This window comes from Nerophis ophidion, linkage group LG06, assembly GCF_033978795.1.
Source record: "Nerophis ophidion isolate RoL-2023_Sa linkage group LG06, RoL_Noph_v1.0, whole genome shotgun sequence".
In the NCBI taxonomy this organism is placed as follows: domain Eukaryota; kingdom Metazoa; phylum Chordata; class Actinopteri; order Syngnathiformes; family Syngnathidae; genus Nerophis; species Nerophis ophidion.
Genome location: NC_084616.1, coordinates 48,866,245 through 48,969,636, shown reverse-complemented (window position 1 = coordinate 48,969,636; position 103,392 = coordinate 48,866,245). Strand labels below are relative to the sequence as shown.

The 103,392-nt window shown below is 40.5% G+C and overlaps 3 protein-coding genes across 6 annotated transcripts; 1 reads left to right on the top strand and 2 right to left on the bottom strand.

Moving 5' to 3' along the window:
- Window positions 1–22,087: 22,087 nt before the first annotated feature.
- On the top strand, window positions 22,088–65,356 carry dnmt3ba (DNA (cytosine-5-)-methyltransferase 3 beta, duplicate a). Of its 3 annotated transcripts, none has more exons than XM_061904039.1 (27): window positions 22,088–22,222; window positions 22,669–22,761; window positions 22,850–22,913; window positions 24,684–24,817; window positions 26,491–26,636; window positions 29,498–29,669; window positions 29,762–31,236; window positions 31,322–31,442; window positions 31,766–31,819; window positions 32,061–32,113; window positions 35,654–35,713; window positions 35,813–35,962; window positions 36,075–36,182; window positions 42,385–42,514; window positions 42,663–42,782; window positions 47,318–47,362; window positions 47,446–47,525; window positions 47,637–47,749; window positions 48,688–48,871; window positions 49,194–49,278; window positions 49,691–49,836; window positions 49,915–50,005; window positions 50,076–50,224; window positions 50,301–50,386; window positions 62,785–62,854; window positions 62,952–63,067; window positions 63,407–65,356. In XM_061904039.1, the coding sequence occupies exons 3-27, from the start codon at window positions 22,906–22,908 to the stop codon at window positions 63,549–63,551; spliced, it is 4,041 nt and encodes a 1,346-aa protein (XP_061760023.1). In that variant the 5' UTR covers window positions 22,088–22,222; window positions 22,669–22,761; window positions 22,850–22,905; the 3' UTR covers window positions 63,552–65,356. The 3 variants fall into 3 exon arrangements, with proteins under 3 accessions (XP_061760023.1, XP_061760021.1, XP_061760022.1); XM_061904037.1 differs by having other exon boundaries at window positions 42,385–42,520; XM_061904038.1 differs by lacking the exon at window positions 22,669–22,761 and having other exon boundaries at window positions 22,090–22,222; window positions 42,385–42,520.
- On the bottom strand, window positions 65,322–76,460 carry LOC133554597 (uncharacterized). Its single transcript, XM_061903537.1, has 3 exons — window positions 76,228–76,460; window positions 69,420–75,828; window positions 65,322–66,000 (listed from the first exon to the last, which is right to left on the bottom strand). Exon 2 carries the CDS (start codon window positions 75,603–75,605, stop codon window positions 69,648–69,650), a length of 5,958 nt encoding a protein of 1,985 aa, XP_061759521.1. The 5' UTR covers window positions 75,606–75,828; window positions 76,228–76,460; the 3' UTR covers window positions 65,322–66,000; window positions 69,420–69,647.
- A 4,154-nt stretch (window positions 76,461–80,614) lies between these two features.
- On the bottom strand, window positions 80,615–102,347 carry LOC133554840 (protein SOGA1-like). Of its 2 annotated transcripts, XM_061904034.1 has the most exons (10): window positions 102,251–102,347; window positions 101,558–102,153; window positions 97,793–98,017; window positions 96,322–96,480; window positions 92,979–93,050; window positions 91,798–92,892; window positions 91,607–91,720; window positions 87,273–87,310; window positions 86,020–87,190; window positions 80,615–81,208 (listed from the first exon to the last, which is right to left on the bottom strand). In XM_061904034.1, coding segments are annotated over exons 1-10 (3,627 nt in total). In that variant the 5' UTR covers window positions 102,252–102,347; the 3' UTR covers window positions 80,615–81,052. The 2 variants fall into 2 exon arrangements, with proteins under 2 accessions (XP_061760018.1, XP_061760019.1); XM_061904035.1 differs by lacking the exons at window positions 97,793–98,017; window positions 101,558–102,153; window positions 102,251–102,347 and adding an exon at window positions 97,497–97,735.
- Between the last annotated feature and the right edge of the window lie 1,045 nt (window positions 102,348–103,392).

Below are 103,392 nucleotides of genomic sequence, written 5' to 3'. Positions count from 1 at the left end.
TCTTTTTCACACCTGCCTACAAACTGTTAGATGGCCTGCAACCACTAAACTAGACTAACCAATCATTAGCCATGGAGCATCCCTCAGATGTGTCTCTATACAAAGGCTTTGATCATGTTTTGGTACATGCTTATTTTATTTCCTGTAACACTTTACACAACCTAGTCATACTCGGACCTGAAGGCTCGACACATTTATGTTATCACATTCACTGTGGAAGAACCTGCAAGAGAGCTTTAGGGGGGGACACAGCAGCAGGCCGCTCAGTAAACGGGGCGAGGAATCAAACTGACACAGAGCCGTGAGTGTTGATGTGAAGACAATGCGTGGCAGACACACTGACGGGGAGTGATGGTGAATCAGCCTCAGTTAGGGTGACAAGTTTACCCTGCTTGTCCCAGTCCTGATGAAAACAAACTGATGACTACTGCCTCCTGAAGGAGCAACTGAAAACTGCGGCTTCTTTGTGTCCCACCCTGAACAGGACCCATCCGACACAAAACCACAACCAATGAATGTGTACAGGTCTGGGTCATTGTCATGAGGGGGGAATATTTTGCAACTAAATCATAGTGTACTAAATAGCGTAACATTCTGTCATATTTTTTAATGCAAACTAAACATAGACAATTACAGCTCAATGAAGAGTACCCTGGTAACGTGAGAAAATGTATTTTAAAGGAATTTTGTTTCAGAAATGTTCAAATGTGATGTGGTGGATGTGACATGAAATGAAGCAGTGTAAAATAGAGAGAGGTACATGCTGACTGCATATTTAGTGTCTATTATATCAACTCTGTCTTTGTCTGCTCAGTCAACCACAACATGGACCAGCCAGAAGCTGGATTTCCAGTCTGACACAGCGTGAGGCATAAGCGTCGATGCGAACGCACACTGACAGCCTTATGGGACCATGAGGCACGGACGCTGGGAGGCAACGCGCTGTGGGTCAAGGCCCGGGGTGGCCACAGGCCATTGGGACAGTGCAGCCAAGAGGCAGCCAGGAGACGACAGAATGGGCACAGTCACCATGGAAACACAAACGGCCCAGCAAATCATGGCAACTGGTAACTTAGTAACAGGAAACAACAGACCAGGAGGGTGATGAGTCTGGTTAATCATGAAGAGAGGGGGTAGCAGAGAGAAAGGAGGGGGATAATAACATGGCGGTAAGGGCCACAGTTCAGACTGTTAACAGCGGAGTTCATTGCCACCTCACATGCACCGCACTGACACTAGATTAGTGTCACCAGAGACTGGAAAGAAAGGCTCTATGGTGTGTGAAAAGAGCTAGAGTACAGTCGTTTAAGTGTGCTAGTGTGTGGTTTTAAACTGATAAATATTAAGTTACCTTATAAGGCTGTTCACCTTAAATGTTTTATAATTCTGAAATGATAAAACATTATACTGAAAGGGACAACCGGTAGAAAATGGATGGATGGATGGATATAAACAATAAAGTACTATAGATACATAATAGAAAAGTAGAAAATAAAAAGAGTAGAGGTGTCCCAAAACAACTTTTTTACATCCGATACGTTGACATTGTTGGAGCCTCGAGTATAGGCCGTTATCGATATCAATCCGTTACAATATTAGCACAAATAATAGTACATACTCGTATCATTTTGTAGTGTAGAATGTTAGAAAGGGCTGGATCAATTGAAATGACTATACAGAGAACAATAGCAGGCATGAAAAACAACATATATTTTATTTTCATTGGCAAAAGAAACACTGAATATAAGATATGAAGCAATTTATCCAAACAAAATTTATGAAGTGGAATGGACTTATGATTTGTTTTTGGCGACACCTAGTGATTACAATAATTAATTGCGTTAAGCTAATGAGGAAGCAACTAACATTTGTTGGTGAATCCATCTATCCATCAATCTTTCTACCGCTTGTCCCTTTCAAGGTCGCAGGGGGTCGCTGCAGCCTACTTTGTAATAATAAGCTTCTGCATTGCATGTAGAATTTGTATCTGTAAGTAATATATATCAGTAATTATTTGGTACTTTTTCATATTGACAATAGCCGCGCTTTATACTTCAATATTGTTTAATTAAGGACACTAATGGAACCGCAATGTGGTGTAATGAGTGCTAAATGGAAGAGCAGCGTTCTCAAAACAAATCTAATGCTAAGCACCTTTCCTTAAAGTATTTATAGCACGTGTCAAACTCAAGATATGGCCCGCCACATCCTTTTTTGCGGCCAGCCTGGAAATTGTGTGCCTCAATAAAATACTTAATCTTTATTACTAAATATGTATAAGTTATTTTAATATTGCCACAAGAGGTGCATGTATTGCCTGCAATTATATATATTTTGAAGTTTATTATTATCTGATCATGCAAGAGTGATTATACTATCATAAGAAAATGGACGGATGGATGGATATTCCAAAAACTGTTTGCTAGGAAAAAATAAAAATACTTTGATATCTGTCAATCTCATTAGGAATTCCAAGCAAGTTGGTCATTAATTTGTATGCAAAGATTTAATTAAATGCATAAACTATGTCGGGAATTACAATGATGGATCCGAAAATGGGCCGAAGACAAGAGCGGTAATTGTGACAGGTTCTTTTATTGTCCACACTGTTACTGATCGCAACAACAAAAAAACTACGGTGCCAGTAACATTAAAAAGAGCACCGCGGGAAAAAGGATCACGCGCAAAAAACTCAAGCACCAGATTAGTAGGCAAACAGGTGAGGTGCCGAGACGGGGAGGAAGGCGCAGGACAGGATAGGACCCTTACAAGTCAGAGACATGAAAACAGACTTCTTTCAACCTCAAACAACAGCCAGCGCTTTCTTGCCACAGCTGTAAGGAATAAATGGGACAGGTTCATAAGAATCAGCTGTGGAAGTCCCGAAACTCTGCCTCCAGCCTGGAAAGAATTACAAATACATATGGTCACAATATTAGGGACAACAGGCAAAAAACAGCAAACAAAAGGAACTTTCCCAACCTTTGTCACAGCGGGTGTGACAGTATTCCCCTCCCCCTCACTAAACAGGCACCCACCGTCGGGTCTCCCTGACTTGTCTGGGAATCTACAAAAAAAACCACAGGGCCAATTTCTTGCAATCCACGGCTGAAGGTAGGTCCCAGTACGACAACCAGACCTTCTGGCCGGGTTTGTAGTCAGGGGCTGGAGTGTGATGTTGATCTAACAGTCTTTGATTGCGCCATGCCATCCGGGACAGAGCGGCCCGAGTGTTAGGCCACACCCAACAGACCCAACAAAGAAGGGCAGCCACCAACGGAACAGACATTTCTGCTTAATAAAGTCTCTGAAAAAATGCTGATAAAAAGTTGAGAAGCTGAGAAACCTCTTTAAAAATTTTCAAGACCTTGGAGTAGGCCAGTTTGCCACTGCCCTTTTCTTGGTCAGAACGGGTCTAATCTCCTACCTCTTCACAATATATCCCAAAAATGACAAGGATGAGAGTGTACAGTGCATTTTTAAACAGATTCTCTAACAGTGTCTGAAGAACCTGACAGACATGTTGACGGTGTGTCATAACAAAGTACTCAAAGTGCCCAAATGGGGTGTTAAACGCCATTCTCCATTCATCTCCCCTCCTAATGTGGACAAGATGGTACGCATTGTTTGTGAACACTGCAGCATCATGAAACGGCGTAGATATGGACTCCAGAAGGGGTAGTGGGTACCTGTTCTTGACCGTTATCTTATTGAGTGCGCGAAAATCAATACTCGGATGTAAAGAGCCTCCCCTCTTCTTAATGAAAAAAAATCAGTCCGCCAAAGGTGACATGAATGGACGAATATGGCCGGCGGCGATTGACAAGGCAACGTATTCCTCCAGAGATACGGTAAGCCATAGTGCGAGAACAGAAGAAGAAGAGTATTCATCCTTTCGTCATTCACAGAAGCAGGTGGGCATGACCACAGGGAATCCGCTTTACGCTGAACACTGCGTTCCCGAATGCAATTGTCAAGGCGGATGGACAAAGAGATGCAATGTCTGGGTCTCATCTCTCATGGCCAGAAGGCGCTCCCCCGCTTCTTGTTCTCTCACGGGGTAGCAAAACACGCTCTTGAGCTTGGCCACAAACTTTCATCGCACACGGCCATGGACCAGCATATACGCTACTTGGGGCGAATCTGAAGCATATATGTAGGGTTGCTGCACAAAGAATAGTGAACACTGGTCGCTCAACATTCTACTTTGTCCAAAATCTCCTACATACCTTGCCAGGTGCGGCAGGCTGGCCTCTCGAGGAGAGGGGGTTAGAGCAAAACCGGGGGCAGCAGTGGTCGTGGGTGCCGTGGTCATCCAGGTGTGCATATCGCGGACTAGCATTGTCAGATTCTCCTACGCTTGCTTGTCTTGGCTGATCATCTGTCCTTCTGACCTAAGATCAAGCCGAAAGCCTTCATCTTCAGCGGGATCCATGTTCCTGGCTGGCTATTTTGGCAGGAATTACGATGGTGGCTCCAAACAATGGCATTATCATTGACAATGTAATCAACCACGATCTTTCACTAAGAGAGGCTGGTGAAAGAGTGCAGCCCAGTTTGAGGCAGTCACAAAGGTTGCCTTCATTGTATGAATATTAGATTAGATTAGATAGTACTTTATTTATTCCGTCAGGAGAGTTCCTTCAGGAAAATTACAAATGTGAATATGTCAACAAACCAACAGGTAAGTCTTGCACTTTACACAGATGGTTTATATTCTCACTTGACATGTCAATAAGACCATACAGTAATGCATCTGTTGATTTTTTGTCCCTCTAAAGCAGGGGCGCTCACACTTTTTCTGCAGGCGAGCTACTTTTCAATTGACCAAGTCGAGGAGATGTACCTCATTCCTATTTATAATTTATATTTATTTATTTATGAAAGAGACATTTTTGTTAACAAGTTAATGGTGTTTAATGATAATACAAGCATGTTTAACACACATAGATTCCTTTCTTTCATGAAGACAAGAATATAAGTTGGTGTATTTGATTCTGATGACTTGCATTGATTGGAATTAGACAGTGGTGCTGATAACGTCCGCATTTTCAAATGGAGGAAAAAAAAATTCCTCCTTTCTGTCCAATACCACATGAAAGTGGTTGGATTTGGCATCCCATTTGTCCAACTTGCATACTCGTTTTCAAACACTTTGTTATGAGAGTAGCATATGTGTGTGGCCCTTTAATGTCTGGCAGCAGGTGAGTGACGTCAGTGAGAGTGCGGGTGGGCAAGCAAGTGAAAAAGCGGTCGCTGAGGGCGGGGGAGAAATACATTGGCATCAAACTCCGTAGCTTGCTAGCTTGTGCACGCTAGCTTTCTGAGACTCTTATTTTGTTAGCACAGGCAGGATGAAACAGGTCTTTTATTGTGAAGACAGGAACTGTGCAGTCGGTCTTTAGAGTTTTGACAGTAGGTACGGAGTCTCTAGAAATAAAATGTGTTTCTCTGCGTCCGCCCTGTTAGTGATTTTTTTATTAAATATGAGCTTGCAGCAGCCAGCGTCATCTCACAAGATCCTCGGGTGCCGAGAATGTCAAACAACTGACGAAAGTGAAGTCTTGGTATGATTGATGATTGCTCATTTTTATGTATATTTTTTAATGCCTAGCTTGAGATCGACTGACACACCCTCCGAGATCGACCAGTCGATCGCGATCGACGTAATGGGCACCCCTGCTCTAAAGAATGCAACATCTTACTCTCTCTGGGGAAAGAGGAAAGCTCCTCAGTAATGATCAAGAGTTTGCCATTGTATAAACAGTTGTTGCAAATAATGCAAAAAACTGCATTGAATTCAAACTACAATTGTGGAGGACCATGACCATTCATTTTGAAATGAAAACCACATATACTGTGTGTTAAAATAGAAAGTGCAATAAAATATGTTTTAATTAACAGGAAATAATCGTGAATAATAATCATGATTTCAATATTGATGAAAATAATCATGATTTTTATTTTGGCCATAATCAAGCAACCCTAGTCCAAACACAAAGTGCGAGTGACGCAGCTCTACACTGTTCCCTTTGAGAGGAACAGTGAGAGAGTCAAGTAGGTACGACGACAATATCTAAAATAATAGTACTGTATGTTCAATTCAATGGCCAGTTCTATAATCTTTGTTCAAGTAGGTAACCTACACAGCAATTGGTTACAGTACAGTATGGTATACAATAATGAGATTTACATAAACGTTGTTTCAGAGAGTTACTGAATTGGAGGCAAACCAGGTCCCTAATGAATGTGTATACATTAATGAGGCAAGATTCAGTCCGGCCAAAAGGTGTCGACGTTGACAAAATGTAATTGGAAAAAAGGCCACAGTGTATGTGCCAGGACAGAGAAGGGCAAACATTACCATGTGTGCAGCATTTGTAAATGCAGAATTACTCCTTGAGAGGTGTCAGGTTAGACCCTAAAATACAGAGCGGCTCCATGTCTTTCTCAATGATCTCCACCAGCGCCTGGTTCCAGAGCAGGATCAGGAGGATAAAAACCTGAGTACTTTTGTAATTACAGAGAATAATGTAGCTTTCCATTATTCGCAAGCAATAACAACATGGTTTGGAGTGCACCCAAGACTGGTACATTTCTTCCTTCTACCCTATTCACCTTCCCTGAACCCCATAGCAGAGTTATTTTCTGCATAAAAGTACAAGGTTTATGACCATCAGCCACATGACCAGATGTCCCTCCTTGAAGCCATGGATGCTGGCTGCAGGGACGTCACTGTTGATGATTGCCAAGGGTGGATCCACCATACCAAGCGGTTTTATCTAAAGGAAAAAAATCTAATTTGCTTTCTACTGGAATACTTTTGACTGTGAACATTACTTGTGAACATATAGTTGCCAACTAAGATATTTTCTGTAAAAACGGTGCATTGCACGTTTTGCAGGCAATTCTTGTAAAACTGAAACATAAAGGTCTAAACAGTTTTTGTAATGTCAATAATAGCCAGTATTTTGTACTTTGATTTGCATGGACCTTGTGAAGTGAAAACAAGTGTTATTCTTTGACGGAATAATTTCATTTTGAGTTAGATTTCCAGTGTTTTGGTAAAGTGGGTGTGTGCAGAGAAAGATGCGCTCTATTTTGAAATGAAGAGTTAGTATATTGTAGAGGTCTTGCTCCCCAGGGTCCCTTGGACCACCAATGACGGACATTACAGCCTCGGTCATGTTTGTGAAGCCCCTTTTTATTTTCCAATAAATGTTCTCTCTGTGCTTTTCAGCCACTGTCTCTCACTCTCGCTCCACCAACAACAACCTTCCCCTTCCTGACTGCTGCCTTTAACAGAGCGACAGGTGATTAGACAAACACTCTCAGCTGTGTCATCCACTCACCTGTCGCTAATCTCGAAGCCGGTTCTGCCACACCCCGCTTTGCTGTAGGTCCGCAGGCCACGCCCACCACATATATATTTCACAAAATGTGTTTTTTTAGAAGAAAATATTCTATTTAGCCAATTGTGTTTTGTGGGTGTGAGTGAGTCCGTGTTAAGAGTTTAGAAAAAGTATCTTAATATGGGGAAGCGCTAGTTAATGATTGAAAAAAACTTTAAGCAACGGATGTCCAGCCAAATTTCTGCATCTAAACCAGGGGTCACCAACGCGGTGCCCGCGGGCACCAGGTAGCCCATATGACCCAGATGAGTAGCCCGCTCGCCTGTTCTAAAAATAGCTCAAATAGCAGCACTTACCGGTGAGCTGCCTCTATTTTTTAAATGCTTTTTATTTACTAGCAAGCTGGTCTCGCTTTGCTTGACATTTTTAATTCTAAGAGAGACAAAACTCAAATAGAATTTGAAAATCCAAGAAAATATTTTAAAGACTTGGTCTTCACTTGTTTAAATATTCATTTATTTTTTTTTACTTTGCTCTTATAACTTTCTGAAAGACAATTTTAGATAAAAAATACAACCTTAAAAATGATTTTGGGATTTTTAAACACATATACTTTTTTACCTTTTAAATTCCTTCCTCTTCCTTCCTGACAATTTAAATCAATGTTCAAGTATTTTTTTTTTTTTGTAAAGAATAATAAATACATTTTACCAGTAATTTAATTCTTCATTTTAGCTTCTGTTTTTAAGACAAAGAATATTTGTGAAATATTTCTTCAAACTTATTATGATTAAAATTCAAAAAAATTATTCTGGCAAATCTAGAAAATCTGTAAAATCAAATTTAAATCTTATTTTAAAGTCTTTTGAATTTAATTTAACATTTTTGTTCTGGAAAATCTAGAAGAAATAATGATTTGTCTTTGTTAGAAATATAGCTTGGTCCAATGTGTTATATATTATAACAAAGTGCAGATTGGATTTTAACCTATTTAAAACATCCATCCATCCATTTCTACCGCTTATTCCCTTTTGGGGTCGCGGGGGGCGCTGGCGCCTATCTCAGCTACAATCGGGCGGAAGGTGGGGTACACCCTGGACAAGTCGCCACCTCATCGCAGGGCCAACACAGATAGACAGACAACATTCACACTCACATTCACACACTAGGGCCAATTTAGTGTTGCCAATCAACCTATCCCCAGGTGCATGTCTTTGGAAGTGGGAGGAAGCCGGAGTACCCGGAGGGAACCCACGCATTCACGGGGAGAACATGCAAACTCCACACAGGAAGATCCCGAGCCTGGATTTGAACCCAGGACTGCAGGAACTTCGTATTGTGAGGCAGACGCACTAACCCCTCTGCCACCGTGAAGCCCCTATTTAAAACATGTCATCAAAATTCTAAAATTAATCTTAATCAGGAAAAATTACTAATGATGTTCAATAAATTCTTTTTTTTTTATTTTTTCAAAAAGATTCGAATTAGCCAGTTTTCCTCTTCATTTTTTCCGGTTGAATTTTGAATTTTAAAGAGTCGAAATTGAAGATAAACTATGTTTCAAAATTTAATTTTAATTTTTTTTGTGTTTTCTCCTCTTTTAAAAAGTTAAATTAAGTGGTTTTTTTCATTATTTATTCCCTACAAAAAAAACTTCCGTAAAAGGAAAAAAAATGTACGACGGAATGACAGACAGAAATACCCATTCTTTTTATATATAGATTTATTTATTAAAGGTAAATTGAGCAAATTGGCTATTTCTGGCAATTTATTTATGTGTCTATCCAACTGGTAGCCCTTTGCATTAATCAGTACCAAAGAAGTAGGTCTTGGTTCCAAAAAGGTTGGTGATCTCTGATCTAAACGCTAACAAAACAGAAATGTTGATTATTGGTCTTGCTGGACTCAGGCACCTCTTTAAGAATACCACTTTCAAATTCGAAAACAAAACAATCATACAAAGGGACTCGGTGAAGAATATCAGTGTTATTTTTGACCCAACTCTCTAGTTATAGCTGCACATTGAGTGTTACTAAAACACCCTTCTTTCATATCCAAAACATCGCAAGAATCTTTCCTATTGTGTCCATTAGAGACGGTGAGCTCGTTATACATGCGTACGTTACATCTCGTCTCGATAACTGTAATGCAGGGGTGTCAAAAGTATAAACCACGTCACATATGATACTTTTTAAAGATGACGTGTCAGCTGACTTTAAGCGCCCTATGGATTGCCTGCCGTTACTCTAATTAGAGCAGTTTGCAAGCAATCAGCTGCTCCTGTTGTTGCTGGCAGCAGATGGCGGAAGACTGATGCTGAAGCGACACACAATATCTTCTTTCATTGTAAATTTTCCACTCAACGGTAAGATTCAAAGACTTAAGTCAACATGACCATCATCTTTGTAGTAGTTAGAGTTCCATGCAGCGCTTTGAATTGGTTGATGGCATAATGCGCACCCTGAACTCCTTTGTAAAAATATTTGTAATATGTTCATTTTCAGAATGTGCTTGTTCTACTTTTGGCCAAAGTAAACAATCTGAAGATGGTTTTATTTTTAAGTTATTATGCCATGATTTTACCAGTCCGGCCCACTTGGCAATAGATTTTGCTCCATGCGGCCACTGAGCTTAAAAGAGCTGTAATGTATTATTTTCGGATCTCCCAATGTCCAGCATCAAAAGATTACAATTGATACAAAATGCGGCTGCGAGACTTTTGACTAGGACAAGAAAGGTCTATTTTTACGCCTATACAGACCCACCTGCACTGTTTTTAGTACGTATGTACAAAATATTAAATGGTTTATCACCATCTCATCTTGCTGATTGTATAGCCTATAATCTGTCCAGAAATTTACCAAGAACTTTGGCTTATTAGGGTCTTCACACAGCCCAAAAGATGTCTACAGGCTCTAGAGCATTTTCTATTTGGGCTCCAGTAATCTGGAAAGCTCACCGGCAACAGTTAGAATGCCACCTCGGTAGAAGCATTTAAGTCGCACCTCAAAAGTCATCTATATACTGTAGCTTTTAAATAGTTTAAGACCAGTGGACCTGCCTCTTCTAATTTTGCCCGTTTTCCTGCAAATAGAGATTAAAAGAAGGCCACGGACCATCACTGGAGAGATACCAGTCTGGAGGACGTGCTAACTGTTTTAAGTCATGACCCGGAGTGGACCATTCCTCTATGACCTGGATAAAGACCACCTACAATACTCTGCTTGCCCCCAATGAACTGGATTCTCACATTATCATGAATAATTCACAAAAACTGTACCAACTTGGCATCCATTGCAGCCGGTCAGTGTGACATTGATTAATTCCGCCCCTAATATAGGTTGTGTTCACCTCACTTCACGTTCCGCTCGTTAACTATGCAAGGCTGGAAGTGGTGGGCCAGCGAGCGTTTCTTGTCGTAACATTCCTGGCAGCATTTTTGCCTTCAATGGTAAATGGGTTGTACTTGTATAGCGCTTTACTAGCATCAAGGTACTCAAAGCGCTTTGAAACTATTTCCACATTCAACCATTCACACACACATTCACACATTGGAGCAAGGGTGAAGTGTCTTGTTCAAGGACATAACGGACGTGACGAAGTTGGTAGAAAGTGGGGATTTAACCAGGAACCCTCAGGTGGCTGGCCTGGCAACTCTCTTAACCACGTCACCTTTCTTGTATGAAAAATGCTCAATGCTTGCATTGTTTTAGGCTTTGGAACCTTTCAACACGCAAAAAAAGATAAAAAATGTATTCAGAGTTCCTCCACAGGAAATCAAAAAGGGCGAAAAATGTCAAGATTTTACGAAAGAAGATGAGAAAGGGGGCACACACTCCAGTCCATTGAGGCAAAGTGGAAGAACACACGCATGTTTGCAGTAATATCTTTGTTAAAGGTTTATTTGATTTACTTTTAAAATATTGTATTTCCCATTGAAGTATTATTTTAATATTATTTGTATTTCTTAAAAGTAATTTTTGCTTCGAGTGTTTAGTAAAGCACCAACTCGGCGAGTTGAAATGAAAAGAGGAATATGTGAGCAAAACCTAAGAGTTAAGCTTTTACCGAACGCAGATATCCTAAATGAAGCTTTTAGTACATACTCAACATTGAGATATATAGTTATATTTTGATAAAAATGGGGAAAAACACACATACTTGTAAACAGCGCGGTCAACAAAAAAGGAGCATACATGGCTGCAGACACAATGAAATGCAACCTAACTCAAGTAAAACGAAAAGTCTTGATACCAATTTCCTTGACCCAGCCACACACAAAGAAGTTGTAGACATCCATTCTTTTTCAAGTTTTTATGTGCTTTGTTGTGTGGAATGACGTCTGGAGCACCAGATAGTTTGACATGTCTGGGAATGCGATTGACATTTAATCCTTAAGATCACTCAACAAATCAGATTTTTATTATACATAGGTATATGTTTTATTGCATAACGAGCCTTTTTTTTCTCCTATCTGGTATGATCTAGCTAGGGCTCTTGCGTACTTAAATAGGTCACACTCTGTTTACTGCAATGGTTAAGGAGCCCACCACTTCGTTCACTTCAATCAATGAATGTCAATCAATGTTTACTTATATAGCCCTAAATCACTAGTGTCTCAAAGGGCTGCACAAACCACCACGACATCCTCGGTAGGCCCACATAAGGGCAAGGAAAACTCACACCCAGTGGGACATTGGTGACAATAATGACCCAGTTGGACGTCGGTGACAATAATGACTATGAGAACCTTAGAGAGGAGGAAAGCAATGGATGGACACTTCTGTTCAAAAGTCACGTGTCCGAATATAACCTATTCTAATATTCTGCATTTTCGGTTCAGAGTAAACTCTTTATTTGTTGTAGGGTCTTGAAGTACCTATTTGCAAACGCACAGAGAAAATTACTGCATTCCTGGTTCATTCTTTTAATAAATTACATTATATACAATTATTTAGATGACTCAACACTGAGTCGTCTAAATAAATAAATAAATAAATAATAATAATAATAATAATAAAATGTGATGTATATAAAAATCATTCACACTTAAAAGATAACATTATTACATATAATTATTTGTGTTGTTAGTATTTTGCAGCCTCCAACAAATAACAGGAGTTAGAAACATTCTGTGCCATTTGTCTACAACTGAATGGAATGCTTACGAGGGTTAGTAGATCCACAGCGATCGTTCTGCCACACAATACCTTAATGCGAATGAGGGAAAATTACACTTCAACGACTGTCGTGGGCTTTGACAGTAGGATTAGACTTAGACTTAGACAAACTTTAATGATCCACAAGGGAAATTGTTCAACACAGTAGCTTAGTTACAATGATGGAAAGTGTAAGGATGGAAAGGACAATGCAGGTATAAATAGACTAGGTATAGCAATGTAAAATATAACCTATCTGCGAATATATACAATATATACTTATCATGTGTACAATATACAATATATACAGATATAATATGTCTATAACATATATGCAATATATACCAAATGCTATGTACACTATCACAGTATATTTGGCAGACCCAGCATAAAAAGAGGGTAAGTCCAGCAGAAAATAGAATAAAGACATTAACAACAAAGAGAAGTAGCTGACATAGAAGGTGTCAGGTAATAGGCGGATATTATCTGTTGCTGTATGGGGAGTGATTATACAGCTGGATGGAGTGTGGAATGAAGGAGTTCTTGAATCGCACAGTGCGGGAAGGAAGCTGAAGGAGCCTGTTGGATTATGAACTCTGCTGTCCCTCAATTGTCTGGTGGAGTGGGTGGGAAGGATTGTTCATGATGGCCAGCAGTTTGTCCAGTGTCCTCTTGTCCCTCACTGACACAAACGCCTCCAATTGCGAGCCAATAGTTTGGCCGGCTTGCTTGTTTGCATCAAAACAGTATTTTTTCTCACTACAATAGGACAAAACCGTCCTTGTCCAGGCACACCCTCCTGGTTTTGGAGTATAAATATTTGGTGTTTTGGCACCAACCGCTAGACTGACCAATCTAAGGCCCCGTTTACACCAAGCTGGATAATGTTATCCAGGGTACATCCTACCTAACCTTATTCGTGTCCACACAAAGAAATGCCACCGTTTAAGACCCCCTTCCCCCTCCGTCCGCCGGCGCAACGCAACCCAATACGCATGCGCGGATAATGTGCAGGTCATAATCACCTCCAGTGTTGCTTTGTGTGCAAGTTCTTCAATTTAAATCATCCAGTGTTGTGGTAGTTCAATTAACTGGAATCCAGTGTGCTGTGGGGCCCTATTGTAGTGAATCACACCTGAGCCATCATAAATTAATCAAATCTTTATTAGACATGTAAACAATGTGATAAAGAACATTTTACATCAATCAAACTAAGGCTCTAGATATCTGGTCCGGACACTCCTCACTACACTCCTCACTCTTTTGCCTTCACCTTCATTGTCTATTCGTTTTTGGTGACTTTATATACTCTGGACCTACATGGCGGACAATAACTGATAGTCTGCTTTCCCAGTCCAAATGCATTCGCTGTTTTCTATAGTTTACCCTCGACGGCCAGGTAATACAAAGCACACGCTACCCTTTTATCACATCCGCGGGAGCTCGCATTCTCATTAAATCTCTTTCGACAAATGGACAGAGTTTTTTTTACTGAGTAGAATCACAGCTGTCCTGCACATTCAAAAATTCTCTTGCCGTCCGAGAAGTGTTATATCCGAAATAGCTGCAATCGCTTTCTCTTATGGTATTCATGTGTGATTTCCACAAGCGTCTGTACTTGTAGAAGAAGAAAAAACACGGGCATGTCTGGATGACTCCCCTCCATATTTCCAGTGGTTAGCTCCAAGTTACGAAACCGATTTATTATGAAGCTGGCTGTGGCACGTTCTTTCTGACATCACTTCCTGTGTCGGGCGCGGTCTTTCTGGCGTCATTTCCTCTCTGAACTCAGTTTGTAAAGGTTCAATGAATCCATACAAAGCTAAGAAACGAAGATTCTAGAAATACCCATGTAAAAAATTGGCCGAGGAGGGGGACCTTAAACAATAGTTTAGTGTGGCTGAAACGGGGCTTAGGCTAAATTATTATTTGTTTAAAGAGTTGTTATCCAGTTTAGTGTAGACATAGCCTAAGGCCCTGTTTACAGTGCGCCGGATAAGGTTATCCAGGGTAAATCACACCTAACCTTATCCGTGTCCACACACAACAATGCCACCGTATAGGACCCCCGGTCCCCTCCGTCTGCTGGCGCAACGCAACACCTGAGCGTCCATCTGCTCCAATCTCTCCAGTAGATTACTTTACTTCACTGTGAAGTTATTTAAAGATCTACATTGTAACTAGGTTGCTGTGCATTTTACAGTTGTTTGATGTGTTTTGTGTGCAACTTAAATCAAAATGTATCTCCTATGAACAATATCCAGTGTTGTGGTATTTCAATTAACTAGAATCCAGTGTGGCTTCACGGTGGAAGAGGGGTTAGTGCATCCGCCTCACAATACGAAGTTCCTGCAGTCCTGGGTTCAAATCCAGGCTTGGGATCTTTCTGTGTGGAGTTTGCATGTTCTCCCCGTGAATGCGTGGGTTCCCTCCGGGTACTCTGGCTTCCTCCCACTTCCAAAGACATGCACCTGGGGATAGGTTGATTGGCAACACTAAAATAGCCATGGTGTGTGAATGTGAGTGAGAATGTTGTCTGTCTATCTGTGTTGGCCCTGCGATGAGATGGCGACTTGTCCAGGGTGTACCCCGCCTTCTGCCCGATTGTAGCTGAGATAGGCGCCAGCGCCCCCCACGACCCCAAAAAGGGAATAAGCGGTAGAAAATGGAATGGATGGATGGATAGAATCCAGTGTGCTGTAAAGCTCTATAGTACAGACTCACACCTGAGGCATCATACACAAATCACGTCTTTAATCGAAATGGGCACGAGCTTATGAAGCCTTCTCGGAAGATAGGCGAAATGTCTTCTAAGACAAACCAATCAGTCCAGAACGATTGAATGTCCTAAGTGATGTTTTATTATGTTTGCTGGCTCTCATGAAGTTTCTGCAGAAACAATAGTAATAATAATAATATTCAGTGATGAGGGGGAAAAAAAGCAAACCTTGTTATGTGTTTTTGAAATGAATGTGTCGCGTATGTTTAAAATGATCAACATACGTAAATATAAAATGTGTCCATTACTACATTACGCATGTACTAACGTCATGTATTTAAAACCTCAGTCGAGGTGTTTGGATGTTTTATTAAAGGCTTTATAGGCAGTCCATTGTAAGCGGGCTTTTGATCAATTTAAGTATTTATTCAAGCAATTAATTTTGAATGCATCAAAAAACATAACAACCGTCTTAATGTCTCTCATAATTATTGTGAGCGATAAGCAAAATCACCCCAAAAATTGCAGTTCCCCTTTAACTCAATGGACAAAAACATGAAGTTCACACGAGAGCATGTCTAAGACTATGTTGCTTTCTTTGGAATGCCGTGTCCACATTGGAGATGATAGGGGGCTCCATGACCCTTTTTTTTTAATTCATAAAAAACTACACGTACTGACCAATACCTACTTTTTGACTCACACCTAGCCCAATGGTCAAATACAAAGAACATAATCACTTGTGGGAGGGCCTCAAAACCTGAGGTTACCTTGTTTTTGTCCTATCCTGCTACTCAGGCAAATCATATTGTTGATGTAAATGCCCATATTTGCTGTACAGATTTACTTTGCAAAAGAAAAGTGTTACGCAAAGTATTTTCTATTTCCATATTTCAGCATTATCTTGAAAATATACCTGTTCCGAATTGCTTTTGACTTACAACTCTTTAAAACTTACACATTTAGCCATACGTCAGATTACAATCTTTTATACTTGCTTTCTGTATGCTCTTTTTACCTTCATCTGAGAAACTCAGAATACTTTTTAGCACACACAACAGTCCAGTTAACTTCAAACCAAGGAACACCCTACGACATCGGCTAGAGCATCCTAAAGACTGGACAACCCATACCCAGAAAAACAACCTGATGTATGCTGTCCTGTGCTGTGACGAATGCACTGATTCATAAAACATCCAGAGTCGAGAAAACACTCTAGACTCAGCTGTCTACCGTGACCTCAAAGAGAAACAGGATTGCTTTTTAGGACAAAAATGTACATAATATAGACAGGGAAAATGTATGGTGTAAAAATGGGAGTGAGGGAAGCCATTTTTTGGCCCTGTGATGAGGTAGTGACTTGTCCAGGGTGTACACCGCCTTCTGCCCGATTGTAGCTGAGATAGGCACCAGCGCCCCCCGCGACCCCAAAGGGAATAAGCGGTAGGAAATGGATGGATGGATGGATGGAAGCCATTTAATATACAGTAAGGATTAAAAAAAAAACATTCCTGAACAGAGGAGGGGTCCGCCTATTCCAAACATACAATATTGTGTTTTCAACCCTTAAGAGAGTCGATAATTTAGCCTCACAACAAGACATAGACAAGGTTTGTTTTAGGTGCCCTGTTGACCGTTGAGACACTTGAATGGAATGATACTGAGGATGATTTCATCCTTACGACTGTTTTTGTGCAGGCAGAGCTCTCTATTTTTTGCATTTGAACAGCTGTCGTTTCGTGTTACTATATACTGCACTGGGTGCAAAGGTGTTTCCATTGAGTATACAATTAATCATATTAAAATTGCAATGTATTAAAAAAATAAGAATTAAATTGCACAGTGTAGAGTCTTAGGGCATGTTAAAAGCATATACATATATACATATATATATATATATATATATATATATATATATATATATATATATTTAATATATATATATATTAAATATTTGACTCTTAACCACGCCCCAATCACGTCCCGCGCTCCACTTCGACCACCCCCCCCCCCTACCCCCCGAAATCGGAGGTCTCAAGGTTGGCAAGTATGCTAATAAAAGTTTCAATCAATGAATCAATCAATTCTGGAAGACCGTTCCAGATGTTAGGAGCATAAAGCTTAAATACAGCTCACTCCGATATCGTTGCTTCTGCAGTGTAGATCAGCTTTCGGGGGGGTAGGGGGGGGTGGTCGAAGTGGAGCGCGGGACGTGATTGGGGCGTGGTTAAGAGTCAAATATTTAATATATATATATATATTAAATATATATATATATGTGTATATATATATATATTTATATATATAAATTACTTGACTTTAAGTGAATTCTAGCTATATATATATATATATTTTATTATATATATCTACATATATATATCTACATATATATATATGTAGATATATATATAAAAAATATATATATATATATATATATAAACTGTATATATATATATAAATAAAAGAAATACTAATAATCAGTCTTCATTTATTTACACATATACACACACATAACACTCATCCACTCATTGTTGAGTTAGGGGTTGAAATGTCCATCTTTGTTTTATTCTCACTACTACGTCACTATTTTTCTAACCACAGCTAGTCTCTCTGGCAGAGAAAAAGTCTAGCAAAACTCCTAGCCATTATGGACAACACCTCCCACCCACTGCACTCGGACCTTGCGGAAAGAATGAGCACGTTCAGTGGAAGGCTCAGACTCCCAAAATATTACACGGAACGACACAGGAGGTCCTTCATACCGACAGCCATCGGACTGTATAATGCATATGTTCCTTAACTGCACTTAAATGTAGATTATATGTAGAATATGTTTATACTATTCATATATTATATATTATATATATTATATATTATATATTATATTATTTATTATAATCATTGTTTATTTTGAGCAAACTGTGGTGCTGAATTAAATAAAGTACATTCTATTCCACATTCTATTCTATTCTATGTACAGTAGATGGCAGTTCACAACATTGGAGTTCACGGCAGATGAACTGCTTTACGGCAGACGAAAATATGACTGCTGTTGTTGTGTGTTATTACCGGGCTGGGAGGACTTTAATGAAACTGCCTAAAAATAAACCCACATAAGAAACCAAGAACTCGCCCTCGATCATTCTACAGTTATAACGTCATTGGGCAGACACGCTCTTCATACTGTGGGAATGCGGACGTGAAAACAGACTGTCGACACGTCACTCAGGTCCGCTTGGAGCTGGAGGGGGCGTGGATATGAAACCGAAAATATTTAATAATCAATTCATGATTATTTTCATCCATAATTGTATGTACCTTCTTAAAATTCTATGCATCTGTAAAGCACTTTGAATAGGTAATAGTAATGAACTAATTATTCAAAATCTGCCTTTTTTTTTTTTTTTTTTACCAAATCAGGACTCACAGGTTCCTGTTGCCATTCATTGTTCAATGACTCGGCTCTGCCACAGCTAATTAAATTAAAAAAGGAAACCAGGTAATATGTAATAACTTAAGCAACTGTTGCTCTAAATGCAGATACGTTGAAACTATTGCATCAAATCAACCCTCCTTTCTGCTATTCTGCCTGAGCTTAATCACGAGATGTTTTACGGAGATTCGACAACGAACGCTAATGAGTTATTTTAACTTGCAAATAAAACAGTTACAATTGGTGCAAATATATGGTAAGTTATTTGTGAAGATATGTTGTTTTTTTTTCAGTGTGTTTAGTAGCCAACTTGTTTGTTAAGCCAGCACACATTTTAATGTATTTGTTTATAGCAGATACCAGCTTTTTTAAAACATGTTTCAGGCATCAAATATTTGCAACAACAACAACAAAAAGTTTTCCAGTTTGAACATTAGATATCTTGTCTTTGATGTGTATTCAATTGAATATAGGTTGAAAAGGAGTTGCAAATCATTGTATTTGGTTTTCATTTACAATTTACGCAACGTGCCAACTTTCCCTGGTTTTGGGGTTTGTATAATACAGTGCTAAAACATTGTGAGCGAAAAGATCTTTCAAGTGCAAAATTTGCTTTGCGCGCGAGCATCACAAGAGCTTCCTGGGGGCTCCTGTGTATAAATATGATGAAATAATTACAAAAGTACACTTCATTCACTAACTGTGTTACAAATAAGATCAGTTTGGATAATACATAATGTTGGATCTAGAGAAGACTAAAACACTTTATTTAATCATAATATTGAAATTCAATGACTTGGTGCATTTGGAAACAGCTAAAATGATGTACAAAATGCAATTATAACCTGCTACTAAAGAATGAACAACAATTCCTCCCAACAAAAAAGGAGAAAAATAACCTTAGAGAAAAATGTAATTTAATATATTTGTATGCACAATTCATGTACCATGAATTGATTAACGTGGACCCCGACTTGAACAAGTTGAAAAACGCATTCGGGTGTTACCATTTAATGGTCAATTGTACGGAATATGTACTAAACTGTAAAATCTACCGATAAAAGTTTTGTTCGATCAATCAATCAAAATGTCCAGCGCTCAAAACTTTTAGTATATCAGTGTGTTTAATTCAATGATGGAATGGATTAGGCATGGAAGTCAAACAATGTAGTAGTATGATCCAATTTAAGAAACTGTTTGTACTCAAAGTGTTTAGAAAGTACAACGAAGAAGAATTTTGATTAAGAACAAAAAAAGCTAATCTTATTACTCTCATTTGTGAACCATAATTTATTTACCACAACTATGTGTTTATGAAAACTTGATTTATTGTTTATGTATTTGACAATTATTTACTTACTCATTGTATATTGATTAATGTATCTATTCACTGTTGTGTTACAAATAGAGAACCAAAAAATGGGCTAAACTGCTAGGATACAAAAAGAGGTGGGATTAAATAAAATGTGCATCTTCCCACTCCTTTTTGGACATGCTGTAATGAAACAACTGGAAATATGTGATGAATGACATTGTAATTTTATGCATGCTCAATATAAACTGACACCAACCAACCAACCGATCAACTATATAATAATACATTTTGGAATGGATTAAGCAAAAAACTCAAACAAAGTACCAATATGACCTAGTTTAAGAAACTGTTCAAACTCAAAGACAAAGTACAAATAATAATCATATCATACATTTTTAATTTATTGGGAATTAAATAATATTAATTATCTTATTATGGGAATTACAACTGACTGTACTATTTAATTTTTTTATAATTGTATTATTTTTGGAATAAATTGTGTACAAATTGAGAACAAGAAGTGAATAGATGTGTTAGAAATTGCTATGAAATGGCAAAGAAGTGGGATTAAAAAAGATCTGTGTGTTCCTACTCCTTTTCAAACATGTTGAAAAGAGAAACTGAAAATTGGGATGTATCATGTTATAACTGTATGCATGTTCGAAATAAACTTAAACCACAATGTTAATTTTAGGCGAAGGTTTCATTATTGAAACATTGAGTAACTAGCTCCATACTGTGCTTTCTCAAGACAAATTGAGTTGAGTTGAGTTTGAGTTTATTTGGAACATGCAGGCATACAACATGACACATCATACTTTCCAGTTTCTCTATTCAACATGTTCGAAAAGGAGTAGGAAGAAGCACAGTTTATTTAATCCTCCCCTTTCCTATACATAGCAGTTGATAAAAATGTTGTTCACTTCCTGTTCTCAATTTATTCACAATATACTCCATAAGTAATAACAATAAAAATAAATAAGTAATTGGTGAAGTAAGTTATATTTCATATGGTGAGCTGAGTAAGATTATCTTGAAAAAGAATGGATGAATGAGATACATTTATTATTTCGTTTACGAAGGTTCTTCTTCTTTGTACTTTGTAAACACTGTAAGTTTGAAGAGTTTCTCGAAGTGGATCATATTAGTACATTGTTTGATTTCTTTGCTTAATCCATTCCATGATTTAATTCCACATATCAATATACTGAAGGTCTTAAGTGTTGTACGTGATTTGTGTATAATTTTAGCTGTTTGAAAATTCACTATGTCATGGAATTTTAGTATTTTTGATTTAATAAATAAAGGGTTTGAATGTTCTCTGAATCCAACATTACGTATTATTCTAACTGATCTTTTTTGTAACACCGTTAATGAATGAAGTGTACCCTTGTAGTTATGTTCCCATATTTCTACACAATAACTCAGATATGGCAACACCAGTGAGCAGAAGAGAATACGGAGTAATTTTTGGTCTAGAACATCCATCCATTCATCCATTTTCTACCAATTGTCCCCTTTGGGATCATGGGGGTGCTGGAGCCTATCTCAGCTGCTTTCGGGTGGAAGGCGGTGTTTTTGGAGGTGGGAGGAAGTACCAGGAGGGAATCCACGCAGTCACGGGGAGAACATACAAACAGAAAGATCCCGAGTCTGGAAGGCATATGCACTAACCCCTTTATCACCGTGCTGCCCGGTCTGGAAGATGTTTTGCTTTATTCATTATTGACATGTTTCTTGCTACTTTACATTGTATATTTTTTTAAATTAGATTTTCAGTTCAATTTATCATTAATGTTTATACCTAGAAACAATTTATATGCCGTCTATTTGTATTTGTGTTTGACTTTCTCTTCTACTGTTACCAAATAGCATTATTTTAGTTTTACTGAGATTCAAAGATAGTCTGTTTTTGTCAAACCATCTTTTTAATTTGTTAATTTATTCTGTTATTATTTGTATTGGCTTCTGTGTGTTCTCTCTTGAACACGTAAAATCCGCAAAAGGTTATTTGAAATAAATACAGAAGGGTATACACATTATTTTGTTAGCTTCGACATAGGCGGAAGGGGAAAGTCACATGCTAATCGAATGTGTAGCAGCCCCACAAAGGACAACCTCCCGAGTCCCTTTTCCGCCCTACTCTGGAGCTCCAATAGCGGGAACGACACACATATCTGCTCGGCCCGAAGAGTGTTCCGGAACCCTTGGTTAATAACCGAGTTGTAACACCGGGAGTAAACGGTAGGTCTCATTGCACAATTCGCCATTTAATCAGAGCGTTCTTTTTCGGCAACCACACTGGGTGCATTAACCGGTTTTATTGTGAAAAGACTCTGTTGTGCATGCGTCTAACACAAAGAACGTCGCATGCAAACACATAGTGTAATTTGCATTTTAAAACGAAATGGAGATAAGGCACTTTTCATCACAGAATGTGAAAAAAAAATGTTTTTCAGCTTGTTCAAGCAGTTTCGTGTAATAATAACATGTGTATACCTAGGCACCGCCTTCTTTTACGAACGGTTGTATGTGTTGCACTAAGTGCTTTTATTTTCTAAAAAAAAAGGGCTTAAAATGTGAGTCCAGTGAATTTCAAAACAACAATATACCCGCTATCATGTATAATTGCGTCTTTGTCGTTGGTGCCATTCAAAACATCCATATTTGTAAGGAAGTTGAATTTTCAGGACCGAGGATATTCGCGGCAAAAACAACATCTCGCGAGACTTCATGCATGCGCTCTATAAAGTGAGGAGGGGCCAAAGAGCATGGAGTGAATGGTTGGGAGGTTTCTAATACACACAAATATAAACAAAACTGATTGACACCAGTCTTGGTCGGTTAAAGATTTCTCTTTTTTTGTGTTAGATCCCACAGGCATAATCACCCACTGGCGGACAAGAGAGGATTTTGGATATACAGCCATGGGGATGTAAGTAAACTGTGCATAAGTACTATAATAGGATAACAGTGCTGCAAGACATTTTCTGGGAATACTTGGTAGTGGCCATTGTTGTCTGTTTGTCATTTATAGGTACCACTCACATAGATACATCAATGTGATCAATAGGGATGTCCCGATACAACTTTTTCACTTCCGATACGATACCGATATTGTAGTCTTGAGTATTGGCCGATACCGATATCAATACGATACGATATAGGCACAAATCATACATATATTTATTCCTTATTTTGTTGTGTGGAATGTTAGAAAAGGCTTGATAAAATGATGTTACTGTTACTGATGTTGTAGTGTTAAAACAGAAAACAATAGTCAGCAAGAGTAGGTATAGGAAAAACTGACCCATTTATTATTAACCAATTGGTTACATAGATTTTACCCTTCAACATAAGAGTATTACCTCAACAAATCCAATAAAACAAAATGTTATATTTAAAGTGCAAAATAACCACTAATACCAACATAATTATACAATTGAATAGAGTAAATTAAAAATAAATTAGAAGACCCTGAAAATTAACCTAAATAAATCCAATTTAAAAAAAAAACGTTTTTAAAGTGCAAACAATGCAAGTTCACTTCAGTTATTTTTTCACTGTGTTGGAAACAACTGTGGGCAGGGACAAAAACAACACAATATTGTCCACTGAGTTCACAGCTCCAGTTTCACTGACTGTCTGTGCCCAAAACAATGTAGTAATTACTCTTAGTCTTCACTGAAGAATAGTGTAAACTCAATAAACATATCACTCTAGTAACAAGAGCATAAAACAAATGATAATCAGTCAGTGCTGACTACCCTTACTACTCCTCTTCCTCCTTCTTCACTTTCTGCAGTCCGAGCATAATGTGGAGATTTTTTTTAAGAAGATAAGCTTTTCGGCATGCTGTGCTGTCTGTGATGAAACTTATAGCATTTGCCTCCTCCTCCGTGTGCGGCAATTTACATTTTAACCTCTTCGTGCATCTGGGGTATGGATTTGTCTACAATGTAGTGGTGGCTAGGAATAATGTTGCGAGGTTTGAGGTGTTTCATTAAGCGTTTAAACCCGAAATTACTCACCACCAACAGGGGCTGGTCATCAAGCACAATAAACTGGGCTATCTTTTCTGTTATGGCCATTGCCTTTTTGCTGTGGCGTGGTAGTTTGTCACGTCTTGCAAAGCTTTCGGCCAGCGTGGGTTGCTGAAACGAGCCAGAGGTTTGTTGCTTTGCCTTGATGCTCTCGCGAAAATCCTCATGTTCTTTTTTGTGGTGTTTTTTCAAATGTGCGATGACGTTGCTTGTATTGAACTTTCTCGGTTCTGTCCCTCCACGGAACACTTAAGCCTGACAAATGTTGCTTTTAGCGGCAATGTCTTTGTCCTAGTTTACGTTAAAATACTTCCACACAGCCGACATCACTACACTTTGCTTCAAGCACACACGTTGTCGTTGTTGTGATCACGTGGGCTGTGCATGCTGTATCAGAGACGCTCTTCTTCCCCGGCCGGCACCAACATGTTGGAGTGTGATCAAACCAGAGTCACCTATTATAGAAGTGCTGCAGTGGTAAATGGACAGCTTATATCGGAGCGCTTATATCGGCGTTTATAGATTCAGTCCAATAAAATCGGATATTCACTTTTTGGGCTAATATCGGACTGATTTCCGATATCAATATCGGATCGGGACATCCCTAGTGATCAGGTCTCATTATGTTTTGTCTTTCTTTTTTTTTTTTCCATTTTGATCAGTAAAAGAAGATCGACGAGCAGAGTGATAGTGATCCCTAAAGATTTACCTGACGAGACGGACTCATTAAATTCGCTGACCTGGCTCAACGGCCTACTGAAGACCAACTTTCAGGATGTGCAGCACATTGGTTCAGGTGCTTGATTAAACAAAAATATATATAATAAAAGTGTTTATTACAAACCCTGTTTCCATATGAGTTGGGAAATTGTGTTGGATGTAAATATAAACGGAATATAATGATTAGCAAATCCATTTCAACCCATATTTAATTGAATGCACTACAAAGAAAACATATTTGATGTTCAAACTCATAAACGTTATTATTTTTTTGCATATAATAATTAACTTAGAATTTCATGGCTGCGACACGTGCCAAAGTAGTTTCATCAGCTTTTCTTTTAACAACACTCAATAAACCTTTGGGAAACAAGGAGAGACATGTTTGAAGCTTTATAGGTGGAATTCTTTCCCATTCTTGTTGTATGTACAGTTTAAGTTGTTCAACAGTCCGGGGTCTCCGTTGTGGTATTTTAGGTTTCATAATGCGCCACACTTCTCAATGGGAGACAGGTCTGGACTACAGGCGAGCCAGTCTAGTACCCGCACTCTTTTACTGTGAAGCCACGCTGTTGTAACAAGTGACTTGGCATTGTCTTGCTGAAATAAGCAAGAGCGTCCATGATAACGTTGCTTGGATGGCAACATATGCTGCTCCAAAAGCTGTACATACCTTTCAGCGTTAATGGTGTCTTCACAGATGTGTAAGTTACCCATGCCTTGGCCATTATTACACCCCCATACCCTCACAGATGCTGGCTTTTCAACTTTGCACCTAGGACAGTCCTGGTGGTTCCTTTCCTCTTTGGTCCGGAGGACACGACGTTCACTGTTTCCAAAAAACAATTTGAAATGTGGACTCGTCAGACCACAGAACACTTTTCCATTTTGCATCAGTCCATCTTAGCTGAGCTCGGGCCCAGCAAGGCCGGCGGCGTTTCTGGGTATGGTTGATAAATGGCTTTGGCTTTGCATAGTAGAGTTTTAGCTTGCACTTACAGATGTAGCGACAAACTGTAGTAACTGACAGTGGTTTTCTGAAGTGTTTCTGAGCCCATGTGGTGATATCCTTTATAGACTGATGTCGCTTTTTGATGCAGTACGACCTGAGGGAACGAAGGTCCGTTATATCATCGCTTACGTGCAGTGATTTCTCCAGATTTTCTGAACCTTTTGATGGTATTACGAACCATAGATGGTGTAATTCCTAAATTCCTTGAGAAATATTGTTTGTAAACTGTTTGACAATTTGCTCACGCATTTGTTCACAAAGTGGTGACCGTTTCCCAATCCTTGTTTGGATTGACTGAGCATTTCACGGAAGCTGCTTTTATACCCAATCATGGCACCCACCTGTTCCCAATTAGCCTGCACACCTGTGGATGTTCCAAATAAGTGTTTGATGAGCATTCCTCAACTTTACCAGTATTTACTGTCACCTTTCCCAACTTCTTTGTCACGTGTTGCTGGCATCAAATTCTAAAGTTAATGATTATTTGCAAAAAAAAAAGTTTATCAGTTTGAACATCATATATGTTGTCTTTGTAGCATATTCAACTGAATATGGGTTGAAGATGATTTGCAAATCATTGTATTCCGTATATATTTATTTCTAACACAATTTCCCAACTCATGGAAATGGGGTTTGTACTATCATTATTATTATTGTTGTTTATTACACTTTTGTCCAATATATCTGCCACAAATGGACTCAGTGCGCACTTGTTTGAGACTTTTCGTCTTTTCCAGGTGCTTGTCACTGCCAGATGATGTCTGGCATCATTCCAGGCTCAATTGACATGACCAAAGTGAGGTTTGATGCACAAGCTAAAGAGGACTGCGAGCACAACTTTAATCTCCTCCAGTATGCCTTCACCAACAACAATATCTCAAAGGTAAGATGTTTTTTTAACTAATGTACTTTGTTGGGTATTCCTTGTTTGTATCACTTATGATATCATAGTGTAATAGCACTAGGAAAAGCAGAATTTAAGTACACATCAAGCCATGTCTGCACTCCAGGGATGTAACTATAATCAGTCTTTATGATAAACTGCTGTAAAACTCCCAACAATAGTGTTACGGTTTTGAATTAAAATAATCGTAAAATATTACTTTTGCTGTAACCGCATGCACTTTGGTAAACTTACAGAGCGATGATACTGATGAAGCAAGCTAGCGTGCTAATAATTTGTTAGCTAGCCTAAATGCTAACATGAAAACAAGAGACATTATGTCTTTCCCCATTGAAGGGGTCATATTAGGAGTATATCAGAACATCTTCTAGCTGCTTTCTGTCTGTCTCTTCAGGATATGCCATTTTGTGGGTGGTCCTATTTATGTGTTTACACTTCAAATGCAACTTCTCCCCGTTAGTCATTTTGTACTTTTCAGCGTTCCGATATTGAGTCAAATGACAGATAGAAGTTAAAACTATATGCTACTTTGTATAACAAATGTCAACAGAGGAGGGTGCATGTGCGAGCCAGTCAGCCCCATAACAAGAGGATAGTGAAAAATGGCAGACTCGCGCAAAGCTCTTGGGATAAATCCCTACCATATATGGAGATTACCGTTGACGTCACCAAGTGGAAAAACTTTATTAACTGGGTAAATTCCAAAGGGCTTGTTTGGAGGATGTATGCAGAAAGGCGGTATCGTTTTATAAATATCTCCACCATGTCTCCATGGTTCGAGTTAACATTTATGGGAATTATGCAGATCCCAAATACACAAAAACAGTTTGTATATCAATCAATCAATCAATGTTTACTTATATAGCCCTAAATCACTAGTGTCTCAAAGGGCTGCACAAACCACCACGACATCCTCGGTAGGCCCACATAAGGGCAAGGAAAACTCACACCCAGTGGGACGTCGGTGACAATAATGACCCAGTGGGACGTCGGTGACAATAATGACTATGAGAACCTTAGAGAGGAGGAAAGCAATGGATGTCGAGCGGGTCTAACATGATACTGTGAAAGTTCAATCCACAATGGATCCAACACAGTCGCGAGAGTCCAGTCCAAAGCGGATCCAACACAGCAGCGAGAGTCCCGTTCACAGCGGAGCCAGCAGGAAACCATCCCAAGCGGAGGCGGATCAGCAGCGCAGAGATGTCCCCAGCCGATACACAGGCAAGCAGTACATGGCCACCGGATCGGACCGGACCCCCTCCACAAGGGAGAGTGGGACATAGAAGAAAAAGAAAAGAAACGGCAGATCAACTGGTCTAAAAAGGGAGTCTATTTAAAGGCTAAAGTATACAAATGAGTTTTAAGGTGAGACTTAAATGCTTCTACTGAGGTGGCATCTCGAACTGTTACCGGGAGGGCATTCCAGAGTACTGGAGCCCGAACGGAAAACGCTCTATAGCCCGCAGACTTTTTTTGGGCTTTGGGAATCACTAACAAGCCGGAGTCCTTTGAACGCAGATTTCTTGTCGGGACATATGGTACAACACAATCGGCAAGATAGGATGGAGCTAGACCGTGTAGTATTTTATACGTAAGTAGTAAAACCTTAAAGTCACATCTTAAGTGCACAGGAAGCCAGTGCAGGTGAGCCAGTACAGGCGTAATGTGATCAAACTTTCTTGTTCTTGTCAAAAGTCTAGCAGCCGCATTTTGTACCAACTGTAATCTTTTAATGCTAGACATGGGGAGACCCGAAAATAATACGTTACAGTATACCCACATTAGTGTCTGAGAAAGTAAGATATCTAATTGTGCACATTGAACCTACAGGCTTAATCAATAATGAAGTTCTCTTAAGACAGTGTGATAAATATCAAGATCTATGCACAGACATGTTTACAACAGGAAGTGAACTCGGTGACATCACAAATTACATGTGCAACACTCGTTTTGTGTTTATCATTAAAAAACACTCTAAAACCTCTATAAATTAAAAAAGAAAGACGATGAACGCACTTAAACATCTAAATAGGACTGAAATGGTATAAAGTATATTGTGTATCTATTTATAAAAATAAATAAATACAACTTGGTTAAAATATTTTAGTGTGTGTGTATAAGTACTTCTTGAGCACATTAAAAAATACAATGATAATGATAACTGTGATAATTTTAGTCACAATAATCGAAATGTTCCTATTGTTACAACCTTTTAACAAATCATATTTTTCCTTGCATTTTGGCCCAAATCCACATGCACCTTTAGGTTTTTGTTTCCTAAAAACTGAAAAATGCAGTCAAAAATTATGATTTTCAAAATGTGTGTATATAGATGACAATAAACTTTTTAATCTGTGTCAGTATTGTATGTGTGATGTCGTTCCCCAATTTAAAAAAAATTCATGGTGTATTGCCTGGAATATGTGTGAGTGCCCTGCTTTTAAAGACTTGAAGGATGATTTATTGTCAATAAGGAAACATGTACATGTTGTTATACAACTAATGTACATGTAATAGTTCACAATATTGACGATGAACAGAGGCGTTTTAATGACACCAAGTCAGCTATGGATGTTTTGACAACAACAGGAACATTGGGTTTTATGTGGACATAGAGATTTTTATTGAACTACATGGCTGGATACTTTCTTAACACTGTAGAGAACAAAATATGCATTTTTTAATATATCCATGTTCATGTGGACGTAGCCTAAATAATACATTGTCAAAAGAGCACACAGAGATTTTATATTTGATTGTACAGAATTAACCTATCGTTATCTATTTGTGCTGATTTTTTACTCTTTGATTGTTTTTTTGTTGTTGTCGGCATTTAGACCATTCCTGTTGCTGAACTCATAAACGGGGATTGTAAAACTAACTTTGAGTTCCTGAAGTGGTTCAAATCCTTCTACACAAAAAATGTGAAAGATGAGGAGTATGATCCAGTGAAAGCTCGGAACAGCCAGGACATCATCCCTTATCAACCATCACAGCAATCTCAAAACGGTAAATGTTCAACTTTACAGTTACAGCATTAGTAGACTGTGCTTATGTTCTAATCACAACATTAACTAAAGTTGCATTTTTGTATTTATTAGGTACACCTAAACTGGACCATATCACTGAAGACTGTGGAGTCCTAAAAGTTGAGCAGCTGCACTTCAACGAGTTAGCCCTCAAATTCATTAAAAAAGTCTGTTGTCACCAAGGGTCACGACATATTGCAGACTCTAAACTGAGGCCGGAGTATATCAAACACATTACAACACTTTGCAAGCAAACTCCATACTGTATTTACTTCTATGAAAATGTCCCACTTGAAAAGGATGAGACTGTCTCTGTTGTTCTTGTTGGATTTTTCGACGTGGAAGGCTCTCAGCACTACGTTAAATTTCTGGACGCTGTAAATTCCCCAGCTGATGAGACAGGGGAGCAAACCGCCTCTGCGGTGGTGGAGACCTTGAAGAAATTTGGCTTACCTAAAGACATGTTAGTTGCTCTTTATTTGGACCATGAAGGTTCTGCTACAGAGCCACTCTGCTTGCAGCTCAGGGAGCTCAATCCAAACATAGTGGTATTTGGAGAACTTTACAACATTGTTGATGCTGCTTGCCATGCGGCTATGAAGAAGCTCTCCAGTCCTGTTCTTGAGCTGATTCTGGAAATTCATGCGCACTACATATCCTGCTCTGTAAAGGACATTAACCTTCAAACACTTTTTGGCTCAGATATTATAAAGGACGGTTCATCATCTGTGCTCAACACTAGCTGCCATTATGTCCATCAGACAGTTGCCAAAATGTTGGAAATATGGACAGATGTCACTTTGTACTTCAGCTCATGTGACACAAAGGACAGTAAAATCAAATTCATCAACTCCCAACTAGATGATCCCAAAGTCAGGGCAACCTTCATTTTCCTGGACAAGACCTTAAAGCCTCTGCACAAGTTCCAAACACATCTTCAGGGAATTAAGGGAAACAGCAGAGCTGACATAAAGCTAATCTCGGAGGAAGCCAGCAGCCTTTTGCGCACATACACTGCCTCTTTCCTACACCCAGAAGCAGCAGCTAACATCCTTAAAGAACACAATGCTAAAATACTACAGAAAAAGAAGTTTCACCTGTCCAGCCCAAAACTCAATTTTGGTGGGAAAGCAGTTGAGGACTTATTGGAAAATTCTTCAGCGTGTGTGCATTTCCAAAAGGAGGTGCTGTTGTTCTATGTAGCTCTCACTGAAGCCCTTGTACAGGAGCTGCCTCTCAGTGAGGAGATGTTCGGCTGCATCGCTCAACTGCTGGACCACCAAAGCAAACTGACAGAAAAATCACTGGAGATGCTGGTGACACAATTGGGAATGTGTGACCAGATGCCCAGGCAGCTTTTCAGTGAATTCCTTGATTATCAGCAGGCTGATGGAATGCCACAGACAAAAGATATGGAACATCGAATGGACAATTACTGGTCCAGCATCCTGAAGCGAACCAACCCCATCTCAGTATTCAGAAAACTTGTGTTAACTTTGTTGTGCCTACCTTGTCCTCCCCTTGATGCTCAGCTTGTCTTTAGACAGGTATTTCAAGAGAAGTCATGCTATTTTGTATATGCTGATTGTTTTTTTTGTGTTTTTTATTTTAATGTACTTATTTTGTTTCAAGGCCTTTGACATTGGAAATATGCCGTTGCTGTCTGAGAGTGAAGCTGTATCACAGACCGATTCTGGCCCCATGTCAGACTGCACTGACAACCAGGACAATTTTTTCAAAAATATCCCACCAGGTAACGCAATCAAATCAAACCATGTCATTTAAATATAACATTTTATTTGAGAGTTGCTCGTTTTGTGCATGATGGCCCTTGATATCTTTAGAATTGTTTAAGTTTTACGCATTGGTTTGGGAGCAACTCTACCAAGGATTTTAATATTTGATTGTATTGTCCAAACGCTTAACTTGCCATGTGAACTATTAGTTTTCAATTGGGAAATTATGTATTGTTGTCAAATTTGTCTCGATTAAGTTATTTGTATTTTCTACAGCTTAGTACTCCCAAGAGTCAACTCATGACAGAACTTATTATTTAAACTTGTACTTTGCTTTCAGACCTCTATATGAGATGCATGCAGCCATGTCAAGTCCATCTAACAAAACTGAAAGGTAAGAAATGGGAATATAATTTATCTTGACAACAGCACCATTACTATGCTATGCTACTACATAAAAACGCCAAGCTTGTGACTATAACAACTTTCAAACTATTCTCTGTCTCACGTCCAGGCTACTCTTGTAGGTTAATGTGATTAAAATGATGAAATGACTAACAGTGCGCTGCATTAGAATATCGGAAAATATTATCTACTATGACAACACTAAAATATGTGGTTGTTTCCTTCCCAAGATCTAGACAACCTATATGATGATCTTCTTGAGGAGGACTGCCCTAGTGAAGAGGTATCTTTTTTGCAGCTATTTTGTTTGTATGTTTACATCAATACATGCTATCCGCGTGTGTATACTTTAGAGTATTCAGTGTATAGATTTGCTATGCACTGAAAATGAGGGAAGACAGTCATGTTGCGTAAATACCTGGCAACACAAGTGATTACACCTCACAGTGAACACATCCAAATTAAGTCCGACAGTGATTATTTAGTGTAATCCTCTTGGGTATGGAGTTAATGTTATCCTAAATAAACTGCGGCTTCCCAGTGCCAGCGGCACTCATGAAGCTCATAACCATGACACGAGCACCTCCATGCTTTACTGTACTCACATGTGTTGTCAGCTAATTAGACAACGATGGCTGTGTTGCTATACAAACTGAACACTGACTACTTTCAGGGTTATACAAGTATTATTTCTTTAGCATAGTCCCCTTAGAAGATATATTGTAATAAAACAATTGGTAAAATGTGAGGGGTACTTACTTTTGTGAGATACTGTACTGTATTGCAACTGCAGTTTTTTTTGCCCATTTTCAGAGATAGACTGTGTTTTTTAAGATCAATTAAAACTTGGTTATTTCTATGTACAATACTACTGAACTGTGCATTTAAATGTTGGGGTCATTATGTTTCCCGTTAAATTTACAAGGAATAGAAGATACACCTTTTCAAAAGCACACATTAAAGTTGCGTACTTTGGGTGAAATTGGTGTGTAATAAAACAGCATAATATGTCTGGTTATACACAAGCCGCAAGCCAATCCAATGTCCTCTTGTGTATTTGCAAATTACATCATTTATGTCCACCAACTTGCTTGTATTTGATTATCTCTCAGGGGCCCAATAGGGGAGGTCATAACTTGGAGTGCAGTTTACGCCAGAAGCCACGGGCACGCACAGTGTCTCAGGCTGACGTCGGCACCTGGTCCAGACTTGTAAGATCATCTTTGAAAGGGGCTAAGACTGTTGGTATTACAAGAATAGTTTGGACATAGCTTGAATAATGTACCGGTAATATCTATAATAACTACATAATGTACTGTATGTTCAAATGGATAAGCGTATTGGATACTGCTTCAATTTTACATGGTCCCGTTTGGAGCATAAACCCATCGACAATGGAAATACCAAGAAAAAGTGACAGAATAATCCTTTCCTTTGCCCACCACTAGAGTGTGCCAAGTTTAATTCACATTTACTCCAATTGACAACTTTCAAAGGAGCGGTATTTACCGTATTTCCTTGAATTGCCGCAGGGGCGCTAATTAATTCAAAACCTCTCCCCCTCCCTGCGCTTACCAAAGGCATGCGGTAAAAGTAAGCATGCATTAATTATTTTAAAACCTCTTCTCACTCCCGCACTTACCAAAGGTATGAAGTAAAAATTTGAGTGTGATGTAAGCTTGGACCTTAAATCCTACTGAATAGCTCTCAATCTTCTTCCCTTTATGCGATTTCAAATTACCGGTATTGAAATCAGCCTCCTCCATTTTGAAAATGATGACAGGGGAAGTGTCACTCGTGACGTCACGAGTTTGAACAGGCGGTAATACTGAGCATGCGCTAATTATTTTGGGAAGCGAGTTTGACCCGGCAGTAATTCAAGTCAGGCGCATACTATATGCCCTGGGGCAATTCAAGGAAGTACGGTAATTCCTGCATTTCCTCTTTCATCTTTACCTAGCAGAGGAAGCACTGAAAGCTTTGTGACTTACAGATGGTATCTTGATCAATTGTCATGAATACCATAAATAGGTCTACTACTAATACTAAGCAGAAAAAATAACATAAAATATAATTTTCGAAGTTCCACAGTATATTAGTAATTGTAAAAAGAGTTCCAACATAAATATTAACTTGCATATGAGTCACATTCAACATTGCACATTTTATAAGATTTAAACCGATATCGATGTGGTACACAAATATGTATATGTCTGTGTTGACAAGGTTTTCTAATCTCATGTCAAATAAAGACAATTTTTTCTTGCAGGCATGTGATTTTTCCGTCTAAAGTCGGAATTCCGTCTTTTTTAATCTCGGGGGAAAACAAAAAATTATCTTCCGTTTTTACATTTTTTTTTCCGACCCTAAGTCAAGATTCGTTTACTTGCCGATTCGTCTTTTGTAATAGAGATTTAGCTTATATTACGCCGTAGTTGATTGGTCGATATGTTCCTTGTGACCAATCAGGACATCTGTTATGAATGATGACGTTATTACTGCCATTTTCCAAATGTAAAAGATGTCGGTTCTCGAGAGAAAGGATGCTTCACGAGTAAAAGAAATTGATAAACATGTCAAAAATAAGTTTTGATGGGACTGGATGGAAAGGAAAATCACTGATACTGTTGGGAAGAAGGAAGTTACGACTTTGTTCGGTGATTTTATTCGGAAAATCGATCGTCCTGGAAAAGTTTTGTGCATGTGGTGTCATGATAATATTGACTATGGATCACAAGGTTTCAAGGCTTTGAAAGTACATGCAAAACGCCAAAAACATATGAAACAACTTGAAGCAAGGAAAACGAAATTTTCACTAGCTGGTACTTTTGGATGTCAACCAAAAGTGAGCAAACCTTACGGACTTCATCTTTTGTTTACATCGACCACTGCCGTAGACATCGAGAGAAAAGATCCACCCAAACAACCCACCTCAGTTGCAAACAGGGTAGTTAATAATGAGGTAAGCTAAAAAATATTTGCTTGCAAAATACGCATGTTTGTTTTAAATATTAACCAATTATTGCTTTGCGAAATATAAATGGGTTTTTGTAAAAATAAAAAGCCACGTGAAAATATATTATGAAATTCCAGAAATTCAAAGAGTCGCATTATTGATTCTAGTTAACAATTTATTTGAAATAAATTTGCATATCATACTATTTTGTAATATTAAGTTCTTATGTAGTCTCTTGAAACAATATTGTCAGTGGTGTAACAATCTTGAAGGTAAATATTTTCACACTTGTTTCATGCAATATGTCAATGTCCTCATATTATTATTATTTCCTATTTTCAAATATGAGTAAACAATACTAAACATGTTTAATTATTTTCATAAATGTATATCCTATTTTGGCGAAAAGAATGAAATGTTTACATTTGGTATTTTGTTATATTTACAACTAAACTTGTAGGCAATTAGGCATCTATATTAAAACTGGGAATTGTTATTATTGGTTATGTATTTTACAATTAATGCTACTTTCTGATAGCATATATTATGTAATAGTCTTAACTTTTAAATATATTTTGTATAATAATAAATATTGACAAACCTGTTACACCACTGATAATTTGACCAAGAATCTTGGTCATGCATACAGTGACTTTTCTGGTTTAAGCCACCAAATGTGTTCTCAATGTTATTGTAATAATGTGTCACTTTGTCGTGAAGACACAAGAAGAACAATTATTACATGTGATTAAACTTAACTAGTAAGCATGTTTTCACTGTTTCAGCTGTATAATTACAAATTAAATGTAGCAATATACATATTCAGGGACCAGTTCACATACTGACAACAGTTTTTTTGGTTTTCAGGAAGATGAGGATTCTTTAGGTAAGAAAGAGACCAGAAGAAGCCTAAAAGGATCTTACCAGGTAATGTTACAAGCTTAGATACAGATCACTGAAAATATCTCCACACTATTTTGGTATATGTTTTTATTTTTTTTAATAATATTTACTTGTTTTCATCAGGATGGGAAGGGATTTTTGACAGGAGAGCTTGTATGGGGGAAACCGAAGGGTCTTTCTTGGTGGCCTGGTCTGGTGATATCTTGGAAAACCAGATTTTCACCTCCAGGTTTGCGGAAGGTGGAATGGTTTGGAGATGGACACTTTTCAGAGGTTTGAAGCGTATGGCTTGTTTTTTTTCATATTAATGTACTCTTGGGGAAAAGACTGTAGAGAAATCCAGAGCGATGATTTATATTTTATACCACACAATTTTCTGTGACAGACACCCACAGAAGATTTGCTACCTTTTCGTGCCTTCTCTACGTGTTTCTGTAAAGACTCATTTGCCAGCCTGCCTGCCTACAAGGAGGCCATCTTCCAGGTCATAGAGGTAAAACACACAATCTGCATTAGCTACACCAGAAAAAATGTTTGCATGTATTAAAAAAGTAAATTTGAAGTAGCATTTTTTGCTATTTCTTTCAACAATTTCACCAAAGCTATATTACTGTATAATAGACATCATGTAGAACACAAATTAACACTCCGTGCGACTTACATTGTTTGCCTACACACAGACCTGTTTTGTTCAGTTTTGTAACATCGTTTGTCTTCTAATAATGCAATTTTTTTTTGTCCAAAACTGCTGTTAAAAATAATGCCTGTAAAACTAATCCCCAGCGAGCTATTGCACACATCCCATACAAACATGCACAGCCACAAAATTACACTGAACAAAAATCTAAACACTTTTGTTTTGCTTCTATTTTTCACAAGCTGAATTTGACAGCATTATTATTGACCAGGTGTGTCTGAGGCTCAACATTATAAAAGGCCATTCCAAAATGTGCAGCTGTATCACACAGCACAATATAGAAAAGGTGTCATATTTGGAAAGCAAATGCAAAAATAGGCATTCTTACAGCAGGTATGTCTACCAGGGCTGTTGCCAGTGTATTATTGTTAATTTAGCCACCATAAACCAAAGGGGTTTCAGAGAATTAGGATTTGCATCCAACTCTCCTTACATCCAGCAGCTTCACCTCGAATTCCAGCAGCTTCAACTCCAAGATTCTCTGAGACCAATTACCTGGATGGCTGCCTCAACACAGAATTTTTGCACAAATTGTCACAAACCGCCTCAGAGACCCATCTGCATGCTCGTCATCACTTTTGGGGTGTTGACCTGACTACAATTTTTTGTTGTAATCAACTTAATTGAGCAAATGCTTACATGCAATAGCATCTGGCGTGTTGTAGAGTTGTCTTCTTCATGGAAAAAACAGCTTTTCTCAGTTCAGAGCAGATGGCAGACAGCGCCATGTATTGCGTCCTATCGGTTAGCGGTTTGCTCATGTAAATGTGTATTGAGTGGCCTACAGTGGCAGTTGGGCCATGGTATGATCAGGGATATGTTATAGACAACGAACATGGGTGTGTGTATTATTGATGGCATTGCGAATGCACAGAGGCCCATTGTTATGTATTTCATCCACAGCCATCACCTCATGTTGCACCATGATACAGGCATGTGGAATGGTTGCGACTACGCGGAAATCTGCATTGTTAACATTCAGTTTTGTGTCACAATATCACTGTCCTGTTTATTTTATTAAATATTGTAGCGTGTGAAGAGGGGACTCAGAGGAGTGTCAAAAGAGGGAGCTAATTCTTTTAATGACATTCAGAATTTGTTTTCTTCTCAGCTATCCAGCTGTGATGTGCGAGTCGAGTCATGAACGAATCGTACAAAACCTGCAAGTTTTTTACTGAATCAGCACTCATGGGTTGTCTTTGCCATTAATTCGGTCAGTGACTCGTCCCTGCCACGCTAGCGAATTAATAGAATAAACTATGTAAATAACTATGCCTCTGTTAATATAACTGTGTTGTTTAATGTACACCATAGAAACAGCAACAAATGTTTATTGCCTCAAATCAACTCTCCTTTTCACTTCCTGCCCAAGTTGAATCACTCGCTGTGTCGCAGTTCGGCGTGTGCTGCTGCAGGTGCTTGCCGAAGACTCACTGAATCAAAGATACTGAGTGAACGTACTATGAAGTGAACAATGGGTCCCACTAAATGATAATTTGTTTAGTTTTTATTTTGTCCAGAGAATTCACAGCTGTGAGCATTTCCTGCGGTACATGCCTCCTTTTCACCAGCAACGCTGTTGCACAACTTTTGCACAACTTTTGCCTTCACATATTGACTTTTTAATTATCCCACAATGGCGTTATTGTGATCTTATTTAATTTGCATTAATATGGTTAGTAGTTGCATGGGGAGCCCACAGGCAGAGAAAGAGAGACATGAATGGTTGGCAAAAACTACAACGCCGTTACTGTTGTGACTGCGGATATAACTTAATAAAGGCTGTAAGTCATAAAAAGAAGTTAACTTATTTTCAATTGTTTTCACAATTGTAGAATCAATACTGTTACCTCTAAAGTTGTGCAGCATTGACTTTTGCGGGTGTTATTTAATGGGATTACTTGTCACATAAGTGCGTGTCCCTACGCATGCGCCTCGTGATGGTTGACAGCAAGTCTTGTGCAGTCGCCAATCATGTGCAACGTTTTACACATGCGTTCTGTGCTGGGTGAATCGTGTGTGAGGTTTTGCACATGCGCTCTGTGATGACTTAATCAACTGAACCGCATCACCAACAATGTGCGAGCATTTGTGCATGCGCGTTGTGATAAGTGAATTGATTTGCTTTGATAAGTGACTCATAGGTACCAGAGTCTGTAAAAAAAAAAATCCAGTTTACCATCACTACTTTGCAGCGCAACAACACAACTCTGGAAATGTGTCCCTTTCAAACCCGTCCAACCAGATCTCTAACAATAACAAAAGTCTTGTTTGTGGGTGATTTATGTAAACACAATATAATATCAAAAGATACGATCTACATAAAATTTGTTGAACGCTCACCTCTACCACAGGTACGCTGTTCCTCTTGCCAACACGCTGCACTGATTTGCAGGACAGGAAGACTATCAGGACGCTGAAACAAGCTCGCTAGATAGCATCATCTAACTAGCTTACTTGTATGTTACCTGTTTTTGCTGTACGAGTCACAACGTTAATGGATTTCTACCTTGCTGCTGGTCATAATGGGATAATTACAATCCAAACTCTGTTAGTTCCAAACCAGTTGTAGTTCAAGAGCATTTATTACTCGCCGTTATTAGCAGCCATGAGCGAGAAGGTATATTTTGAGGTGACATGTAAAATGAGGTCACAAAACCAGAAGTATATTACCTGAGGAGTAGCGGCTATAGGATAGAGTTGCCAAATGGGTAATATTTTTGGAGATCTTTGCATGCATGTTATAGAATTTAACATTACATTTTCAATGATAATAATGTTAGTAAAGTGTCTGCTTTAAACATTAAAAACATATGTGGTGCATTACATGGGACATGCAAGTGTCAAGAAGACAGCCAAAAGATGTTGGTTGATAAATAAACCTAAAGGGGAAAAAAAGTGTAGAAAAGCACACAATTGCAGGAAATGTAGTCTTGATTTTTCTTTAGGGGCTTGCATTTCCTCAAAGGGTGCTCACATGCCTGTGATATTTGGGTGTTCCAGTTTCTCCCAGCAACTTTGCACAGCCGTTGAAGAGGAGTGGACCAACATTCTATAGGCCACAATCAAAGAATATGGATAAGACAGCAAAGTTTTTACTGTCATTTTATAGTGGCCACCCTAATGTACACCTGTTTAATAAATATGTTGTCGAATCATAATAGCGATATGCCACACACTTGTGAGTTGGATTATCCCGGCAAAGAAAAGAAAAAGTTCACACTAACTCCATCCATCCATCCATTTTCTACCGCTTAATACCTTTTGGGGTTGCGGGGGGCGCTGGCGCCTATCTCAGCTACAATCGGGCGGAAGGCGCTGTACACCCTGGACAAGTCGCCACCTCGTCACTAACTCAAATTTAGAAATACTTTTGAGACAGCATTTGAAATAGTTTTTTGTGTTTAATAGAAAACAATTTAGGTGTTTGAGTTCAGCACATGGAAAAATGGGGACAAAAAACAAAAGTGTTGCATTTTTTTGTATAAGCAGCATTATTTAACTGGCAGCCTGGGGGAATGACACCAGACTGGCCCACGAATTCAGTTGAAAAAACTTGTGAGGGATTACCATTTTTGCAGCAGAGCCCTAAAAACACTGAAGCTCAGGCATGCAGATGGCCTTTAACTACCTTTTTTGCAGTAGGTCCCTAAAAAACCTCAGAGCGCGCTTGTTGTACACCGTAGAAAAATTAACGCAAAAACAACTGTCAGCTTAGTTGCCATGATTTTAATGAAAAAAATAACTGGTACTATTGGTCAATTTATTTGGTGTGAAAACCACTGTAAAATTTACGGTACAATTGTGGGGACTAAGCTGCAAGTTTTTTTACCTTAAGATTTACACTTTTTTTTCTTTTTTTTTTTTTTTACAGTACACAATGTTATTTTTCCCTAAAATGAATTTTAATTTTTTTTTAAATAATCGCCCAAAAATGTAACTGTCCACTGTAGAGGTAGCTGGTTCTCAGGAATATACAAAAACGACTAATATTGATTTAAAAAAAAACTTCTTACCAAAGAAAAGTGACTTAATAACATTTAAGTAGTTTGTGGAAAAAAATAGTACTAGCAGGGTAGAATTTGTGAAACAATATTTTGTGCACCATCTCAGCCCTAATGAAACATTTACACATGCAAGTTACCAACAATAGTATTGCATTACTAAAATATAATAACAATTAAATCACTTTTTAGAAGAGAAAAATGGGCCATCTGCTGAATTACTACTCACTTTTTATGCACAAACACAGAGTAAAAGTACTTATTGTTTTTGAACAAATATTTAAGTGTATTTTAAAATGTTGCACAATTTTTAATGTCAAATCAGTTGGGAATATTTTGTTTGTGACTTTATGGGCCAGGGTGTTTAGCGGGGTAGTGCCAAAGCAAGATTAAGTAAACGCGGCCTTCGTCTTTAAGTGCCTGTATTCTGGGTCTCTTCAGGCCCCCTCCCCAACCCCCGCTCTTCCGGCCGGCAGCATGTCGGTCTTGGGGGCACTTTCCCGGACCTCGACCGAATGCTACTGAAATGCTCCTACGGGAAAACAATAAAACGCGATTCCAAAATTCGTGGTTTCCATTGGAAGCGCGATTGAAACATCTGGACACTTGATGGTTGCGTTCAAGTGCTTCGTGTTCTTCCACTACGTTCACACGGACGACAAAGGAGCGAGACAAAGCCACCGAGCGCTGATTTTTTTTTCCCAATGAAAGTACAACTGTTAGGCGTCCAGTCAAGTAGGCAAAAATAAAGTAGTTTAAATGTCCAGTTCAAGCAAATACTACCGGGATATTTTAACCGGCAGATACTTAAACTATCGCTCTCTGCGAACTATCTTGCTATAGTGAACGCCATGTATTTAAGGGCATTACAAAACTGATTGTTTTATGTTACGCAATGCACACCATATGCATCCTAACTCTCATGTCGTCCGTGTGAATGCAGAATGAACCGTTTATTTTAATTTGGCATTTGCTCGGTCCTTCAGGTATACATGTACCTTCTGTCCTGAAGTTGCCGTTTCCCATCTTGCATGAACTAAACAATTTCCTGATCGGCTGTAGACAAAATACATTCGCGAAAGCCAACATGAGTTATTTCATAGTGTAAACACAAGAAGTATGCCAAAAGAAACATTAGTGCCCAAAAGGGCATCATACTCTGTCATTTGGAAGTGGTTTGGTTTCAACCCAAAAGATTCTGAGCAGTCCAATGTGATCTGCAGATTGTGCAGAGTGTCCGTTAAAACATCTATGGGTAATACTACAAACTTGTTTAATCATCTGAAACGACGACATCCCAAAGAGCATGTCTTGAGTTTGTCTTTGCGCAAGTCAGCCACACAACAGGCAAAGGGCAAAAGAATGCAATATGTAGAGTGTGAGAAGAGGACAAAATCTGCACAAGGCAAGACAAACCAGGAGGAGGTGAAAGCTGCACATTTGTTAGAACTAATATGACATAATGTTACTATCATGTTAGAGTATTCTGTTTCACTTCACAATAGTAGCACCATATTTCATCACAAAGATATAAGATCTGCTTCAGTTCTTCCTACTCCTTTAAGGACAATTTATTTGTGAAATTGTAAACATGTGGTACTACAGTGCAACCTTGTATGCATGATTGAAATATACCAAAACCATATATTGGGGTACAATATATAGAGTGGATTGTCTTGTGATCATGAAATGACACCCTTCAGATCCTGCTAAATAAACAACTACCTTAATGTTATAAACTAACCTAATCTGCAGCAACCAAAATAATGTTTAATGAGTCATTACCAATATTAGCCATTTCATCAATTAGAAGAAGCAAACAAACATTTGTATCCATACATTTTGGTGTGTAGTTTTCTATGGAAAGACTGTGTACTAACTATGACTATGTATTTTGCAAAATGCTTGTCATAGCCTTCCAGATTAGATTTTGATCTACCTAACTATGTTAACTAGGCTATATTTCATTCAGTCACAAAGTATGCAATCTGCAGCTTGCAGGTGAACGCTGTGAGAAGTCCTTTGAAGATGCAAAAGGAGATAAAGAAACCGAACTGAAGCTAATGGTGGATTGGGCCTTTGAGGGATTTTTGCCTTCTGGACCAGAAGGATTTACGCCAAGTAGTAAGTGTACGTTCACAAATCCAACAGAGTAATTCTTAATTTTTTGGACTCAATAGATGTACTAGGTAGAAAATGGATGGATGTTAAAAGATGCTTCTTTAATCCCATTTCCTGTATAATTTATTGTGACTTTTCTTCTTCATTTCAGATCTTCAAGATGTTGAACAAATGGATTCTGACTCCACTCTGTCTGACTACCAGCCACCAGTCAAAAAAAAAAATGCTTCAAAAAATAGACCAAGCACATCCGACATCATCTATAACCGTGGTAGGTACCCATGTATATCTCAGAAAAATTCTAATCTCAGTATATTCTCAACGGACAATTCAGTTGAATTGAATTTTGGAAATACAGTGCCTTGGAGAAAAGCGGTATATATTTATTGTCCCTTAAAAATGACTCTGTGGAGGATTTTCTAAATAGCTGGCAACCCAAGTGACAACCTGTGATCTCAAAGTAAACATGTACATAGGTTGTCGTTGGAATATTACTAGTACCAGGATAATTGTGTCTTGCCTACAGTCAATCATGGCAGAGTAGCGGGAAACATAAATTCCATTAAGTACAGTGAAAGAGTGCAATGTTTCGTCGACAAATATTGACAGTAATCTTTCACCCTAATCTTGTCAAAGACATGAATACATTGATCGTTTTGCAAAGCGGACCTTGTTTTTATTGGCGGTACATCTGTTATGTGGGAGCATTTAGGCATGGTGGACATCCAGAGGATGGGTTCTAAACTAAGGTCAGGGTTAGATAGATAGATGCTTGCTAGCTAGCTAACAAGCGTGAGAGAAGTTGTTTGAAAAATAGATTTAACTATCATGATAACAAGTAAGTTTTTTTATTTGTCAATAACTTCAGGTGTAAAGCAGCGTCAATTTTCCGTGCAAAGAAGAAACCGTAACAAACGTCAATCACGCATACACGCACACATTAGGCACCTCTGCGCCAATATCATATAAGAATGAATACACAATCTATTAAATAGCTAAAAATGTCAAGAATTAATCAATAATACAATAACATACAATTTGTCTATTATAGGGATGTAAAGGTATCAAAATCTCACGGTATGATATTTTCAGGATATTCAGACCTCGGTACAATATTATTGTTGTATATCAAAAAAAGGAGTTGGTAAAAATGTTATAGTGTGTAAAATGAAGTAGCGGGAATGTTTAGGAGAAACACATACTATAATCGAACACAAACATAATGCTCAAATGTTTTAATCATATTTATTACTACAAATGTGTATTTTTAAGTGCAAAGAATAATGCAGGAGCATCCACTGTTTCAAGAAAATATAAAAAAAAAAAATCTTACAGTTGATGTCTTCAAACTGACAATGTTAACATCCAGCGTAACAACTACTGTAAGTGTAAAAAAATGTTCACATTTACTTTGTGAGGAGTGTCCTCTACAACGGAAATTTTTATATCCATTCATCCATTTCCTACCGCTTATTCCCTTTGGGGTCATGGGGGGCGCTGGTGCCTATCTCAGCTACAATCGGGCGGAAGGCAGCGTACACCCTGGACAAGTCACCACCTCATCGCAGGGCCACACAGATAGATATCGTCTGGAAAGTACTTTTTCACATAAAAGTTACCTAACAATATAACTTTTGATAGAGTAAATACCACACAAATTGATGTTTAACTCCACTGGCTTCAAATATCTTTTCTGGGTGACGTTTTATTTCATGAGGTGGGGACTTGTCTAGTCTAAGCTGTATCCTGCCTTTCACTCGAGTGCAGCTGAATAGGCTCCAGCCCCCCACGACATCGGGAGAGACAAGCAGTAGAAAATGGATTGATGGGTTGAAGATTTGTCAAGTAACTTTTCTGTTTACTTGTATATCACAGTCAAAATGAAAGCTTTTTCCCATACGCACCATAAACTGTTAATAATGTTTAGACAAAAGTGTATATTATATATACTATTATATATATAGTATTTATATAGGTGTGTGTGTGTGTGTGTGTGTGTGTGTGTGTGTGTGTGTGTGTGTGTGTGTGTGTGTGTGTGTGTGTGTGTGTGTGTGTGTGTGTGTGTGTGTGTGAGTGTGTGTGTGTGTGTGTGTGTGTGTGTGTGTATGATGGACATATGTGTATTTTGGGTATATGCATTTGTGTATGTATGTGATTATGTGTGTATGTATGTGTATATATATATATGTATATGTATGTATATATATATATATGTATATAAATTGTATATATGTGTGTATATATGTGTGTGTACATATGTATATATGTAAGTGTGTGTGTGAATTTAAATGTATTATATATAGATAATATATAGCATATACGCAGCAACCACTGAACTGAATTATATTATATATATTATTGTATTATATATTGTAAATATATATTGTATATGTATAGTGTCGTGGAAATTTTCTTAAAGACGATCCTTTAGTGACAAATAGCTTTAAAATGATTTATTAAAGTAACAAACAAATAATAACAAGCTTTGCAAAGCGAGACCAAACCAGAACGACACATCCGTTCGTTCCAGCTTGTTCTAACTCCTTTGGAATTTGACATGACAATTATACATTCTCAGAAGTCCCACCCTCCATGCTCATTTACATACAGTACACCAGTGCAATGAATACTCAAAATCCTGTGAAGGGAAGAGGGTGTCGTTTGCCCAGAGGAGTGGGGTCACTCAGGAAGGGGGAACAATTTAGCTCTGTTGGGGGTCAAGAATAAATGACACATATGCCCAGGTCAACTAAAGTCCACAAGTTACATCAAAGACACAGGAGACAGAGCTTTATCAGATAATAGATCTCTTGCTAAGTGTCACATTCCTGAGCCCAATAAACAACTTTTGGTACCCAGTTCAAAGAACATCATCTATTAAAACGAGTACAAGTAATTTTGCTATCACAATAGGGGTGGGACCTAATAAGTTTACTTCTTCCCACTCCCTTTTGAGCCAATCTTGACATCTACAAAAGATTAGTCACATGTAATGTTTTCAATGTAGGTGTAAAAATAATGTATTTATATATTTCTTTTGTATTTTATGTCATTCTCTTGTTTTGTTTGCATGGCTCAAAATAAACCATTCATTCATATCCCGTTTGGTTTTGTTTTTGTAATTTTCGTCCATATACGGTACGACATGACCGGCTGGCTCAGAAACGCTTGAGGCTTTGCTTTGCTTTACAGATCGCAGACTTTCTTACCTCCGCCAAAGAGATTGTGTTCTCGCCAGAGTTTGTCTCTTTGTTAGCAACATAATTTAAATAGTTATGGATATATTTTTGAGAAATTTTCAGAAAATGTATAAAATAAAAAAAAAAACGGTTCCTCTTATTTACTGAGTACGAATACACTTCACTTTTTGCTTGCATCTTTCCAGGCTCCCACCTTGGCAGTTCCGCACTGCTCAGAGGATTCTGGGAGATGTAGTTTATTTTCCGACCTAGCCAATGCTAAAGCGCCAGAAAATTTCTACAGTATTGTCCCATAAGAAGATGTTGTTGTATTATCATGAGCAACAGCACTTTTGTATTTGGATTCTAGCCCAATATTCACAAGCTTTGTGTGGGTAACCACTTTATTTCCTTTTCTGCGCGTACTAAATAGTATAAATCTGCTAACAAGAGGCCGCTAATAATGCATGTAATAGGGAATGATCTATTCCCCCTCTAAAGCGGTCTGAAAAACATGGAAAAACCGTCAATTTAAATGCCTGAAAGTGCGTATTAACCAAAGTAAACTGTTTGTAGTCTGACACACTACTTTTTTTGTGTAGTAATGCAGCACCTTACTCCTCACTCACAATACAATAGGACAACAATATGTGGTGATTGAGAAACAATAACTAATATGATTAGACGAACAAATTATCTGGAAATTATTTGCGCATGTTTTGTGTACACAGCTGGCTTGATTGTTTATTTAGCTGGGATATCAAGCACTATGTGCTCCATGCATCAGAATCAATATCATGGTGACTTACTCCAATCTAGTCAAACCGGACTGGGGCATCTTTTCCAGTTGATTTTGGTCAGGTGAAAGAAAGTTTCTACCATTGCAGGGTTTGTTAGCTCAAACAATTTTTCATCCATTGTGATGCAGTCTCCAGGAGCAGACACACAAAGCCTATATATCAATGTAAGACTGTTTTCTACATTATGCAGCAGAAGCACTCCATTTTTCTCAGCATGGCTTGGCAAGCTCCACATTGACACCACCATGTCAAGCCAATGCCTCCAGCATCTGACTCCCTTAGATGCTGAATCTCCCCGGATTCTTCAATTTCCTCCATACCGCCAAAGACATGCACATGGGGATAAGCTGATTGGCGATACTAAATTGGCCCGAATCTGTGAATGTATGTCTGTGCTGACCTTGCAATAAGGTGGCAACTTGTCCCAGAGTAGCACACCAAGTCTGTGATGATTAGTGGTTGCAAACGCCGAACACGCTCTAGTTGCTGACAGAAGAAGCATTTGTTGCCATGTGCCCTGTGAAATCAATATGCCCAAGAAAGACGTTCCAGTAATGCTTAAAATACTGCAAATATATGTTATCAGGAATGTTTCTTATACCTACAGCATGTACATAAAACGTTGGACTTTTTTTGATAGTTTTACAGGGCTTTGGAGGCATTAAAGGACAATCCCCATTACGTGCATTGTTAGCCGCCGCTTCCTGGCAGTTTTTCACCATATAATGGACAAAAAATAGAAAGATCTTGTTAATCTTGATTTTTATAACCACAACACAAATGTTGTTTTCACATTTTAATGATTTATTTTGATTCTTCACTTGCAGAATTGTTAGATGAGCTACTTAACGAAAACGGCACAAAGATTGAAGGTGAGTTCTGCCTGCCAATACTTGGTATTTTATCATCTAACTTTCAGTGATGAAATCTACAATGTAAATGCTATTTGTTTCAGAGCTTTGTTTAACTTGTGGCACCCCTGATATTGAAGTGCAGCACCCATTGTTTGAAGGCGGCCTTTGTTCCAGATGCAAGGTTAGTCATTGACAGATGCGTGTTTGCTTCATTACATTCTGCAGACTCTGTCCAAAACTCCAGGCTCTAGTGTCCTAAATTCTCCAAAAACGACATTGTGATTCTTTGCAGGAGAACTTTACAGAGACACTGTATCGCTACGATGAAGACGGCTACCAGTCATACTGCACCGTGTGCTGTTCAGGGATGGAGGTTATTCTTTGTGGCAACACCAGCTGCTGCAGGTAAACAATTTCTTAGGCAGGGGTCCATATTTTGTGGCCCTCTACTTAACTTTGTAGTTTAGTGTAACTGTAGCCTGCGCACCTTGGGCGGCCAATAGTAACATATATTATGGCAATCCTGAGTCGCACAAGTAGATGCACTGTATTTCCCGGACTATAAACCGCATCGTTATATAAGCTGTACCCACTAAATTTTAGAAAAAAAAAAGAAATTCATATATTAGGTGCACAGTATTATAAGCCACATATAAATACCGGTACTTTGTGAATTTTGATATTTAAATGGAAATATTTTATAAATGTTTATATACATTTCAACTCTTTTCAAACAGTGGTTGTAACATGGCAGTAAAACGGCTGAAGAAACAAGACAGAAAAGTAATTGATCTTTTTATTCATTCTTTATGAGATGAATAAGATTTTTTTTTTTTTAATGAGGTTCAATAAATTAATCAGTATTCTTCCTTGTACATTCTAAACACTTTCAGTTTGAACAGTTTCTTAAAGTTTGATTTTTTTGCCCGATCCATTCCATAATTTAGTCGTTAGCGAAGAAAAATACATAGATTAACAAAGGTTTCAAAGGTAGGGGAAAAAAGTAGTGGCTTATAGTCCAGAGAATACGGTAGTTAACATATCTAGTCACGTGGGTAAAACATGATTCTAAAGAGAAAGCTTTGTGCGGCCTAGTCTCACCTAGACTATCTCCAGCAGCCCTCAGGTAAATTGAGTTTGAGAACTCTGCTCTTAAGAATGGCAAGCATGATCACTGTAATTGTTAAGGCAAAGAGCTACTTTCCATTAAACAGTAGCAATGTCGCAGGAACAAAATAGTTGTCTTGGCTGTTACCATTGATCTATTGAAAAACTGCTTTAATGGTCTCTCTCAGGCCACTGATGACTAAGTCTACATCTTTCTTCTGTGGTGTCCATGGCAGATGTTTCTGCAAAGACTGTATGGATATCTTAATCGCACCAGGCACCTTTGACAAAATGAAAGTGATTGACCCATGGAACTGCTTCATGTGCCAGCCGGAACAGTGCACCGGAAACCTTAAACTCAGACCAGACTGGCGGGTTAAGGTCCAAGACTTGTTTGCCAACAACAGTGCCATGGAGTTTGTGAGTATTGTTTTACACCGGAGCAGTACACATTCGCTCTGAATTTACATATTAGGGAAAATGCGCGGTGCCTCACAAATGTGAGTGCAGTCCTCAAATTGCCAAGTTTTGCAAATATTCCATTATATCTTTTCATTGGACTGTATTACATAAATACAACGTAGATACAAAGTGAAGTATTTAGTGTATAGCTTGTATACATTGATTGTACTCTCAAAATAACTCAAAACAGCCATTGATGTCTAAATCTCGGGCACAGTCCTGTGTACACCATAAGACAAAATATCCAAATTATGCCCAACTATTATTTGTTCCTTTACAGGAGCCTCACAGAGTTTACCCGTCTATCCCAGCTGATGAGCGCAGACCATTGAAGGTTCTTTCACTCTTCGATGGGATTGCAACAGGTCAGTTTTCCTTGTTGTGTCATAAATACGTCAAAGAAAGTGGTACCTCGATTTTCACACACTCTAGACTCAACAACTGCGTGTAAAATAATAATTATTCTTGATGAAAAAAAAAGTTTTTTGTGTTGACATTTTTCAAAGAGATTTGTTGGATTTACGTAGTTTTCGAATAGAAATTGTTTTGGTTCTCATAAAGTTGTTTTAACAGACCTCATGCCACGGATTATTAACAAAAAATGAGGTACTACAGTAACTTATATATAATGGTACATTAAACAGGCTGTATTTATATAGCATCTTCCCACTTTAAATTAATTCAGAAATGCTGCGTTAGTGCCTCCATTTTGCTACCATTCACACAATGGCAAATGGCTCCCCCTGTGATATTTGCTCTTCATCTGCATCATGACAGGCTACCTGGTGCTCAAAGAACTCGGCTTTAAGATTGAACGCTACATTGCCTCAGAAATATGTAAAGATTCCATCGTAGTGGGCATGGTGAAGCATGAGGGAAAGATAGAATATGTTAATGACGTACGCACCATCACAAGAAAACATGTAAGTGCGCAATTCATACAACTCTATTGGTAAAATAGAGTTTCTAAAATATGAATAAAACTAACTTTTATGTTGCAGCTGGCTGAATGGGGCCCATTTGACCTGCTGATAGGAGGAAGTCCGTGCAATGACCTCTCCATGGTCAATCCCAATCGAAAAGGATTGTTTGGTATGCTTCTTCAATATTTTTTTTTGTAGCGAATGAAATAAACTAATAGGGTTTCATCCTGATCCTGCAGAGGGCACCGGAAGGCTATTCTTTGAGTTCTACCGCATCTTGACACTTTTAAAGCCAAAGGAGGATGAGGATCGTCCATTCTTCTGGTTGTTTGAGAACGTGGTGTTTATGTCAACCAGAGACAAGACAGACATCTGTCGATTCCTTGAGGTAAGCATTTGATACAACTTAGGGTAAAGCTGCAGTTAAATTGTACTGTTACTAATTTACACTCTCTACTTGTTAGTGCAACCCAATTCTTATTGATGCTGTGAAAGTCAGCCCGGCTCACAGAGCACGCCTCTTTTGGGGAAACCTCCCTGGCATGAACAGGTACATTATATCACAATGTTCCCTCACTGCATCTTCTACACTTTTAACTAATAGTCTACAATCTAACAGTTTGAGTTTGAGTTCCTTTTTATTTCAAACATGCAAGCATACAACATGATACATCACAATTTTCAATTAGAGGTTATTTAATCCTACCTCTTTTCTTTTACATAACAGTTGCTAAAACTTTGGTTCACTTCCTGTTCTCAATTTATTCACAATATACTCCATAAGTAATCACAATACAAATAAATAAATAATACTCGGTGAAGTAAGTTACATTTCATATGGTGAGATGAGTTAGATTATTTTGAAAATGAATGGATGGATGAAATGAATTAAGAATGTTTAGAATGGTTCTTTTTCTTTGTACTTTTTAAACACTTAAAGTTTGAAGAGTTTCTTGAAGTGGATCTTATTAGTACATTGTTTGATTACAGTGGAAATAACTCTACAGGGCTGGACAATTAATACAATTTTGATTTCGATTATGGGTTTTCATGATCACAAAAATATAATGATTAGGAAAAAAATGCAATTATTAGGCCACGCATTGTGCATGCGGTGAAACTGATGAGTGAGCGTATGAGTGGGGAAAAAAGCATGTCTACGAGAATTTTTTGGATCTCACCACGATGCTACTTTCTATTTCACTCATCTCTAGTATGCCAAATCAATAAATCACTAAACTCAACAAAAAAGTAAAGTCGGATGAAGTCACAGGATTGGCTAATAAAACAGAATCCCCGGATAAATGCAGACAATTACAGAAATTGACATAAATGTGAGTGAAATGCAGTCAATGTCAGGAGAAGCAAGATTTGTTTGGTAAAATATTGTATCCAGGACCGCTCATTCATCCCTAAAACATGGAACTGCCCTGTGCTAGAGTAAACAATAAGAAGACGGCCGTTTGAAACAGCTAAAAAACTCTAGGACGCTAAAGCTAGCAATGACAAGCCATACACCCACAACATGATTATTTTTTATTGATAATTTAATCCCGATTATTAATTAATTCGGAAACTTTTTATTTAGCCTTTATTTAACCAGGTAATAATTCCATTGAGATCAAAGATCTCTTTTCCAAGGGAGAACTGGCCAAGAGGGCAGCAGCAAGGTTACAATAAAAACAGTAAACAATTCATTAAACATCGCATTTACAACATTAAAACTTGCTCATATGACACGTGCATACAGACAAGGTAGACTGCAGTCCTTTCACAGAAGCTTTAAACTCATTCAATGTAACAAGAGTTAAGTTGAATATTCGATTGTAGGTTATTACAAGCCTTCGGTGCTGAAAACCTAAATGCTTTCTTGCCCATTTCAGTTCTTACTTTGGGGATGACAAATTAAAGAACATTAATTGAATGTAGATTGTGACTTCCTTGTTTTTGTTAAAACACTAGATAGATAAGATGGAGTGATACAAAGAATGGTTTTGTAGATGAAAACATACCAATGATTGAGGCGTCGAGCACATAAAGATGTCCAGTTAATTTTTGAGTATAAGACACAATGGTGAGTAAGGGGAGCGCATTTGGTGATGAATCTCAGTGCCCCGTGGTACACACTATCCAGCTTGTGGAAGACAACCAGCAGTAGCATTCATGTACAACAGTGGTCGATTGGTACTGGGTCGCAGAAGAGTTTTTTATTATTTTTATTTTTTTTGTTTCATAAAAAAAATATATATATTAAATCAACATAAAAAACACAAGATACACTTACAATTAGTGCACCAACCCCAAAAAGCTCCCTTTTTCGTGACAAAGAAAAAAAAAAAAGATTCCCCCACGCCTCCTGCCAGGCCCCGGGACATATTATCAAGCGTTGACCGGTCCGCAGCTACAAAAAGGTTGGGGACCACTGATGTTCAACACATCTCCATAGTCAATAACAGGTAAAAAGGTTGTTTCCACCCATTTCTGTTTCACAGTAAAAGAAAAGCAAGACTTGAGTATTTATTGTACCACCAAAACGTAACTTTAAATATATATATTTTTTTTTAAACAGATATCAAATCATCCACTTTCGACCGCTTGTATACATTAGTTAATTATTAGAATAAACCACAAGTAAAATAATAATAATGATGATACCAATACCAATACATTATGATAACAGCAGCAATATAAAAAAAACAATAACATTTTTGCAATTGATTTTATTTTTAACCCCTAATAAAATGTTTGTTGTTTAAATAGAAAAATCCTCACAATTATTGGTGCGATACATCTTTGGACAATTCATAACAGTATTTTAGGTCAAAGCATATTAATTGTGCACATTATGTGGATCACGGTAAGGTTTATTCAGGTGTACTGGAGAGGAGGCTACGTCGGATAGTCGAACCTCGGATTCAGGAGGAACAGTGTGGTTTTCGTCCTGGTCGTGGAACTGTGGACCAGCTCTATACTCTCGGCAGGGTTCTTGAGGGTGCATGGGAGTTTGCCCAACCAGTCTACATGTGCTTTGTGGACTTGGAGAAGGCATTCGACCGTGTCCCTCGGGAAGTCCTGTGGGGAGTGCTCAGAGAGTATGGGGTATCGGACTGTCTTATTGTGGCGGTCCGTTCCCTGTACGATCAGTGCCAGAGCTTGGTCCGCATTGCCGGCAGTAAGTCGAACACATTTCCAGTGAGGGTTGGACTCCGCCAAGGCTGTCCTTTGTCACCGATTCTGTTCATAACTTTTATGGACAGAATTTCTAGGCGCAGTCAAGGCGTTGAGGGGTTCCGGTTTGGTAACCGCAGGATTAGGTCTCTGCTTTTTGCAGATGATGTGGTCCTGATGGCTTCATCTGACCGGGATCTTCAGCTCTCGCTGGATCGTTTCGCAGCCGAGTGTGAAGCGACCGGAATGAGAATCAGCACCTCCAAGTCCGAGTCCATGGTTCTCGCCCGGAAAAGGGTGGAGTGCCATCTCCGGGTTGGGGAGGAGACCCTGCCCCAAGTGGAGGAGTTCAAGTACCTAGAAGTCTTGTTCACGAGTGAGGGAAGAGTGGATCGTGAGATCGACAGGCGGATCGGTGCGGCGTCTTCAGTAATGCGGACGTTGTACCGGTCCGTTGTGGTGAAGAAGGAGCTGAGCCGGAAGGTAAAGCTCTCAATTTACCGGTCGATCTACGTTCCCATCCTCACCTATGGTCATGAGCTTTGGGTCATGACCGAAAGCATAAGATCACGGGTACAAGCGGCCGAAATGAGTTTCCTCCGCCGTGTGGCGGGGCTCTCCCTTAGAGATAGGGTGAGAAGCTCTGCCATCCGGGAGGAACTCAAAGTAAAGCCGCTGCTCCTTCACATCGAGAGGAGCCAGATGAGGTGGTTCGGGCATCTGGTCAGGATGCCACCCGAACGCCTCCCTAGGGAGGTGTTTAGGGCACGTCCAACCGGTAGGAGGCCACGGGGAAGACCCAGGACACGTTGGGAAGACTATGTCTCCCGGCTGGCCTGGGAACGCCTCGGCATCCCCCGGGAAGAGCTAGACGAAGTGGCTGGGGAGAGGGAAGTCTGGGTTTCCCTGCTTAGGCTGTTGCCCCCGCGACCCGACCTCGGATAAGCGGAAGATGATGGATGGATGGATGTGGATCACGAGCTACTGGTCGAGCGCCAGCCAAGCATAAAAAAATAGTCCTAAAAATTAACGATCATCATTCTTCACTTGATCGACATTCATGGCACCAGAAGATCTTGTGAGATTATGTTGGGTGCCGCAAGCTCAGTATTAAGAAAAAAACAACTGACGGGAAGGCGACAAACACATTTTATTTCAACAGGCTCTCGCACTGTACATGCCGTCAATAGCCTAAAGGCCGACCGCTCAGTTCCTTTCTTCACAAAAAAAGTGCCACTCTATCCTAACAAAATAGAGTCACAGAAAGCTAGGACACAAAAGCGAGAAAGCTATTGCGTTTGCCGTTAATGTATTTCTTGTAACATGTTTAAAAACCAGTATGGAAGCTGGACAAATAAGATGCCAAAAACCAACCACTTTCAAGTGATATTGTACAGAAAGGAATACTTTTTTTCACCTACACAATCTAAATTTGAAAATGTGGAAGTTATCAGCTCTACTGCTTATTTTTGTCCTCATGAAGAAAAACAATCTATTTGTTATGGTTTGACTTTATTTCTATGTGTATATATATGTATGTATATTTATATTATATACAGGGCTTGAATTTAACCACGGCAACCACAGCATTTTCCACGACCGCCCTTGTGATTTGCTGTAATGCTCTAAAAATTGACCATCATTTATGGCAACAACGTGCCGTGACCGCCCTTGACTTTTTACTTGTTAATGGACTAGGGAAGTAACGATAAGCGGTATAATGATAAACAACGGTACAATTCCGGACGGTTAGTAACACCGTTTGAATTTTTAATTACTGAGAAGCCGTCATTGAATAATGCGGTCTAGGTAACTGCTTACTTCCTGAATACTGAAGCCCCACAGCGTCTGCGCATGCACACTAGAGCCGTTTGGCTTGGGAAACTTGGCGGCGACTCCATGGATTTTGTTTTGAAAATGTTCCCTCAGAGCAAACGGAGCCTATCGCTTCGTTTCAATCGCTTCTACTTCCGTGGAGTCTCAGTGTGCGATTAAGAGCGCAATTCTGTTGGAGAAAAATATTTGATGTTGCAGTTTAATTTTGATGGCACACCTGGCATCCTTCTGTCAGCTGCTTGGAGTGAGAATTAGCATGCAGCAGGCCATGTGTCGTGAACGTTGCCACAAATAGTGTATAAAGTAGCATTTTGTTTACATTATGATTATGTAAGATACTTTTTTGAAACCTTTATTTTGTTAGCACAGTTAGACCAAATGTGGCGTACCCGGCTAGTATTGTGAAGGGGGGAATTAGGCTGTGCTGCTGTTCTCAGCTTGACGAGTAAAGAGGCAACTTGAGGCTGTAAAAAAAAGAAGAGCACCTTTCAAGTTGTGACTGCTGTTTGTATGTTGATGTAACATCAATTATGTCGTTAAAAATAACACCAGCTGAAGTGATGTGTTGTGGGTGCATGGATTGTTCTTGTTCGCTTTAGCTTTGTAGTTAAGTCGCTGTTTCAAGTGACCGCCTCAACATTGTAGTGAAGGGTGATTGAGTGTTTCGAGGATAAATAAGCGCTAGCGAAAATTCCCAAACTAATGTTCCTTCCTTCCTTCTCACAATGACACAATTTTACTTACCGTATTTTTCGGAGTATAAGTCGCTCTGGAGTGTAAGTCGCACCTGCCGAAAATGCACAATAAAGAAGGAAAAAAACATATATAAGTCGCACTGGAGTATAAGTCGCAATTTTGGGGGAAATTTATTTGATAAAACCCAACACCAAAAATAGACATTTGAAAGGCAATTTAAAATAAACAAAGAATAGTGACCAACAGGCTGAATAAGTGTACATTATATGAAGCATAAATAACCAACTGAGAAGGTGCCTGGTGTGTAAACGTAACATATTATGGTGAAAGTCATTCAAATAACTAACATATAGAACATGCTATACGTTTACCAAACAATCTGTCACTCCTAATTGCTGAATCCAATGAAATCTTATACGTCCAGTCTCTTTCGTGATTGAGCTAAATAATTTTATTTGATCCATCCATCCATCCATCATCTTCCGCTTATCCGAGGTCGGGTCGCGGGGGCAACAGCCTAAGCAGGGAAACCCAGACTTCCCTCTCCCCAGCCACTTCGTCTAGCTCTTCCCGGGGGATCCCGAGGCGTTCCCAGGCCAGCCGGGAGACATAGTCTTCCCAACGTGTCCTGGGTCTTCCCCGTGGCCTCCTACTGGTTGGACGTGCCCTAAACACCTCCCTAGGGAGGCGTTCGGGTGGCATCCTGACCAGATGCCCGAACCACCTCATCTGGCTCCTCTCGATGTGGAGGAGCAGCGGCTTTACTTTGAGTCCCTCCCGGATGGCAGAGCTTCTCACCCTATCTCTAAGGGAGAGCCCCGCCACACGGCGGAGGAAACTCATTTCGGCCGCTTGTACCCGTGATCTTATCCTTTCGGTCATCACCCAAAGCTCATGACCATAGGTGAGGATGGGAACGTAGATCGACCGGTAAATTGAGAGCTTTGCCTTCCGGCTCAGCTCCTTCTTCACCACAACGGATCGGTACAACGTCCGCATTACTGAAGACGCCGCACCGATCCGCCTGTCGATCTCACGATCCACTCTTCCCTCACTCGTGAACAAGACTCCTAGGTACTTGAACTCCTCCACTTGGGGCAGGGTCTCCTCCCCAACCCGGAGATGGCACTCCACCCTTTTCCGGGCGAGAACCATGGACTCGGACTTGGAGGTGCTGATTCTCATTCCGGTCGCTTCACACTCGGCTGCGAACTGATCCAGCGAGAGCTGAAGATCCCGGTCAGATGAAGCCATCAGGACCACATCATCTGCAAAAAGCAGAGACCTAATCCTGCGGTTACCAAACCGGAACCCCTCAACGCCTTGACTGCGCCTAGAAATTCTGTCCATAAAAGTTATGAACAGAATCGGTGACAAAGGACAGCCTTGGCGGAGTCCAACCCTCACTGGAAATGTGTTCGACTTACTGCCGGCAATGCGAACCAAGCTCTGGCACTGATCGTACAGGGAACGGACCGCCACAATAAGACAGTCCGATACCCCATACTCTCTGAGCACTCCCCACAGGACTTCCCGAGGGACACGGTCGAATGCCTTCTCCAAGTCCACAAAGCACATGTAGACTGGTTGGGCAAACTCCCATGCACCCTCAAGAACCCTGCCGAGAGTATAGAGCTGGTCCACAGTTCCACGACCAGGACGAAAACCACACTGTTCCTCCTGAATCCGAGGTTCGACTATCCGACGTAGCCTCCTCTCCAGTACACCTGAATAAACCTTACCGGGAAGGCTGAGGAGTGTGATCCCACGATAGTTGGAACACACCCTCCGGTCCCCCTTCTTAAAGAGAGGAACCACCACCCCGGTCTGCCAATCCAGAGGTACCGCCCCCGATGTCCACGCGATGCTGCAAAGTCTTGTCAACCAAGACAGCCCCACAGCATCCAGAGCCTTAAGGAACTCCGGGCGGATCTCGTCCACCCCTGGGGCCTTGCCACCAAGGAGCTTTTTAACTACCTCAGCGACCTCAGCCCCAGAAATAGGAGAGTCCACCACAGATTCCCCAGGCACTGCTTCCTCATAGGAAGACGTGTTGGTGGGATTGAGGAGGTCTTCAAAGTATTCCTTCCAGTTATCCACAACATCCGCAGTCGAGGTCAGCAGAACACCATCCGCACCATACACGGTGTTGATAGTGCACTGCTTCCCCTTCCTGAGGCGGCGGACGGTGGTCCAGAATCGCTTCGAAGCCGTCCGGAAGTCGTTTTCCATGGCTTCCCCGAACTCTTCCCATGTCCGAGTTTTTGCCTCCGCGACCGATGAAGCTGCACACCGCTTGGCCTGTCGGTACCTGTCCACTGCCTCCGGAGTCCTATGAGCCAAAAGGACCCGATAGGACTCCTTCTTCAGCTTGACGGCATCCCTCACCGCTGGTGTCCACCAAGGGGTTTTAGGATTGCCGCCCCGACAAGCACCAACTACCTTGCGGCCACAGCTCCGATCTGCCGCCTCGACAATAGAGGTGCGGAACATGGTCCACTCGGACTCAGTGTCCAGCACCTCCCTCGTGACATGTTCAAAGTTCTTCCGGAGGTGGGAATTGAAACTTTGTCTGACAGGAGACTCTGCCAGACGTTCCCAGCAGACCCTCACAATGCGTTTGGGCCTCCCAGGTCTGTCCGGCATCCTCCCCCACCATCGCAGCCAACTCACCACCAGGTGGTGATCGGTAGAAAGCTCCGCTCCTCTCTTCACCCGAGTGTCCAAAACATGAGGCCACAAATCATATGTGTTAATAATTTCACACATAAGTCGCTCCTGAGTATAAGTTGCACCCCTGGCCAAACTATGAAAAAAACTGCGACTTGTAGTCCGAAAAATACAGTACATTTATGTAAATTTCTGTGATATTCTGCGTTTACCAGTGGGTTCCATTTTATTGGGCAATTATGTGACTTCATCCGTGGTTAAGTAAACGCAAAAATGCCTAACTTTTTTAGTTGAGTTTAGTGATTATTGATGACCCATACTAGCGCTGTGTCAAATAAAATGTAGCAACCATGGTGACATTCCGAACTTCTAGTAGACATGCTCTTTTTTTCACTCATTTTCTCCTCATCGATTTAATCGTTACAAGCTCAGGAATTTGCAGGCACGTTGCGTGACCCACTAATTGTATTTTTTCTTCCGATTATTGTATTTTCCTAATCGTGAGAAGGCTAAATAGAAACTAATTGTCCAGCTCTATTGTGAACATCATCACTGATGTAAGATCAATGTACAAACAGTAGTCACAACTGTGTTTACCAGTGGGTTCCATTTTATTGGGCAATTATGTGACTCCATCCGTGGTTACTTAAACGCAAAAATGCCTAACTTTTTTAGTTGAGTTTAGTTTATTATTGATGAGGCATACTAGCGCTGTGTCAAATAAAATGTAGCAACTATGGTGACATTCCGAACTTCTAGTAGACATGCTCGTTTTTTCACTCATTCTCTCATCGTTTTAATCGTCACAAGCTCAGGAATTTGCAGGCACATTGCGTGACCCACTAATCATATTTTTTCTTCCGATTATTGTATTTTCTTAATCGTGAGAAGGCAAAATCGAAACTAATTGTCCAGCCCTATTGTGAACATCATCACTGATGTAAGATCAATGTACAAACAGGAGTCACAACTAGAGAGGCTTTGTTTTTCTTTTAAACAGCATCAAGTAGTCTAGTTACTAGTCAAGCTGAGAACACCAGGACACATTCCCCTTCACAATAATAGCTTGGTGTGCCACATCCAATCTGACTTCAGTAACAAAATATAGGTTTCAGAAAAGTACTTTACACAAGCATAATGTGCTTAGAGCTTTTATGATTATGCCTACACCCAAAATACTGGTAAAAAATGTCCAAAGATGTATTTCACCATTAAATGTGAGGATTTTTGCATTTAATTGACAAACATTTTATTAAATTGCTATTTGCAACTTCCTCACAGTGGCAAGACTTATGTTACCATTAGTGGTTTAACAGAACACAATTGTTTCACAATTGGGTATATTTTTTACAATTCCAAAGTTTACGCAATAAAAAATGTTTACCGGCCCAAATAAAATGACTTATGTTTACGGAAGTCACTTACCCGGTCTCGTTAACACATACGCGCAGGGAGCACGTGCAGACATAAAAAAGCAGTCCAAGAGTAGCATTGAACAAATTGCAGTCATGTTGTTGTTGTTGTTGTTGTTGTCAATGACTGCTAACACTAGCTATCCAAATTGCTATTATTAGCTAACAATACCTTAAACTAATGCACGTTCTTGTGTTTCTTAATTACATTATTACGTAGGAGATGCTATGAAATGACGGTATATACTGTGTAAAATACATGGGAAAGTTGGCGCCCTCGAGGCATCTGTGTAAATTTTGCAAACATCCATCCATCCAGTTTGTACCGCTTGTCCCTCTCGGGGTGGCGGGGGGCTGGAGCCTATCCCAGCTGTATGCGAGCTGAAGGCGGTGTACACCCTGGACAAGTTGCCACCTCATCGGAGGGCCAAAACAGATAGACAAATAACATTCACACTCACATTTATACACTAGGGCCAGTGTTGCCAAGCAACCTATTCCCATCTTTGCAGCCCCTTTAAATTACATTTGACACTAAATGCACACACTATGGCGGTGAAATAAATAAGTGTGAAAGGTAAAAAAAACAGATTTAAAATAGAAAAACTGAATGTTATTGATTTTTTAAATATTGCTATTATTTTTATTTATTGCTGTTAATATTATTTTTACATGTTGTTTATTTGTCACTAATTTATATCTGTTGTTCTTTTATATATTCTTTAAAGTTGAGTTTTAGTGGTGCAAAGAAAACTCATGTTTTCAAACTTATGAATAGCTAGGTTGCAATCACGTGACCGAGAGGCACTTATGGGTTTCAGGCAATGGTCTCGAGTTCCATTAGGCCAGTGGTTCTCAAATGGGGGTACGCGTGCGCCTGGGGGTACTTGAAGGTATGCCAAGGGGTACGGGAGATTTTTTTTAAATATTCTAAAAATAGCAACAATACAAAGATCCTTTATAAATATTTTTATTGAATAATACTTCAACAAAATATGAATGTAGGTTCATAAACTATGAAAAGAAATGCAACAATGCAATATTCAGTGTTGACAGCTAGATTTTTTTGGACATGTTCCATAAATATTGATGTTAAAGATTTCTTTTTTGTGAAGAAATGTTTAGAATTAATTTAATGAATCCAGATGGATCTCTATTGCAATCCCCAAAGTGCAGTGAAGTGATTTATATTTATATAGCGCTTTTTCTCTAGTGACTCAAAGCGCTTTACATAGTGAAACCCAATATCTAAGTTACATTTAAACCAGTGTGGGTGGCACTGGGAGCAGGTGGGTAAAGTGTCTTGCCCAAGGACACAACGGCAGTGACTAGGATGGCGGAAGCGGGGATCGAACCTGCAACCCTCAAGTTGCTGGCACGGCCGCTCTACCAACCGACCACTTTAAGTTGATGATTACTTCTGTGTGTAGAAATATTTATTTATAATTGAATCACTTGTTTATTTTCCAACAAGTTTTTAGTTATTTTTATATATTTTTTTCCAAATAGTCCAAGAAAGACCACTACAAATGACCAATATTTTGCACTGTTATACAATTTAATAAATCAGAAACTGATGACATAGTGCTGTATTTTACTTCTTTGTCTCTTTTTTTTTCAACCAAAAATGCTTTGTTCTGATTAGGGGGTACCTGAATTAAGAAAATGTTCACAGGGGGTACATCACTGAAAAAAGGTTGAGAACCACTGCATTAGGCTACTGTTTATTTACCTGCCTAAGTGCAGTTTTGGCTGTATTTTCAAAGGTTTAGAGGCAACTATATGAAAATGAAAAAGTATGTTGAAAAAAGTATTTAAAATAAGATGGAGTAGATTTATACAGTCTTAAGAAAAATATATTTTAATGATTTAAACTATCATCAAAACATTACTGCTTGCTACAAGCTCACTTCATTTGACACTTACGGTGTTTAGAAGAGAAAAGATTAGACGCACATCATGTCTTTACATCTGAGGGTTCCACAAATTATGCATTAATCAGTGAAAGACAAAGTTGGACTTATTGGTGCATCGGTAAATACCGAATTTTGATAGGTGATTGGTAATTGACATGAGTGCCTTGCTGCTGTGATCGTGATGCTAATGAGAAAAATGAAGTTGGTTTGCAGTTGATTTCCTGCTACAAATATTAGTATTATCTAAAATTCATGTGTGCAGTTGTTTTTATGGTGTGAAGTTCATATTTTGTGTCATTATTTAGCTATAAATATTCCTGTTGTTCAGCAGTGTTTACTAGCGATATCAAGATTCAGTACATGTTGTTGAGCCTACGAGAGATGTATTCCTCTAGTTTATTAATACTCCATTCATCCATTTTCTACCGCTTATTCCCTTTGGGGTCACAGGGAGCACTGGTGCCTATCCCAGCTACAATCGGGCGGAAGGTGGGGTTAACCCTGGACAAGTCGCCACCTCATCGCAGGGCCAACACAGATAGACAGACAACATTCACACTCACATTCACACACTAGGGCCAATTTAGTGTTGCCAATAAACCTATCCCCAGGTGCATGTCTTTGGAAGTGGGAGGAAGCCGGAGTACCCGGAGGGACCCCATGCATTCACGGGGAGGACATGCAAACTCCACACAGAAAGAACCCGAGCCCGGAATTGAACCCTGACTACTCAGGACTTTCGTATTGTGAGACAGACGCACTAACCCCTCTTCCACCGTGAAGCCCGTTCATTATGACTATTAAGGATATTTTCTTAATACTAACAAATATCACCAAAGACATTATAATGTGGTCCTTTGTGTCAAATAAAGAACGGCTTTCCTGCACAACTACAACTAAACTTTCCTATCTCTCTATTTGAACAACTGGAACACCCAAGAACAGAACAGAAATAAGCCGTTTCCTGTTCAAACGCTACACTCACTTGCACTTATTTTAATGTTACATTGAAACTGCGTGACCGTTGCGTGGATTAAGCCGCAAAGAAGACAAACGGACGTCACATCCTATGCAACCCAGCTATAATCATGCTATTATTCGTGATATTAGTATCATTAAAAAAATTTGGGATTATTAATATAATCATCTCGCCCTAGTTACAAACTAGGAAAGTCTAAACTAATACCCATATTAGATAGTGGGCAGAAACATTAACTCTATTGCATATTCCATTTCCTTTTTCTCTTCAGACCCCTTGCTCTTTCTCTGTATCACAAACCTTCTCTTCAGGATTGTTTGGAACCTGGACGCACAGCAAAGGTATAGAACAGCTTTGTCCCATTTGTAACACCATGGAAAGGAAAGGGAAGCTGATGGAAGGGTTTATTTTCTATTTAATTTTTGTCTATTCGTGCAGTTGGAAAAAATCAGAACCATCACAACAAGTTCACACTCCCACAAGCAGAGGAATGTCGGGCTTCCTGTCGTCATGAATGGCGAGGAGGACTACTTGTGGTGTACCGAAATTGAACAGTAAGCAACAATCATCTATGGGCTCAACATACTTTTTAAAAACAGTGATAGCGGATATATTCATTTGAATATATATGAAGTCAATTACGGTCTTAACAATGATAAGTAGTTTTCACACTGATGACCGTTGTTTAAGCTGATTGCTGACAAAATAGATTTGTAACAAAGAAAACATCCTAGGAAACAAGTTATCCTCTTAACATCTTATTGGGAGATGGAAATAGTGTAAACAAGGCAGGCCCTTTCAGTTTTGCACATTTTCCTCTTGAGCAAATGCAACGTTTTTGATTGAGCATTCAAATTAAGGCTGTAACACTTTGCTCCACTGCTGTCTCTTAGGGTCTTTGGCTTCCCCAAACATTACACGGATGTGAACAACATGGGCCGCTCTCACCGCCGGAAGCTCCTTGGTAAATCATGGAGCGTCCCCGTCGTCCGCCACTTCCTCGCACCACTTAAGGATTATTTTGAATGTGAACAGTAGCAATGAAGTCGGTAGACCTGCAGGCACATTCTCCCTGAACTTTTTGATATTTTATTTGTATTTTTTGCATAAGAACAAACACATTTTTTACTGCTTTTGAAAACACTGAGAGGGAAGTTTCTTTTTTTCAATAACACGGTAATCTATAGTATATAGTGGCCTGTATCAACAAGCAAACCGGTGTCTTTGGGCTCCGTGCTTTCTAAATCGACAGTTAGGGACGATAACAGCAGCCTCCTAAATGTTTACACCACTGTGCACTTTGTTTATTACCTCAGTAAAATAGGAGTGCAACCTCTAGGTCAATGGCAGCTGTAATCATTATTTTTATACTGATATATGGACCCATATCTCGCTGTTTCCTCACAGCACAGCTTCATCGGGCCAACCTGTTCTCAAGCTAGGTACAGATCCAATAAAGGATTTCATGAATATGCCAATCCATACAAGCAAACTAACAAATAGGATTTGTACATCAGTAAATAAAATAAGTATGATATTACCTACAGATTGTGTAGGTTGACCTCTTTTTTTAAGACATAAACAGTCCAGAATTGTATAGTAAGTTTCTTGTAACAGGAACAGAACATAAAAAAATAACATTAAAGATCATAAATTATTTTTTATTACATTTTTGGGAAACAAGAAGAAAATGTGCTGTTTATTTCAACTATATTTCCTAAAATACATATTGAGGCTATATATTTGTTTTATCCAATTACTCAATCGAACAAACTCAGCGATAGATTACGTGATTATAAAAAATAAATAACTGCAACGCTAATTTAATTTTGCTCAAATACACAACCCAAGATATCATTTGCTTCTTAAAACAGGCCCTAAAACTCTACCTCAAATGTATTTTCTACTTTTTAAAATGTGGTTACCCTTTTTTATGGGTTCAATTTCTTTTAAATATTAATTATTTTTCCCACATAAAAAACAGTTGTTACCTGCCATGGTTGTCTTGAAAATGCAATCCGCTTGTGCTGGATTTAGGACAAATCCTCTGCATTTATTATGATTCTTTGAATCTTGATTTTTAAAACATCTTTAGGGTCAAGAATTTTAAAATTAATTAAGACTTCAAGTGTATGTATGTATGTATGTATGTATCTTATGTGGGTTCTTCCGAGGATGTTGTAGTCGTAATGGTTTGTACAGTCCTTTTAGACATTTGTGATTTAGGGCTATATAAATAAACATTGATTGATTGATTGATTACTAGGTTTTAATGTGACAGGAAGTTTACAAAAGATTGCTGCCTTGATTAATACTGAATGACTTTCTGTGTCTATATGAGCCTATCCCAGAAGACTTCCGGCAAGTACATCTTAGGATTGGTCGCCTGCCAATTGCAAGGCACATATAGACCAACATTCATTCATATTCAGGTCTATGGACAATTTTAGAGTGTCTAATTAGCTTAGCATGCATATTTTTGGAATGTGGGAGGAAGTTGGAGTACCTGGAGAAAATTCACACATGTACAGGGAGAACATGCAAACTCCACACAAAGTTGCCCAATGGGAGATTGGAACTTAGATCTCCTGACTGCACGTCCTACATGCTAACTACTAGGTCACCATGCGGCCTGTTTATTCCCTCCGGTGCTGTTTTAATGGTGCAAAATAACTGTACACGTCTTTTTTATTGTTAAGAGGAGGATAGCTTTTAAACAGTGTGTATTTTTAAGATGACCATGCATTCTTAGACTCTCTGTAATACTAATGAGATGCTTTGTGTTTTTTCAATGACAACGACAAATGATAATGAATTAAACCAGTATTAGTTTATTGAAGAAATGTGTACCTTGTGATTCTTTTTGAAAAAATTTCTCTTTCCTCATCCTTCTATTATTAACAAAAATTGTGTTGTAGATCTGAACCATGATGCATTATGAATAAGTTCATAGAGTGTGTGCTGGAATTTCTAGCTTTGATCTTATGAGAACCTTGATTAAATGCTACAAGGAGCGCAACACAAATGATAATCTGATCATAATATTTTTGCTGCCTAAAGAAACAAACTGTTGCAATTCTCAAACCCTTTTAAATTCAGATGTAAAAATCAGACCATCCCATTGTTCACAATTTTATCTTGGAAAAAAAAAAATGCATAAACAAAAAGCCAGAGTGAGTGAAATCACTTGGACGCTGACACCACCTCCCAGGGTTTAAGTATTCTTTCCATTTGTGATGGAGTTTCAGTCCGGTTGCTTGCCTGTATGTCCAGCTTTGTCACTCCAGGAACTGCTTTTCCTTCTTGAATCAGTTGCATCACCTCAGCAAAGGAAGGCTGCTTTAACTGTGACTTAGACTGTTCACAAGTCTGTTTTTCAGCATCGCCAAAAGGTGAAGGCTGAGCGCTGCAGCCTGTCTGATTCACATGAACAGAACCAGAGGTGGACCACTGCTTGTAGCTGACTGAGCTTATGGGCTCCACAAACCTGTGAGAACAGAGTAGGAATCAATGACAGAAAAAAGGTATACTGGCAACATAGCAAGGTCAATACAATGATTATTAACGTGGTTGAATTTTGCTTTGGTGTAGAAATGCACTCTATCGTGATTAAAAGGTTTTTCGAATATTTTGTCCCTCTCCAGCTGGCTTTAGTTTTCTACCTCAGCAGATCGCAAAGACAGACTGAGTGCCCTAAATTAACATCGTATATACATAAGGTTTCTTTGTTGGTGGTGTAAAGTGAAGGATTATTTTAATAAAATGCTATATTAAAGACAAAACAATCGTAGACCAAAAATGGGATCCAGCTTTTCCACATTCCAAATATATTTTGAAGGCGATGTTACAAATTTTGGTATCACTGTGATACTTTGAACATAGTCATTAAGTAATTTTTTCCTTTAATTTGTTGTATCCACCAATTTTCTACCGCTTGTCCCGTTCGAGGTTGCGGGGGATCGCTGGAGCCTATAGGCAAACAAAATGTTTGTATTAAGTATCATATCAGCAATTGAAACAATATTGTTTTATATCACCCTCATTTAACGATATAAATTATTACAATGTCAGAGCTTGCTCCGCATTGTCGGCAGTAAGTCGGACCCGTTTCCAGTGAGGGTTGGACTCGGTCAGGGCTGTCCTTTGTCACCGATTCTGTTCATAACTTTTATAGACAGAATTTGTAGGCCCAGTCAAGGCGTTGAGGGTATCTGGTTTGGTGGCTGCAGGATTAGATCTCTGCTATTTGCAGATGATGTGGTCCTGATGGCTTCATCTGGCCAGGATCTTCATTTCTCACTGGATCGGTTCGCAGCCGAGTGTAAAGCGACTGGGATGAGAATCAGCACGTCTAAGTCCGAGTCCATGGTTCTCGCCCGCAAAAGGGTGGATTGACATCTCCGGGTTGGGGAGGAGATCTTGCCCCAAGTGGAGGAGTTCAAGTACCTCGGAGTCTTGTTCACGAGTGAGGGACGAGTGGATCGTGAGATCGGTGTGGCGTCTTCAGTAATGTGGACGCTGTATCGATCCGTTGTGGTGAAGAAGGAGCTGAGCCGGAAGGCAAAGCTCTCAATTTACCGGTCGATCTACGTTCCCATCATCACCTATGGTCATGAGCTTTGGGTCATGACAGAAAGGACAAGATCATGCGTACAAGCGGCCGAAATGAGTTAACTCCGCCGGGTGGCGGGGCTCTCTCCCTGAGAGATAGGGTGAGAAGCTCTGCCATCCGGGAGGAGCTCAAAGTAAAGCCGCTGCTCCTCCACATCGAGAGGAGCCAGATGAGGTGGTTTGGGCATCTGGTCAGGATGCCACCCGAATGCCTCCCCAGGGAGTTGTTTCGGGCACGTCCAACTGGTAGGAGGCCAAGGGGAAGACCCAGGACACGTTGGGAAGACTATTTCTCCCGGCTGGCCTGGGAACGCCTTGGGATCCCCCGGGAGGAGCAGGACGAAGTGGCTGGGGAGAGGGAAGTCTGGGCTTCTCTGCTTAGGCTGTTGCCCCCGCGACCCGACCTTGGATAAGCGGAAGAAAAAGGATGAATGGATGGAATTATTACAATGTGTAGAAATATGGGGAAACAACTGCAAATGTGTGCTTCATTTACCAATGGTTTTACTAAAAAGATCAATTAGAAAAATACATAATGTTGGATATAGAGAACATACAAACCCTATATTTATTAAATCACAAATATTGAAATTCAACGATTTGGTGCATTTGCAAACAGCTAAAATAATGTACAAAGCAAACTATAACCTGCTACCCAAGAATGTAAAACAATTATTCTCAAAAAAAGAGAAAAAATATAACCTCAGAGGAAATCAACTTTCAGCATATCTGTATGTGGAATTAAATTATGGAATGGATTAACCTAAGAAATCAAACAAAGCACCAATATGATTCAGTTTAAGAGACTGTTCAACTACAAGTGTTCAGAAAGTACACAGAGCAAGAATTATGATGAACATCCATCCATTTCTACCGCTTATTCCCTTTGGGGTCACGGGGGGCGCTGGTGCCTATCTCTGTTACAATCCAGCGGAAAGCGGGGTACACCCTAGACAAGTCGCTACCTCATCGCAGGGCCAACACAGATGGACACACTCACATTCACACACTAGGGCCAATTTAGTGTTGCCAATCAACCTATCCCCAGGTGTATGTCTTTGGAGGTGGGAGGAAGCCGGAGTACCCGGAGGGAACCCACGCATTCACGGGGAGGACATGCAAACTCCACACAGAAAGATCCCTAGCCCGGGATTGAACCCAGGACTACTCAGGACCTTCGTATTGTGAGGCAGACGCACTAACCCCTCTTCAACCGTGCTGCCCATGATGAACATCTTAAACCCTTTTATTTATTGAGACAAAAGATTATTTATGTATTTAATATTTGCTTACTAGGGTATATTATTCATTTTTTATTTTTTTATTTGCTCACTGTTCTGTTACAAAGAACAAGGAAATTGGATACAATTGCTATGTTATGAAAAGGGGTAGGATTGAGTCGGCTCTGCTTCTTCCTACTCCTTTTCGGACGTGCTGTAATGAAACAACTGGAAATATGTGATGTACTACATTGAATGTTCGAAATAAACTGAACAATCAGAACCTCTTGTATTACATACAATTGTTTGAACAAATTAGTGATAGTCATAATAACGTCAAAAGTACACGAGTGGACAAAAGCCCTCCTGTATGCAATTACATTTTCCTCAAGCGTGCAAACAATACCTTTTTAATCCATCCATTTTCTACCACTTATCCATTTCGGAGGTGGTGGAGCCTACCTCAGCTACAATAAAAATAATTAAAAACAAAGATATTGTAATGACGACTATGACTGGTTAAATATGGATTAGCAATCACTTCAGGGTGTCGGGTCAGGACAGCAATTATTCATTCAGGTGAGTGCAGGAGAAAAAATAGATTGTCCAAGTCCAGATCTGCAGGTTCAATTGTATATTGAGTTGTTTGTTTGCATTTGTGTATGTGTGTGGTTTCCTAAACAAACAAATACAATTATTGTAAATTAACTAAAGTGACCACAATACAATTGAATATAGGCACAAGCATGCAACATGGCTGTTAAATATACATTACTTAGCTGTGTATACACAGTTTACATAAATCCACAGAATTTGAACATCCCAGCCCTAAGTAATGTAATAATTACTAGAATGTAAATAGCATCACAACAATAATTCTAAATTGTCAATTGGGGCTAACAAACATGTCCAATGCTACAAACAGGCCCCAATCAGGGTATGATATTTAGCTAGCAGTTAGCTTGTGAACCTGATGCCAAACAGCCATTAGACAACAATAAAACTGACCAAATGAGTTGCAATGTAGTTTTAAGCACAAAACAGGTTATATTAAAGTGTATATAAAGTAACTCACTTTGTATTGACGCACACTGTCAATTAAACAAATGACATCGAAGTTCACCGTAACTTTCAGAGCTTGCTGATATAGTGATGTGTTCAATGCCCCCTCCAGTGTCGTAAAAGTGAACTACACTCAAGCAACTCAATGACACAAAAAGAAAACAAGCGTTTCAGAGACAGTCTTTTGTACAGCCGCCCCCAAATTAGTGTACCAATTTGTCCACTAGGTGCTTATATTGTCCTAAGGTAAAGCTGGCAGCTTGATGAGACGAACAACTGGGCGAGTGTAGGTTCGGTCCTTAACCTGAATCACAGCTGTCCTCACTCGGCCATCTGCTCCAGGAATAACATTCTTCACAGTCCCTATTTGCCAAAGAGCCCTCGGCGTTTGCTGATCAATGATAAGAACTACTGTCCCAACAGTAATGTCATCCTTTTCAGTTAGCCATTTCTGTCTGGCTTGTAAGGTGGGGAGGAAGTGTTTGATGTAATGCTTCCAGAAGTGATCAGCTAAAACTTGCGAATGACGCCATCTTTTTCTGGTCAGCAGTTCTGACTCAGGGTAGACCACTTGAGGGAGTGAAGAGTCTGGCCGCCCCATCAACAAGCAGTTGGGCGTGACAGGATCCGGGTCAGCGAGGTCGGAGGAGACATAACCTAATGGCCTTGAGTTGAGGATTCCCTCTACTTCAATAAGGACTGTCATTAACACTTCCTCTGGCACAGTCTGAGCTCCCAAAGTGGTACGGAGGGCGTTCTTTACAGATCTCACTTCTCGTTCCCAAGAACCACCAAAATGTGGAGCATTAGGTGGATTGAAACGGAAAAAAATCTGTTCAGCTGCAAGTTGGTCTTTAACTGCAGGTTCTAAGGCACAGAAGGTTTCATGCAGTTCCTTACTTCCTCCTTTGAAATTGGTGCCCTGGTCTGAGAGAAGTTCATAGGGCTTCCCTCTGCGAGCAATAAAACGTCTGAGTGACATCAAGAAAGAATCGGTATCCATGTTGGGTAGAAGATCGAGGTGGATAGCACGAGTAGTGAGACACTTGTACAGGATGCCCCACCTTTTCTCTGTATGTCGTCCTACTTTAACATGCATAGGTCCGAAACAGTCGACACCGGTCGAGTAGAATGCAGGTCGGAAAAGCCTCAAACTAGAAGGTGGTATATCAGCCATTCTTGGTACTTGTGGTCTGCTTCTCCACCTTTTGCAGTCCACACAGTTGTGCTGGTACTTCCTAACGGCTTCTCTGCCCCTCAGTATCCAGTATTTTCTGCGCAGCTCTGCAAAAACACGCTCTGCTCCAGGATGATGCAGCTGGGTGTCATATTGCTGAATTAGAAGCTTGGATACTGGGTGCGAGGATGACAGAAGAATGGGATGCAGCACTTCCTGGCTGAGGCTGTCACATCTTCTAAGCCTACCTCCAACACGGATCAAGCCTGATGACTCATCATATTCAGGAGCTAAGGTTAGCAATCTACTGTTAGATGAGAGCGGCTTAGCAGATTTGAGCAGTGATACTTCTTCAGGAAAGGTCTCCATTTGTGCATGCCTCAGGAGGGTCAATTCTGCTTCATGGTAGTCACCAGCGGTGAGTTGTGTGTTGTCGGCCGCCCCGTGTAACTTCTGTGTGGTTGCCTCCAAAAGATCTTGAAATGTTTTAAACTGCAGGATGTCAGGTATATTTGAATCAGTTGAGCTGGCTGTAAAACCACAAAACACAGTCCTCCTCAGTTCATCATCTTCTTTGGGGCCTGAACCAGCTGGTGCTTTAGGCCACTTGTCAGATGACTGTAGGAGAAAGGAAGGTCCATGACTCCATCGGCTCACTCCTATGAGCTGAGTCAGTGTTTTCCCCCTTGTGATATCATCTGCTGGGTTAGAGGCTGAGTCAATGTAGTGCCAGGCTCTAATGTCGGTGAGTTCTTGTATCTCTGCAACTCTTGTACCTACAAACACTTTATATCTGCAGGAGTCAGACTGCAGCCAGTTGAGGACTGTGGTAGAATCAGTCCAGTATACCACCGCTTGGATCTTGATCGTGAGCTCTTTAATTAGTACTGAACCTAACTGCGCCCCTGTTAAGGCGCCACACAGTTCGAGTCTGGGTATGGAAAGTTGCTTTTTTGGTGCCACTCTGGATCTGGCTGCTAAAAATGCCACTTGAACCTGTCCATCACCACTGTCGGTCAACAGGTACGCCACAGATCCATACACACGTTCCGATGCGTCACAGAAGACGTGGATGGTCCGGCTGCTATTACTACAGTCTATGTTGCGGTCGGTGTAGCACCTGGGTAATGTTACCTTTAACAACTGAGGAAGCTCTTCTTCCCATGATCTCCAAGCCTGCAGCAAATCTTCAGGGAGATTGGGATCATCCCATCCTCTCTTCTTGTCCCAAAGGCGTTGCACGATGATCTTGGCTCTTGTGGTGTATGGAATGATGTATCCCAAAGGATCATACTGTTGGGCAAGAAGACGATAAATGTTACACATTGTCAATTCAGAGCACTCACTTTGATGCTGCTTGTAGCGGAGTGTGTCTGCTTTGCACTGCCACAAGAGTCCAAGAGTCCGCTCTTGAGGGTCAGCTGTCTGTTGTGTGAACCACAGTGTACTGTTTTCTGACCGAGATTCCTTTGGCAGGTGTTCGATGACTGCAGGAACGTTGCTGGCCCATTCTCGGAGTTCAAATCCACCTTGCTTCAATAATGTGTGCAATCGATTTACAAGCTGCTTCGCCTGATATTCTGACTGGAGACTCTGTAGACAATTATCAACGTAGAAACAGCGCTCTACTGACAGGCGAGCATTCTCATCAGGTTCTGTGTGTCTTTGGACATGAGTCTGGAGTGCAAAGGTGGCGCAACATGGACTGCATGTTGTGCCAAAAGGGAGTACTTGCCACTCATATATGGTAGGTTCTTGGTTGACTTTAACATCCCGCCACAGAAAGCGAAAGAATGGTTTGTCCTCTTCAAGCAGGTGAACTTGGTGAAACATTCCTTTCACATCACTGCTGATGGCCACTGGATGTTCCCGGAACCTCAATAGAACTCCCAATAGGCTAGCTCCAAGCGTGGGTCCCGGAAGGAGGTGGTCATTAAGGTTCTGTCCATTGAATGTGAAGGAGCAGTTAAAGACTATTCGGTTTTTACCGTTGTGCTGCACCATGTGATGGGGGATGAACCACGAATAGTCGCTTTCTTCTGCCTTGATTGGAGAAATGGCTGTGACGTAGCCTGCGTCAATGAGTTTGTGGATTTCTCTAGAGTAGATGACAGCCTTTTCATGGTCTTTCACAAGTCGTCTCTCTGTCGCACGCAACTGAGGCAGCACTGCTTCTTTGGTTGAATGAATCAATGGAATATTTTGTTTCCATAGTAATGGAGTAGCATACTTATTTACACCATCAACCATTATCCTGGTGGTCTTCTGTTCAAGAATTCGGACTGCCTGGCCATCTTGCTTTGACCTGGTGATCAAACGCTCACTCCTGTATGGTAAGATATCTAACTGCCACAGCCTCTCCACATGATTAAGCAACTCTGATTCTGGAGGAGTGCATGTGGTAAAAAGGCATTGCTGTGTGGACAGTTGGTGGTTCAAGAGGCTTGTAGGGCCTTGTAGTGTCCATCCTAGCCTGGTGTGAACCGCTGCAGGTCCGCCTGGAGGGCCAAGACGTACTGGTTCCACTGGAGTGACCAGATGGGGATTATCCGACCCAATCAGCAGTAGCGGCTGGGCATTGTTGATGGTCTGTAGTGGAATGTCTTTCAGGTGGCGATACTTCTCCTGCAAAGCTCTGACTGGATATGTGTGGCTGGCTAGATTCAGTTCTCTGGCAGTAAAAGCTTTATTAATCTTGTAACTCTTGCCTGGTTGTGATGCAGGAGATACTGAGAAGGATACATTTGCTCCGTGGATGGTGCAGACTTCTTGCCGGACTGTACGGAGGGCGAGGTCTTCAGTCTTCCCATGAAGGCCCAAGTAAACAGCAGCATCATTTAGGAGTATTGTGCGCTCTGACCCGTCATCCAATATTGCGTATGTCTCAAGTACCTTGTTGCCGCTCTGGAGGATGACTCTACTCAACTTGAGTAACACTTGATGGCTACTGGCTGGCCGATCAATGTACATAATCTCTGACACAGAACTCACTAAACAAGTGCTTGATTCAGGTGTTTGGAGTTTACCAGTTGCTGTGGCATTTTGGCTGGTATTGACCTGGTGCAGGACATCCAGGTGCTTCCTTTCGCACTGCTTGCACTTGGCCTTGAGGTTACATTTAGCTGCTTGGTGTTCACGTCCGCATCTCCAGCATCGATGATTTTCCTTGATCCACTGTGTTTTCTGTTCCACTGACAAGAGTTTAAAATTGTTGCATTGGTTCAGATAATGCTGTACAGTATTGCAGAAGGGACAGTATTTTTTCGGCTTATCTTGAATTACCTCTCTCACTGAATTAACTGGAGATTTATCTGATGTCTCTCTTGACTCCATAGACTCACTACCATGGAGGATAGTAGTGGATCTCTGTAACTTGTAGTCAGGACGTCGACTCTTGGGCAGAGCTTGTCTCTCTCTCGATGAGGTGCTACTGTGTTGGTCGCCACTAATTTGAACTCGCACTTCATATTCGAGCCAGTCAGCCAAATCAAGCAGTGTTGGAATGGGAGTATTGATGGGGTTCACAAATCTATGGAAGTTAGCTCTTAGGTCCTGTGGCAACTTAGCTAAGAGGCGCGAAACATGTGACCCACACCGTAGTTCTGTCCAACCTTGGCCTCCTAGTTGATGTAGCATCCCGACCAATGCACGAACTTGAAGTGCAAATGATTTAAAGGCTTTAATGTCACCAGTCCTGATATTGGGCCCGTCCATCAGTTCAGAAATCTTCTTTAGTGCCAACTGCTGTGGTTGACCATACATCTCTGTAAGTGCCCTCATAGTGTCTGTAAATGGGAATGGACTGTTACTGTATGAGTCAGCAAGAAGTAATGCTTCTTCACATTTGAGATGGTCTGTGAGAATTTGAAATTTAAAGTGCTCTGGGGCATTGTATGGTAGTAAATTGTCAAGGGCTAGTTTAAGTCTTGCAAACTCACGAGGGTCCTCTGACCTAAAGTCTGGGATTGTGGGTTTAGGTCCCCGGTAGGCATCTAGACCGGGCGTTCTGCTTAATGGAGTCTGACGGTTTGGTAAATGATATGGCAGGTCAGGTGAGTATCTGTGTTCCCCTTTTTTACTGTCATATACATGGTCAGGGGGGTTATTGTCATTATAGGGGCCTCTATAATCAGGAGAGTAACCTCTTTCGCGGCCAAAGTAGCGGCTTTCGTAATGAGCTCTTGGACTACTTGGTCTATAGGGCTTAGCAGGATGACTGTATTCATTACTGCTTGATGGATAATTTAGATGGGGTGGATGTGTGCTATAAGGGTGATGGTATTGGACATCACGTTGATAGGAGCGATCATTATAGCGCACGTAGTCTTCCTCATAAATCGGGTGGTACTTGACATCAGACAATATTTGACTTGGCACAGATTTATATTGTGTTTGTTGGATATCTTTGGACTGGTGGTGGGCTTTACTGTGTGGTGGACAGTCTTTGTTGTCATAGTAAAGCAGTGGTTGACACTCCTTAATGTCGGTCACCCCAAAATTGTATTGAGAGTAAGGAGATGAACTGCCAGATGTGGCTAGTGACTCAATGTGCTCTGTGACTAATCCTGCTTCCTGCAAGCACTGCCTTAGATCCTCGACTGTGTCAGGTCGGTTGCCTTGTGGAGATGGGGAATCATCCCTGCTCACCGGTGGGGCACTTACTGGCTGACGTGGGCCTTGATGACCACTAGATGGCGTCGGCTTACAAGTATGTGCTGGTGTTGTCGATATTTCTTCCCTTTGGCGTCTGGACCGCGACTGATTCTGTGAGGAGGCTGTGGGAAGACTGTGGATCATGTCTGTAAGATGTTTGACATCTTTGCGCAATTGGTCATTTTCCTCCCTCATGCTCTGGAAAGATCTGTGAATTTCTGGAGAAGACATTCGTCTGGCCAGCTCATCACCAGGGACGTGGTACCTCATAGGGCAATTGACCTCGTAGTCCTGAAGATATGATGGCGGCTGTCTTGATCTTTGTGGACGATCCATATCTCTAGGCTTTCTCTCATGTGGCCTGAACATATTGACTGAAGTGGTTGCTTGTATCCGGCTCGAAGGACCAAAAATTGTAATGACGACTATGACTGGTTAAATATGGATTAGCAATCACTTCAGGGTGTCGGGTCAGGACAGCAATTATTCATTCAGGTGAGTGCAGGAGAAAAAATAGATTGTCCAAGTCCAGATCTGCAGGTTCAATTGTATATTGAGTTGTTTGTTTGCATTTGTGTATGTGTGTGGTTTCCTAAACAAACAAATACAATTATTGTAAATTAACTAAAGTGACCACAATACAATTGAATATAGGCACAAGCATGCAACATGGCTGTTAAATATACATTACTTAGCTGTGTATACACAGTTTACATAAATCCACAGAATTTGAACATCCCAGCCCTAAGTAATGTAATAATTACTAGAATGTAAATAGCATCACAACAATAATTCTAAATTGTCAATTGGGGCTAACAAACATGTCCAATGCTACAAACAGGCCCCAATCAGGGTATGATATTTAGCTAGCAGTTAGCTTGTGAACCTGATGCCAAACAGCCATTAGACAACAATAAAACTGACCAAATGAGTTGCAATGTAGTTTTAAGCACAAAACAGGTTATATTAAAGTGTATATAAAGTAACTCACTTTGTATTGACGCACACTGTCAATTAAACAAATGACATCGAAGTTCACCGTAACTTTCAGAGCTTGCTGATATAGTGATGTGTTCAATGCCCCCTCCAGTGTCGTAAAAGTGAACTACACTCAAGCAACTCAATGACACAAAAAGAAAACAAGCGTTTCAGAGACAGTCTTTTGTACAGATATGAATGGAAAAATACCAGTTGGCACTCATCATCAAGGGTTGGAATAGGGGGTTACATCACCATAAATGATTCCTGGGCGCGGCACCGCTGCTGCTCACTGCTCACCTCACTTCCCAGGGGGTGATCAATGGTGATGGGTCAAATGCAGAGAATAATTTCGCCACACTTAGTGTGTGTGTGACAATCATTGGTACTTTAACTTTAAAATATCGGTCTTATATATCGCCAGTAATGATCTGATACTGACACTAACCTGGTACGATTACATCGATACATGCATGGATCGATCCGCCCAGGTCCACTGCCCACTCGTCGCCATTTACTTTAATTGATGGGAATTGATAATTAGCTATGGTAATACACATTAAACAATCAAGTGTGTTGGAAATATAACACCTTGTGGAGGTGAGCATTACTGAACTTGCCATGGTGTTTCATTTCAAAGGCAGAAATCCAAGGATTCCTACCTGTTAAAAAAGAAGAGTTTCGCCTCCAATAGTTTACTTTTTTCAATGAAGCCGCCTTGTAATGTCTTCAGGCCGTTTAAAAACCTTTGGTCCGCTTCGAAGTTATACGAATCAAACCTTAAGAAAAGAGATTCCATCTCAACAATAAACGGATTTTTATTTCCCAAATTTCCCGGCACTTCCGCGTCAACGAATGTTGAAGAACACACTATAAGGACAGGCTTAACAGTATCGCGCCCTCTTGCGGTTGGAATTAGTACTATTACTTTATTCCCTTTGGGTTCGCGGGTGGTACTGGTGCCTATCTCAGCTACAATCGGGCGGAGGGCGGGGTGCACCCTGGAAAAGTCACCATCTCATCGCAGGGCCAACACAGATAGACAGACAACATTAACACTCACATTCACACACAAGGGCCAATTTAGTGTTGCCATGTCTTTGGAAGTGGGAGGAAGCCGGAGTACCCGGAGGGAACCCACGCATTCACGGGGAGAACATGCAAACTCCACACAGAAAGATCCCGAGCCCAGGATTGAACCCAGGACTACTCAGGACCTTCGTATTATGAGGCACACACACTAACCCCTCTCCCACCTTGCTGCCAGTACTACTATTTGTTAACGCGTTACTGTTCTTCCTAAGTCAGTACACCCCCAAACAGATTTACAAACTCTTGATGACTTGACTATGTAAAATGTCAATGAAATGTCAATTGCTATTCGGGCTCCAGTACTCTGGAATGCCCTCCAGGTAACAGTTTGATGTGCTGTCTCAGTTGCATTTAAAGGCCTACTGAAGTGAGATGTTCTTATTTAAACAGGGATAGCAGGTCCATTCTGTGTGTCATACTTGATCATTTCGCGATATTGCCATATTTTTGTTGAAAGCATTTAGTAGAGAACATCCAAAATAAAGTTTGCAACTTTCGGTGCTAAGAGAAATGCCCTGCCTCTACCGGAAGTCGCAGACGATGACGTCACCCGTGTGATGGCTCCTCACATATTCACATTGTTTATAGTGGGAGCCTCCAACAAAAAGTGCTATTCGGACCGAGAAAACGACAATTTCCCCATTAATTTGAGCGAGGATGAAAGATTCGTGTTTGAGGATATTGATAGCGATGGACTAGAAAAAATAAAAAAAATTAATAAATAAAAAACGCGATTGCATTGGGACGGATTCCGATGTTTTTAGACACATTTACTAGGTTAATTCTGGGAAATCCCTTATCTTTTTATTGTGTTGCTAGTGTTTTAGTGAGTTGAATAGTACCTGATAGTCGGAAGGGGGTCTCCACCGGTGTCTTGTAGCGCAGTGTCTGTGTCTCAGGGGAGTCGACGGCAGCTATGGACGGCAGCAAGCTCAGCTTTTCTCCGGTAAGAACTGAATTTTTAACCACAATTTTCTCACCGAAACCTGCTGGTTGACATTTGGTCGGGATCCATGTTGGCTTGACCGCGCTCTGATCCATAGGAAAGTTATACCTCCAGGAATTTAAAAAAAGGAATCACCGTGTGTTTGTGTGGCTACAGGCTAAAGCTTTCCAAATCCATCTTTCTACTGTGACTTCTCCATTATTAATTGAACAAATTGCAAAAGATTCAGCAACACAGATGTCCAAAATACTGTGTAATTATGCCGTTAAAGCAGACGACATTTAGCTGTGTGTGTGCATAGCGCTCATACTTCTTAAAAACCTGTGACGTCTTGCGTACACGTCATCATTACACGACGTTTCGAAGACAAAACTCCTGGGAAATTTAAAATTGTAATTTAGTAAACTAAAAAGGCCGTATTGGCATGTGTTGCAATGTTAATATTTCATCATTGATATATAAACTATCAGACTGTGTGGTGGGTAGTAGTGGGTTTCAGTAGGCCTTTAAGTCCCATCTTAAAACTCATTTGTATACTCTCACCTTTAAATAGACCACCTTTTTAGACCAGTTGATCTGCCGTTTCTTTTCTTTTCTCCTCTGCCCCCTCTCCCTTGTGGAGGCGGGCGGGGGGGGAGGGGGGACACACAGGAACGGTGGCCATGGATGAAGCGCTGGCTGTCCAGAGTCGGGACCCGGGATGGACTGCTCACCTGTGAATCAGTTGGGGACATCTCTGCGCTGCTGACTCGTCTCCGCTTGGGATGGTCTCCTGCTGGCCCGACTATGGACGGGACTCCCGCTATTATACTTGATCCACTATGGACTGGACTCTCCCTGCTATGTTGGATCCACTATGGACTGGACTTTCACAATATCATGTTAGACCCGCTCGACATCCATTGCTTTTGGTCTCCCCTAGAGGGGGGGATGCCCACATATGCGGTGCTCTCCAAGGTTTCTCATAGTCATTTTCATCGACGTCCCATTGGAGTGAGTTTTCCTTGCCCTTATGTGGGCTCTGTGCCGCGGATGTCGTTGTGGCTTGTGCAGCCCTTTGAGACACTTGTGATTTAGGGCTAAATAAATAAACATTGATTGATTGATTGATGTTACTTGGGGTGTTAGTGTAAATACATATTTTGTGTTTACTGTTACCTGCCCCAACTGCTCTACATCCCACCCCCTGTATTGTAAATAATACAAATAATTCAATTTATATACTCGGATAATTAAGTTGTGTGATGACTGTATTATGCTGATAGAATATATTTGTACCATTAATTGATTAACCTTGACCCCGACTTAAACAAGTTGAAAAACTTATTCGGGTGTTACCATTTAGTGGTCAATTGTACAGAATATGTACTGTACTGTGCAATCTACTAATAAAAGTCTCAATCAATCAATCAGTCAATCAATCAATCAATCAATCAATTCATGACAGAAGAATTAGTCTCACAGTAAACAAGGGTTTATGCTGAGCTCTTATCTCATTAAGTGCTTACCACTTACTTTTTCGTTTTGAACATATGTCACAGCAGACTTTCTGGAGTGAAGTGAAGTCATTAAAGTAAAGACGGATGAAAACGTTTTTCTCAGATTTTTATGCAATAGGTGTAGCTGCTGACAGAAGGAAAATGTATATGTGTTCTATAATTTCATAGTTGGTGAGGATAAATGAATACAATACATAAATATAAGTTCATATTGTACTCTTTTATTGAAACTTTTATTAGTAGATTGCACAGTACAGTACATAATCCGTACAATTGTCCACTAAATGGTAACACCCGAATAGATTTTCAACTTGTTCAAGTCGGGGTCCACGTTAATCAATTCATGGTAAACATAACACATAATGTGATCAAATAGCTATTTCCTTGGGTTAATTCATGCGAGTTTATGTTAACTTTATTTTTGTTACAAAACCCATGTAAATTGGAAGGGAATAATATTATTTGTTTCGGTTTGCTCACATTGTTGGGGGGACAATTAATGTGTGATGGAATTAAGGAGCATGAGACAACACGTGTTTGATCAAGAAGACTTAATGGAGTCTAGGATTGAAAATAAACTTTATTCCCTTGCAGTTTACGAGGCCAGTGAGGTATGATTTTTTCTAATATGTATGTTAAATCAATGTGGTTTCTTTTATTGGATGTCAGATTAATTGTAAATTCTGTTTTCTTATTTTATTAGTTCTGACGGCATTATATATTTAGCATCGTTGGTAACGTGAAAAAGGCGTGGCTGAAATAAATGTCTTAAGCCTTGATTAAGACCTCGGAGGGAGTAAAATATGTCACAGCAAACTTCCTGGAGTGAAGTGAAGTCACCAAAGTAAAGACGGATGAAAACGTGTTTTTCAGATTTTTATTGAATAGGACATGTTTCACTACATAAGACCAAAGGGCATCACAGACTGGGACCCACAGTCTGTATAAGTGAATGAGAATAAACATTAAGTATTAAAAAATGACACTACTGGGTGGATTTCACTTGATCATTTCCTACATGTCATAAACGTCAGCAGTTACCTGCTTGAGGTAGAAACAGTAACTTTAAAAAAAACAAAAGACCAATCACACGTCCGACTGTTTTTACTGCTGCACTGAATAGCAGCTTAACAGTGTACAACTGAGCAGATATTAAAGATACACCGAAGGCTGACAGAATGAGGAAAATAAACAAATGTGCCTTAAACATCAATTGACGGATGTTCAAATGAATACAGACAACAACACTAACGCAAACACACACAACGTTTACTAGAGTACTTCATGTTGTGTTCCTGACTTCACTCACAGTTGGATTCAGCGGCCGTACTCGCCGTTTTCTGGTCTTTGTGTCGAAGGACTTTGCTCCGGTTGGACGTTTGTCTCGGGGTAGAACGAAACGGACGAGCAAAGCAGAAGGTCAGTGTGCTGCTGGAGCTGCAGTCGTAACTTCCATCCTGGTGGGCGAGACACAAAGAAACAATAGTTAAAATGTTATCAGTCGTGAGCTGATCAAAATGAGGTATTTTTCCAAATGACTACAAAGGGATATGTGTACTTTGAGGGAGAGGTGTCATTAGGTTGGAAGAACAGGAGGGGCGCAGCCCCCAGGAACCTCCAGGAAAACTGAAGCTTTTTGAACTTGGAAGACCTTTTCCTCAAAACCTTTTGGCACCGTGTTAGATTTAAACAACAAACACTGAATACATCTAAATGGTTGAACATGGAAGTTAAAGAAAGCTCCAGTCATCTTTAGAAAGCAAGAGATGGTCAAAACGCATAAGGACAGTGTTGCTGCATGGAAAAGCTTGGAGACTACTTGCAAACCGGGAAACATTGCAGAGATGATAGCGGTGTAAACAAACTTGCACAGAACTACAGAGTTGACCTGAATACAGAGTAGGTTCTGGTAGAAATAAACATTCTTGCCTGGAAAAAAGGGACTGGATGTCCACCTAAAGACATGTTGTCTGTGCACATCTTTTAATCAGAACTCCTTCATTTGCAAATTTTTTTTGCTTACAACTTGTTGTTATTTTATTAGAATTACACAGCAAATACTGAAGAAATCAAAATGGTTGAAAATCAATATTGTTAGTTTCCTTACTGTAATGGTCATTTAAGGCATTTAGACCACAGGTGTCAAATTCAAGGCCCACAGGCCACACCTGGCAAATAAAGATGGCTGATATGGACTATCACAAAAACCTGTCATTTATGGTGAAAATGATAAGAGTTAAGATAAAAACACCCATGGAACTCCACCTTTTTGACTATGAGTGTCTGTGCATCCAGTCTTCAGACCCCCAATACACTACTCTAAAATAACACTAAGGCTATACAACTACATCAATTGGGTTTAAAGTAGCACACCTACTGTAGCATTTGTATTATTAGATGAAATGCAAATTCAATTTTATATATTATGAAGTTTTACTTGAATTCACCACATTTTTTTTCCAAGTAGTTTTTTATCTAAAGTACCATCTGAGCGTATTTGTAAGTGAAATTTACCAGCGAGCACACCAGTCAGAGTGTTCTTTCTTATCTTTGCACTGACCTACGCATTGACCTGATCACTGACCTTATAACAACCTGCGCAGTGCCCTCAGATTGATATGTGCGATTAATCTGCATTCATACATAATTAATGCGATAATGTGATTAATTACATGAGGTAAAGTGTCAAAATTGACATCCTAAGTTATTTTAAATATTTGTGTGGACATGTGGGTTCCCTCCGGGTACTCCGGCTTCCTCCCACCTCCAAAGACATGCACCTGGGGATAGGTTGATTGGCAACACTAAATTGGCCCTAGTGTGTGAACGTGAGTGTGAGTGTGAATGTTGTCTGTCCATCTGTGTTGGCCCTGCAATGAGGTAGTGACTTGTCCAGGGTGTAACCCGCCTTCCGCCCGATTGTAGCTGAGATAGGCGCCAGCACCCCCCGCGACCCCATAAGGGAATAAGCGGTAAACATGGATGGATGGATTTAATCAACAGCCCCTCTGCTGATTGCAGACTAGTACTGCGCTACATTTGACCTCACCCTTCATGGTGTGCTCTCCCTGTGCTGGTACCTTGCCGTGGTGGAGAGTCCTGCGTGTCTCAATAACCCTTGAAAGCTATACCGGTGGGGGATCACACCCCTGGCAGGTTTAACCAGGTTTCGGGATAGAGGCCAGACAACAGTCAGCACCCGGTCCCCCAGGTTGGGGGTTGGGCGTGAGGTTAACAACCCCACCCCGTAAAAAAGCACCATGTTACAGAAACGACGAGAAGGAGCCATTCCGGTACACTACGGCGGAGAAGAGCGGGCGCATCCTTGGATGTATCTATGACGGAGCAAGGTGAAATCCAGCAGGAAGCCCGACCCCTGATTACCCCGATCTTCAAAACCAAAGCCAACACCAGAGTAAGTACCTGGAACGTGCGCACACCGTTACAGTGTGGGCGGATGGACCAGGTGCTGAAGATTATGAGGTACTATCGCCTGGACATCCTAGGCGTTAGTGAAATGAGGTGGACTGGGCAGGGGCGCCTCCTGATTGATGGAGCAACCGTTCTTTTCTCTGGGAAGAAAGACCACCATACCCATGGTGGTCCTTTCCAACTGTGCGGCGCAAACGCTAGTGGGATGGAAACCGGTGAATGAGCGCATCATCACAGCAAGGCTCTATACTAGACATGCCAAAGTCAACATCATGCAAGTTTATGCCCCAACCGAGGTTGCCTCAGAAGAGGACAAGGATGCCTTCTACACCCAGCTCCAAGCCATGCTTGATGAGATCCCCAGCTACGACATCAAGATGCTGATTGGAGACCTAAATGCGGAAGTGGATGGCGACAGAAGGGGCCTCAATGCCAGAGTGGGACCACACAGGTCTGCAAGCTCTACCAATGATAACGGGGAGAGACTTCTGATGCTAGCCAGCACCAACAGCCTCAGCATTGGCAACACGATTTTCAAGCACAAACAGATCCATAAGATAACATGGGTTTCACCTTGGGGCGGAACCCGAAATGAGCTGGACTACATATGCATTAACACAAGATGCCGTTCGTCACTGCTAGACATTCGTGCACACAGGTGTGCAGATGTAGGCTCAGATCACTTTCTTGTGGTGGGTAAAATCAGGCTGAAGCTGAAAAAGGTAAAAAAAAATGCAGCCCAAAAGACCCTACGCAGTGGAAAAGCTTGAGAACACCAACCTGTCGAGAAGCTATCGTGAGGAGTTAAGGAAGAAGCTTAAGGTACCACCACATCCTTCCATTGAGGAGCAGTGGAGTCTCTTCTCCTGTGCCATCACTGAGACTGCGGAAACAGTTTTAGGCAGAAGAAGGGGCACCAACAAAGGAGAGATAAATAACGGAAAATACCTGGAAATTGATTGAAGAAAGGAAGATGGCAAAGATGGAAAGAGAACAGAAGAGGAGGCTCCAATGCTGGAGGAGGAAAGATGAGGAGTACAGACGCCTGGACTGGGAGGTGAAAAAGAGCTGCAGGAAAGACAAACAGAGGTGGCTGGAGGAGAAAGCAAAAGAAGCACAAGAGGCAGCAGAGAAAAACAAGCCTAAAACACTCTACTGGATTGTGCGGGAGATAACCAGCTCCAGGAGCAGCTCCGGGGTGCCAATCAAGAGCAGGGATGGCAGGGCACTCCTAAGCGACGAGGAAAAGGAGGCAAGGTGGGTGGAGCACTTCAAAGAGGTTCTCAACCAGTCAACACCTCCCACTCTGTTTCTTTTTGATCGGGAAACACCAACCCCAACTCTGACAGTCACTTCAGAAGAGATAACCAGAACCGAGGTTGCCCAAGCAATCAAGAGCCTCAAGGACAGCAAGGCAAAAGGACTCGACAAGGTATCTGCTGAGTTGCTGAAGCACGGTCAAGAGGTGGTCGTGGACAGCCTCACGCACCTGTTCAGCCTGATCTGGCATGCCGAAGAGGTCCCTGCCGACTGGAGACTGGGGGTTATGGTGACGCTGCCAAAGAAGGGAAACCTCGCATATTACAACAACTGGCGGTGCATCACACTGCTGTCGATCCTAGGCAAGGTTTTCTGTAGTGTGCTGCTCCAACGCCTAAAAGACGAGGAGATAACATCTTAAGGGAAGAGCAACCCGGCTTCCGAAAGGGAAGGTCCTGCGCGGAACAGATCTTCACTCTTCGCATCATCACAGAACAGTGCCAAGAACTCCAGACACCCTTCATCCTCAATCACATCGATTTCAAGAAAGCCTTCGACAGCATCCACCGGAAATCACTGTGGCAGATCCTCCAGCTATATGGTATACCATCAAAGTACGTCAACATCTTCAGAGCCCTGTACCACAACTCCACCTGTCGAGTGAAAACCACCAACAGCACAACCGACGACTTTGACATTGTGACACTGCTTAGCCATTCCTGCGCTGCGCTCCAAAAATTGACCAACAATCTGCATGAGCAAGGGAAAAAAGTCGGCCTATGTATAAGCCAAGAGAAGACCAAGGCCATGACCGTCGCACAAGACCAAAACGTTCCACTGCTCACCGTAGGCGAACAAGGCATAGAGTACGTTAAGAACGTCACGTATCTGGGAAGCAACATTTCAAACACTGACGACGCAGAGAAGGATGTACAGACCAGAATCGGAAAAGCAGCAGGAGTCTTCCAACGCCTCCGGAACATCTGGTCATCAAAATCTATCAGTACGTCCACAAAGCTGCGCCTCTATATGTCAGTAGTCATCCCTACAGTGACCTATGCCTGTGAGACGTGGATGAAGACATCAAGCATTACTAACAAGCTGGATGTCTTCCACTGACGGTGCCTCAGATACATCTTGAGGATTTCATGGAGAGACCACATCACCAATGAAGAGGGGATGAGAAGGGCAGGGGTAGCACCATTGTCCGACATAGTCTCTGACAGGAAAAGGAGAATGGCTCGACACGTACTCCAATTGCCAAGAGAGAGACCGGCAAATGTGGCAATGGATTGGGTGCCAGAAGGGGGAAAGAGGAAGAGAGGACGGCCAAAGAAGACTTGGAGACAAACAGCCAAGGAAGACCTGAGAGAGATGGGAGTCAGCTGGCATGAAGCAAGAAGGGTCGCCAGTGACCGGAACAAATGGAGGGGACTCCTCGCCAAATGTTCCAACAGGAACGTGAGGAACTAAGTCTAAGGATAAGTAAGTCTTCATGGTGTGATTATTTGACAATTAATTCAAACAGATTAATTAGACATAACATACAATCACTTGTTCCGCTCCTTCCACTTACGTCTGCCATGAGGGAGCTCAGGCTGTGTGTTACTCCGTTATTCGCAGTGCTTTCTTTCTCTTTCTGCTGGGCTGCGACCACATCTTCCTTCTGCTTCATGAACCTGTGGTTTACGATTCTTGTTACGCTGTCACTCCTCGACAACGAGGCCGCAGAAGGCCTCACGGAAACACCCTCCAGGCTGCTTTTCGTCTTCTGGCCCGACCCCGGTACCGTTTTTTCTGCCCGGCAGCTCACTCTACGCAGGAACTCGGTGACCAGACCCCCTGCGGACTTGTTGGGGGGCTTGAGGCTCTGACACGGAGGCTCACAGAGATGAGGACTGCGGTTCTGTCCAGCAGCAGCTCTCGGACTAGTTTGGCGGGCCAACACAAGGCTGGAATGGCTCTGATGAAACCCATTTGACATCCGATCCCGCGAGGCAGATGCAGATGAAGAGCTCAAAGTACAGGACGCCCCAAATGCAGACTGACTTCGGCACAATTTAGGGGACAAGGTAGAAAGCTTAGGCCTCTCAGTTCTGCTTGTCAGTCTGTCCAATGAGGTGGAGATATGACGAGAGCGCGGCGACACCAAAGAAGAGTTGACTGCCCGTGAGGGACTGTTTCTCAATGTGGTGGGTAGGGGTCCTTCTGTTTGCAGGCCAACACTCACCAACTGTGGTGTCAATTGGGTCTGCGTACCAGAACAGACCACATCCACTCCTTGTCCCACTGTTCTTGTTCTGTTCTGCACCAGTGAGCTGCTGTGACCCACCTGCCTCTGACCCGCAGCCATCTCTTTCATGTCGTCACTCAGGTTCGCCAAAGAGCCGACACAGAGTGACGAAAAAGAGGTCAGCGGTGTGCACCAGGGAGACTGTGTGTCCACAGACTCTCGGTCACTCTCTGAGCTTTGCTTTAGCTGAGCCAGCTGGACTCTGCGCTTTGACGGGGGGCTGTAGTAAATGCGGAGGTTTGACTTCTCTGGAGCAGTATGACTCCTCTCCGTAGACATCTGCTCAAAGTTAAGATCTGGGAAGCTAAGCGGCATGATTAGGTGGTCCCACGTCTTAACCGGGTCCTCCCGGTCTAGTTGGGCAGCCTGCTGGCTCAGATAACACCAGTCCTTCCTCTTGCAGGCATGTGGAGAAAGATGGCGCTGAAGTCTCTGTCTTATTGAACTGCACAGTCTGTTAACACAAAAGTGGGGGAACCAGTGAACTTCCACTTCACAAACCACATCGACAAGATGGAAACGTACCAAACACTAACCTGTCCGCATTAGAGGGTCTTTCATCATTGACAGCACACTTAGCATGAAAAAACAATTAGATTGTTACTGAGCACGGAACTGCAGAGTGTATAATTCCACCTTTTCGCTATGTTCACATTCTGGGAGTAACAAAAAGCGTGATCATTGACTTAGATTGGTCAAATATAGTCTGGTGTTTTTAGACTACAACTGACCAATATACAAACCCTGTTTCCATATGAGTTGGGAAATTGTGTTGGATGTAAATATAAACGGAATACAATGATTTGCAAATCATTTTCAATCCATATTCAGTTTAATATGCTACAAAGACAACATATTTGATGTTCAAACTGATAAAAAAAAATTTTTTTTTGCAAATAATCATTAATTTTTGAATTTGATGCCACCAACACGTGACAAAGAAGTTGGGAAAGGTGGCAATAAATACTGATAAAGTTGAGAAATGCTCGTCGAACACTTATATGGAACATCTCACAGGTGTGCAGGCTAATTGGGAACAGGTGGGTGACATGATTGGGTATAAAAGCAGCTTCCATGAAATGCTAAGTAATTCACAAACGAGGATGGGATGAGGGTCACCAATTTGTAAGCAAATTGTCGAACAGTTTTAGAACAACATTTCTCAACGAGCTATTTCAAGGAATTTAGGGATTTTACCATCTACGGTCCGTAAAATCATCAAAAGGTTCAGAGAATCTGGAGAAATCACTGCAAGAAAGCGATGATATTACGGACCTTTGATCCCTCAGACGGTACTGCATCAAAAACCGACATCGGTGTGTAAAGGATATCACCACATGGGCTCAGGAACACTTCATAAAACCACTGTCAGTAACTAAAGTTGGTCGCTACACCTGTAAGTGCAAGTTAAATCTCTACTATGCAAAGCCAAACCCATTTATCAACAACACCCTGAAACGCCGCCGGGTTCGCTGGGCTCGAACTCATCTGAGATGGACTGGTGCAAAGTGGAATAGTGTTCTGATGAGTGCACATTTAAAATTTAATTTGGAAACAGAGGAAGTGGTGTCCTCCAGAACAAAGAGGAAAATAACCATTCGGATTGTTATAGGAGCAAAGTTCAAAAGCCAGCATCTGTGATGGTATGCTGTTGTATTAGTGCCCACGGCATGGGTAACTTACACATCTGTGAAGGCACCATTAATGCTGAAAGGTCCATACAGGTTTTGGAACAACATATTTTGTCATCCAAGCAATGTTATCATGGACGCCCCTGCTTATTTCAGCAAGACAAGTGTTACAACAGAGTAGCTTCGTAAAAAAAGAGTGTGGGTACTTTCCTGGCTCACCTGCAGTCCAGACCTGTCTCCCATCAAAAATGTGTAACGCATTATGAAGCGTAAAACACGACAGAGGAGACACCGGACTGTTGAACGACTGAAGCTCTACATAAAACAAGAATGGGAAAGAATTTCACTTTCGAAGCTTCAATAATTAGTTTCCTCAGTTCCCAAACGTTTATTGAGTGTTGTTAAAAGAAAAGGAGATGTAAAACAGTGGTGAACATGCCCTTTCCCAACTACTTTGGCACGTGTTGCAGCCATGAAATTCTAAGTGAATTATTATTTGCAAAAAAAAATAAAGTTTATGAGTTTGAACATCAAATATCTTGTCTTTGTAGTGCATTCAATTGAATATGGGTTGAAAAGGATTTGCAAATCATTGTATTTCGTTTATATTTACATCTATGACAATTTCTCAACCCCAGAAGGGAATAAGCGGTAGAAAACGGATGGATGGATGGACAATTTCCCAACTCATATGGAAACGGGGTTTGTAAGTCTATTACAAAGGTTTGTGTCACAGTACTGCTTTTTATTACTACAATTAATCTGGTCTAAAAAGAAGTGTGAACTGATGAAGCCTGCTGAAACGTATTTTTGAACAAACAGAACAGTTCAGTCGTGATTGACTGAATGTCCTGAGAATACAATGACCTGGATGAATGAACATGTAATCAGAAGCAGTATAGTGAGGCAAACACCAAACCTTGTTCAACTTTACAATGTTTTAACATCGGCATACTAAATTGTGCCTCACTTTGTTCACGTTTTTTCTCTTCACAAACTAGTAGATAATAAGGATTACTAAGGAGGAAGTGACATCCCCTGTACTCTTTCAAAAGGCCTTTCAGGCACCTGCACTTCTCGATGTCCCAAAAAATTTAACGCTATTGAATGGAGACAAGTCAAGGCGGACAACAGCAGCTCAGACTGAAGCTCGTCCCTGTCCCATTGATTGGCCTTCTTGCCAATCTGACACTGATTGACAGCATGCAGTAGCTGACCAATTAGCAGTAAGATGCAAGATAATAGCGAATCGAGATACTTGAGATAAAAATGATTTTAAAATGTTGGTGAGTGAGATCATAAACTTTTTCAAACACTGCTTTTGTAGAATTACAAATGTAGCTATATCGAACCAAGAAGAGAGCAGGCTACGGGGGTGCAATGTTCATCGGGGTTGTTTTTTTTAACTTTATACGTGCCAACTTTGATACGACAAACACCTTCGAGAAGCAAAAACAGCTTGTAAAAGTGTGCTTTATCCATCCATCCATTTTCTACCACGTGTACCTCTCGAGGTCACGGAAAGCGGGGTACACTCTGGACATGTCCCCACCTCATCGCAGGGCCAAGACAGATGGACAGACAAAATTCACAAAGTAGGGAAAAATTAGTGTTGCGATTCAACCTATTCTCAGGTGCATGTCTTTGGATGTGGGAGGAAGCAAGACTACCCTTAGGGAACCCCCAAAGTCACTGGGACAATATGCAAACTCCACACAAAGACCCTCAGCCCGAGAATGGAACCCAGGACCTTATCTCATTGTAAGATCCCAAACCCCTGTTCCATTGTGCTGCCCACATGATGCTTAATATGAAATTTAATACCGAACCTCGCTGCCTTATCTCCTCAGACTACAATGAAATAGGTGCAGAGGCCAAAATTGTATTCTTTATTCTTATTTCCTTTTTTTCCACTATGCTATATGTTGCACTCCAATAAATAAATAATTGAACATCTATGCTTAATAACATCCATCTAATTCTTCAAGCCAGACCAGCTGTCATAAAGCCTAATGTATCCCCCACTTCTGAAATAAAAATTTCGTTCCTGCTTATTCACATGAGCTGGTTATATCCAAACAGAATTTAGCTAGCTTGTTGCCAATGCTGTATGAATTCTGCTGGAAGCCTTTTGGATCAACATTAGCAGCAGCTGTGCAGTGTGAACGAACGGAAAACATTCAGTTGATAGACTGTTGTGATAGCCAATAAGATCAAGATTTGTTGACAGTACCCCATCCAGGTATCCGAATGTTAAACGTAATTGTGATTGATGAGTGTCCAATCACAAGTTGTGATTTGCGAAAGCAGGAAGTAGCACTGCAGCCGTACAGAGAAATCACTGGGATGAAGGAGAGCAAAACGTTGATTAGGTGGCAGATATAACTTTGCAAGGCCATTTACAAGAAGAATATTTAAAGAGAAACTAAATCTTGTGAGACGAGGTTGACCGATCCCGGAAGTGAGCTATACTGAAATGGTTTGTCTGCCACTTCCACTCGAATCAACCAACCACGAGCGGTACCACTGGCTTATATGGCATGGGATGGGTGCTACAAATTGTGAGTTCAACTATTTTATTTCTTCACGTTCAATATGTTTTTTACGATTGTAAAAATTTTGACAGTCCCACGTAAAATATGTTTTAATTGCTGATATTGGTTTATTGATTTTTAAATGCGCCAAAAAATAGCCCATTTGTACAATGTTGAGGTGGATCACTGCACAGTAGTGTGCAAATGTGTTTCTGTGTAGTATTTCTCTAGCCGTGGTCATACAGTGACACAAATTATGGTATTTTGAGAGGTATAGTTGGCCCTGCGATGAGGTGGCGACTTGTCCAGAGTGTACCCCGCCTTCCGCCCGATTGTAGCTGAGATAGGCGCCAGCGCCCCCCGCGAACCCAAAAAGGGAATAAGCGGTAGAAAATGGATGGATGAGAGGTATTTATTGAAGTCGGACTAAGCAGGACATCACTGAATGCATAGGTGGGAAACACTGCATGAGCATATAAAATATAGTTTTGAACAAGAGGACAATGTTTTCTCTGTGTTTTCTACTCAGCGGATTGTGTTTGAATGCTCCTGGCCTGCTTGGCCGCAGCTACTACATGAGATTAGCCCCAATACTCTGGCAGGAGTCCCTTGGTGGCGCTTGTTGAACCGTCAAGAGGGCTCCCAGCCAGAGACAGATCACCAGCAGGACATCCCGTTGTGTTCTACAGTACAGAAAATCCTCACCTCAGCTGCTGCCTTGGGGATCACACTGGCCTTGCTGTCAAGCGTTTCCTCCTGGAGCTCAGCACTGAGGCTTTCCAATAAACCCCGCAACACAGTTAAGGTTTTCACTTGAGCCTGAATCAAATAATTTCACATATGGCAGAGCTTAAGCACATTTAATGGTAAAAGTCTGTTAGTGTATCTCCATTTACCTCTTTTCCTTCTTGACACCACTGTTGAAGAATCCACAGAATCTGCATGGACAATTGCATTTTGGGCTCTTTGCAGCTGTGGACCAGGTCAGATTTGGATGGTGACCCTTTCACTCTTTGTTCTGGCCTCTCCAGCTCGGCAGCGTGGAGATCTTGAACACACTCCTGCTTTCTGCGTATGTCTCCATAGCAGTCCTGACCTTCCTTGTGAGAAGAGTTGTTGTCAGTTACAAGCACCTCCATCCTTGTGATAAAAGTTTGCAGCATGGCCTGTAGTAATTTCAGAGCCTCGTTCAAAGGCCCTGGAAAGAATAACGTCTGTGACGGTGGTAAACCATTTGAACTGCCGTCTGTTGGTGAGGTAAGCACACAAGAGGGAGATGAACAATGGCCCTTTTTGGATGGAGTCATCATGAGTTGGATTGCAGAACTAAAAACGCAGGCATGATCCCTCAGAGCAACGAGAGCTGAAAAATTGTTTGCAGTCATTCTTTTCAGGTCGCTGTCTGGTGTTTGGTTGTTGACGCTCTCTGATGGATCCCACTCGCCACCTACAGGACCTTCTCTGGTGATGTGACAAGAAGGAATCTGTCCTTCAGGCTGTGATTCATGACTACAGAGTGAAGATGTCTCCATTAAACTTGCTTTTTCGTCCTGCTCCTTCTCATGCACTACACTTCTCATCCTCTGACATCGTTGCTTTCTGTTCCTCCTCAGAGTGGAAGGTGACAGATGTTCCTCCAAAACATTCCTATTCCCCTCGTCATCCACTTCTCCTTCTTTGTCTCTCAGGTCGTTCATTTCTGCTCGCAGCCCACGATTCTCCACCTCCAGCTCTACAATGCGGCGACTCAGGAGCATTGCCTCCTCTTCCACCAGTTTCAAGTGAACTTTGACCTCCGCTTCCCTGGCATGGGCGGACCTCTGTTTGCCTTCAGATGACTGGGCGGCCTCTATGTCACCGTACACTGAATGGTACCTAGCCAGCTGCTCGTGCATGGCCTCACTGTCTGATACCAACTTGGTGAGCTTCTTGCACATGACAGCCAATTCTTCTTTGGCAAAGTGGAGTTGGCACTTGAGGTCATTCTCATCCTGCAGTGAAAAAACGATTACTGGAATATACTTGGAACTCCCACAGGTCTGCAGCCATACATGAACAAGATAAGAAGAAAGCAAACCTCCATCTGTTGAGAGAGCCTCCTCTCGGCTTTATTAGGTGCTGATCTGAAGCTTCGCTTCTTCAAACAGCTCTGAGAAATTAAACAAAACAAACTAATTATATTAAAAAAACAACACTCATCATGGAAAATGCTTAAAGCCCATGAAGGACAGATGTGCAGGACTTCTCATTTTAAAATTAGAAGAATGAAGGTGCAAATTCATTTAGGGATAGGTACCAAATTTGGTACTTTTGTAGGTATCAACCGAATTCTGTTGCTACTACCAAGTAACGTAAAATCAAATGCTTGATCGATATATTGATAGATCGATCGAATGGATTTATATTCCAAAATTTCAAGTTCATTGATCTGTGCTGGACAAGTTTGACGTCTGGAAGATTGGTATCGATCTAAAATCGTTTTAAAAGGGAATCGATCAATTTGACCAAAACTAGGAATAGGAAAACCTTTTATTCAAATCGGCAGACTTCATACAAAGCTGAGAACTTTTATTGGTAATAATGTAAAACGTTAAGTCTATTATTGTGTCTGTCTCTGGCGTCATACACACAAAAATGGCGGATCGCTAATCGCTACAATGGTTGAGAAAGGTCACGAACACACACACCACAAAATATATAAAAAATTACAGTCAAAAAGCTGTCAGATACAACACGGTTGCAAAAGCCACAACAAATACAAACAACACGACACAGTAATTTAAAACTGCTACACAACTTTAAGCCACAAAAGACGGGACCGCTACATCGGAAGTGACAGCCAAGCAAGTTAGGCAACTCTGGAACACAACAGCAGGACAGCCAAGGATAAGTCATTTTATCAGAAAGAAAGAAATACAAGAGATGGATCAAGGAGGCTATGGAAATTAGGAAGTTAGGACCCAACACCATCAACAGGGATGAGGGGGCAAACACGCCTCTGCACACCTGACACGCTGGCCATCATCGGCAACACCAGGGCAGAGAACAGATACTGTATGGCCGGGTCGGGGAACTTCTACTGTTAAAATGTTGGTTACTGTAAATTTATTGAAAATTGCTTGTAGTGTTTGATGTAAGAGAACAGGTTGCCTCTTGTTCATTCAACCTAAAGTGTTGGTTGTACTCTATTCAAACAGGATGTGAATGCATTGGCCTTTATTGGTTGTTTACTTACTTGTTGTATCCATAATTCATTTACACATGTTTTCCATGAAATAAATAACAGGAACATAAGAAACTTCACTTGCAGTGTCCAGTATCCAGTATTTATTTGACAGTCACAATATTATTTTTTTGCTTAAAAATAGTGAATCAATTTCAACTCACTGAATCACATCGAATCGAATCATTCTTAAAAAAAAAATGACATCGTCCCTGAATCGTATCGGCAATCACAAATATCAAGTCAAATAAAATTGTTGATAAAACAAATCATTACACCCCTAAATGGTACCATATTTTGATAACTTTGCTGCACATGATGTAATGTCGGGTTACAGGCTCCGGCTCAAGCACTTGGCGGGCAAACAGGAATATTTGCAGTGAACTAGGTAGGGTTGATAATTTCCATGCTAACAAAGTACAGCTCCACTTTTCACAAAGCGCTAGCTCAATGCGAATTTACATAGGTATTACGTATACATGCTACTGATTGGCATCAGTACTTTTAAATAGATTTCAACACCTGTAAATTTGGTACTGAAAACTAAGACTGAGATGCGCGTTAGAATCAAACAGCTGGTATGTAATGTATGCCAGGGGATTACAAATGAAAACTAGCCTTCTGGCTAATTCTGGCTTTTGTAACCATGTGCAGTCATATGTTTAATGAAATTGCATTGTCCCGTTTGACATAAACTAATCTTAATCTTAAAAAATACAATACTTACAGTACAAACATTTTGTATGGCTCAACGAAAGTCAAGACGGCATATTCATCTTTATGGAAAAAACTACTAGGAAATAGTGAAATGAATGCATACTTGCAAATGAGGCTCAGAAGTGTCAGAAAATATATAACAACTGGACAGCACCGTTATGATTATTAGTTCTTTAACAAACAGTATATTGTATTATTAAACTAGTTAAAATGTATTACCCCATGCACACACACAATTATACAAAAACAAAGGTGCTGTATATACTGGTATCAACTCCCAAGTACCAGGAATTGGCACTGCATCGGTTGAAATAGACACAGGAATTCATTTACAGCTTTTCAGATCGCTGTGGCATCAGTGGAACCATCCATCCCTGAGAAACAAAACTACAGTATCACCGGGAAGCAACCTGAAAACTTACATACAGGCGAACAAACAATCTAGCTCAAGTCACAAAATATTTGCAAAAACATCAAACCTTAGGATGGACTGAGATTTGTCATAGATTGAGATTTCCATCATGATTGATAGAAATAAGTGCGAGCCAGTTGGAAGTGAATGACTTCATCTTGAATTCGAAACATGTGAAGAATTCCAGCAGCGTCTGTCGCCCACAATAGTCCTACTGACCTGGTAGGGATCAGACTGTTTATAATAGTCACCATTAACAGGAAACATAATCTCTTTCAAGTCGATATTCAATGCAGTTTTGTTTTGACGTGACGTTTTGCATTGTTATTATCAGGTAAGTGCAACTGAACGTTTCTTTTGCAGCTCACTATAATGGCACTAACAGGTTTACAGACATTACAGGCGCAGTTTGAGAGTCGCCAATCCTCCTTCCCTGTGTTTTAGGCTCCTGGATGAGGTAACCTAAGTGGATTTTCTCCGCCATAGGATCAAACTAGCAGCTGTCTCCAATGAAAGGACCAGACTGAGCACAGAATCCTGGATTAAACTAGACATGTGCCATCGGAGCGCAATCTCACCGACAACAAGGACAGAAGAAAACTGAAGGTTGACACTATGAGGGGGCTGACGGTACTTCTTTCGAAAAACACTTTCGTTGATGTTTGTAGGTCACTGTGTCTGCATGCCAACCGCCGCCTTGCTGGAAGCCACAATATATGCTGATCCCGATTTAGCCAAGCTTAAATGAAGCAGAAAAGCTCAGGTCTATTTTAGTAATCTCTCACTTGCTTCCACCCTCTACTCCTTTTTCTCTGTCTTTTCAGCAGAGGACGTCAGCTGTGCTCTGAGTTCAGACTTCAGCATACCAGGCGGCTGCACCCTATCAAGGCACCGGGCAGCTGCTGGTCCTACCCTACCTCCGAGTGTCGTCTGACGCCCTTGGGATGAGGGGGACAGCTGGCTGGGATAGGCACAGCTGGCAGGGGGTCACCATGTACATGCGAGATGACCATACTTAATGGTGACATATTTAGATCCAACACACTTAGTTTAGTTAAAAAGTTGCACCTCTCTGGCTTTTTCCAACTCAGCCTGCAAGACGTGCTTGGCCACCTCCAGTTCCTGTGTCTTCTCTCGTAGCATTTCATTCTCCCACTCCAAGTGACTGTTCTTCTTCTGCACGCCCTCCAGCTCAGTGTAGAGCCGCAGCGACACACTCTTTGCAACCTGAAAGCAAAGCCAATGACAGAATGTTTTGCGCTTGCATTTATCACTTGTGAAAAACATTCAAGGATTTTAAAACCTATTTAGAACACTTCCTTGTGGACTATGTATTGGATATGCTTTGGTGTAAATTTCGCATGAATAAGTTACTTTTTTAACCCTGTTTTGAGTCCGTCAGATGTTAAATTCTGGAAGTGTTACCAGATAGCAAACGATACCACGCTCCACCCTCTCCAAAAGTATTACCTTTTGAAATGTGCACTGTTTGAATGTATACCTTAAAGTCGTCGCCGCTATTTTTTTCCTTCTTCGTAAATAATAAACGCATTGACCCGGTCACACCAATAGCATTAGGTACACCCGCACACTCTCCGATCGATTCAGACTCTGCATTAAAAAAAGCTGCTTTAACGCATTAATGTTACTGCATGTCATACGTCTGTGTTATTGTCCGCATGCCACGATTATATAAAAATAATACTTTATCCTACCTTTTTTTGTTTTCAAAACCCTACAAACATAGGCATCCAAATTGTGTGCAAGCTATATTGGGTTTCACTATAAAGCGCTTTGAGTCACTAGAGGTAAGCACTATATAATACACTTCACTTCATTTATTAGTCAGAAAAGACTAAATTCATCATACTTCCCCTTTAACATGTATTAGTTCATGTTCATAACATTGATAAGGTAATTCCAGTGAGGTCCACTATGTGCACCAATGTACATATTAGTCAGATTTTGCAATTTGCTCATAAAGGACAAATCACACAAAAATTAAAAACAAGGATCATGATGAAGAACTAATGGATTTTCAAGCAGGATGTGTTCTAACACTCATGGATGATGCTTCTGAAGGATTTATATTTATGAAAGCAATGTGTTTAGTGATTGGGGGTAGTAGTGGTTGACCAAAAAGCCAAGGGAGTATTTAATTTGTGAATAACTTTGATTTATATTGCGCTTTTCTAAACACTCAAAGCGCTCCCAGAGAAGTGGGACTCAACATATATTCCCACCTGGTGGTGGTAAGCTACATCAGTAGCCACAGCTGCCCTGGGGTAGACTGACGGAAGCGTGGCTGCCAGTTTGCGCCTACGGCCCCTCCAACCACCACCTATCATTCATTCAACATTCATTCACCAGTGTGAGCGGCACTGGGGGCAAAGGGTGAAGTGTCCTGCCCAAGGACACAACGGCAGCGATTTTTTGGATGTCAATAGGTGGGAAGTGAACCTGCAACCCTAAGGGTTCTGGCCGGCCGCTCTACCCACTACGCCATGCCGCCCCAATGATTGAAGAAGAGTTGCCTGACCTTGATATCATGCTCCAAGTTCCTGACCAGTTCTCCGTCCACCTGCCCGGTCTGAGCCACTCGGATGCTGCGTCGCTCAGCCTTGCGGAGGCGGTACTGTAAGATCCGGCAGGTCTTGTTGGCTTGCTCCAGCTGATGCCGCAGGTCCTGAAGATGGCATAACTCCTCCTCCTGGAACATGTCACGCATTTCCAACATCTCACAGCGCAACTCCTCCACCTCATCCTGGGACAGACACCATACAATGCTCAGAAACCAACACCAACCATTGTCTATATTAAAAAAAACCTTGTTTTATCCATCCATTTTCTATGCTTATTATTCTGTTCATCCTAAAAGGGAAGCTTGGGCCTTTCCCAGCTGATTAAGCGTACTTCAGGTCTCCAGTCAATGCTGCCTATTTAATCCATTATGCTAGCTAACTAGAAAATCATCTAATGTATGTATCTAGTTTAGGGGTTCTAAACACTTTTGACCTCGGCGCCTAACTTTCTCACGACAAAGGGGCCCGGGGCCTACTCAGATATTAACATTGAATTAATAACCTAACTCTTGATTTTAATTCTCAATAATTATATCTACCCTACTTAGTTTATAGCCTTGGCAATTTATATGAAACCATGTGTTAATCACAAAGAGTATTATTTATTTAACACATAAACCTTAGGCTTAGGTCAAGCTAATTAGAAAAATAAGTACAGTAATAACTAAGGGTGTGGGGAAAAATTGATTCGAATATGAATCGAATCGAATACGTTGTGCGATTCAGAATCAATTCTCTTTTTTTTTTTAATCGATTTTTTTTTTCCAATCAATCCAACAAACCACTACACAGCAAGACCATAACAATGCAATCCAATTCCAAAACCAAACCTGACCCAGCAACACTCAGAACTGCAATGAACAGAGCATAGGCGGTATAGCTTGGTTGGTAGAACGGCCGTGCCAGCAGTTTGAGGGTTGCAGGTTCGATACCCGCTTCAGCCATCCTAGTCACTGCCGTTGTGTCCTTGGGCAAGACACTTTACCCACCTGCTCCCAGTGCCACCCACACTGGTTTAAATGTAAAAATTAGATATTGGGTTTCACTATGTAAAGCGCTTTGAGTCACTAGAGAAAAAGCGCTATATAAATATAATTCACTTCACCTCACTTCAATTGAGAGGAGACACAAACACGACACAGAACAAACCAAAAGTAGTGAAACAAAAATGAATATTATCAACAACAGTATCAATATAAGTTGTAATTTCAGCATAGCAGTGATTAAAAATCCCTCATTGACATTATCATTAGACATTTATAAAAAATTAAAAAAGGAACAAGAGTGTCACAGTGGCTTACACTTGCATCGCATCTCATAAGCTTGACAACACACTGTGTGCAATGTTTTCACAAAGATAAAATAAGTCATATTTTTGGTTCGTTCAATAGTTAAAACAAATTTACATTATTGCAATCAGTTGATAAAACATTGTCCTTTACAATTATAAAAGCTTTTTAAAACAAATCTACTACTCTGCTAGCATGTCAACAGACTGGGGTAGATCCTGCTGAAATCCTATGTATTGAATGAATAGAATACAACATCGTTTTCAATCGAAAAAATAACGTTTTTGAATCGAGAATCGCGTTGAATCGAAAAAAATCGATATATTATCAAATCACGACCCCAAGAATCGATATTGAATCGAATCGTGGGACACCCAAAGATTTGCATCCCTACTACCCACCAAATATAGTGCTTAAGAAGGTACTTAAAAATTCCTGACAAAATATTATTGCACATATAATGATGATGTGCTAAAATAAATAAAATAGGTTAATGATAAATATATTTCTTAAGTTACTTGTTAGTAAAATGAAAATGAAAATGAAAATACACGTTCGCCACCTTGGTCATCATTTTTGCGGTTAAGAAGCTTCTCTATGACTTCAGCTCATAACTTCTTCTGTTTGTTTGATATTGTTGTTACTGCCACATGTAGTGGAAAAGTGTATTACAAAGCTGATGAAGAGATATTTTTTGGCGGCCGTCTAAGGTGTGGTCGCAGCCCAAAAAAGGGCCCTGGCCTAAGAAACACTGATCTAGTTCAATTGATAATCTTCCTTTAGGAATATTGTACGTTTCAAGCCTCTTTGTACCATATTGTTATTTAGGACGCGCCATAAAATGTTCTAATTTCTAGTAACCCCTGTTGCATTTTCTTAATACTGATCAGCTGGCTTTCAAAGTTAACGAGTTAATATGTATTTATCCGTTATCCATTATCAACCAAATAAAACATTTTAACGCAGTTAACAAATTTTGCAGCGCAGAATGATTCAAATGTCCTGAAACGTTGCTATCAACACATTTTGGGCAGTTTGTCCAAGTAGCATTACTGTCATGCTTGCACAAATAGACAGTTGACACGCAAGCCTACAAGCGCCGATCCCGTAGGTGCTTTAGAGCCCGAGCACCCACGTGGGATTGATGGCAACTTTCAATCTTTAAAATAACTTTTGAAATATCATTGTTGTTGTAGTTAATTTTGTTTCGTCCGTTTTACAAAATAATAAAGCCACAAATCATATGGGATATTAATTTCGCTGAACATCTTTTTTTTTGTTTTAATACACACACATTGAGCACTCACTGGGAGAAATGTAGGTCGGCACCTATGCCCTAACCCAATGGTTCCCAACCACCGGTGCGGGGACCAGTACCGGTCCACGACGCATTTGCTACGGGCCACACAGAAACATCTAGTTACCGGTAATTTACAAACTACTGAATTTTCTTCAGCTTAACTTTTGCCTATCCCACTAAACACACCAATAAGCTTGTTAATAGATGTATATTACGATTCCTTTATATTACAACTTCAGCGTTATAATGAGTTGATTTTTCATGTTCATTTTTTTTCTGTTTTTATCTGTCACATGTGGAAAGCCGATCCGTGAAAATAATGCATATACAGTAAACCGGTCTCTGATGGAAAAAAGGTTGTGGACCTCTGCCCTAATCAACGCGTTGGTCCTCTTGATGGTAAATTTGACGACCAAAAAAAGACATGAAAGAACCGTCGACCAACAAAGTATTATGTACGCTCTGAGGCAGATATTCTCATTTTAAAATAGAACATTAATAACACAAAAGGATTAACAGATCCACATTTAAATGTATACATGTTTATGAAAAACCAGACAGTCTTGTTAAGATGTTTAAGGTGTTAAACAAACACGGTAAATGGGTTGAATGGTAAATGGATTGTACTTGTAGAGCACTTTTCTACCCTTTTTAAGTAGCCCAAAGCGCTTTGACAGTATTTCCACATTCGCCCATTCACACACTGCGGCAGGAACTGCCATGCAAGACGCCATCAGGAGCAAGGGTGGAGTGTCTTGCCCAAGGACACAATGGACGTGACTAGGATGGTAGAAGGTGGGGATTGAACCTGTAACCCTCAGATTTCTGGCACAGCCACTCTACCAACTTCGCCACTCCGTCTCCCAAACATATCAAGAGCAGTAAGTCTTTCCTCATGCAACACAATATAGATTAAAAATAAATTAGATGTGATTGTGATTAATTCAAATTAATGCACTGCAATTGTGTGATAAATCTAAATAAAATATAAAACATAATTTCACAACACCCGCTGGCCTCCTTATGGACTGTAATTTAGCATCCATTGGCCGGGCGGGTGACCGTGGGTAAATTCTGCTATACTTCATCAAAAATAAAATTCGGTTTAAATGAAACCTATAGAATGCACTTACTCTCAAATACTCGTTTTCGGACCTCAATTCGTCCACTTCTCTAACCAAGTCATCCGTTGTTTGTGCCATCATAAGGTGCATAAATGCCCCAGAAGAGTTGTAGAAGGTCATCGCCCCTGCAGGAGCACCCATAGGTGGGCAGCAGCTGGCCCCTGTTGCTTCAGCGTCTCTGCCGTCAGTGTTCGGGCTCTGATAAGCTCTTCTGTCCGTCCACTTTAATTTGTTGTCGCCGGTGGGAGAGTCGCGCTTGTTGCCCTCCGAAGTACAATCGGAGATTTCCGAGCTGCTGTCGGAGGAGAGTTTCCCTGACAAGCATCCCGAGTCTTTGCTCAGGTCCTCTGAAGCATTACTGGCGTCCGAAAGCTTTCTTGGAGCAGCAGAAGGACTCCTCTGGCACTCTGTCACCGCACTTATTGACACACTTACCGGACGTTTTGCAACACTTTTAACCTCTTTCCCTTTTGGCTGGCTGCAACTGTGGTTGTCTTTTTTCCTCCTCGGGATGGTCCCCTGCTGGGTGTGAGAAGTCTTGGATGGCTTCTGGTTCCGAGGCGTGCTCTTTACGCACTTGTCGCCTTCTCTGCTCATCATGGCCACTATATGTGTTTTTTGTTTTTAACAAAGAAAAAACAAGTTTCTTCACTTCAGGGTGACCACGATGTCTATTAAAATGTACTTTAATGAGTGACTCACTCGACTTTGTAGAGCCACACGAATCCCCCCTCTGACTGGATTGTTGCCATAACACGCCGTAATAGTCGCTCAATATCACTTCCGGTAAATTATTTCACAATAAAACATGTTTTAGTCAGTTTCTGCAATGGTAGGAGATTTATTTTTCCATGTCTTCACATCGTTTATTTTTTGTGTTACATTGCTATGGTACTGTACTGCCAACTGAAATATTTGTGTGCAGTCCAGTTGAAATAAACTTTTATTTTTAAAATTCAATTTCTGATTAGCAATTGCTAATCAGAAATCGAATTTAATAGGAAATAGGATTTTCATGCAAATTACTCTTTGAACAGTTTGTAACCGGAATTTCACGTCAATGATTAATTACATTTGATCATTTAATGTAACTAAATATAGAATTTCTTTAAAATATTTGAAAAAAAAATGTTCACTGCATTTATTAGAAGATTGTTAGGGAAGAGAATACATCATGGACCAGTACAGAATCAGTTTACACAGTATAGTACATATTCCGTCCAATTGACCACTCAATGGTAACAACCAAATGAGTTTTGCAACATATGTTTAGTTCGGGGTCCACGATAATCCATTCATGGTACAAATACCAGCATGATTCCTTATTTGTCAGGATAGGTACAAACTGTTACATTCCCCCCAAATTACTATTAACCAAGATGTAGAAAAATAATTTCACTTAATCGTATTTCAATTGTCTGAGGGTATCTTTTATTTATTTTTCTATTTATTATTATTATTATTACTGTTATTACTATTATTATTATTATTAACTTTATTAGAACGCACACATCATTTATAGAAACAATACAGAACAGGATGAACAGTTTACATAAGTGACATTTAAAGAAAAGTGGCTTGAGGTCTTCTTTCTATCATAAAATACAGTTTTGAGTCTTTTGGTCCTTTTTGGGTTCGTAGAGGGATCCAAGTTATCCACATATAACATCAATACTATTTTAAAAGCAATGAAACTTGGTCGTTGATTTGTAAACTTGACAAAATATGTACATTTAGCCAAAATTAAAAGGAGGTTAGTAACCTCCTTGATCGATGATCAAATATGAATTATCAATTTCTAATGTATGTAATTTATAAAGGCCAAATAGTACATGTCTGACAGT

What these genes read in the sequence shown, in the direction of transcription:
- LOC133554597 (XM_061903537.1), bottom strand. Translation starts at nt 75,605, where the DNA reads ATGTTCAGGCCACATGAGAGAAAGCCTAGAGATATGGATCGTCCACAA.
- dnmt3ba (XM_061904037.1), top strand. An exon ending in ATTTACGCCAAGTAGTAAGT is followed by an intron (nt 42,521 to 42,662) that starts GTACGTTCACAA and finishes TCTTCATTTCAG; the next exon opens with ATCTTCAAGATGTTGAACAA. An exon ending in CGACATCATCTATAACCGTG is followed by an intron (nt 42,783 to 47,317) that starts GTAGGTACCCAT and finishes CTTCACTTGCAG; the next exon opens with AATTGTTAGATGAGCTACTT.
- LOC133554840 (XM_061904034.1), bottom strand. An exon ending in TCCCCAAGGCAGCAGCTGAG is followed by an intron (nt 87,311 to 91,606) that starts GTGAGGATTTTC and finishes TTTCATGCTAAG; the next exon opens with TGTGCTGTCAATGATGAAAG. An exon ending in TGAGCTCCCTCATGGCAGAC is followed by an intron (nt 81,209 to 86,019) that starts GTAAGTGGAAGG and finishes CTCGCCCACCAG; the next exon opens with GATGGAAGTTACGACTGCAG.